This window comes from Mustela erminea, chromosome 9, assembly GCF_009829155.1.
Source record: "Mustela erminea isolate mMusErm1 chromosome 9, mMusErm1.Pri, whole genome shotgun sequence".
Taxonomy (NCBI): Eukaryota; Metazoa; Chordata; class Mammalia; order Carnivora; family Mustelidae; genus Mustela; species Mustela erminea.
In genome coordinates, this window is record NC_045622.1 from 17,743,624 (window position 1) to 17,887,802 (window position 144,179).

Here is a 144,179-nt window from a genome sequence, read left to right on the forward strand (position 1 = left end):
CCCTTTTATTTATGTGCTAACCCCATCCCCACTCACCAACTCAAAGCTCTCCTATAACTGTCACCTTGTTCTCCCACATAATTGAATTTCCAAATCTCCCCTCCCTTCTGGTCATTTCATCAACACGAAAATATGCCGCAATATCCTCTTCTTAAAAAACAAAGGTAATGAAGACCAAAACCTCTTTATGGATCCAGGCCAGTGTTCATCTAAAACACGCTGGTACCTCTGTTATGAGTGTTAAAAGTATTGAGATACTTCTGGACCTGGTGGGAACCACTCACTACCCTGAGTTTTCCAAGTATCCCTGCTCCCACTTTTTTCAACCCAAACCCTTCCCTGGGACCTTCAGGACCTTCCATTATCCAGCAACTGAAGGTTAGAGTCTGGATCAGCAGGGCCCTCCAAGACCCTGCTCCGGACCTATAGCCAGCATCCGATTTGATTTAACAGTCCCCAGGCCATATGCAAGGTCCCTGCTTACACCCTACACTTGAAAGTCATCCGCCTTTCCTCCCCTTTATAGCAAAATCCTTGTAACAGAGGTCTTTTCTCATTCTCCCTGTTTCTTTTTCTCTTTTCCTTTAACACATTCCAATCAGGTCACCGTTTCAATGTTTCCAGTACCACAGTCTTTGTCAGGGTCATCAATAAACCTTTACTTTGCCAAACCCAAAGATCAATTCTCAGTGTTCATCTTATTAGCCACATTTGTCACAGTTGACTGCTTCCTCTCCTTGAAATATCTTTATTTTTTTATCTTTCTTGTCTCTGAGACACCAATCTCTCTTCCAGTTCTTCTCCTTCCTATAGCCTGCTTTCTGTCCTCCTTTGCTGGTTCCTCCTCGTCTTCTTGAACTCTGAACATGGCAGTGCTCTAGGGCTCACACTTGGGACCTCATCTTCTTTGCAGTCTACATTCATTCTTTGGCGAGTTCATCTGGTCCCTTGATGCTGAATACCTTCTATATGTCAATGATCGCCAAATTTCTATCTCCTGATCCATTTCCCCTGAAATGCAGATTCAAATAATCCAATTGTTAACTCTGCGTGTTCACCTGGGTATCTGATAGAAGTCTCAAATTTAAGTCATATAAAACTGTACCCTTGATCTTCCCCTCAAGAGTTTTCCCACTTGCTCCCAGTCTTCTTCATTTCAATAAAAGGTGACATCTTTCTTCTTACTGCTCAGTCCCAAATCCTTGGACTCGGGCTTGACTCTTCTCTTTTTCTCACACCACGCTATAATCTACCAACAAATTTGGTCATGCTACTTTCAAATTAGATCCAGAATCCAATCATTTCTCACCAACTCCCACCATAGCTACTCAAGACCAAACCACTATAATATCACTTTTACTATTGCAATGACTATCCAAGGTCCTGCCCGCCTTCACCCTTGCCCCCTTAAACAGCTGTCCTCCACATATGGCAGAATCAATCTCTTTGAATACAGTCAGTTCACGATACTCCTCTGCTCTGAGTTTTCAGAAGGCTCTATCTCCTCCAGAATAAAACTCAAAGCCTATATGTTATTCCTAGGCCCCGAAAGCACCATGAACTATGATGTATGCTTTGCTCTCAAGGAGTCCATTGTTTATTAGCTTAAATTCCAACTCTACTTCACTCTGTGACCCTCCTGCAAATACGTGGTTAATCACAAGAAAGACTGGGGTGAGAATATGAATAATGGATTATACAAATCTAAGAACAAAGAAAAACAATTTGTGTGCAGCTGAAATCCTATTAGTTAGTTATGAACTGAAGCACACTGCTTAAGGGCAACATAGTCCCTTTGAATGTATTGAGATGATTTCATTTTGGCTCCACTGACATCATAAGCCGACATCAAATCATATCTAATTTCCAACGTTCATGGCAAACACTCCAAATACCTTGAATAAGTGAATGCTTAGGAAATGAACTTATTTTTTAGCTGGGATGATGGTGATGAGAGCCGAACTGTGTGATGTGAACTGAACATATACTCTGTGAGGTCTGGTATTCCGTTTATATAAATTTTCTTTTTTTTTTTTAAGATTTTATTTATTTAATTGACAGATGGAGATCACAAGTAGGCAGAGAGGCAGGCAGAGAGAGAGAGAGGGAAGCAGGCTCCCCACCAAGCAGAAAGCCTGATGCTGGACTCGATCCCAGGACCCTGGGATCATGACCTGAGCTGAAGGCAGAGGCTTAACCCACTGAGCCACCCTGGAACCTCCATAACTTTTCTTTTTATCCCAACTTTATTATCTCCATTTTAAAGGTGGAATTAAATGTCTTTATCAAAGTATAAGCGGCAGAGTTCCAGACTTGAACAGTGGTCTGAGTGGCTTTAATGCCTGTGCTTTCACCACAGGTGTCTTGTGATGAGCCACTCTCCTATCTCTGTGACTTTTTTCCCTTGACAACTGATAATCAATTTACAGCAAAAGTAGATTCAAGCGTCTGCCATGGTGATTTCAACCTCAAATTGTATCTCCACGCTGACGGGTCATCTGCTTACCAATCTCATAAGGACAGTACAAATCAATGGTCCCTTGTAGAACCTCATCTGAAAAGGATCCCAAGTCTGAGAACCTTTTCTTGTAGTGACTCTCAGAGTCTTGGTGGGCCTCCGAACCGGTCCCTTCATGATGAGATTCTTCTCCTTTGTGCCTCTGAGCAGGTCAGCACATATCTTCTCCAGAGATTTTACGTTGTGGCTGGCTAAGGTAATTCGAATTCGGAAAATTGCCACCCCTGGTTCCCTGGGTGTCTTCCTCATGTCTTTAAAAGCTTGCTCCTTGGCCAGAGGGAAGAGTGGTGAGTCAGGAGCTGGAGTGAGGCACCCAGAGTTCTGTTATAGTTGCAAACAACTCAAAGTCGTGTCTCTTCCTCTGTGACTTTTTTTTTAATTATTTTTATTAACATATAATGTATTCTTTGCCCCAGGGGTATAGGTCTGTGAATCCTCTGTGACTCTTTAAACATGATTTTTAAAAATTAATTTATTTATTTGAGAGAGAGAAAGGGAGAGAGAGATGGGGAAGGAGCAGAGGGAGAGGGCAAGAGAGAATCCCAACAGACTCCCTTCTGAAAGTGGAGTCCCATGTGGGGCTCCATCTCATGACCCTGAGATCAAGACCTGAGGTGAAATCAAGAGCCAGACACTTAACCCACAGAGCCATCCAGACACCCCAACACTTTTAACATCAATGCTCCTGTCATTATTACTACCTCCACAAACTTCCAAGATCACTGAAAAGTGAGAGGCAGATCCTCTGTTCTTAGTTTGTGGATGGGCATGCTAAGCTCCACAGAGGCTCAAGGTAAAGTAATGAGACAGAAAGCACAATCTCCTGCTTTCTTCTCTCCTGACCTTCTCATGTGTCTCACGCTACCTCTCCCATAGATCTCTTAGCTAAGTGCATTGGACCCACTGACACTTTAAGTTCCAAAGCAGATCTTCTAGAGTCTATAATCTCACATATTTTATAGTTTATTAATCACCTTTCTCATAAAAATGCTTAAAAAAGCCAATTCCCCATCTCCTGGAAGATAGAAATGTAACACTATTTTCTGAAGATGCTCTCAAGCCCGTGGGAAGCTGAGTCCAATTTATCAGTCTTCCAATGTCAAATTTCAATTGGGTATTTCCTTGTCATATGAAACACACCTCAACAAATTGAAAATTTCTCCTCATGAACTTGTATATTCTAAAATAATCAAATTAAGAACCATATTCACTTGAAAATGAAATCCCTTAGATTTTGCTATATTTTTGAGAATCAAATTTCTATTAACTACTCATGACTTACCCTATTCACACAAAAAAATACCCCCTTTTGTCAGTAGTCTCTGTGTTGAATGATCCTTCTGTGGTCAAGGGGAAGAGCCAAAGAGGAGAATCCTATTAAGGAAACAACAGTAGAACAATGGTGGGTAGACTCTGCCTTCTAAAAGACTGATCTTCCAAGCCAAGTTGAAGCCCCAGCTGGCTCAGTGACCAAGATAAAAGTAGAGTTATTGGAAGAAGCATAGCTTCATTTCAGTTCTCCAAAGCAGAAAACAGTAATTCATACAAAGTTCTGTGATACAGTCAACTCCATGGAATGAATAAATGAATGAAAGATCATTCAGTCATTCAACAGGTATGCCTGCTGTTTTCAAGGTGCTGTTGTCAGTGCTACAAAGGGAAATTCTTTGTGAAATGCTCCATTGTAAGTATAAGTTGTATATAAATAGCCACTTTTATTGAGCTTTGCTCTTAGGCACTTCAGTCCTTATAAAGCCATACAACCTGCTAAAGGAAAACCCTCCTGCGAAAATATTAGAATGGTAACAATCCCTCCAGTACAGACCTCAGAAACGATTTTAACACATATGAGTACACAATCAAGACAACAAAAATAAGTCAACCTCTTTTAAATGAACTGCTAAGATTATAGGCTACTTAGAAGAAATATTTTGAGATAAAGACATGTCTAGTGGTTGCTCCAGCCTATGGTCCAGGACCCCAAATAAATGCATTTTTTAAAAGTAGATTCATTCTGGGGCACCTGGGTGGCTCAGTGGGTTAAGCCTCTGCTTTCAGCTCAGGTCATGATCTCAGGGTCCTGGGATCGAGCCCCACATCAGGATCTCTGCTCGGCAGGGAGCCTGCTTCCTCCTCTCTCTCTGCCTGCCTCTCTGCCTACTTCTGATCTCTCCTTGTCAAATACATTAAGAAAAAAAAAGTAGATTTGTTGTGATTTGGTTTCAGAAGTCAATTTTCTTAGGAGAGTATACCCTAGAAATACAGTTGATGTTATCATGTTCCTTCAGTTAATGTGCTTTTCCTCTAAGTATTTTCTGCACATGACCCACGATCAAGGAATCCCTGAGGGTAACATTGGAGGTGATTTTTGGGGAGCCTTCTTATCTTCCAGAATTTTATTAGTGCTTATGATGGAAAGAACTCTTACAGAAAGTCCGAAATCTGAATCAGTGGCCTCACCAATGGAAACACTTGTATGGAATGACAAAAGGTTACCATGACAGCAAAAACCAAGGTCATGTGTATGTGGGGGAGCTACCAATCACACGAGCCAGAACTAGTCCAACCTGATCCTCCTGGTACCTCAATGAAGACTGTAGGACTCTGCAGAGAACAGATTGAACACAACTGACCTAGCCTACTTCATTTCTCAGAGCGAAACCAAGAAAGACAAAATGCCTCTTCCAAAATCACATAACCAATTATTGCTGAGCTAGAACTAGTTTTCTGATTCCCAAGATAGCACCTTTCCTCATACCAGACTCCTCTTAATTTCAGAGCCTACTGCAGTCTCCCTACAGCAAAAATTTCCTCTCTATTTCAGGCAACCAGAGCAGGCCAGGTTGGGTCTGAGCCACCCAAGACCATTTGTCAGTGCCAGTCTCCCACCAGGCAATGCCAACCCCAGCATCTGGTCCTGGTCCCTAGGACTTATGTTCTCATAATTAAAGAGCTGGCATATATAAACAAACCATAACCAGAGCACCGCATGGTCAGTGAATAGAGGTCAAACGTGGATGAGGGCTGACTCCCAAGGTGAGAAGGAGCCAGTTCCCTAATTTCCAGTCTTGTTTGTCTCTGGTGACAGGTACATAAATATTGCAATTGTTACAAAGAGCCCTTTATAACTCTTTAAACCCCAAATATCCCTCAACTCCACAGCAAGTTAAACAAAACTTACACTATCCCACTTTGACTAGGCGGGACTCTACGTGAGCCAGGGGGTTGGAGTTATTTTCAGGTTTGAGTTAGGGCTTGCTTATTCAGGGAGACATGCTGGGGGCAGCATGGGAGAGGAACTCTTATGGCTCTTGAAGGAACACCAGGACAATTTTGGCTCAGACTACATATAACTCTATAGGACGTAACCACTCCTTTCCTGGGATAGGTACCGCTCCCAAGAGGCCCCACCCAGACAAGATCTGAAAGGTCTGCAGCAGTAGCCAGAGTATAATCTGAGACTTGTACTCTTTTCCCTATTGCTACAGTGTGCTTGCGGTCATTTTGTTGCACTAACAAAATGTATCTCCCTCTTTGTGAAAGTCTAGAGACAGATGACTCAAATTGGAGTCTAGTGCATCTGCCCCACTTGGGAGTTTTGTTAAACAGGCGTGTTCCCAAACCAACTCCAGATCCACTGAATCAGCACCTGTAGTTTAGTTAAGACCTCCAGGTGATCGGCATGCACCTTAAATTTGGGAAGGACTGGTCAAGAGATGAAGACCATGACTCTCCCCGTTTGCCATTAGCTCCATGTACAAGGTTTCAGTTAGCAAACCTCCTTGTGTATCCTGTGTTTTTAAGTGGAGAAATAAAGTACCCCAGTGAAATCCAAAACTTCCTTAAAATATGCTTTCTTTTGCTCCAACAAGTTTTTCAACCCCAATTTCCATCTAACGGCCATTAGGGCAGGATTTGCTTCAGATCACCAGTAAGGATCTGAAGGAGGAATATGCATTGTGGACTGTGATAACCAGCAGTAAATATATTTGGTATTAAGTCCTTCTCCTTCACTTCTAGACATCCAGCTGGCTACCAAGTCCTTTTGATTTTACCTCCTAAAGGATTTTATTTATTTGTTTGCTTATCTATCTCAAGCATAATTAACATACAGCATAATATTAATTTCAGATATATGCACCCCTATGATTATTGAAGCACTATTTACAATAGTCAACACACTGAACCAAGTGTCCATCAATAGATGAATGGGTAAGGAAAATGTGATATATATATATACACAGTGAAGTATTACTCAGCCATTAAAATAAATGAAATCTTGCCTTTTGCAACCATATGGGTGCTCCTAAATTATTTTTCCATCCTCCTTTCTATCCCCACTGCTCTGCTTTAGCTCAGGTCCTTATCATATATAACATGGACATTAAATAACCTCTCAATTGCACACCTGGACTCCCCACATAGTATTTTGCTCAACTACCGCATCCTCCAAGCTGGCATCAGAAAGAACATTCTTTTTTTTTTTTTTTGCATTTTTTTTAATTAATTTTTTTATTTTTTATAAACATATATTTTTATCCCCAGGGGTACAGGTCTGTGAATCACCAGGTTTACACACTTCACAGCACTCACCAAAGCACATACCCTCCCCAATGTCCATAATCCCACCCCCTTCTCCCAAACCCCCTCCCCCCAGCAACCCTCAGTTTGTTTTGTGAGATTAAGAGTCACTTATGGTTTGTCTCCCTCCCAATCCCATCTTGTTTCATTGATTCTTCTCCTACCCACTTAAGCCCCCATGTTGCATCACCACTTCCTCATATCAGGGAGATCATATGATAGTTGTCTTAAATCTTGCCATTTGCGACAACATGGATGGAACTAGAGCGTATCATGCTTAGCGAGATAAGTCAAGCACAGAAAGAACATTCTTGAAGGCAAATCTGATCATATTGTCTTCTTGTTTCAAGTCCTCTAATGATGTCTGACAAATTCAATACTTTCAAGCTTTTCATGCAAGGTTTATGGTGATAGTGCTTTTATTTACTAACCTAACCCTATTTCTCCCACTTTCCTACTTTTATACCAATTCATGTGTTCCGTTCCTCTCGTTTCTCCCAAGCTGCCTCTTTGATATGCATACTTTTTCTTTTGCTGCCAAATAAACCTCTTCTTGTTTTTTAAGATATTGTATAGACAGCCCCAAATCTGTCATGGTTCAGTTTAAGACAGTCTGACTTTATGACAGTGTGAGAGGTATCTACATTCAGTAGAAACCATCCATGGAATTTTGAATTTGGATCTTTTCCCTGACTAGGACTATGTGGTACTTTCCTCTCTTGTGCTACTGGGTTTCTGAAGCAGCCAGCCCCAGATCCCAGTCAGCTTCACGAACACCAGGTCAACAACCCAAACACTGACAACTGTTCTGTACCCACACAACCACTTTCAGTATAATATTCAATAAGTTATGGGAGATTTTCAACACTTCATTATAAAATAGGCTTTATATTAAATGGTTTTGCCCAGCTGTAGGCTAATATAAGTGTTCTGAGCATATTTAAGGTAGGCTAGGCTAAGCTACTATGTTTGGTGGGTTAGGTATATTAAGTGTAGTTTCAACTTATAATAGATTTACTGGGATGTAACCCCATCAAAAACCAAGGAAGGGGAGGCTGGGTGGCACAGTCAGTTAAGTGTCAGACTCTTGGTTTCTGCTCGGGTTGTGATTTCAGGATCATGAGATGAGGCCCCAACTTGGGCTCCCCACTCAACAGGGAGTCTGCTTAAAAGACTTTCTCTCCCTCTCCCTTTGACCCTCATGACCTCTGTGCTCTCCTTGGTTCTCAAATAAATACATCTTTTTTGTTGTTGTTGTTGAAAAAAGTGGAGGAAGATCTGGAGTTCTGTTTTAACACCTATCAGCTCTTCTTGACCATGACTCTCAACCACTGAGTAGAGTTGATCATCTCTGGATCCCAACACCACCTTGTGTTTGCTCAATTAGCAGCACTTTCCCTGAAATATGCTTGTCAACTTGTCTCTGTCCTAGCACCAGTTTATGGCATCTTGAGGTCAGGAACAATGTCGCATTCTTCTTTTGCATCTTGAGTATCCAAGTACCATCACCAACATGTAGTAAGCATTCAGTGAATGTTTGACAAATGAAACAATTAAAGGAATATAGTCACTGTGTGAAGTAGGTACCACGTTATCCCAGGGAACTGTGAAAAATACACAGCACATAGATCTAGTGAAAATATTCGCAATGGATTAATCTTTGAGATCCCCCAATGATGGATATTAAGGAATGGAATTGATGTTAATAGTGAAAATTACCTATGTTAGTTAGCTCTGCCACTACCCTAAAGGGAAATGATCTACTTCATGTCATTTATTAAATACCTAATCACCTGTGACATCTAATAATCAGAAAAATTATAGCCTAAGGCACAACCAAACCCTGCCTTCTGGCGACTGTCAGTCTAAGACAGTTAATATGGACACCAGCCACTCTCCTAGATGGTCAAAGAACTCTTTCCCTTGGGGCATGACGGTGTTGTCGGAAGGAAAGAAAGTCAAGAGGTAAGGCTAATTAAACACTTCTAGAAATTGGGTCTTAGCCTCTGCTACCCCATTTCCCTACAGCAGGGCTCTCATGACGCAGTGCTTCAAGCTCAGCTCAACTGGTCTCCAAGATCAATTTGGGACTCAAGCAGGGAAGATTTTAAGAGCTCCAACTCAGTATTCTTCATGAGAGGTCCAGTTACATTTGCATCCCGTCTTCCACCCTGCCTTCCTAGCCCCTGCTTCTAAGGCCCAGAACACACCTTACCCTCTGGATTCTTCTGATGAAGACAATAACAATAATGCTGTTTCACACATTAATCCAACCTTACTATGCACCAGGCGCCATTCGGGGTGCTTTATGTGTATGAAGCAAATTTAATTTTCACAACAAACCAATTTATTAAGTACTGAATTATCTACATTTTACAGATGAGGGAAACACAGACAAGTTTCCATCTATTGTTTGCTTGTTGGTTTCTCCTGATCATGTTCTGTCTAATTACTGCAGATTCCATGATGTTAACTACTTTGGGCTGCCTTACTTTTTGGATATTATGCTCTGAACTTTGCAGCTGGATCTGCATACACTCCATCCCCTGACACATGTCCCCTGACACCTTCCAGTCTGGCCATCCTATTACAGATTAATTTGCTCATTCCAGCCCTGTCCTGAAGAGGACAGCAAAAGAGAGATATAAGGTCATTTATTTCCCACTCTATTTAATAGGGATACTTAATTAATGTTCATAAAATTAAACTCAGAGTATGTAATATGAATAAAACACCAAGTGATAACAGGCACCCATACCACATACTGTCTGAATTAGAGGAAGAGGAAAGATGAGGTGCCATTTTTAAGAATGTACAACCTTGCAGACATTCTCCTAGGCATCTAGGCATCTATCTGGATCCCTGAAACTCTTTTTTTGTAATGAAACACAGGATGCCTATTAGCAAACTCAAGGATCTACACACCATAAGAAACAGACCATTGGTGCTCCATTACCTAGGAAAGAGAACTGTGGGAGCACCTGGTACAGATTCAGGATTTTGTTCCTCACAAGCCTTTTCAATGAAGTGCACATTCACTGACTCTCATATTTGCATAGTTCAGATAATAACAGCTCTCTGTTTCACGTTCAGAGCTGAGGTCAATGTCACTAGACGCTGTTGAGCAACAATCCCCCTTTCAGGCAGTCCTTTGATCAGGTAGAAGAGAAGACTTAGAGAAGAAGGAATAGAAGCAATTCACTGCCCTAGGTTTGGAGCTCTAAAGCAGACCACATTTCCAGACACACATATGGGGTAGGTTTCAGTATCCTCTGGAGAACTTTGCGAAACACAGATTAGATTTCATTCTCTTGGTCCAGATCTCTAAGCCAGAACCAGCCAGCCAGATAGAAATATATGCAATATACATATAAATAAATAAATGCATATATATATATATATATATATATATATATATATATATAATTTTAAAGGGAGATTCAGATACATATTACTGATTAGGAAATACTGCTAAAATTTCCATCTTGGAAGAACAAGAACACTAATAGCATATGTATTTTCTCCTCCAATAATACCAAGAAATGTAAATGAGTTACCGCTAAATTAAGCCCAAAAAATTAGGACTACAGGGAGTGTCCTTAAATATAAAAAGAATTTGGTCACATTGAAATGGGTTCTGAAAAATCCCCTGAATGCTGACAGTTCCCCAAAGGAATTCATTTGAAAAATTAGCGTATAGTAAGCCTTCATGGAAGAGAAACACATATTAAAAATTCTTAAATAATAAGAGATAAATTCAGAGTATGGTGAGTTTTAGAAAAGATTCATAGCAAGGTTTTGGACTGTAGTTCACTCACCAGTACATTTAAATTGTAAGTTAATTTACAAATATTTGATAAGGATAATTTGAGAATGGATGTAGTCATCTATTTACTCTCTAAAAATAAACTGATGCCTGAAATGTAAGTGTCAAAATCCACAAAAGCGAATTTTACAAAGTCACAACACTGAACAGATTAATCTTCTCTTTGCCCATCAGCCTCGGCCCCCCTGTTGATGACAGCAGTTGCTTAAGCCAGAAACATCATCTAGGACAAAGCTCCAATCATATGATGGATTGTGTGGGTCTTACACAAGCAGGACCTGCACAAGACTGCAGGAGCTTTGGGTCTTTTTTAACCAAGACAGGTCATTAAAAGAAATGAAAAGATGTCTTCTGGAGGTTTAATTAAGGAAGTTAATTCTAGGCCCCATCATAGGCCCATTAACCTTTCTCTGTTCCTAAAATACCTTATGTAATGTCAAAAAGAAGCAAAGATGGGAAAAGGAGCTGTGTAATTAAACCTACTTAACCTTAAAATGGAAATGTGTCAAGGGATAGAAGCAATTGGTATGAAGCTCCTAACCTGTATTTACGACCCCAAAACCCAGAACCCATATGCCTTCTCTTGCTGTGCTTGACTCACATTCTCTTTGCTATGGGCTGGACAACTTGGCTGGTGAATTTACTTACTGTGTCTGACCCAAACCATAAGTCAGTTGTCAAAATGCCGGAAGGGCAGTACTATTCTGGTACAAAGAACAAATAGCTTGCTAGTTTCTATACAGATTTCTTGCCACACAAACATTCTTCTAAGGTTCTTCAAGGAGATGGTTTTTCCTGATCTAGGAATGCCTTTCTTCCCCATCCCATGAGAACGTGGCCAGGCTGGGGCTGAATCTGGTTCAAGATCCCAGAGAACATGATGCATGTTTTTTTTTTTTTCTATGATAGTACATTGTTATGCACGTAAATTCTTCCAGAATGCCAACGTATGACTTGATATAAAAGGGCAGAGGCATAGCAAGAATTTGGCTGCCTTCTCAACCCCAGCAGAACATTGCATGGGGAATGTTACTGGTGGGTTTTTGCCCAATCAGGAAACCACTGCAGGGCCAGGGAAAGGGGATTACGATGGTTTCTTTCTTTCTCTCTTTCTTTCTTTCATGTTTCAAGTTTTTAGTTAAATTCTAGTTGGTTAACATATAGTGTAATATTATCGGTTTCTGTTGCACTTAATCACCTAGCTTGTTCTGAGTTCTGTTCCTGGGGCTGTATCAGTAGGGATGGGAGCATTCAGAACCAGCCCCAAACCAATCTGAAATGTTGCAAGTTCCGAAACTTAACAGAAGCAGTCAGGTCTCTATTAAATACCAGCAGATTATGCACATTACAGATTATTCATGAGGACTTTGTTTTCTCAGGGGCCTCTCAGGGTCTATGAGGGTTGACACACAATACAGGACACCTGTATTTTTATTTGCAAAATCTGGCAACCCTACCTGATATCCAACTGGTAATCATCACCCAACACCCTTAAAACAGGACATTTTAGACAGAACTTGGAACCAGCCCTATTGACTCATTTTACATATGAGGAAACCCAGACTCCCCCAGAGATTTTTGGCAGGTGGTGGGTGGTCTGCTTGTTCTTAAGATTCCTGGCCAGTCAGAGGCAGTGTTTGGACCAGAATTCAGCCTATTTTATACCCATTTTATTCCTACCACCCAAGCTGTTTCTCTAATAACAATGCAATATTTTTATTGTTATTGTGTTGTTTAACTAGGCTTTCCAAAAATCTGACATTTCTTGAACATTACCCTCTTTTAGGTTCTATGCTAAATTCTATAGACAAAAAAGGAGTACCATTCTCTCCCCTAAACCTGATAGCTTTTAGAATTTAAATTCGTTACGTGTTAAGGGAAATAAAAACTTATATTTTTTGAATATGGGCAAAGAGCTGCATAATAATTTTTTCAAGCCCAAATAGAAAGATGCTCTTGCAGAGATACTATTTTTTAAGTATTTGGACCATTGTAACCCTCCATCAGTTAATCATCAGTGCTGGTATTCTAGGCAAAGGTCATAAATACAGTCGAATCTCAGCCAAACTTTAGATCACTCTGTTCTGCAAAATCTGCTGGGAGAGATTATTTAAGTCCATTTGGAACCTGCTTCATACCTTCAGTCACTATCCTTCCAGGACCTTCTTTATATACTTTTTTGCTAGGAGATATGGTATGAAAATGCATTATATCTAGAAGTCTCTCATTCACATAGGAAATGGAAGAAATAGCCTTGGCTATGTTCAAGATAAATCTGTCCCTCTCTGGCTATCCCACGCTACTGTGACTATAATCTGTGCGAGTGCCCTTCTTATTTGTGATGATTTCCTCAGGTCTTTCTCTCAGAAATAACTAATTTTGCACCTCGTTTTAAAATACAGTCTTGGACTTTGAAAAAACATAGGCATCCCATACTAAAATAAAGGAGTTTAATCTAGGACTTACACAATAGTAATATTAATCTGGGGGTGCTTGGGGGGCTCAGTGAGTTAAGTGTCTCCTTTAGCTTGGGTCACGATCCTGGGGTCCTGGGATCAAGTCCCACATCGGACTCCCTGCTCAGCAGGGAGCTTTCTTCTCCTTTTCCCTCTCCTTCAGCTGTTTGTGTTCTCTCTCTCATAAAAGTAAATAAAATCTTTTAGAAAAATAGTAGTATTAATCCAGTTGGAAATCCAGCTTTTATTCACATCTTTAAAGAGTTCCTATTCTTAAATGATCAGTGTTATTGACCAAATTGTGCCCTCCCCAAATTTGTATGTTGAAGCCCTAACCCCGGATGTGACTGTATTTGGAGATAGGGCCTTTAAAAAGGTATGGGCAGGGTCACCCAAGGGCTCAGTTGGTTAAGCGTTTGACTCTTGATTTCAGCTCTGGTCATGATCTCAGGGTTTGGGATTAAGCCCTTTGTCAGGCTCTGTATTGGGCAAGGAGTCCGCTTAGGATTCTCTCTCTGCCTCTGCCCCTCCCCCAACAAACGTGCACGTACACTCTCTCTCAAAAAATAATAAATAAACTAAGTAAATAAATAAGTAAATAAAACTAAAAAGGTACAGGTAAATGGAGTCATAACATAAATGAAGCTCTAATTCACTACGACCCTTTTCCATAGAGGAAGCGGAAGAGACACCAGGGGTGCTCAGGGGTGAAGAAAAGGCCATGTGAGGATGCAGCAAGGCAGTGGCTCTCTGCAAACCAAAGAGAAAGGCTCAGAGGAAACCATCCCTGCCAGCACCTTGATCTTGGACTTCTAGCTTCAAGCACTGTGAGGAGATTAGTTTGTGTTGTGTAAGCCACCAGTGTGCAATATTTGTTATGGCCGCCTGAGCCGATGAACACCATCAGAATGAAGCTCGTGAGCATTAACCATTGCTGGAGTGTAAGAGAAGTGAAAGCAAGAATTCTACTTCATTCATAAAATTCACACCTCCTATAGCGCCTTGCACACAACTGGTCCCAAATAAACAGCTGACAAAATAAAAGAATGAACACGTGGATGGATTTAGACCCGTGCCCCAGCAAAGCAGCACCAGCCATGCGACGTAACCACAGTGTGAGAGAGGAAAAGCAGAGGCTTCAGAGCCAGACAGACTGCTTTCACTCTTCTCTACCTGCCAACTTGGGAAGTTCCATAACCTTATTAACCTTAGTTCCTTGTCTGTCAGTTGGCAGGAGTAATGTTTGTATCATGTAGTTGTGGAGATGGAGGTGATATGACTGGTGTATATCACAGGTGCTATAAGGTTGGTATTAATGATGGTTGACCTTCCGTGTGTTCACTCTTTTATTCATTCAACAACTTTTTATTGAGCAAGCCCCTTCTAGGCACCCAGCATTGTTCCTGGCACTGAGAATAAAATGGGTAATGACACAGTATCTTAGCTCACATGTGCGTTGCATTCTAGAGAGCAGAGTCAAAGACAATGGGAAATAATCAGATGATTTCAGAGAGTGGTAAATGCCACGAAGAAAATAAAGCAGAATAATGTGGTGATGACTGTCTATGGCAAGCTCTCTGGGAAGGAGACATCTGAGGCTAAGTTCAGAGTGATGAGAAATCAGCCTGGAGAGTGTCTGAGGCAAGAGCATTCCAGAGTGAACAGCTGCTACAAAAGGCCTACGGAGGGATGGCTTTAGCATCTTCAGGGAACAGAAGAAGACCAGTGTGGCTGTAGTATAGTGAGAAATGTGGAGAGAGGTACCAGGTAAGTCAGAGAAATTAGCTGCAGCCAAATTATATAAGGACTTATAGGCCAGGGTGAGGTGTTTGAATTTTTTTCTAAAAGTAATGGAAAACAGATTTTCAAGCAGGGTAAGAAAGTGAGTTGATTTATGGTAAAAACATTATTCTGCTGCTGTCCCAGTGACAGGTGGCTGAGTGGGTGGAGGGGGTTCCTCAGGGGTCATGTCCAGTGGTCTGGGAAAGAGGGCAATGGCTTGGACTATGATGGTGATGGAGCCAGATAATGGATGAATGGAAGATATTATTTAAGTCCATTTAGGACCTGCTTCATACCTTCAGTCACTATCCTTCCAGAACCTTCTTTATATACTTTTTTGCTAGGAGATATGGTATGAAAATCTATTATGTCTAGAAGTCTCTCATTCACATAGGAAATGGAAGAAATAGCCTTGGCTATGTTCAAGATAAATCTGTCCCTCTCTGGCTATCCCGCGCTACTGTGACTATTATCTGTGCAAGTGCCCTTCTTATTTGTGATATGATTTCCTCAGGTCTTTCTCTCAGAAATAACTGATTTTGCACCTCATTGTAAAGTACATTCTTAGACTTTGAAATAGCACAGGCATCCCATACTAATGAAGGAAGATGGGCTAGAAATCTCCAATGGGCTGGATGTGGACAGAATGAGGGGCTCAAGGATGACCCCTAGGATTCAACTTCAACAGCCAAATGAGATGGTGCTATTTATTGCGATCAGTTGGGGGTGGGAAGAGGCAGGAGAGTCAATGGAGATGACATTGACCCTGACTTTGTCTCCATTTATCAATACAGTTGATGTAGCTTCCATGGCCAAGCCAGTAGCAGCCTGTCTCTTAAGAAAAATCACTGGAGCTTAGTTGCCAATACTGCAGATTCATTATCAATTCGTTGATCACTGCTAAGCTTCACACTTTAAGTAGTTGTGTGAAAAATGATCTGGGAGAAGCTCAGGTTTGTTATTATACTCCTCTTCCAGGCCCTTCCAGCTTTTTGAGTGTGTGTTTATTTTTGGGTATTTCCCAACTGAACCACATTACCTCTCCTCACTCTGCAGAAACAAAACCGGAGCAGGGGGATCCCCTAGGAGCCACAAGGATGGAAGAGCAGATAATGGTCAACACTTGGACCCTGTGCTCCTCGTACAGACTTCAGAGTTCTTGTGCCGCCTGGTTCCTTCCTCACTGCTTCTCCTTTCTCTCTCAGGCATCAGGGTTCACTGCATCATCTCCTTCACAAAGGGTTCACATGGCTGCCAGTGGCTGGCTTTAATTAGAGTGTGGTACTGAGCATCATTACAATGTCGGTGGTGTTAAATTTCAACGTGCTCAGATACCATGAGCTGAAGTCACAGCTCATGACAGCCACAGGGAAGTGAGTGTTGAACTTAACTGGGAGATGATTAAAACAGGCAGGAGCAGAGATTGTTCATATTGGCCTCTCCTGCACTCCGACCCAACCACCCCCTTTTGGGGTCATGTCTTCCTTCCTTTGTCTTATTCATTCTCTCTACAGTAAAGGTTACTCTGAAGTGGGCATCTAACAAGGATGACAATGTTACGAGCAAGAAAAGAAATCAACTAGAAGTACAAAATGTTTGTCCTGAGAAGCCTGCCTCTTATGGTTTCAAAATCATTCTGAAATAAAACCAGAGTAAATTACCCAGGTAACAAGTATGCCTTCCTAGTTCAAAGACTTCATTAGTCTTTATATTGTGTCCACATGAGGGCAAGTAGAGTTTTCTTTCCATTATACTAAAGAGAGAGAAGAGAGACACAAGTAGTAGCTAACTGAAAATCACTGACAAATAGTTTTGGAATTTACTTAGTGAAAATGCATCAGCCATAGGCAGTCACCAGGCACATTCTTTGTCACTTTTTCAGAAAGCCATCCGTCCCCCTGCCCATTAACCACCCCTGTCACCTAAGCTTCAGTAAAGTGCAAAGAGCTTTGATTGGCAGACAGAACACTTGCCTCTATGTGGCTTGTATAAATCACTTAGCCTTGTTAGAAATCAAGGCAGGATTCTAGGAGACGCCATTGTGAGTTATTGATACAAAAAGGCAAGTAGATGACTTAACATCAGGCCCCAAATAGGGAAATTTGGAAAACTGCCGGGATACACATGGATGATCCCAGTTTCAAATTGAAATCCTTTTAGACAAAAGTAAGCTCTAAGAAGAAAATCCACCAGGTGTGGTGACAGAGAAATAAGTAAGGGGAGGGAGAGGTTAAATATAAAACGATGTATGGAAAATGAGGAGGAACCAGGCTAAGAGCCAGAAAGGGAAAGAAAACAACAGGTGCAAAGCTCCTGGTGTAGGAAAGAGCTTGGTGTGTTCTACAAAGTGTCAGAAAGCCAGGGAAGGCTGAACAATGGTGACAATGGAGACGGGAGCCCGGAATGAGATTGAGGAGTTTAGGCCATGGGCAGGAGCCATATCCTGCATGGTAATTAAGGCAGAGAAAAGAGTTTAAATGTCTTCTAAGTAGAATTGGAGATCATTAACAGGAAAAGACACAAGTTGGTTTTGCTTTGTTTTGTTTTGTTTTGTTTTGCTATTTACAGATCTCTCTAGATACTATCTAGGGTTGCCAGGGATGGGTAGAATACCATTCGGCTTGTCAGGGATGGGTGGAAGGGCAGAGTGGGAGCAAGGTGATCTACTAGGGAGCCACTGCAGGTACATGGCCAGGAGACAATGAGGACTGGGGCTAAGATGATGGCAAGAGGAGAAGAGGAGGAAAAAACAGCCTGAAGTGTCTTGCACAACTGTGATGTATAATTAAGAGGACTTGCTCGTAGACTAGATGTGGGTAATGATGGAAGGACAGAAATTAAGGGTTACTGCTAAGTTCCTGGTCTGAGCCCAGGGTGGCTGGTGAGGCCCTTTTTCTTTAGAGGTAGGAGTGGGAGGGATGAAGGGTGGGTGCAGCAAAAACGAGTTTGAGAGCAGGAGGAAAATCAAGAGTTCCATTTTGGATGTCTTAACACAGCGATTCCTGCGAGGTACCTAATTACAGTATCAACTGTAGTTAGTTATATAGTAAAATATATGAATCCCCAGCTCAGATGAGAAAGTAGGGATGAAGATACAGATCTGGGAGTATCAATATGATGGTGATATGGAAAGTCATCGGAATGGATGAGCTCACCTCAGGAGAGAGTAGTCACAGAGACAAGAAGATGACCCAGAGCTCAAAGAGGGGAAGAGACTCTAACCTTCATGATAGGAAGGCTGTCTCTCAGAAATGAGAGATAACCGGAGAGAATATGTTTCCCACTCCAGTGTCCAGTACCTCCCTAGAAAACCACAATTAATCCTGAAGATTAAGAGAGAGAATGCACCAAAGAGCAGTTAGTGAACTACAACTTATTATTACATACGCACTATAATTATTAGCTTATGGCCTGGTCCTGGATTTATTTCTGTCTTTACTGTCTTCTTACTATAAAGTAAATTCCTAAGGTCAAAGATGCCATTTGTCCACTGATGGTTCTAGAACAAGCCAATGTTGGCTGACAGACTGACAGTTACTCTTACGATATTCAGGAGATTAACTGGCCAAAGCCTGTTTCATGTTGGCTTCTGATAAACCTTCCTTCCACCCTGGCTACTTCCTGTAATTTCACATTTGCAGGGCAGACATCAGAACGCTTTAATCCTGATGAAAGTATGTGGCAGAAGCTCCTTTTCTCAAATCGATATGAAGAGAAGAGATCCTCATCTGTTCAGGAGGAGTTTTCTTTTCCCCTTAGCTTTGCCAAGAAAATTCAAAATCACACACAGGAATAAAAGAACTCACTTGAACTGAAAGGAAACAAGTATTTCACAAGAAGTCTTGTAAGAGCTCTGGACTTCAGCATTCTTCGGTACGGGGAACATCGATATGGCAGGCTATCACTGAGAGCAGAGCAAATATTCCTGGAGAATTTTGTGAGGACCAGTTTAAAAAAAAAAAAAAGAATTTTCTTATTTTTTCCTCAGTCCAGTTATTCTCGTCTATTTTTCAAAGAAGATTTTTTTTTCTGTCTCTTTCTCTAAGATGGATTTATTTGAGAGAGAGAGAGAGAAAGAGAGCACAAGAGGAAGGGGCAGAGAGAGAGAGAGAGAATCTCAACCACACTCCATGCTAAGCCCTGAGCCTGACTAGGGACTCAATCTCAAGACCCTGAGATCACTACCTAAGTGGAAACCAAGCGTTGGAGGCTTAACTGACTGAGCCACCCAGACACCCCTGCTTCTGTCTTTTTAAGGCCAAATACAACCTCAAGAAACAAAAAGTGAGATACTCTCACTTTTATTAGGAATTCACCCTCTTCTCTCACAGAACTTCTAAACTTCTTCTCCAGGTACATGATTTTCAGGGAATCTGAGGTAAGAAAAGATCAAGCTCTTACTGCCAAAGAGGAAGAGGTCTAGAGGTAAAGCCATCTCACCAGCGAACAATAGAATGTACTCCTAAAACATGTTTTGGGAAAATGCATGCCGCCCTCCCCTCCTTAATGACAAACTCCATGACAAGAGATAACATCTGAAAGGTCCAGACTGTGAACTGTAAGTGATAACAAACTTAACATATATGGAAGTTGTCTCGATTTTGTAATCAAAGAGAATCCTGATTTGTTCACTGTGGACCTTGGACAAATTATTTCTTTGTGCCTATTTTTTTTCATCCTAGAGATGGACAGATACCACTTACCTGGCATGTTTGTTGTGAGGTTTAGATATAAAGCACAAAGAGCTGGTATAAAGCACAGTGGAAGAAGATAAGGGATGGCGACAGAAAAACAAAACACAAGTGCCTGCGTCCTACACTGTGGTGGCTAGAAGGACTCATAAAAAATAGGGAGATATACTAACATCAACACAGAATGCTTTTGAGTACTTACTGTTAGAACTGAGATAGTACTTTCATGAAAATTAAGACATTTTCAGAGTGACTCAGTAGGAGGGGATGGAGCTGGGACTCATACCGAGGCATGTAAAACCCAGAGTTCCTGGAATTCCCCACTACAGTGTACTGCCTGCCTTCTAGGTATAGGGAAGACAAATACATGAAAATCGTGATACTTGAGCTCTAGTTTTCATTTCCCACAAATTAAGCCATTTGGCCCTGGGAAAGTCACCCAATTTCTGTGACCCTCAGTCTTCCCAACTATAAAATGGGGGTGCTGGATATTACTGGATTACCAAGGTCATGTCTCTTTTACAATCCTGTGGTCCTGTGATTTTTTTTGCAGTTTTATTTAGATATGATTCACCTATAACACTGCATTAGTTTAAGGTTTACAACTAGTGATTCAATATGTAGATAATGTGAAATGATCACCACAACAAATTTAGTTAACACCCATTGCCATAAGTAATTTCCATTTTGTGTGTGTGTGATGAGAACTTTCAAGATCTATTATCTAAGCAACTTCCAAATATATAATACATCATTATAACTATAGTCCCCATGCTAGGACTTATTTAACTTATAGCTGGAAGTTTGTACCTTTTAATTGTGCTCAGATGCTTTTTACTTATTTTAATCAACTGAGGTCATTCAGCTTTTCAAAACTGGAGAATTACTTGGCTGCCAGAGTATTCACCATGAAAATCTGTAAGATAAATCAGGTCTCAAGCCCGCTAAAAACAAAACAAAACAAAACAAAACCCAACTGGTTCTATCCTGAACCTGGAGAATTGAAAGGAAGTGGTAAATATCACATAACAACAGGATATTCTACGGTGCTTCTTTATCTCCTAGTCTTGACAGAGTTTCCTGCCACAGTCAGACACGAAATGTCTTCTACAATGAACAGCAAGGAAAATGGTCGGATCTGAAGAGTGCGTGCAGATCCAGAAAGCAGCCAAAGCCACGATCACAGCCTCGTCATGACCATACCCTTCAATCACACCTGTGCGACAGCTGGGCCAATCTTCCCCTAGAGAACACAGCAGTCCTGGGGCAAAACTGGGGTTGGGAGCCAAATGTCTAACATGTTGATCCTTTCCTTTGACTTTTCTGCTGAACAGCATCAAGCAGGCATCAAAGCTCAGATTTTCTTGACCCAACATGATTTGGCCTCCGACTTTCGGGGACAGAAAGATGGTGCCCTCCAATCCCCGCTCCAGCTCAATGATTAAGTCCCGTCAGAGATGGCTGACAGAAAAAACCCTGTCGTGGCTCCAATCTAAATTGTTGAAGCATCAGAATTATATGGTGCTTTTATTATCTTGTGGAATGCATGTCCCTGGGGTACTCCTTTGAGTTCAACTAAAATGACAGTTTAATTCTCAGTAAATGAGTGCTAATTAAAATGCTGGGGGAAAGACTGTCATAATTGAATAATGAGGATAAAGCAATGTACATTTGTTTAAAGGTTCCTGGAAGCTGAATTTAGGGATCAAAAAAATGGTCTCTAGGAGCTCACAGGCAAAACCAATTCTCTGTGTGTGTATTCGCTAAACTAAGTTTTTATCTTGTGTAGGAATTGTTTGAAAGCGGCTGTGAGCATGTAAGTCCTCCTTCCACATCTGTCTCTCGCAATGCTCCTCGCCGCAGATTTTGTGACACGGAGGCTAGAGTGGAACCGGTGGGGATGGAAATCTGTGTCGTTTCACTCGTACATAGGTAGCTGTGATCACCTCTCTCTCTCTTTTTTTTTTTTAATATGCTTTGAGTTTATTTTTATGTATTTATTTATTTTTTTAGATTTTGTTTATTTATTTGACAGACAGAGATCACAAGTAGGCAGAGAGGCAGGCAGAGAGAGAAGAGGGGAAGCAGGCTCCCTGCTGAGCAGAGAGCCCGATGCAGGGCTCGATCCCAGGACCCTGGGATCATGACCTGAGCTGAAGGCAGAGGCTTTAACCCACTGAGCCACCCAGGCGCCCCATGTGATCACCTCTCTTGACTCAGATATCTGGGATGCAATACTCTTTGACACATGAACCCTTTTATAAAACTGCAGAATTAAGATAATGCCAAGAGAAGAAGCGTTTGGAAGGAAGGAGTATGGTTTAGTGGAAAGAGCATTAGATTCTAACCTTAGCCTTGCCTATAATTCTGAGAGTTTGTTGCAAATAATGTAATCTGGACCATGATCATTTAGTTGAACCTGTTTGGAGCATAAAATGAAATAATATACAATGAGTAACTTTAAAAGAAAAAAATTATAGGAATGAAATAAAACTTTAGCCTTTGGTTGACTCTGGCATAAATAATGTGAGCCTCTTATTTATTTTCCTAATTCAGATGACCCTAGTATATGGATACATTTTAACAGGTTAGACCCACTGGGCCAAGCTCATTACAGTAGCATGTGACCAGGGAAATCTGAATTATCCTAAAATACAAAATTTATCCTTCATCCCACACAATGTCCAATTTATATGCCCACCCCGACCCCCAGCTGCTGAGATAATTGGATTGACTTTCATGCTTCTGGGTTTCTCCATTTCCTTTAGCCCTTCTATTACTCTAGTAATAGTTCATTTCAAAGGCTTTGGGATTGTATTGAGTCCAACCTATTCAGTGAGTTTCTGTCCTGTCCTTAAAGATCTATGGGAAAAATAAATTCTATAACCTCCTTCTATGCCTAACAACTTTTACAGTGAGTAAATTCTGTACAATCTGAATTCCTTGATTGTGAAAAAATGTCCCCAGGGCCACCCATTGGGAGGCCTCCCATGCACTTACTAATCCAGCACAGCTTAGAGGTCTTGACAGCTCCAGCAGTGCTGCTTAGACACCCCCCTTATGAATATGCAAAGACAATCTTTCACTTACAAAAGAAACTGATATAGCCATTATGGCCTGTGGTTAATCAAACCTCCATTCACTTCCCTCTGCTTTGAGAACCCTCATCAAGAAAACGTGTTGCTAAGCAAACTTAGCAGTAAGGACCTGGTTCCCGTAAAAACGATTGCCTAGAGGCCAGCTTGTTTAGAAGTAAGGATCCTGGTGTTTTTTTTTTTTTTTTTTTTTTCAGCCTCTAATTTGATTTCCTATAAAATCTAAGCTCATCATTCAGTTAAAGGAAGATTTGGAAGTTGCTCACACATTCCTCATTTTAACAAGTTAGAGTTTACACACACACAAATACACATGCACACACACACTCACTCACACCAGGTCCTTCCACTTGCTTCTGTAACCGCTTCTTGGAAAACATCCAAGCTTAGGCCAAGGAAATGCATAATAGAGAAGCTGCTGACTTTCCAAGCATCTGGTGAATTCACAACTTTCATTGAGCCTTACATAATGTATCATCAATATTCATTCTTTCATAGACATCTATCTTAGTCATTCCCACCTCCCCCAGGAAACACGGTCAAGAGAAAACATAAAGGATACTCTATCACAAATTCTTAATGAACAGTACCTAGGAACAGAAATTCACCTTCTAGCTTTACAACTCATTTTCAGCATAATCTTAAGAGATCACTTAAAACTAGTTGTGCTATGGATTCCATAGCCCCAGAATGGTGAATAACACTTTTTAGGACACCAAGATGAGTCCTTAAGCCTACTCACACGATAGCATAACATCCTCTCAAACTACCTAGATTATTAGAATCCATCTAGGTTAGTCAAAAGCTCTGTTTTATAGGATCTAGGTACTAATTTCCTCTAGCAGGTGGTGGGCCAGTGGTACATGTGAGGTTCTGATTAATCAGTTTTTATTAAAGAAATTAGTAAGAAAATGGCTAATGTAGTATTTACCATTATTCAATGGTGGCCATAGGATCAGTGTTTTTCCGAATGTAACCCTGACTCATCTGAGAACTTGTCAAAAATGAAGATTCCCTAGTCCTGCTTGGGGCTTACTGAATCCCAGACTCTCTTGGTGGGGTCCAGGAATGTGCAATTTTAATAATGGTTTAACATGGATTTCAGGCACATGCGGGTTATAGAGAACCTCTGCTTGGCTTTTTTTTTTTTTTTCCCCCTCAAAAGCATCATTTCTGGCTTTGCTGGAACTCTTCAGTCAACCTGAAGCAAGATGGTTCTAATCTCTGAAGAGTTCTCATTCCAAAGGCTTCATGTTCATACTGGATTTGAAGACCTGTATTTTTGATATTCCAAAAACCTGTCAGTAATGCCAATGCCTAGATGACTATTTGGTGTTCAATCCATCTCTGATGTCAGATGCATGAAATCATTCTCTTTTATCTGTTTTGCCATCTGATTGACATGGGCTGATTAGTTAAGGTTTTACAATAAAGAGAAGCTAATGGATCTTTGAGTTCAGCGGGTGTGTGTGTGTGTGTAGTATGTGTGTGTGTGTTATGTGTGTGCATTTAAATACTTTGCTCTTCTTTTGTTTTGACTTTATTCAATTAACTCATCAGCTTGCAACTAGTCAAGTATGACTTCCTAATAGCGTGGGTCATGCTTACTCCTTCAATCAACTCTTGGCATGTAACACTCCTATCTTCTTCTCCGAACATTTGTATAAGACCTCTACCTGTTTTGTCAGCATCTTACAGAAAGGGTTCTGGGTTGGGGGGGGGGGGGGGCACCTGTAGATTTCTATATTCAGTCATGAGTAAAACATGTGAAAGCACACTCTAACAAATACTTAGGTATACATTCCTCAAAGTTATGCTCCTTAGCGGTGCTGTGGCATAGTTTTATGAAGGACCCCCTCTAATAATAGTTGGTGGGAGTCAGGATCTCATCTAAACCTTCAGAGAAGTTTTTCATCCAGTCTTCTCTCATGGAATTGACACATTTGGCACTTCTGTCAACACTGTACTTACAGCTTCTATGACATGACTGAAATTCCTCGAGGGTAGTGAATGACTTTTTTTTTCTTTAATTCCACCCTGTCTCTCCCAAGAGGAGATGCTTAAGTGTATGCAGGTGGAAATGCAGTCCTGTGAATCAGTAATTAAATATAATTCAGTTTCTCAGACCTCAAAGACCAGAGAGTTAAAGTCAAACATGGGGAGGGGAGTATACATACTGAGACCCCTTGGCAAATCTGCTAGAGCCTCAGCTCCTCCTGGACCACTTCAGGGCCTCTGGATAGCTCACTACTCTCCTTGAAAGGCTGCCGGTCCCCTCCAGTGGTGCTGATCAGTCTCTCCCCTGCAGGATGGCCTACATTCAGGCTACCCTGGGATCTGTTGATTTCATTGTTGATCACCACTGTTGTTGATCTGCTCTCTCCCATAAGGTCCGTGATTCTACAGTCACTTTGGTCCATGTATGGTCTGGCCCACTTCAAACTCTGTACCGTGCAAGACTGGGGTGGAAAGGAAAGAAAAAAAGTAGAAGAAGGGTTCTTCCTCCTCCCCCACCCCCGGCATGAGAATGGCTTCCATAAGTCTGAAGAAAATGTCTTAGAAAGCCAGGTCTCTCACTGTGCCTCTGATGTGAAAATTACTTCATGTGGCTGATTTGTCAGTTACTTTCATGAAACTCCATCTCTCCAAGAACAAAAAAAGTTAAAATTTGTACAAATTGGCCTATTGGCCCCTGGTTCTCTCTAACTGGGGTTCAGACAGCAAAGTGAATTTGACCACACCCAAGACCAGGGCTCTCTGCTCCTCCTCCACTGGGCGCCCTGGGGGCAAGAAAAGGGCAGTGAGCACCTCCTCCTAGACATCCCAGTTGCAGGGCGAGCTATTGACCTGACAGCTCTAGCCTGTCCACTCCCTGCTTCTCCTTTTATGAGACCCTGAGGAAGAAGGCATCCAGCAGCCTGCCCAGTGAGGCCCAAGTGTCCCAAAGCAGTTCCCTTCCACACCCTTTTACAACATACAACTTAGCCAGATCTGCCAAAGATGAAAGCATGCCCCCTCCAGCTACCCAGCAAAATTGCCAATTAAATCAGAGAGACGAAACTGGATCGAGTCGATGTCTCTGACTCAGCTGGCCCTAGGGAAATAGTGACTGCCAGCAGGTGGTTCAGAGCGACTCTTTGTAATATTCATTTCATGTTGCTTAAAGATGTGAAAAAGACCAAGTCTACCAGCTTCTGGTGTTGGACAAACCAGGCTGCTGTTGGATAATATTTGAACAGACAGCTGTGTCTGAGTGTGCCAGGGAAAATCTTCCAGGCAATCAAGTAAGGTCAGCACAAATTCCCCAGACTAGCTAAGAACTGGGTTGTGCCTAATCCCACGAAAACTGAGTGGTGAGTTATGGGCACTGTTGGTTCTTTCATACACATACTGGTTCATTCACTCGTCATCCATTCACTAGTCGCTCAGCAATTATTTACAGAGCTCTAATCTGTGCCTGTCTCTGTCTTAAGTGCTGGGTACGCACTGTCCCAGGCACCACAAAGCCTGTAGGCTAGTAGCTGCTTTTGACAATGCATTTAGTTTCTCAAGCACTGGTCGGAACCTTTCCTGAAAAACCTACAGGACACAGTTCTTATTAATACAACAAGACCGTCAAAATTATTTAACTTTTTAAGTGCATAACAAAGTAGTGGAATGAATGAAGCATTCATTTCATTTGCATTCAAAGTCAAATAGAAGCTTTGTCTAAGCCAGGAATAGAGACAGCATCGCCTAATACTCAATCTAGTCCTCGACTGATCCCTTTGCAAGAGGAGGCCTATCTATAGATCAAGATTCCCATAGCAAGAAGAACCTAACTTAGACTCTGTGTAGAAATCACACAAAACAGTAAGATCACAACCACATAAAAGGCAATACTTTTCCTTCTGTATAAAGTCCTGCAATAAGTAAGAGCAAACAATGTCTGAAATTCTGAATTCAATTTCATGAGAATGCCTTCCTGACCTCTATCCCCTCCGGATACGGAGACACATGTCTGTATGTACTACTGGTCATATGCAGTAGGTCAGCCAGAGTCTTACCAGCACTCACTGACTGCGATATAATTCTAATCAGCTTCTTTACTTGGTTGTTCAGAACATATCAGATTATAGACAGACTAGAGGGGAAGGGAGGGACGGGGCTTTTAAGCTAAGCGTAATGATGGGAGAAGATGCAAGTTGATAATGTGGTAAGAACTGACATGGGGCACCCAACTCTTCCCCGCAGTTAATGCTCTTAAAAATACTCAAAGTTCAACCAAGTGAAGGATTAAGAAGGCAACAAATTATATTCTACATTTTAATATGTTTCCATCCAAAAATGATAAAATTCAGTCGTGTGCAAATTTTTAAGTAGTGTTTCACTTCCAAGTAGCACTTTCGTCTAGAAGAGCAGCTTGGAAAGTTTGTTAAAGTTCTCAGATGCATCTTAAACCCCTTGAGCCTCCTAGCAATGCTGTGAGACTAGTAGATAGATATTTATTTTCTCCATTGTTCGTTCATCATTTTCATTATTTTCCTGTGTCCATTCATTCATTCTGTCAGCCAATGGGCATTCTTGAGTACCTCTCTGTTCTGGGTAGTGGGCTCCCGTAGTGCCCTGTACTCTCCAGTATAGCAGCCCTAGCCACATGGGACTACTGAAAGTAATTAAAACTAATTAAAACCACAATCCTGTGTATATGCTGGATACAGGGGTGAAGGAGATGAGGAGGGTTAGAGTATCTGCTTGTCCTGGTCCAGGAGATGCTTGGCCTGGCTCCCACATCTACCTGTGATTTCCCTTATTCTGTCAGCTGTTCTCTGTTCTATCTCCAGGGCACCCCATCCACCTGCTTGCAAGGCAGCACACTGCCAAAACCAGCTAGACAGGTGACTGTCCCTTCTTTTTCTCAATGATTTCCAAGAACTCCGCAAACACACTGGGTAAGCTACCCTAATGACTCACTGATGCTTTAATTATTATCTTTATTGCTGGAACTGAGAATGCTCCTCTTGAAACAATCCAATTCTCTTTTCCTTCTTTGCCCTTTACCTCTATTTTTCAGATGAAAGAGGCTCAAGACAATAAAATTCTCAATTCCCCAAGATGAGCTACATCAACTTTCACCTCCTGCTGGGCGTGTCTCTGATGTCCCCCGCCAGCACAAGATCGGCCTCATGAAGGACATCCGAGGCACCTTCCCAGGGAATATGTGTGCTTTTCTCTCCATCAGGAAATTAAAGGTTGAAAATAAATGGTCTTTGGTGCCTTGGAATTTTGAGAAGCTCAATTTCTTTTTAAGCGGGAAACAGAGAATCAAAATGCAGAGGAAGTGTTACTATACCCCAGCAAGAAAACCATGGAAAGAGAAAGTAGGCTAGGTAGGATCTAATAAGGGTGCTAGAGGCAAATCCTAAGGACAAGCTGAGGATTTAAAAGGATTAATGTTGCTTACGAAAGAACTACCAGAGGAAGTGACAGAAATGTGAAGAGGTGACTACATAGGCCAATCTGAAGATGCTTAAGGGAACTATGGAAAAGACTAAGCTCAAAGGAAAATGTAGACTCCATTTGTCACCCTCAGAGGCTTATCAAACATCTTCACCAGACACTGAATGCTGGGGAAGTACCTCAGCCTTAACGAAAAATAAAATAAAACAAAAGAAATTAAAATTAAGTTAAACTAAATTAAAATAAAATAAGTAAGTGTCCCTCTGTGAGGGCCAGCATGCTGAATGAATGAAGGGACAGTTGTGGTTCAGCTTTTAATTTTAAAAACACTTTTCTGACTAGGACCTTTTCCACTAAATACCAAGGATTGATTGAACTCTGTGGCAACACAGGTCACAGTGAAATAGGAAGCGGGTCCCCACTCAGAGGGAAAGAGCCTTGTTCTGAGGCTCAGAACAAACTCTGGATTCCAAAGGACCCCATCCAGGTATGGGTGTTGAAAACCATCAAACACAGGGCTTTGCCCTGCCTGACCCTGAGTTAATATGAGTCCTATGCAGCTCCATAGCAGCTGCGGCCCACAACGTCTCATTCTGCCCTTGAGTATACGTCAGTCTACCAAGAATGTAGCCTTCTTTCCTCCTCCCTGTTCCCAATTGCTGGATCCCAGAACGTAAACCAGTTCCCTCCTGGACTGGAGTCCTGAACACAGGTGATTTGTTAGCTGTCACGAGGGTGGGAGAGGTTGGGGGTGGGAGGGCTGGACCCTGCGGAGTAGAGCTCCGACCTTAACATGCCTGGAATCACTAGCCTGGGGAGTGCTGTCACCAAATTCGAGAGCCCTATTCTAGTACCCTGCTCCTGGACTGACCCCCTAAGAATACTGAATCCAGCCTGTGTTGGACCGAAATCTGCCATAGCCTTTCCTACAGCTTGCTTATCCTCCTAGATCTGGTTTACCCTCTCCCAGCCAGCTGATAAGCAAGAGACTAGCAAGTCTCCCATTCTGAAGCAGATACTAGCCCCTAATCATACGTAAGAATGCAGTAAGGCTTGTAGGCCCAAGGAAGGAATCTGGATCTTATTCTAAGCATGACTGGAGAATTCTAAGCAGAAGAAAGGCATAGTTTGCCATGCCTTTCAAAAATGTAGCTCTGGCTACAATATGAAGACTGGATCTTGGAGTGGTAAGGAAAGATGCTTGGGAACAAGTCAGAAGGCTAGCTAGTTCTCCAGTACTCAAGTAGTACTCCCATGGTAGCCCGGTGAGAAATAGTGGTGAGTGAGAGAGAAAAACAACCTTTTGTTTAGAGATGTGTTTTGTTTTGTTTTGTTTTGTTTTTAATTATTATTTTTACTATGTTATGTTAGTTACTATATAGTACATAATTAGTTTTTGATGCAGTGTTCCATGATTCATTGTTTGTGTAGAACACCAAGTGCTCCATGCAATATGTGCCCTCCTTAGTACCCATCAACAGGCTCATTCATCCCCCCACCCCTTCCCCTCTGAAATCCTCAGCTTGTTTCCAGTGTTTTGAAGGTAGAGTTGATTAACATTGTTATGGGGGAGAGGAATTGATGGTCGCTACCCTTGTCCATGTCAGGGGCACGTGGGTTTAAACTATGGTACATAAAGAGGACCTTGGTAAGACATAAGTAAACCTTATGTTCATTATTTATCCATATGTAGATGTTGGAATTTTCTAGGGATCTAACTGTCTAATGTAACCTACAAGATTTTAACCTTAACAGTAAGTTCTTCCCGGGACATAATAATGCTTGCTCTCAAAAGTATTCCTTCCCTAAAAAGAAGTTTCACAGCTTGAGTAAGTGCAACAATAGAAGACTAATACATAAACTCTATGCTGTGACTTTTCAGCAGGATTCTGCAATGGAATTAAGAGCATCTTGAACCATTTTCTGAGAGTCTGCTAGAGTTTGTTTCAAAAATATATCTTGTGTGCCATCTATGAGCATATTCGAAAAGTTCCACAAAATAATGTGGGTCATTGACAAAGACTCCTCTATCTATTCCCCTGGAGAAAAAACCGTTGGTAGAATAAGCTGAATAGCTTGGAATATGTTAACACTCATTGACAATATTTCCAATGTCATCATCAATTATACATCAACACATAAGGCATCTATTAACGTTCTCATTTGAATTCACTCAATTGCATGCAAATGGCTCAGCCCATGTAGGGATGAACGGCCTTCTGATGTAACAGTGCAGTTTTTCCACCATCCTTTATGTGCAAAAAAATCATTTTTATTGCTTATGAGCTTTTCCAGTTCTTCACAGAATTGTTCCTTTGCCTACCCCCCCTTTTTTTTGGTTTAAGAGTAAATCAGTCTTATATCCTTTAAAATATGTTAGACAATTTTATCAACTTGAAAAGGTGAGTTGGGAATGTGTAACGGTAGCAAGCTTTGCGACATGCTTGAAGTACACTATGTGGATACAGACCACACCAGAAAACCTGGAGTGACACTGATATTCTCCCAGTTGTTCTCCCAGATTGTGTAGGGAAGTGTGTGGACACATGTACTACTCAAAGTCTTCAAATGCAAAATTGATTTTATAAATACAATGAAAACCCATCATTGAATAAAAACCCATCATTGAATGAAACCCCCCAAAGAAATATACAAGCATCACCACTCCTCTCACAGCATATGTGGAATTTCTTAAGCACTACAGTAATAGCAAGGGTTCCCTCTCAATGTGGATTACAATTCTGTATTTATATAAACTATTCTTCAGTAGGAAATGATCAGGACCACAGTGCTCTCTGCTAGTTTGTGATCCTGTCCCTTTCCAACATTTTCTCATTCTATCACCTTATATCATGTGTTTTGAAGATTTAGGCAAGAAATGCCACTCCTTCCCCACAATGAAATCTTAAAGAAATTCCCAAATTTATAGTTTGAGACAGATGGCTCAGTTAAGCAGTATAAGCAACAATGTCCTAACTAGATCATTGATTTCATTTATGAAATTTGCCTCTGAACAAAGACTGATGGTTCTTGGATTTAAAAACAAACAGTGAGCGCTGTGAAGTGTGTAAACCTGGCCATTCACAGACCTGTACCCCGGGGATAAAAATATATGTTTATAAAAAATTAAAAATTTAAAAATAAATAAATAAATAAATAAGTACAAACCAAAACCAAACAACAACAAAAATAGCACCTCAGTAATCCCAACCATGTATCAAATTATCAAATGTCTTAGAAGAACAATGACAGGTACAATTGTTACCTATGTCTGTACCCCAGAAACCATCAGAAGCTAAGCATACTTGTGGCTTCAGAACTTTTTATTTGAGTAGTCTATCACCACATGAATTCCAGAAATGAAGTTTAAGAAAAAAATGGCCAGCAGGCTCAAAGAAGTCATTTCAAATACAGGATCTACTCAGTTTCCAGCTGGAAGAAACATTCAGTTACTCTTAGTACCTGAGAGGGGATTTCCACTACCAACAGTTGCCAACTCTCTCCTAAAAAGGTCCTCTTCTGGTCGCTGAAGATTTCCTGCTATAGTAGGCAAGGGTGATGAGGTCTTCTGCCAACATCACTTAGTGGAGTCAAATACTCCAAAGCAAAACTCCAATATGTGATAGCATCAACTCCACAATATCAAAATAAACAAAAATCTCTACAGTGACCCATAATATACAAGGCATACATGACGCCGATGGCAGTAAGCACACAGTCCCTTTTGGTTCCATCTACCTGGTACAATTGATTCTTGGTCCTTTTGAGCCTGTTATTCGATAAATTGATTTCTTTCTTTATATTCTTCTTGCAATAGTCCTTTGGAGATAATTTCACAAAATCACTGCTCTTGGAATGCCTTTATCCATTCTTGCTTTTGCCAAGTTTGAAAATTATGATGGGACATAAATTTACAAAGATAAGGCAGACATCAGAGAAGAGGACTTTGTTTTCATCAAAGCCAATCACCATGAACACACATCCAGCTGGTACAAGAGGGAGGAAGTTCTGGGGTCCGAAGTCCTAAGTCTATTAGTATCATCCCTAGCCACTAACAGCATAACCCTGGAAAACTCCTCCAACATTTCCCTGTCTCAGTTGCCTCAGCTAGAAAATGGGAATAACCACCCTTCCTCAGCCCACTTCACAAGAAGATTAGTGAAATATAATAATCCTTTGACAAATTTTAATTTCAATTCATGTAGCTGTATGCATGGTCAATCAATGATAAAACTTAGGTAACTTAAATAAGCAGAATAGATAAAACTCCCCTTTAGTGGACCTGGAAATATAACATGTCTCATCAATAGTCAGAGTCAAGAAAAAATGTTTTGTTTTGTTTTGCTTTTGCTTTAATTCTGAGAGCTACATTTGGTAAGCAAGTTAATCGCTGAGCACTCACCATGTGAGCCTTCAATTCATTCATGCCTCCTCTCATTGAATCCTCTCAGGAATCTTATAAGGGAGATACTCTCTCTCTTTAAACAAAAGTTGTATGTTTTATATGAAGCAGAGGAAGACTTATTTTTCCTAATCCTTTCCCATATTTTTAACCAATTATGTTTTTTTAGTAGACTGATAAGGGATAAGTCAAGCCCTTGCTCAGGTTTTTTGTGTTTTTTGTTTGTTTTTTGCTTTTTTTTTTTTTTTATGTGACAACTGTTCTTTGTTATTTTTGGCTTCAGGTTTGACTTTTTAAAAGTAAATCTGAAAATAATAATAAAAATAAATCTGATGGACACACTCTAGTCCTGGTTCTAGTCTTTTTTCGTTTAACTGAAGTATAGTTGGTGTACAATGTGATGCTAGTTTCAGATGTACAACTTAAGAGCGAGCTAGTCTTACTTCCAATTTCCAGGGAAGATGCCTGAGCCTTAGCAAGTTAAGTATTTTTGCCCATTGTCGCTTCCCAGCAGACAACCGAGCGAACATTCAAACCCTGGGTATTCTGACTATAAAACCCTTAATGCTTAAAGTAAAGGAAACAGAAAATAGAAAAACAATAGAAAAAATATTAACCAAACTAAGAGTTAAGCAAAACAAAAGATAAATAAAATTAACAAGCCCTTAGCTAAGGAAAAAAAGAGAAAAAAAAAACCCAAATCAATGAAATTATAAATGAAAAAGGAAACATTACCATAGATGCCACAGTAATTCAAAGGATCATAAGAAGTATAAACAATTATACTCCAACAAACTGGGCAACCCAGGAGAAATGGAAAAATTCTTAGAAACATACAAATTTACCAAGACTGAATAAAAAATAAATAGAAAACCCAAATAGACCAATTATTAGTGACAAGGTTGAATCAGTAATCTAAAGTTTCCTGCTGAAGAAAAGCCCAGGACCAGACGGATTCACTGGTGAATTTTTCTAAACATTTACAGAAGACTTAGCCCCAATACTTTTCAAACCCTTCCCAAAAAAACTGAAGAAGAGTGCACACTTCCAAACTCATTTTAGAAGGCCAGCATTATCCTGATACCAAAGCCAGAAAAGGAAATTACTAGAAAAGAAAAATACAAGCCAACATCCCTGATGAATATAGATGCAAATTTTTAAAACAGAATGCCGACAAACTGAATTCAGTCATTCACCAAACTAAAAGAGTCATTCACCATGATGCATGCAAGTACAGTTCAACATACACAGATCAATCAATATATCACATTAATAGTATATATGAAAAAAAATATGGTCCTCCCAATAGAGATAGAAAAGCACTCAACAAAATTCAACATCCATTCATGGATTTTTTGAAAAACCTCAACAAATTAGGCAGATAGTTACAGAAGAAAGGGGGTGGGGGGATTGGACAATTGGGTGATGAGTATTAAGGAGGGCACATGATGTGATGACCACTGGGTATTATACACAACTAATGATCATTGAACATTACATCAAAACTAATGATGTACTATATGTTGGTAAATTGAACATAATAAATAGGAAAAAAAGGAACAACCCCAACATAATAAGGCCATGTATGACAAACCCAGAGCTAACATCATCCTCAATGGTGAAAGGTTGAAAGCTTTTCCTCTAAGATCAGAAGCAAGACAAGTGTGCCCACTCTCACCATTCTTATTCAATATATCACTGTAAGTCCTATCTAGAGGAATAAGAAAAGAAAAAGAAATAAAAGGTATCAGAATTAGAAAGGAAGAAATAAAATTACCTCTACTTGTAGATGACATAATTTTTTATTAACATATAATGTATTATTTGCCCCAGGGGTACAGGTCTGTGAATAGTCAGGCTTACACACTTCACAGCACTCACCATTGCACATACCCTCCCCAGTGTCCATAACCCCACCACTCTCTCCCTACCCACCCCCAGCAACCCCAAGTTTGTTTAGAGAGATTAAGAATCTCTTATGGTGGGGTGCTTGGGTGGCTCAGTGGGTTAGAGCCTCTGCCTCTGGCTCAGGTCATGATCCCAGGGTCTTGGGATCGAGCCCTGCATCGGGCTCTCTGCTTGGCAGGGAGCTTGCTTCCCTTCCTCTCTCTCTCTGCCTGCCTCTCTGCCTACTTATGATCTCTGTCAAATAAATAAATACAATCTTTAAAAAAAAATCTCTTATGGTTTGTCTCCCTCCTGATCCCATCTTGTTTCATTTTTTCCTTCCCTATCCCCCAAACTCTCTACGTTGCCTCTCAAATTCCTCATATCAGGGAGACCATATGATAATTTTCTTTCTCTGACTGACTTATTTCACTCAGCATAATGCCCTCTAGTTCCATCCACATCGTTGCAAATGGCAAGATTTCATTTCTTTTGATGGCTTTATAATATTTCATTGTATACATATACCACATCTTCTTTATCCATTCATCTGCTGATGGACATCTAGGTTCTTTCCATAGTTTGGCTATTGTGGACATTGCTGCTATAAACATTCGGGTGCAGATCACTACATTTGTAGTAGATAACATAATTTTATATAAAGAGTCCTAAAGACTTACCCAAAACTGTTAGAGCTAATCAATGAATTCAATAAAGCTTCACCATACAAAATTAACTTACAAAAATCAGCCATGTTTCTATAGAATAACAACATAATTTCTGAAAAAGAAATGAATTCCAATTTCAACACCACCAAAAACAATAAAATATTTAGGGATAAAATAGCAAGAAATAATAAGAGTAACTCAATTATAAATTGTGCAAAGGACCTAAATGGACATTTCTCCAAAGAAGATATATGAAAGGCCAACAAATACATGAAAAACTACTCAATATCACTAGTCCTTAGGGAAATGCAAAGCCACAATGTGAGCTTACCTCACACATGTAAGGATGACCATCACCAAAAAGACGAGATACAAAATGCTAGCACAGATGTGGAAAAAAGGGAACCCTTGTGCACCACCGGAAGGAATGTAAATTGGTAGAGTCACTATGGAAAGCAGTATGGAGAATGCCACTTCTGGGAACATATCCAAAGGAAATGAAAACACTAACTTGAAAAGATATCAGCCCTGCCATGTCCATAGCAACATCATTTACAACAGCAGACACCGGGAAACAACTGAAGTGTCCGTCAATGGATGAACAGATACAGAAGCTGTGGTATATACACATACAATGGAATATTATTCACCTATTTAAAACAGGAAGGAAATCCTACCATTTGCAACACCATGGATGGACCTTGAAGGCATTATGCAAAGTGAAACACGTGAGACAAAGACAAATACTACATGATCTCACACGTGGAATCTAAAAAACAAAACCAAATTTGCAGAAAAAGAGATCAGAGGGCTGGTGGAAAGAGACAGGCATGGAGGAAGGTGGTCAGAAGATACAAATGTCTAGTATTCAGATGAATAAGTGCTAGGAATACGATGTATGACATGATTACCATACTGTGTAACAGATAGAAAAGTTGGTAGGAGAGTAAAGAGTCTGCATCACAAAGATTTTTTTCCTTTTCACTTTTCTTCTTGTCATATCTATATGAGAAGGTGAATGTTAGCTCAACCTATTGTGGTACTCACTTCACAATATATGGAAATGAAACCATCCTGTTGTATGCCTTAAATTTATACAGGGATGCATATCAATTATTTCCCAATAAAACAGGGGAGAAAAAAATCCATGTTCATCACTACTGTTAGATGATCGTCTAGAGAGCTGTGAATTCTTTACTCAGAACCCTCCTCCCCATTCTACATCCACTCCCTGGGTGTTTCAGCGTTTTTTATCCCCGTTCTTCTCACTTCCTAAATTAGTCTCCTCTGATTTACTGAATCCTCTAGATCCCGTCAAGCTCACCAAAACCATGGCTTTGGCACATGTCTCTCTCACAAAATCCCATTTCATACTGATCACTCTCTTAGGTTGCACTGATCTGTCAATCACGTCTTAGATGTGTCCTCCAGCTTGGCTTTTCCATGAAGGCACAGATTGTGTGGCATGTGTCTCCTCTCTCTCTCTCTCTCTCTCTCTGTCTCCATCATGCTCAAGACTATACTAGGTTAACACAACAGCTCTTCAACAAGGACTTGAAGACATTAACAAACCTTCTATTTGCCCTCCTCAAGTCCAGGCTGGCTTTCCTATTCCAGATGCCATCTAGGCAAATACCCACAAACAACATGCTGGGCCCAGGTAAGCAAGACCAACCTCTTCCATTGACTGGGAACCTGGCCAAACAAGCAAGTGTGTGAGGCAAAGAAGCACAGGTCCTAGCGAAGCCCCGAGTGGCACCAGCCACCCCAACCTGTGGGGCTACAAGAAGATTGTTTGGCCAGTGTGGTGTTTAGGCTGAACTTTTAAGGATTGTGTCATAATTACAATAAATTCTTACCAAATGTGCCTTCTCCTCCCAGCACTTTTAATGTGTCATATAATCTCATATAATCCTCTCAATAACTCTATGAAAAAAATGCTAACCTTATTCCACGTTACCAGTAAGAAAAGAGGAGCCGAAGGAGAATCATTAGCCCAGGGTTCCTAGTCAGTGGAAGAAGGAAGACTGAAATGCAGGCAGGCTGGTGCCCAGAGACCACACCTTTAACCAGGAGTCCAGCCTTCCTCGCAGGTAGGTTAGTCCCTGGGGAGGGAGAGGAAGGATGGTCCAGGCAGAAGGCCCTGCACACCTGAAGACACAGGAGGAGCTCAAGCCACCTACGTAGAGCAGCTGAAGGAGCTCTCTGTAGGCCTCTGACAGTTTCAGGTGAGGCTCTGGTTGCCCTGAGATGGACATTAGCCGTTTTCCAATTCAGGCATGGCACAAAAACTCTGTCATGGGGTGGCCAACCTATCCCTGAGGGGAGTCTGAGCTGCCCAGAAGCTTTTGGTGAGCTGCAGGCCCCAGGAACTGTGCCTCACCATGTCCACCTTGCCTGCCTGCCCCAGTGGCCACAGAGTCCTCCTTGCCATGCATCGGTTTTTCATTAGCTACTAATAAGCTATGTGACATTGGGAAAATTACTCAGCTTTTCAATGATTTAGGTTCTCATCTATAAAATGGGCATGGTAACAGCGTTTACATGCAAACTTGATCTTGAGGACTAAATATAGACAAAAGACATAGCAGAGTGCCTAGCTCCTCATAAATGCTGATCAAGCTGCGGCCTAAACACTGAAAAGGCTCATCTCATCCGCATCTGCAAATCTGTGCACGATCTGGAACAAACAAAGCTTTCAGATACCTTCGCCTTCTCCTTTTCTACCGGTGTGCAGAAATATTTTTAAAAAGCAGTTATCTATCAGTTATATGTCAGTTATAAAAGTGTTAAATAAATCCGTGAAGGCAAAGAAAAAAGGGAAAGAGACCGGAGCCATCCTGCTGTTGCCATGCCAACGAGGCAGGTTACCTGGACAGAGATTTTGGAAATCTCTTAAAAGAATAGCCAGAGATGTTTCCGTCTCTTTGGGGAGGGCCAAAGTCTTCCTTTATCCTCCACTAAAGCCACACATTGCTGAATATGTCCCAATTAACACAGGGCAAGATCTGAGAGCAGCGAGGACGTCGCGGGCAGGCAGGTGGCGGAATGGAAAGAGAGTTGGCAGGGGGCTACAAGGTAGGGGTCATATCCGTGGAAAATGCAAGATCAAACTGCCAGGATCTCCATTGTTTCACTTAAAATGCCCAAAGAGCATTCACCAAAAAGCATCATTCTCACACACGAAGCCCCCCAACTGCTGCAGATTAACTTTAGAAGAAATTGAATCTTAACCAATAACGCTCGTTCTTATGAACAGTACTGACATGAAGAAAGTGATTAAAAACTCTGGCGGGCAGGACTTTTCTCCACAAGTCATTTTTTATATGGAAAGGAATAAAGAGCTTAGCATTCATGACATGTGCACCCCCCTCCCCACATCTCCTCGGGGGTTGTATATAGGTCGTGTGTCTGTGTATGCGTGTGTTTCCCTCCTACGATCTGCAGTTTACACTTCACATAATAATCTTGCACACCTCTCTCTCATTTTTTCAGTTAATCGATAGTATTTTTAGAGCCACAAATAGGGGCTATTTGTAATAGTACTTCCTTTAATTGCATATTTTTCAAACATGAGACTATTAAAGTAGCTGTCCATGAAAGCAGTCATTCAATTCTCCTCTGAGGTGCCCCTTCATTCTGAAAGGGCTCACTCATCAAGCTCAATAGCATCTCTTGGCTGCCTGAGAAAAAGCACTGGAGGAAAAAAAAAAAAAGGCAACCTATTTTCCAGATCAAAGTAATCCCTACTCCATTGCCATGGCTGCAGACGTCTCTTTCTTCTTTTCATTGACCAGACAAGGTCCTTCTCAGAGCCCTGCTTGCTTTTTTTTTTTTTTTTTTGCCTGAATTTGTTTTCTCGTTGGGAAAAGTGGTCATTAAGGTATTAGTTTAGGTTGATTGGTTCTTCAGCAACAGAAGAGGCTTCTGATGCTTTGTTATCTCTGACATGATCTCAAAACAGTGGCCTGATTATTATACAATATAGAAATAATAACTCAAGGCAGCAGGCTTCCCGTTGAAACCCACGCAGGGTGGCGAGTATATGACGATGCACCCAACCTGCTAGTCTTTTCACGGGTGTTTCTGGGGACCTCAGTGTCTGGCCACATCCCCGGACATTGCATGGGCCTTCACCTCCCTGCCCTAGCCATTGAGCCCCCCTCCCATGAATTCTCCCCAAGTTGTTGAGGCTACTGAGGACTTGCCTCCATTTATACCAACCAGTGGCGCATTCACTAGAAAGAATGGGGAGAGAGAGAGGGAAGGCTTTGATGTTTCCCGGGGCAGGAAATCACTTGCATGATTCTTCCAGGGCCACTTGGCAGCAGGTAGAGGGTGTGACAGCTGGTGGGAAGGTCGGCGGCTGGGATGTGACCGCTCAACCGTATCGGGAGACTGTGCTGCCCTTGCAAACTTAGAAGTTTGTTCCTATAGTCTGTTGGGGGGTAGAGACGAGAGAGAAAGATCAGAGGGCTTGGCACATACCACCTGGGAAAAGAGAATTCAAAATTATCAAATAACAAGCCGGAAGCTTTCATTACTTTTTAAGACCAAGTGACCCAAGTCGTCAAGTCTGATCTAATAAGAATGTATGACTGCCAATACCCAAGAGGTGGGATGCATGGTGATCAACCACGTAGAGCCTGAATCTGGTCTTCAAGCACCACTCTACTCATCTGTAAAATACAGTTGGTATCAGGCTGACTATGAGGATTGGTAATAACATTTACTGCAACCTCGCCATGTGCCAAACACTGTGCTTAGTACTCGACAAGCATTAACATCTCCTACCTCCAACAGGTCTATGGAACATTTCCTTACTGAATGCCCCTCTTCCTTACAAGGAAACAGGCATAGAGGCCTGAAGTAAGTTATCCAGATTCATACAGCTGGTGAGTGAAGCCAGGATTCAAATCCAATCAGCCCAAACTCTAGAGAACTCTTAGCCACCACTTAGGAATTAAGTGAAATAATATGTAAACTATTGATTCTGGTACCAGACACTCAGCAATATTACTGATCATTCATTTAACATTGCCAGCATTATTACTGAACTCCCTCTGTTGCTTCATCCAAATGAAGAAAAGTGTATGACAGGGCTTCAGTAAGGGAAAGGCTTTATGAAAGCAAATGCGTCAAAAATAATTATGATAACTGGAACTGGCACACAGGAAAATTGACAATATTTCTTGATTTGAAAGTTCCATGGAGATACAGAACACTTGCAGGACTCACTGGGGGAAGCAGGAGGCTTGGGAGTGGGAGTTCGTTTCTAAAAACAACTCAGCCAAGGGGTATGGCCAAAGGTCTGGAGAATTGGCATCCTTGCTGCCTCGGCTAGGTGGAGGTGGAGATGGGGCTGGGTGCTTCTGCATTAGCCGGAGAGAGAGGGCAAGCAGAGCTGACAGACACAACGCACTCAGGTGACTAGAGAAAGCCTGACCACACACTCCCCGCCATCCGTACACAGAAAATACATGCACAGAGCAGCTAAATCCTTCCCCTCTCCTGTGCGAAGACCTCAAGGAACCAAGCAATGCTGCCATCTGCAAAGTCTTAGGGAGAGCCAGAAAACTTATTAAAAAGCCTCCTTCATTCATTTATTGGATTAGTATTTATTGAGAATCTTCTACATGCCAAGCATTGTGAGGTGCAAAGAATATAAAAAGGATTGAGTAGGTCCCTGACCTGGAGTAGGAGTAAGTGGTCTAAAATGAAGAGGGTTGTACTCTGTCATTTGAAGGAGTGGTGCACAGAGAACCCTGGGAGAGAAGGTGAAGACCAGGGGTACCTAGTTCTGATGTGAAGGTAGAGAGAAGTAGGGTAATGGAAGGGAGTGGGGTCCTAGATGTGTTCTCAGGGGAGGTGCCCAGTAAGGATGAGAGTGAGGGGTCATGTAACCAAGGTCCTGCTCACTGAATCTGGCTCTGTCCAACTTTCTTCTTGCCTGTTGTGTGTATCAGTAAGGATTGCGTGAACACAGAGCTCCCTCAGACACTGCAGAGGACACGTAAAATAAGTAAAAGATAGGATGCCCCATCTTACAGATACTTAAAATGTGATCGTGACTCCAAAGAGGCATAAAAAAAATAATTAGATAAGCTAGGGGAGTGGGTAGCAACACAACCCCAACGTTGGCTTTACCACTCTAAAACTTGCTAACTTTTCACATGCTGCCTAGTGAGAAAGCTAAGTTTGTCATGGCTGTGGACTGTTGGCCGGAAACTGGGGAACATTCCTGAATACGTTAGTCAGCTGGCACCACAGAACACCTACAAAGAGCTCAGAAGTTAAGAGCCATCACCCTGGGGGTGCCAGAGTGGCTCAGTCAGTTGAGCCTCTGACTCTTGATTTCAATTCAGGTCTTGACCTTAGGGTCATGAGTTCAAGCCCCGCATTGGGCTCCACACTCGACATGAAGCCTATTTAAAAAAAAAAAAAAAAAGAGAGAGAGAACCATCACTCTGGACGCAAGTCAGTTCCACAACACATTGTTTGAACTTGGGCAAGCCAGTTAACCTCTCAGAGAGTGGGTCACCTCATCTGCAAAATGGAGATCATAATGGAGATCATTTCTGCAGTGGTAGTGAGAGAACCTGAGATAAAACAAGAAAAGTGCTTAGGTCAAAGTCTGCCAACCATAAGCTCTCAATAATAATAATAATGAAGTTACAAAATATGTATTACTTATAATGGTTTACCTTTTAAATAAATGCTTGTAAGCAATATTAATACTGTTCTTGAGCTCAGTGCCACGGTAGAGGCAAATACAGTTAATTAACAACACTTTTAGACTCTTTACTATGAACCAGTCACTATTCTAAACACTTCATATGTTTTGACTCACTGGATTCTCACAATGACACTCTAAGAAAAATATCATTATCCCCAGTTTATAGGTAAGAAAACTTGAGCACAGAGAGGTTAAGAAATTTACCCAAGGCCACACAGCAAAGCCAGGATTCAAACCCAGGCTGTTTGGCTCAGGCTGCACTCCCAACTGCTCAGCAATGCTGCTTCTTGTCATAATGAATCAGATACAGTTCTTGAAAAGAATGTTTATAAGGCAAGCTAACATATGATAAGACTCAGGAGAAGTAAAAATCATAAAAGTACCAAAAGAAGAGCTGATGAGAGTTATCAAATCCAAATGGGAAAATCAAGGAAAGAGAACAGGAAAGAGAAGCAGTAGCATGCTGTGTCATGGAAGCCAGAGGAAAGAATTTTAAAGAAAGCAGGGGGATACTGGCTAGTCGTGCCAAATATTACAGTGATGGCAAAGTAGAGGAGGCTTGAGAACAAACAGGATGCAGCACAGTGAGGAATTCAGTTAAGGGAGAGAGATCTCAAGGAGGGCGGAGGGTAAAGCCAAATGACAAGGGTTGGTAAGAAACTGACTCTAATCACTGTAGACTTAACTTTTTTTTTTTTTTTTAGATTTTATTTATTTATTTATTTCACGACAGAAATCACAAGTAGGCAGAGAGTCAGGCACAGAGGTGGGGGAGGAAGGCTCCCCGCTGAGCAGAGAGCCTGATGCGGGGCCCAATACCAGGACCCCGGGACCGTGATCCGAGCCAAAGGCAGGGGCCCCAGCCCACTGAGACACCCAGGCGCCCCTGTAGACTTAACTTTTGAAAAGATTAGTAACAAAAGGAAGGCAAGAGAGAAAGTTCAGTTCAAAGGATCCTTCCCCTCCCGGACAAGGGTCCTTTGCTTGTTATCCCAATGGAACTTACACGTGCAGAGTGAAGATGCAAGAGACAGGTGTGGACAATTTACGACTGAGCAAAGAATATGGACAGCTTGTGTGGGGTGGCTCCAGTGGGAGCTCCAGCCTTGGCAAAGAGGAATTGCCCTTCTGCCTCTGACTCAAGAGGGAAGAGGAGACAGATGGAGATACAGAAACATTTGGATATGGAGGGCAATGAGGCAACTCACATCAGCTGCTCCTGACCTTTTCAGCAAGGGAAGTTCTAGGAAGAGAAGCGTGGGTGTCATTGGTCATTGGCTGGACAACCCATTATAGAGATGCCATTTCCCCTTTCCGGCAGCCTGACAAACTCCTAATAACCCTTCAGGACTCTAACCACCTCCTCTGGCCTCCTAAGTGCCAAGGCAGAGTTGAGGCTGTGTCACCCACACTTGTTCATTTATTTTTCTCTTACTACATCAGTCATGCCCGTTATAATTATTTTTGCTCCCATCTCTCTCGTCTTTCAGTGTGAAGTCCTCGACGGTGGAGACTACATCATACATTATATACTAATTTCTTTGCCATCACACCAGTACAAAATGATATGCAGTAAATGTGTGTTGAATGAATAAATAAATTACTCCATAAGCCATACATAAAGGAACTGCAATTCAGACCCAGAAAGGGAATAACATTTTAGAACCAGCATCTTAAATGTCTAGGTTCATTTCAGATCGAAACAGTCTGCTCTTGGGCAATTACCCTAACCTCTCTGCATCTAATAACCCAAGCTCTGAAAAATGGGGAGCACAATCCATGGAACTGCGAGCTTCATTAGTGAATGCCAGTAAAGGGCTTTTTAAGTGGCAAAGCTGATAATTACAGAAAATGCCTCTGAGGGAGAAAGATGACAAAAATCTGTCTCAGGGACAATGAAGGAGGTTTCTTCTAGGATTTCCACCACATTTCACTCTGACACAAGCAGCCATGGAGGAGCCAGAGCCCTCTCAAAGGGCCTGCACCACTAGGTTCCAAGGTTATGTGTTCACCAAGTTCATGAACTGCTGTGAAATCCTATTTGTTAGAAAGCACAAGGGAGCAAGGTCCTGTGACTCAGCACCTCCCAGCTCAGGCCCAATGTGCCCCCTACTTAACTTTCAGCCTTTTCCATTGTCCTGCCTTCTGACTCCCGACTTCTGCCTTTAGAGAGCATCAACAGGCGGCTCAATATGCTCGACCCCTGGAAATACACTTGCTCTCCCAGGAAGTCCATGATAATTTATCACTGCCATTTTCCAAGTGCTAGCTTGATAAACAGATACCTGAGTGAGCCCTGAAAGCAGCCACCAGCTGACTGGCACAAGATGAGACAAAGCCCAGTCCAGGTGAGCTCCAAAAAACAATGTGACATGGAATAAGAAGTTGAGTTGATGTTCTGGGACTTTTAAAAACAACAACTTCATGATTGGTGTATTTTATACTTATGTCTAAGGCCATAAACATATAAGGCATAATGTATTCTAGGTGGCTGGTCCTAAATGTAGAAGAACATTGCTGTGGAAAAGTTTAGTGAGATGATAATTCTAAAATGTGGGTATTTGATTAATACTGTATGTAATTCATATCTACACAAAGGCACGCACGTTCGTACACACTTGCACACCCACACATACCCCCTCCCCCCAAAGCTGATTTTGTGGAAGGTAAATTCATAATGGATTTGTGCCCCAGATTCACACATTTCATATTCGCAATATGTGTGATAATAATGGGTAAAGATAGTCTAGAATTATTAACTGTCACAGTTAATCAAAAGGTGATTATATAGAGGAGATCAGATCGGAGTAAATGAAGAATGGGCATTAGAAGGGAAGAAAAGAATAGGACACAAAAAACAGGGATAAGACTAAGAATTGATGACAAGGTATCTGCGTCTTGTCAGTGGTCCCAATTCTTTTCCAGACTGGTTATCAAACCACATTCAAACATTTCCAGAATAGGGGCACTTCCCGCTTGAGACAGGCCTTGATTGAATTGGTCACATATGTAATAGTGAAGGAGGTTTTCTTTTCCGTTACTGCAGGCTGCTTTCTTACTATCCAAGCAGTTAACAGTCTGTAGATCCTCGTCAGTGCTAAATGTAGAAAATCTGCCACTGCTATAATTAAAACTCTGGTTGGTATCCACATTAGCCAGTTGATCTGAACATTAGCCACTCAAAGCTCTTCTTGAAACTTATAATTAGTTGGGAGAGAAATAAAATGACAGCATGTTCTTATTGACATGACTTCAGGGTCCACACAGAGGCTGAATGGCCCTTATTCAAGGATAGCATATGGGGAAGCCTTTCAACTGTTGGAAAGTCAGGCTAAATGACTTCTCATATCACCTGCAACTGTGAAATTGTAAAATTCATTGACCTCACAGGAAAATTACAAAATTATTCTATGAGGTGGACATCACTGGAACATTCCATCCCTCCCGGGGAGCCCTCCCATTGAGGACAAGCAGAAGCTCTGGAAACAATGTCAGCTGTCCTCTCACTGACCCACACACCTTGCAGGGGTCACCTGTGCTGTCTGAGCCCTGAAAGCCTACTCCAAGTACCCTGTACTTACCCAAGTACTCCCCAGGCCCCAGTTCATCCAATGAAATAGCTATCACTAATGGAATCTTGGCTTGCAACCTTTTCTGGGCAGAGTTGAGGTAAGTAATTTTAGAGCCCATGATACCTTAGAAATTCGGGGTCATCTATCCCATCAACAATCAAAACAGAAAATAAAGCCTCAGTAAAAAGATTATATTGCTCAACCAGTATGCCATTAGTGTAACAGATATAAATTAAAAGAGTCGGGGAGAGATTTGGTCTCTTTTTTTTTTTTTTTTTGAGGTCTAGAACCTCAAGGAAGTTGAGAGCTTAAAGGAAAGGGGGCAGGAGGGCAGAAGGGTCATACCATGATTAAAGCTTCCACCATGCAATTAATCAAATGTGAGGTATATCACAAGAAATCGTAATAAAAAGAACAAACCCTCAGTGCATACCCTTAGTATCTAAGATGTAGAAAAATGTGCGATGTGGGACTTCATTTCAGCTATCCACTTAGGGATTTATGCAAACAAAGGCTCAGGCTGTCAAGTGACTATTTTGGAGTAAAGAAGCAGCAAAGGGCCATGAGCTAAAAACCAAATAAAATTATGCAATTCCATTCTTTAAAAATCTTTCAAAAAGAAAAAAACTAATCTGTTACATGACAAAATATATAAAAATATATAGTAACTCATAGGTAAGGGGTTTTGATCCAGTTTATCTGAATTCGTACCTCAATATCTATGCCTATTTCTATATTTGCATTCATATTTTATCAGTTATTTTGTGTTTATTGGTTGCCTCCTAAACTAACCTCCAAATACCTCAGGATGATGTCTTTTTTTTTTAATCCACGTCAATCTGTTGCCATGCTCACTGTGGTTGACTAGCATTCCATAGAATCACTAAAAATGTTTCATCCAAACCCAACTTCTGCTTTTCCTAAGGTAAGAGAGATTGGTTGAAGTGCTTTACATAAACATCAATAGGGAAATTCTCCATTTGAAATATGGGTAACAATTACTCTGTACCTTGAAGTCCCTGTAACTTTTCAGAACATTTTCATGGAGATCATTTCATTTCAGTATCTATTTCATGAACAGTCCCCAAAGAACATTACAACCACCGATCACCCCCACTCACCAGTGAAAGCTATGTCTGGAGTCTTGTGCCTTTTGGTAAACCAGAAAACTGGAGGTCATTCCTCCTCCAGGCAAGAGAATGTTCATTGCAATTCACCTCGCTAGAATATAACAGCGATCAGCTAGAGATCAGCATAGAGAAAGACAGTGCTCAAGCAACATTACAGCAACTCAGACTATAGAAAGATCCAGAAGGTCAAAACACAGGTCTTCCTAGTCCTTGAAAAGTTGAAGGAAGACACCTAAGTGTCCTTCAATCACCCCCTTAAATAAGGTGTCCACAGTGTTTATGGTTTTCTCCCATCCTGACATTTTGTCATAATTTAGCATTCCTGGGAAGGCTGAAATGAATGCTGAATTTTTCACAGGAGCTGGGTCATGCTGACAGTGATAGCAACTGACAGGAGATTAAAAGGAACCAAAGAGACTGTGCTGAAAATGTCTCATCAAGGTCACCCACTCGTGATAAGGCAAGTGGAGGATGAGGGACAAATACAGGCTTATCGCTTAAGAACCAGCTGGGACAATGACATTATCTAATTATTCCCCTTCATTCCCATCTCCTCCAGCCTCCCACTCCAACACACATGCTCTTAATCAAGTCTGTTATTTGAAAATTACTAGAAGATGGTTCTCCTCTTATCAGTTCAAGGTACAGCTACCATAAAGGCAATGCCACCAACCTTCCCAATCGTGCCAAGCAGAAATAGTCACTCCCAAGTCACTCGGCTCACCCCTTCACCACTGCACTTACTAGTTACGTGACTTTCTCTCCCGAAACTCTGAAACCCTCATGTGTCTGAAGCATGTCCTCCTCTTCTATTAACCTACACAGTGGCAGAGCTAGCTAGCTATCTACTGACACTCACGATTCTTCCTCTCTAAAACAGAGTTGCTGCTGAGAAGTTCCTGCCAAGCCAGGAACTACTTTTTCCAGCTTCACTTCTATCTGGGTGTGGCCACTGGACCAGGTTTAGTCAGTGGAATATGAGCAGAAGTGATGTACTTCACCTTGAGGTTTTTTTTAACATACCATACATCCACACTCTCTTCTGCCTACCACCAGCTATGTGCAAACCTTGATGAGACAAGATGTTGCTGGCTTGATGAGGGAATCATTGCATGGAAGAAAGCTACTGTATGGAAGAAACCATGTATTGGACTAGTGCAAGAGGGAGAAATATATTTCTTCTTCTTTTTTTTTAATGTGTATACGTTTTAGGGTCTATTTGTTACCAGAGCTTGCACTAACTAATACACAAGCCTAAACCAGTGGCATATACATCCATTCAAGGGATGGCAAATAACTAAATGGAGTATTCACCCATTTGCCTATGAAAGAGCCTGATTATTTTGTGCTTTTCAAGGAAAAGATTAACTATGGATTACATCTCATGAAATTATACCCAGTAATTGTTATTATGGAAATCATCTCAGAGTGCTATATGAAACAGACTGATGCTAGGATGGTTTTATGTTTCTTCAAATTCATAGATACATATTTAAATTTTGTTAGTGTGGGAGAATGTTGAGGTTGCCATGGCAACAAGTTAAAGCAACAGAGGGCACGTGATGTACTGGGCTGCTTGGTGCTAGCCATGCCAGCAGAAACATAACATGATGATATCATACGGGGAAAACTCTACTAAGGGTTATGGTGTGGTAGCCAACTATCTGTCTTTCACCTTCTAGGAACCATAGTGTAACACACTGATTTGTTCACAATTTTGATAATATTGCCAGTTCTGCAATGAAATGGATTTTGGAATAAAGATGAGATGATTGGTAGAAGATCAGCACTCTATCCCCACCCTTCTGAAAATACACACACACACACACACACACACACACACACACGCACACATTGGGCTGACGCAAGTAGACTCTGACTGAGTTGATGAATTGAATGGACAATACATTTAAAGTAAGCAATCAAATTAAGCCCCTCCAAATTGAGCAGAGGTTTTGGAGCAAATTTCTTAAGTAATTACCCCAACTCTTTGATTTACTTCACCATGCACACATAGCCTTTATTGATCCCTTCTCTGTGGACCAGGAGCCTAATTCTCTGCTATATACTTGCTCCTTATTCAAGTTATCATCACTCTCTTATGAAAATTAATGTTTCAAGCAGGGCTAGTCTACCTCCCCCAGGGATATTACTCTTCTCTCTGAGTGACCTTAGGGCTTCTAAGTGTCTGGAAGCAATAATCGTGAGATAGCACAAAGGGCAGGTGGCTTGGATTCAAATTAAAAGAGAAAAGAAATAGGTTTGGCCTCATGAAATGTGGCAAGTTGGAGTAGAGATGTTTGATGGGCAAGAACGCTTTGGGGGGACTGATATCGCTGGCCGTTCTTTGAGTAGTAAAGGTAAAGAAAAAACTCCCCTGACATCATTTCTCCTTAACACCCTAGCAAGTAATTCAGGAAAACTTTCAACTCTAAGAAGAAACAAAGAAAAAGGATGGCACCCCGACTTTTAGTCTAGACTCCCCTTTTCTTCCCCTTCTCTCACCCTACTGTTTCGAATTCTATGTGCGGATTCACGAGTGTCTTCTCCAGCCCCTCCTAGTTTCATTCTGAAACTATACTGGCCAACTTCTTGGAGAAGAGATGCAAGCTTCGAGAGTCCTTCCCTCCCTGGGACAGCAGGAGCCATGCAGGGAAGAGATTCCAATGGATAAGAAGCCTTTATTGTAGTGAGAAGCGGGACAGAACGGAGGCGGACTCTGGACCCCACCTGCAGTGGTGCAAGGCAGAACCATTTCAAGGCAGAACACGGCACAGGCAAACATGAAGAGGAATCGAACTGAATCACAATGCCAGACAGTCTCAGGCGGCCCCTTGACTGCTCCTGGTACAAACCAGGGTCAAAGACGTCTGACGGGGCTCAGTAGACAGAGGAGATCAATAATGCTAAAGAGTAACGTCTGCAGTGAGACACAAATCATTGCAAGTTCAAATAAAATGCTCTCCATGCTCAGGTCTGCGGACGGAAGCCCTACAGCTGCCATACTGGCATTGCCCTCGTGATACCCCCTCTCTCCGCGGGAGGGGTAAGAGGGGGAGAGAGAAACAGCAGGAGCCAGGGGTGGTCTTCCAGCTCTTGTGTTGTCTGCCACTGAGAAACCCCAAATAGTTTAGCGTCCATCTGGCCGATTCAAGGAGAAAACACTGAGAGCATGAACTATTTTGAGAATGATGAGAATAAAGCACACTTCAGTCTCAGAAGAGGTTGGGAGGTAGCTAAATGAAGTTATAAGCAGCAGAATAAGCAGAAAGCAAATTGTATTCAATGACTTAAACCTACTGAGAACTTACTACACAAGCCAGGTCCATTTACTACTAAGGAAACTAAAACATGGAGCTGTGAAGCCACATTCCAAACATCCCAGGATTGTCCATGGAAACTCCAGGACTCACACCGAAGCTGACTCGCTACAGAGTCAGACAGTGGTCTTAACTCCATGCCACACAGCTCTGTACAGGGCTCACTTCTAACTGCAACTAAATATGTTTCTCTAGGCCTTTCTCTTTCTAGCGGTCTTCATCACGTCGGGGTCGCTGGTGTGCACTTGACCCATCTTGATGCACAGAAACAAGGACATGTATTTCTAAAGGCCATCCAGCTGTCTGGGTAGAGGCTGGAGGCATCATGCAGTGGATCACAGGGAAAGGCAGAGGGCATGGGCATTGCAGCGTTGTATCCTGCCATTTACTCCTCTTGGGGAAGTGTGCTAGGGGAGAGTTGAGTTCTTGAATCAAGAGGACAAACTAGCAAATTCCACTGTGGGTTACTCACACCTCCATAGTTTTTTTTATTATTGTTGTTGTTCAATATATGACACATTGTTTTGAGAACCTACACCAACAGAAGCAAAAATAATGTAAAAGGCAGAGTCCATGGCCAGGACTTAAATTCTACATTGGGAGCATGCTGTCAGGGTCCTTCTGGGGACACAAATTCTCTGTGGCTCCCCAACCCTCTTGACCCATTTCACAGATGCAGTGCTAATGGTAAAAATGGAAGAACTTCAAAATGACTGATATCCATTTTGCTTACCTGTGGTTAAAAATTACTCTTCTGCCTTAGGAAGGAAACTAGGATTGACTCAGCAGGGCCAACGCTTAGCTCCCTGTACTAGGTGATTTGTCCACACCCTAGCTTACTGATTTCTCACAACCATCTTTTGAGGTACCACACACCTACCTTCTAGCTGATGGAACTGAAGTTACAGTGATCAGTTTGCCCAGGGCCAGGCCCAAGGTGGTTGCACAGGGACGCACGCCTATATTCTCATGACATTCGTAATCGGTAGTCTTTCTTCTATATTCTTCTTGGCCTCTTTAATGATTAAGATCCTTGCCACACCTCTGTGTTATCATTATAACCTTGAGCAGTCATAGTTGCATGGAGTAGAAGGTATAGAGTATTAAGCTGAGAAATTGTACCAAAATCAATGTAAACTCCAGAAGGTAATGCTTTGTCAAAACTCCTTAACTAAGTGGTTTACCTCTCCTCGTCTGTCTCCCCTAAAACCGACATAAAGAAAAATCATTCTGATTACTTGAAAGTTGATTAGTTGATGAGTTGGTCGGTTGGTTGATTCCAGATTTCCAGAACCTTAAAGAGAAGCATTTCATGTCAAAATAAACTTTTGTGGATAAGGTCTATTTGGGAAAGGATCTCAGATGAGCTGACGTAATGTGCTCGTGGATGGGTCCACCTCTGGAAACATAGGGTGGAGGGAAAAGGGCAGGAGCTCGGGAGTCATCCAGACCCAAAGGAGAATCCTGGCTCCCCAACCGGGGGAAATGGAGGAAGTCATTTTCCTTCTCTGAGGCTCAGTGTCTTCATCTTTAAAATCAGAATGATGCCACCACCTCAAAGAGGCAAGATGAGGAACAAATGAGATGACCTACACAAAAAGCTGATCATCACACTCGGCACAACAGACACTCATTCAGGAAAGCGGAGTTTCTTTCTCAGTCCTTTCTGACTACCTCTTTAATGTCCTTGAAGGAGATTGGGTGAGGGTACAAGTAGCACCCCCTGCTGGTTGAGTGCAGAGTCCATCTAAGGAAGACGGGATTCTCACCGTCTGCAACTTAAATTGGCTCCAGGAAGAGGCAATTCATACTCTTGCCATTTATCCTTGGGTACCCTGGTGTTGGTGGCCAGGAAGGTGGCATTTCAAACAAAGGATGTCTGACAATTGTAGGGCCAGATGATTCCTTTACTACTATTTGGTGTGTTGTGTAACAGATCTCCATATTGTGCCATTCAGAGTCTCTCACAACTGCCTGAATCCCACAGATGGCGTCTCCGTTTTCATACCGCCCTACTTTCCCAGAATTTCTACATCTCCAGGGCCATTACCGCCTCCTGACTCTCTCACACTTATCCTATTATGCTATTATCCTGCACCCAGCACTGGCTGCTTTATTTTCTACTTTCTGCCACAATATTATGGGGCCTGAGTTGCCGACTCTCAGATAGTGTCTGTCTGCTTGCTGTTTGTGTGCTCCACTGGGGAAAAGGGAGGTGTGGAATATCCATTTGTGTACATATCAGGCAAGAGACAATGCCAAAGCATTTCAGCAAGCAGAAAGCATCCTAACAGGGATGCCGCAGGCAGAGGAAGGGGTTGCCTGTCCCACTAAAATAATTAAACCCCATCATTTCAAGTCCCCCCAACACCCTGTTACGTATATAATCCGAACGGCAAGGGAAGATGAGCAGTTAGCTGGTAAATTATCTTTGCATGTGTTCCCCTTTAAGAAAATAAACCACACACAAAAATTTTTTAATCACTTTACAGTATTAACTGTTTCAAGTGGCTCCCTACACAGAATTCTCTACCTCCGTGACAGCTCCTTTTCTGTGTCGATGGAATAGGCTAGAACCTGAGAGTTGTTCAGATCCAGTGCTGATTTCCAAATCCTAGTTGTATCGCCCGGGCTATTGTCTTCGCACTGCAACCAACTTGGCAAAAGACTCAGTTCTTGGAGCTTCTATTTCCTCGTCTATTATACGGGGATGATACTGCGTACCTAGCCTGGTTTGGGGGAAAATAACTGAAGAACGGGGAAGCTGGTGATATCGCGCCGACGATCAGAGGAACTGAGACTTATTTATCCCGCTCCCTTCTTCAACACTCAGACACGCCACCAACCCACACATGGCTCTCTCCCATAATTCCAGTGGCCTATCTTCCTAGGTAAACTGGTTTCCGTGGGGCTGGATTCATTCCCTCTTACTCAGCCCAGGGACTTAGAATAACGGCTTAACAAATATTAGTGGAATTAGGAACAAGTGGAATTACAAACCTACAGAACAATTGGTGGGTTCAAAGGAAGAGAGGATCATAGTTTCTTTAAATTAGATTCTTTTCAGCCATACCCTTACAGATCGCCATTCATAGTACTGTCTTAAAAAATGATCATGCTTCCATCTGACATATAAAAAATAAAGAGAGAGAGAGAGACAGAGACAGAGAAGTGAAGAAAGATGGAGGAAGGGCAGAGGAAGAAAGGGAGGGAAGAAAAAAAGAAAGAAGACAACAACTGGGAGCTTCTGATGTCAAACAATAGTCCCTGACTACCCATCTTAAGCACAATGCTCGTAGAATACAAATCAACTTCACTACTAGCTACACCTAAAGGATAATTAAGAAGTACAATGTGATTTGGGAAAGAAGGGAGGAGAGAATCCCTAACTCCCACGGCTAACCAGAAATGACTTGAATCCTCTGACATGTTGTATTATTGGTGTAAATATCCCATCCCAGCAATAAGACTGATGGAAAGCAAGAGTGGATCTTTTATGGAGTCCCAAACAGATCATCATCAGACATCATCTTTCTTTACTGAGCACCTACTATGTGTTTATAGCTCAGCTGCCCAGAAACTAATTCAGATCAGCTTAGCCCCAGTGGGATAAAGTTTGAGCCATGCATGATAAAGCTTGAATTAAATGCTTATTTAGAAGGAAGGAACAAGCAAGCTGCCTCAAAAAGAAGGAAAAGGGCACCGGCCCCCATTCTGGGAGGGACAACGTCTAGACCTCCCCTCAAAGAAAGTCTTATGTGTGGACCCAGGTGCTGCTGAGGGGGGCCTGGCGGGGTGGTGGGGGATGAAAGGCTTTCTGGAGGCCCTCTGACCCCAGTCGTCCCACGGGAAATGAGCGAGGAGGCTGCTGGCTGGCAGACAAGCAGGTGTGCCCTTAAGAAGCCATGGAGATTAGCCGGGGCTTATCCAAACCTCTGCAGGAGGCAAATCTCTCCTGGCTCTCTCAGGAGACCTCAGCCCTCCTCTGGCATCAAATAAGCCAGATGCAGAATGGACGTCAACTTGGCCTTTGTGAGTCCCGGGCCCCAGAGCAGGAATCTGGACACCATGACACTCACCAGAGCCCCCAGTGAGAATGGGTTTCTGAACAATATGTTTAGAAAAAGGAAAAGGGAGCAAAAGAAATGACCACAAGTCAGAATCACAGACAAACGAAGCCTCACTTATACTCGCATCTTTGCCTTTGGGGCAGTCTTTACGCCGCATCCACCCCACCTCAACCCACCCCCAGCCCCACATTTGACAATTTGACCGTAAGTTTCTTTTTTCTCAAGAAACTATGGCTTCTGGGGAAAGTAGCTGGTATCTGCTCTTCAGCAAAGGTAAAAGCCAAAAGGCTCAAAGATTGAGACCCTCATTCTCAGGAGCCCTAAGGAAAGCAAATTAGCAACATAAGCAGTGGAAGGAAGGAAAGAGGGGTTCCCATCAGTGTGGAATACATCCATTTAATTCCATGCCAAGGTCCAATGATGTGGGGGAAAGAACACTGGCTTTAGAGTCAGCAGATATGCATTAGAATCCTGATTCTGCTGTGTACAAGCTGTGTGACTCTGAACAAGTTACCTAACCTCTCTGAGCATTGATTTTCCCATCCCAAGGAGAGCATTAAACAGAATATTGTACAAGCTGCTGACAGAGTACCTTACTTATAAAAGGTGCTCAATAAACTTAGTCCCTTCCACTCTTCCCTCTTTCAATAACCCAATTCACTACATAAAACAGTGGATAAAATCCCTACTATTTTACACTTGTCGAAACCCATTCCTAGGGAGGGTCATTCACTTACCCAAACCTCACCTAGATGGAAAGAGTAGAGAGCAGAATCCAGATTTCCCCGATGCCCTTGCTAGGCCTTTTGCTGTTTGATGGGCACCATAAAGATGACCCAGTGCCCAGTCTCAGAAAGGTCCAAACATGGGTGTGGCAGAGGGGAGACATCAGCATCCGATGCTAGTACAAACCAGGGAGGCTAGAGCTGTACTTGTCTCTCAAACATGCTTGAAACTCACCAGGAAACCCATGGCATGTATGGGATTTGGGGGGGGGGGGGGGGGAGACGGTGCGGGTGGGCTTCACAACTTTAACTAACAGTGTAACCAAGAGCCCTCTCATCTTTTAAACTGGCTGTACCACACACACACTCAAGTACAAGACCACTGGCTCTGGAATGTCTGAAATGGGGAGATGTCCTTGACACAATGACAACAATAACGGGACTTTTTTCTTCAATTCACCACCTTCCCTGCCAGAGCATGCCAGGCCAGCGGGAACGTCCCTTCGTACCGTGGGCTGCCTCCTCTCCACCTGACTCTCATATCATCACTGGGGCAGGAAGGTTCTCTGCAACCCAGACTGCAGTCCATCTTGTCTTGCTTTCTTCCCAAAGGTAGTTAAATTTCTGTTTCTGTTTGAAATACCCTATCACCCGTACCTAAACGGATAATTTTAGAACTAGGACTCTCACATGCGTTCTCTTGTTTTATAAATGAAGGAACTGAAGGAGGCTCAGAGATGTGGAAAACTTGTCCCAGGTCATGAAGCTAACGTAGTCAGTGTGTCGACTTGGTGCCCGCACCCTCCACTGACTGACCCAAGGTTTGGGGACCATGTGGATGGGAGAAACAATCTTTTTGCACAGTTTCATCAGTCTAGAGCTAACTGTGCACAGAGCTCCTGAGAAAGGCATTCAAGGTCAAGTGTAATAAGAACACAACCTGTAAAATAGTCAAATATTCCATTAAATATCCTCAAGGAAAAAAATAAATAAATAAAATGCCAAAAAGCCCTTGCAAGACGTACTACTTTTTAAATTCAGAGACTTCTTTGTGGGTCCCGAAGGCAGTGTGCTATAATTATTATGGAGAAGTCAAATCACTATAAATACATTCTTTGCTTTTGTCTCTTCATGTCTGAAAAAGTTGTTTCTTTCAGCTATAATTTACTGATCAACTACTCTGTTCCAGGTATATCCTAAGGCCAAGAATATGCAAATGGACAGCCACAGCCTCTGTGCTCAAGAAACTATCTGAGAAAAGGTAAAAACAGGTACTACATAAGATAAATCAAAGACCTAAATGTAGGGTCTAAAGCTGTAAAACACTTCAGAGAAAATATAGGGAAAACTTTCATGACGTGGATTTGGCAATGATTTCTTGGACGTAGCAACAAAAGCCAAGTAAAAAAAGGAAAAAGGAAAAAAAAGATAAATTGGACTACATCAAAATTTAAAACCTCTGAGCATTAAATGACATGATCAGCAAAAAGGCAACCCGCTGAAAGGAAGAAATTATCTGCAAATCATCTATCTGATGAGGGATCTCAAATCGATGAAAAACTCCTACAACTCAAAAAAAAAAAAAAACAAGTAACTTGATTCAAAAATGGGCAAAGAACTTGAATTTTGGCAAAGAAGGCATACAAATGGCCAGTGAGGATGTGAAAATATCACCACTCCTCAGGGAAATGCAAAATTTACACTACAATGAAACACTACCTCCCCCTCCTTAAGATAGTTGCTACCCAAAGCAGAAAATAGGCATTGAAGAAGGTATGGAGAACTCAGAAGCCATGTGCCCTGTTGGTGGGATGTAAAATGGGATTGCCAGTGTGGAAAATAGTGTGGTGGTGCCTTCCATACTTAGAAACAGAGCTATCGTATGATTCCGCAATCGCAGTTGTGGGTACGTATCCAAGAGAACTGAAAACAGGGTCTTGAAGAGATATTTGTACATCTGTGTTCATAACAGACTTACTCATGGGATCCAAAAAGTGGAAATGACCCAAGTGCCCACTGACAGATGAATGGATAAGTAAAATGTGGTCTATACGTACCCCTGGAATACTACTCGGCCTTACAAAAGAAGAAAATCCTCATACATGCTACACTATGGATGGACTAGTGGACATTATGCTAAGGGACAGAAGCCAGTCACAACACAACAAACTGTGAAGACAAATAGTGTATGATTATCACTTATACCTGGAAACTAAAAAACAAAACAAATGAACAGCCAAAAAAGACAGAAACAGATTCATAAGCACTGAAAACAAACTGGCAGTTTTCAAAGGGGAGGAAAATTGGGAGGTGGGGGCTGATATTAGGGAAGGAGAGGAAGAGGTATGAACTTCCAATTATAAGTCACAGGGATCAAAACCACAGCATAGGAAACACAGTCAATAATATTATAATAACTTTGTTAAAAATGATGAAGATAGTAATTTTTATGTTGTATATATTTGCTGAAAAATTTAAAAAAAAATAAGACAAGAAATACAGGCACCGTCATCACCATCAGTAAACTTAGCAGGAGCGAATGGAAATCTCTAGTACCCTAGAAAACACTGCAAAGGACCGTGAAGCCCCTATAAAACAACAAAGAAATGCTAAGATTCTGTGTGAAAACATCCTGAGAGGAGAAGAGGGAAAGCCTTGATGAAGATGGTGAACTCTAGACCCCGACTAAGTCTTTCTCACAAGACCATAAGCCTCACCACATGTTCATAAAGCCAACAATGTTAAATTTCTCCATCCAGTTAGACATTGCTTGAGGCACCATCTTGATAGACATATCAGAACAACCTAAAAATTTCTAACTTGTTAACCTTGGCTTGTGACTGTTAAGAGGTTTTGCCTCATATCTTCAAGCAGGGCCAATGGGTATGGAGGAGCCCTCTGCAGTGATTTGATACATTTTTGAAACAAAACATTAAACTCTTAAGGAAGGACTTACCGGTTGACTTCATCTGACCAATAATCTCGATCTTGGTTCCCCTTCCACAGGGCAGATCTCCTGGAGCATCACCGTCTTGGACAGACAGGAACAACGGAAGGTGAAACAGCAGCATCTTTACTGAGAGGGAAGACAAGAAAGACCGATTACCCCAGGTAAAGGGAGAATAATTTCCCCACGGTCCCGACACTTACATACCTCACTCAGCTTATGGGTGCCCTTCAAACACCATGCCTGTCTCCTTAGCATTTAATGAGCTCCCTTGCCGTGTGTCTGTGGGCTCAGTGTTGTGCTAAGACTGGGAGTGCCTGGAGATGTGGTGCAGCCCCTCCACTCGGCAATGTCCCATCCTAGGGAGTGAGAAAGCATGAAAGCCCGAACCACGTTGTCAGAACGTAGGATGTCTTGTGGTTCTGTGCCTCAACTAAAGGACGCGCACCGCCTCCCCTCCCGCCCCTCTCAGCAGAGAAAGCTGGAGCCCAGAGGAACAGAACATTCACCAGGGAGTGCCTCCTGACTCTCTTGGCCGAATGAGGTGACGTCCTCAAACCCACGCGCCCTGGTGCTCAGCCTCCCTCTCATTACAGGCCCAATCTCTTCTGGACTTGGTCAGAGCCCACTGATGAGTCCGAGAGCACAGGACTCCATCCCTATTCTTGCTGGTAGACACTCCCCATCCCTTGGCCACGGAACACGCAACCATACCCCAGGTGAAAAGGCAAGTGGCCAGCGAGCGCCCACGTCAAGCCTGTCAGCACCACAGTCCGAAATGCAAGGCTGGCAGCACTGTCTTCATGAACGAAATACGATGCATCACCATGATCCCACGGCTCTGCTTGACCTCCCTGCCTGACCTGCTGGGTCAGCCGCACCCCCGCCCGTTTCAGACACCCAAACAAATCTGCGCATGCTCCCTGATGACGCAAAACTCCGTGGGCAGGCGCGCATGCGCACATCTGTTGTCGAAGCTCCCGTGCCACTGCATGGTCCTGGATTGAACATTCCTCCGCCCTCCACTGACCTAGAAGGGGGAGGCGCCGTCAGTCCGCCCCTGAGCATCTGCACCCGCTCGTTCCAAAGTCAGCCTCTCACCCCAGCCCGTGGAACGTATTTAAACCTCAGTGAAGGGCCCTCACTGTCTTTTGTACTGGATCCATCCACCAGGCTGAATGAAGCTTTTAGAACCAGCAAGGACCAGATGGCCCTCCAAGATCATTTCTGAATGTTTCCATCTGAGTCATTTGTATGCGGAAGTCTTCACAAAATAGCAATCTGGGTAGCAGGCTCCAGGCTGAGTCCAGCTTTCCAGACAGCCCATCTTTGCCTACAATTGAGAAGACAAGCACAATATTGTAGGGTTCCACAAAAATATTACAGCATTTATCTATATGTGTAGCATCAAATACACGAAGTGTCCCTGTCAGGCTGTCACTACAATGGTAGTGTGCCACAGCTACCTCCTTCCCCGACTTACTTGTCTTTCTCCCACTGCACCTACCCCTTCTCCTCCTGCGCAGGCTGAAAGCCAGCTTTGCCAATCAGCCAGCAGAGGGTACTGCAGCACTGGGGCAAGAATCCGATTCCCGGTTCTGGGCCAATCAAGAGCCGGGAGAGATTAAGACTCATGAAAATGGGCTCTGGCCTAATCACCTGCTGGGAGCTCCCAGCCAGAAAGCTGGGGTGGGGTGGAAGATACGGAGCCAGCAGAGCACTGGCCTGCTCGTCTCAGCAAGTGTGAGCACAGTACCAGGAGTCCCAGAATAGGGCGAAGGCGGGGTTCCTGAGTGGGAGGCAAATCCATATGAAGGGGGTCAACCCAGCATTCCCCAGCCTGGGGAATCTACCCTAGAGAAGAGGAAACAGGCTCATGCAAACACTCATACGGAGATATTTATGGCAGCTCTGCTCGTCATCATCCCAAACTGGGAATGATCCAAATGTCCTACTACCACTGAATGTAGAAACCAAATGTGGTGTATCCATACAACAGAAAACCACTCAGCATTAAAAAAAAAAAAAAAAAAAGTAAATTATGGATACATACGGTAATGTGGATGAACCCCCAAAGGCATTATGTTGAGGGAATGAAGCCATTCTCAAAAATTCCATTTGCATGATGACATTTATACAAGATTTTCAACATCTCAGCATTGCCAGGGACCAGGAGTGAGGGAAGGGTATGACGGCAAAGGAATAGCATGAAAGAATGTTTTGGAGTTGATGAAACGTTCTGGATCTTGCTTTCGATGATGATTACATGAATTTATGGCTGTGTCAGAATTCATAGAACTGTATACTCAGGTCAGATTCATGATATGTTAATTAAAAACAAAAATTTCAAAAGAAAAAATGTATTAAAAAATCAAAGGGATACAACGTGAGGGGCAGGATGGGATACGCAGATGAAGAATGAAATCAACAAATGGTCATCATCAAGAATGTAAAGTTGGGGTAAGGCACAGAGGGCCAGAGCAGAGTCTAGCCAGGAGGACAGGCTGATGGGGATGGGCCCAGAAGATCAGGCTGATGGGACAGAAAGGTCATCTGGACCCTCGTGGTGTTGGCTGAGCAAGGAGTCTGTCACTCAATGTTCATGTGGCTCCAGAGACTCTGCTCACCCTTAAGAATCAATATTCATGGTAGTGCAGGGCAGGCTCGAGCTATTTCTACACTTCCCTTGCTGAGAAGAAGGGGATCCTCAGCTTTGGGCTGGGCTTTAGTTGAGAAGGGGTAAGTGACAAACAAAAGCCAGACAAATCTAATCTAACCTCCTCATTTACTGATGGGGAATCTGGGAGAACCCCCAAATCTCACTGCCCGCTAGTGCCCTCAGAGGTCCTGGATCCCAGCCCTGGACCCTTTCCACCATGACTCACACCACTCCTTTGTTAGTTCTCTAGCCTGGGGACAGTATTGCTCTGTATCTGTTTTGGGCAGGTGAGATTATGTTTTCCCATTTAAAAAACAGCAGAACAAAGGTGACAGCATTGCATCCAATCACAACACATTGAAACATTTACTACCTTCCTTAACCTTTTACTTGCTGTTCTTTTCTCAAATGAATTGCTCACTAAATCCCACATCGGAATCTTGTGTCCTCCTTCTCTTATTCAAGCCATTAAATATAATGATTAGACTGGATGATAAAAAGATAGTCAAAGATCTTACCTATCAAATAACCTTCTATATCCTATCCACATGTCTCATTTCCACCTAACTCTGTAGAGCTCAGAGAAGGGAGGATAGCCTCACATTTTGAGCTTATGACTCTTGGATTCAATGGTATGCGAGATAAGCCGAGGTCCTGATTCACTCCATTGATAGGAGATTTGAGATTTTATGATATGAGATGGGACATGGATGTGCAATTCTAGGTAAGTTACTTCCTCTCCCAAGATTTAACTTGCTCCCTTATTATGTGAGCTGATTGAGTTAGAAAATCACCACGGTACTTTCTGGTCCTACAATGTTAACATTCCATGTTCAGCCTTAAGAATAGATTATGAATAGTTAAATCAGTGCACAAAAATTTGAGAAGTTTAATTTAGTAAATAGTTATTGAGGGTCTACTCTATTTTCAGGCTACATGCTAGCCAGGAGGTATTTAAGAATATGTAAGAAATAAACCCTGACTTTAAGGACACATAGCCTAATGGATCAGAACAAGACTCTAGATTTAAAGGCTCCACAGTCAAGGCACAGTTTCCCCTGTAACCATCTGGGTCATTTGTTTAACCTCTCTGAACCTATTTCTTCATCTATAAACTGCAAATAATAATGGCTCCAGCTACAAGTGAGAAATAAATAAGAGTATATTAAGTTTTATTATTAAGCCATTTATAATACTTTTCTATCCTCTTGAAACAGCATTTTTCTTTCTCCCTCCTATACTTTTTTTTGCAAATGATCTCCATTTTTAATTTCCTTTCTTGAAGTTGAATTTTCTATTAATGGTTTGAGATGCAATTCAAGTTCTACTTCTCCATGAAGACTTATCCATCTGTTCCAGCCAATACAAATCTCTCTGTCTCTGGTTTTTGTTGCCTTTTTAAAACATTTAATGGTATTTCTTATTGTTTCATAATTGAGTCAGGTATGAATTGGTGTAAGCTTTTTTGAACTCCAGCTTCTTCTGCCCACAGCGACCTCAGATTCTACAGGTATCAAGTTGAACCCATGATTTGTCCAAAGATGCCACTCCTCTCCTTGGGTTCATTCAATTCATGGTTTCTCAATTGTTTATACTAAATACTCAAGTATTGATCATGTTTCCTTTCCAACATACCCACCTCCAATCCATCCTATTAATTCCAATGTATGTGCATTGTTCTGATCATCCTCTCTCATCTCCATGAGCATCTCTTGACAGGGTTAATGCAATGACGGAGGGCAGGATGTCTTAGTATCACCTAGCAAGTTTTTCAAAATATCCTTTTTAACCTTCCCATAACCCTGTATCAGAGCAGAAGCTTGGTTGAGGTGAGGGAAGAAACAGAAGACTAGGGAGGGAAAAAACCTGTGTATTTTGCAAAAGCTTCCCCGATTATTCCGATATATTGCCTATGACTGTTGAGCACCATCATGTTAAACTTCCTCCTTTCCAATCCTTTCTCCCTCTACTGACCAAATTACTTTTCAAAATTTCCAGTAATAACAGTTCCTCACTGCCTTTCAGGAACAAACAACAGATTCATTAACCTGGCTTTCACATGGCTCCAGGCCACCTTCCTGACCTGATTTCCTCCAATTTCTTCCATGCCCAGTAGGTTCCAGACAAACAAACCAGACCTTGTTGTCCTAGACACACCATACCCGTTCATAACCCCTTCCCTGATTCACTTTTTACCTTGGAATTCCCTTCTGTTCTAACCTCATTAATCCTACCTGAAACAATGCCACTTAACTTTCAATGCTCAAACCAATGCCGCCTCCTCCATGAAGTCTACCCCAATTCCTTCCCCTTTCCAGGCAGAATTAGCTGTTCCCTCCTCTAGACCTTCGTATCATTCTGTTCACAGTGTTAATCCACTGACCAACAGTTTGGGTAGGCTAACTTCCTTGACTCCCTCCAAAAGGTTACAGGTCTTTCTTTTGGTCTCCTACAGAATTGTTTAACTCTGTTACTGTTACACCCTATTGCACTCTGTGTGTGTGTGTGTGTGTGTGTGTGTGTGTGTGTGTGTAAGTATATGTTGAGTTTCCTGACCCATTTATCTACCAAATTCTACTAAATTAACACGCTATCCTCAAAGCTAGATGCCATCGTATCTTTCACTGAATCCCTAGCACCAACCAAGGGTGCAGAATTTTAGTGGCCCCTAAATAAATAAATCTTTGGTCAAAATTCAAATTAGACATCATCCCCTAGTCAGCCTTCCCCAGCTCTAAGAAGTTGCCTTGCTTCACCACAGCACACTGTATATACCACTTTGTACCAAAATTATCTGTTAAACAGTCCATGTCCTTAACTAAGACTAACTTCATTAGGGATATGAACCATAATTTTTCCCTCTTTTTTACCCGTGGCATATGGCACAGTGTCTGACAAATGGCGCTACTCGCCGATGTTCTAGAACAACTAAACTGAATGCACTGTTGTTTCTTTGCAGGGATCTTTACTGTATCTTTTACCACTCTTACATTTTGACACCTCCAGCCTTGGACTGAGAGCAAGCATTCAGCAAATATTTGTCAATTGACATAGTCATATGGAATGTTCCAGAATAAGTGGAGAGGATTCAGTGCCCTTCTCAGTTGTGTTTCCAGGAAAGGACAGACTGAGTCTTTCAGGCCATCACCCCAATCCTAGCCATTGTCCTCCCTGGTATTTCAAGTCAAGTCACCAAAAACAAGGATCTGTCATTGTTCTAATTTCTAGCTTATTTATCCGGTCAAATACCAGGCATTTCGCTCCTCTCCAGTTGTCCCAATATATTCACCAGATTGGCCTGTGTCATATTAACCTTGCCCAGGACTAGAAAAGAAAAAAGAATGGAGGGGACACAGAAATAAAATTCCCGAGAAAATTAAAAGTAATGCCTACTTCTGTGACAAGTTCAAAGCTGAGGTTTGGATCACTGGTTAATGTGTTCATAATACACAGGTCTACTGGATAATGAAAACTTTTAACATTACTTTATCCACAACTGAAGAGTTTTGAAATTTTGAAATATTTGAAATTTTGTTTTTAAAAACGACACCAAAATATCAGGATATTTATGGGCATACACTCAATCGCAACTTATTATTACAAGCTTTGAAAACAATGTGTGGTACGTTTTCCTTTACACAGTAGTAATAATTACCATGTTTTTAAAAAGCATAAACCTGATAAAGTCTATTTCTCCATATTTACGTAAAATAACACAAATAGCCTTTTAGAAGTTTATAAATTGCCCAAACATTTTGAAAGCTTAGGCACAATCAGCTGAAACCATTATATAAAGCACTGTTAGCTAGTGAGCAACCCCCAAGAAACTATTTTCCTAGAAGGTGGAAAGTAGCACTAACTAGAGTTAAGTAAAAACAACGAGTTCAACATTGGTCATAGCACACAGACTGGAAGGAGAGGGAGAAAGCATGGTTGCCATGAAAATAGGAGTTTCTTTCCAGATAGGTTTGTATGTGAAATTGCTCAGAGGCAAAAAATATAATGAACCTTCCCTTCTCATTTAATATAAAAGGTAGAGGGATACTGGTGAACTTGAATTCACATTGTATGATTTTATTTAAAAGTCCCCAGAGTCAGGATTACTCTCAATTTCTACGATCGAGGATAGATGATTGTCTTTCTACAGTGAGGTCATTTGTGTGATTAGGCATAATGCAGTATTTTAAGGCTCCATCAAGAAGAATGAAATGAAGTCAAGAATTGAGAGGGCCTGGTTCAGATTCGTCTTACAAAATCTGATACCAGAAAAAAAAAAAAAAATGAGTCTGGACTTGAGTGATTCTAACTGATTATCCATGCCACCAAATTTCACTGGTATAAAATGAAGTGATGTGGGATATCCAAAATAACTAGTTCTCATCAGGGAAGGATGGGCCCCAGTGACGATCACCACACTGAGTTGCCATTTAAGGTCATTTCCCAGATGAGCAAGTAGTAGGGGGAGGAGGGTAGAAACCATTTTGAGAAGATTCAATGCTTCTAGTATCATCCATCCTAATGTCTGCATGTTCTGCTTTGTTAATGCTTAATATGACAAGAAAGGAAAGTTCCAAACTATCTTAAATGACTCCAATGTGCAGAAAGACTGATTCTCCTTACCAGAGAAGAGGTCCCTGAAACCAGCAAAGTGCATCCTATTGAAACAACTTTCCTCTTCAACTGTCAGTTTTTAAGGGAAGGCTAGGATCCTACTAACCAGCCCAGAGTTGTTCTGAGATGTCAAGAGCAACCGTGCAAACTGATGAACATTGGCACAAGGAGCTGAACAAGAAAGCTTAGATCTTCACTTTGGTCCATTGATCGAGCACCATGGGTTTCCCAGCACTGGGCAAGCCCAAGCTCTCTCCGGTCCTCATTATCCCCTTATGCATATGAGGGGGAGAAAAGCCACTCCTTTCAAGAGTATGAAGACAAATGAGATTGTGATGATCAAATGACTTGAGCATTTGCGGGGACAAAAGTTTTGCAACAAGGACAGTAAGTGGTTTCCTTTAAGAGGTTAAACAATGCAAATAAATTACATTTATTCCATGCATTCTTAGAAGCTTGGATGACCTGGTTTCACTGGGCAAATGGCACTGGTGTTTCTGGTCAGGCTTTATTTGTCTTACCCTGCCAGTCGCTGGAGTTGAAGAGGGAAAGATGAGAAGGCCCAAAGGGACAGGGACTTGTAAAAGGGATTGAAGAAAGTTAGAGGGCCCTTACAATATCACTAACTGTTTGAAGGATGACTAATCTGAGACATCCCTTTTAATACCGTCCCACAAACTTTCAAGCAATAGTCCTAGAGTAGGCATTTTATGGATTCCATTTTCATGAACAGGTGTGTAGATAATATTACATATTCTTTTCTCATCCTTCCAGATCTGCTCTCGGAGAAGTGGGTAGAGGAGGAACTTTTCTCCACACCATCAGTGTTTCTTTTGCATATAACTTCACTTTAAATGAATGTGGGAGAGGGGCGGGGAAAAGCCCTGGATTGCCACATAACTTCTCCTAGAATATTCTTAGGATTCTTACGCTGTGCTTAAAATGTCAACTGTCAAAATAATATAATTATTTTTCAAGGAAATCCCAAACATCTGCAGTTAGCCTAGCAAGTCTACATAAATGAAATAGTACACACCTCCTTCCCACCCCCCTAAAAATAAATCCAGGGAGAAAACAGAGTTCGGTCAAAGCATCCTTTGTCAATGGCATCCTGGCTCTCCATCCTTGCTTATTTTTAAACCCAACTCCTGAACATAAAACATTGTATCCAAATGCCACCTCTAGGCTAATGTAACAAACCATTAGTGGCTTTCTAGTTACTTCCCAAAATGCAACAAGAGCAGTTTGTGGTGCTGGTTGATTAGCATGGTAGAAAGTCTTCATCTTGCTATTATGTTTTACACTTCTTATGAGCACTTAGAGTCCTATTTCACAAAGGAAGTTAAATGAGCAATTTGATCTCTGAAGGCCTTGTCCAGTTAGGTAGAAGGAGGTGTGCTATTCATTCAGAAAGGGTTAGCACAACTGTCCTCCAAATTTAGAAGAGAAAAAAGAAATCCAGAAGAGTTTAAAAGGTGGTGACCCTGAGAGGTGTGTCTGCAACTTAACTGTAGAGTCTCCACAAATGAAATGCTTTTGGGGGGAAAAAGAAAGTTTTCAGTTGATTAAGATGGTTGGAATTAATGAGTGGATTGAACATGGTTTAGCACCTTGGGCCATCCCCTACCATTTTAATAGTTATATTAAGTCAGTCTAAGGGTCTATGGGCAAATAGAAGTAGAAGAGCTACAACTTCTTTTATCATTTACACACACATCTATGTGATCTTTTGCTTGATTTATATTAAGGTGTTCTTCCAAAACACCAAAAGATACTATTCTTCCCTTTGTCTTTTTTTTTTTAAGATTTATATTTTTAAAACCCAGAAGATAAAAGGCACAAATAATATTTTAACCACATTGCATTCAAAATATAAAATATTAAAGATGGAGTTTTCATTTTTTCAGAAATGTCAAGGTTAGGTCTTCTGTAAGATTTTGCAAGTTTTGGATCTACTGGAACAACTCTCAGCAGTTGTGTAAAATATTTGGATTAATGGTTGAACTTGAACTTGTGCCTTTAAAATATCTGGGGATTGACCTTGGCCACAAGAGCAGTCGTTCCTTTCAAGTTGATCCAGCAGAAATTAAATATCTGCAGGGGGCACGGGCTGAAAGATGGGGTTCTCTCCAAGTCTGTTCTCCCATGGGATGAAGCGTTCCTTCCGGCTCCTTGGAGAACCACTGTTTGGACGGCCAAAGGGACTTGTTTACAACACTTCCATCCTAGAGACCCTGAGCTTTTCATTAACCTCTTTGTCTTCGGCATTTTCAAGTGGAAATCCTAGCTGGCCTTGTGATAGTGCAGCCATTTGCCCCTCACTTCACATTTTGCCCCAGCAGATTGGTCAGAAGCTGGGGATCTCCACCCCTCTCAGCTCAAAACACTCTGAAGACCAACTTTCTCATACACAAAGGCTTTGGGAACATTTATTTAAATTTGACTTTTGAATCAATCCCAAGTGACTGTTCCTTGGCAAAAGATATGTAACTTTATCACAGATAAATTTTCCTTGCTCACAATTCCTGGCCCCGAGTTGCTGTAAGGATCATGTAGATGTGTGTTGGAAATTAAACAGTGCGCTACCAGGGTGGCCGCAATTAAATTCAGACTTGCATTCAAACCATGCCCTGTTCTGCATTTCTTCGAGAAGTTTGCTTTCTATAGACATTTCAAAATGTTCCTTCACAAAAGAAAGAGGCAGGGTGGCTGGGCCCAAGTCCCCTAAATCAGGGCAGTGAGAACAGAAAGGGGGGGGGGTGGATTTATTTGTAGGGTACCAAAGTAGCTGTTAATATACAGGGATCCTCAGACTTCTCATTTAAGGTGTTTTCTTAGGGAGCCCAAAAGTTATTCTCCCCCACTTTCACGGACAGACTACACCCGTTATTTGGAAAAGAAAGAAATTATGAGCTCATACTGACCATCAATCCACCAACATGCAAAGGTTCCTAGAAAGAAACATTTTCTTCCTCTGCTTAAAATACATTTTAGGATTGAAAGGCTGAATGTTAGCAACTTCTGATAGTAGTGAAGCATCCCAGACTCATAGTTAGAAGTTAGATGGCTTAAGTGGGGGGTGGGGGGGAGTGATCAATTTGGAATAATTTTCTATGTAAGTACAGATAGTACAATATTTAGAAAGAAGAAAACTATGGGGAATCAATTACAGACATGGTTTTTCTACACTGCAACTAAGTTTATAAAATTTGCAAGTTTGTTTGTTTGTTGGCAAAATTGCTTGAATATGGAATTCAAATTTAAATATGCTTTCTGGTTCTATGTTGAATCTAATCATTTTTATTCAGTTGAAGAAATAGACATTACATGAAGTTAAAGTTGCTGGAAAGAATTCCTAGCATTTTCATGCTTATGCCAAATGGCCATTTGAAATACTTGCCTAAAAATCTATTTGAGCATGTGCCTTTGTAACCTTTGAAAAGTTTGGGAGTTATCAGAGGAGTTGGCCTGCTCAGAGCAGATAATCACTTTTGCATAAATGTTGCCCAAAAGAACAGCTCTCTGGTTAAGGTGCAAAATAACATAATCCTAAGATTTATAACCACACCAATGATGGTCAAAAGCATCTTATTTTTTTTTTTTTGTAATGTACTTTGGAAAGTTACCACACACATTTCACATGCAAGCTTAAATGATCCTGAAAAAGACAATCACCGATTTCAGGCTGAACCGATTCCAACATTTGAGCAAATCACAAACAGCAGATCTGGCCTTGCTTAAATTTTTCCATCTCGTTGTTGAACTGAACAAAAATAAACAAATGGAAAGCCTGACAGATGAATATGACTTTTCTCATGATTTTTTAAAACCAAAAATGCAGCAGAAAACAAATACACCGCCGCCCCCGCCCCCCCCCCAGAAGTCCTTGCAAAGAAACTGCCTTTGGCATCTAGTCTGGAGCAGTCTCCCCAGACCACCCCCCTCACACTCCCACCAGAGCCCTTCCACTCTTGCTTTATCTCCTAATTTCGTGGACTGGATCGCTGAGCTGTTTATCAAAGAGCGTGCAATAAAAACGGCTTCACTCTACTACTCTGTGAACTCTTGCAATTTTCTCCCTCCTCCTGGACAGAGGCCACTAGTAATGGAAAGCCTCAGGAAAGGGGAAAAAAAAAAAGCAGATCAGTGAAAGCAAAGAAACAATAGCTGACCGTGGCTTTGACAATGCCTTCCCTCAACCCTCTTTCTGCTCCTGCTGTGACACTCCCATTCAAGAGCAAGGGCGGCAATGAGCAAGGGCGGCTGCCATCGGATGCATGGGCAATGGACTGAGGAATACAAGGCAGGGGGGAAAAAAGGAAATCAGATGAATTCTGAGCTAAGATGGCAGGGCTCTCACCTTTTCCGTGTTTTTGCGAATAGTCTGGATGGAGGCGTCCCGCAGAGAAGAAATAAAAAGGGTGTCTGAATTGTTGGACGGTGCTGAAGCCTTCTGCATTTTGCAAACGCATTTTAGAACTATTTGCGGCGGCATACTTGCTACCAGCCATCTCTCTCTCTCTCTCTCTCTCTCTCCCTCTTCTGTTTTATGTCCTGCTATCTCCATCACACCTCCATTAGTATGAAGACTTTCTGCCTGTAAGTAAGTGAGAGTGCATTCCTTAGTGCTTGAATCAAGACCCACGTCCGCATGCATTTCTAATCTAAGGAGCCTACAGCAGTTACTACAACTGTCAATTAGTCAGCAATAGCGGAGACCCTCAACGCCTCTGAAGGAACAAAGGTGGAAAGACATGCAAATACTCCAGCACCTAGATCACACAACTTCCCTGCTACAAAGATCGGCACCTTTTGCTGGTTTTTTGTTTTTTGGTTTCTTCTTGTTTTTTTGTTTGGTTTGGCTTTTTTGGTTTTTTGTTTGTTTGTTTGTTTTTCTGTTTCACTCCCAAATCTATGTGATACTACAGGCTTCTAATATATCCACCTGCATAATCAGGGATGGGAGTGCCTCTGGGTATATATGTTCCCTTGGCATCACGGAAATGCATTAAGCTGAACTTAAAGGAAACACCTGGGGACAAATCAGAGTTTATGACATATTTGATCCATGCTCCATTTTAACAACTGCAAGCAGAACTTAAATTAAGTACACGGTAGAGTTCTTTGTCCATGGCAATGGCTTTTACGAAAGAAGCTCATAAAATAGTGATAAAAAGAAGGGGGGGCAGTATTCAGCTACAGAAAAGCATGTATGAAGATTCATTCTCCTCCATAACAGATAAAATTATTTTGATTTAAATTCATGTTCGGATGTTAACATTGAGTGGTTTGCTAGAGTGTGTGTGCAGGTGTTTTGTTTTTGCCTTTTTTTTTTTTTAATTGTATGTGTTTGCTGAGTACCAGCACACATTGGAGCTATCTGTGGTAACTTTCTTTGGATGCATTCTGTGCTAACACTCTGAAGCAACAGAAAGTATTCTTTTATCTCATTTTGCAGAAACCTCAAAAAAAAAAAAGACCCTTTTGAAAAACAATGCTTGCCTTACAGTTTTCAAGGACATCCAAATATTGCTAACTTGAATACACACGCAGAAAGAGGGGGGTATAAGTATAAGTAAGAGCTGATCTGACTCACTTGTGAATACCGATATTTCAAGGGGAAGCGTGTACTCTGGATCTGATGTTCTCTGTGATTTTTTCCCTCTTTTCTGGGGCATGAAAAGCTGTTGTTTCTCCCCTCAGCACTTCTTGCTAGAATCGAAGCTCTTTCCAGACAAGGCACGGCACCCATGCTGTAAGTTAACAACCTCCTCTAACTCTGTAAACAAGACATAGTCTCACCTGAAGACATGCATTTACAGCCGAGCTGTGGTAGGAGCTGCAACACAGTACCACCTTATTTCCCTCTGCTATTTATTCCTCTTCTGGGGACTGCCCCTCTACAGAGCAGTTTCTGTTTTCTTTCTTCCTAGACAAAATGGCTCAAGCCATAATTTTACCCCTTTTAATCTGTCAGGGAGCTACAGCAGCGGAGCTATTTGGAAATCCCCCCTCCAAGAGGGCACCCCCGCCACAGAGCCTGAGCACGGAGTCGCAGGGACGGGCGGTGAGTCTAGCAAAGCTTTCACAATGGGCAGAGAGAGGAGGTGTTAGAAAGGAGGACAGACCAGGTCCCTAGCACGATAAAGCAGGGGTAGAGACGGAGGCTCAGGAACCCCACCCCCACCCCTCCAACAGACCCTGTCACTTAAGAAAGAAAAAAAAAAAAAAGAGAGAGAGAGATCCTAACGAGGTGGAGAGGGAGAAGGGAAATAGTGCTAAATAGTTGGCGAGGTGACCCACCGTCCTGTTTGCTCCTTGGCGCTTGCCGAGGGGAGTAACAGCCATAGCCGTGACATCGGTGTTGTCATGTGCCAAGTACAACCTCTGCCCAGTGCTCTCTGCCTCCCAAAAAGGAAAGAAAAGCACGCCTCAGACAGAACACAACGGGAACGAGCAGGCGCCATCGTCAAGTCACGGACCCCATCAGCACCGGCTGGTCTCTGAAAGCCCTGTATCCAGGGTCCCATTCAAAGGCAACGAAGAAGCAGAGACAATGGCAAATCAAAAACTGGCAGGGCTTCCGGAATAATTTAACTCCTCACTCCAGAATTTAGATGGGTAGAGCAAGACACACAGGCGAGAGCTCCTTCACACCAAGGCGCCGAGCATATGCCTGCCTCTCTGTGGATGTATTTTTAGACATAATATCAGGGCTAAGGCAGCCTATGCACTCATCGATAGCATGCGCTTCTCTTTTTCACTCTGAGACTAGCTGATGACTGACTGCAGGAAGCAGCCCACATTTCTCCCAAGCCAAAGGTCGGTTAGGAGCACCCCAAGCCCTAACCCATTGTCTCCGAGCATAGAGAGCATTAAATACATTTATTGTCAAGGTATGTTTCCCAAATGAGGTCATGCCTTGTGGCAAATTGTTCACTTCCCATCTTTCCACAAATGACTTAATTCCAACATCTAGAATCCCAACCAGGAGAAGAAATCACACCTTGACAAAGGCGATTCAAATACCGTAGACTGAGGATTTAAAAACACATGTATTTAGCTGGACACGTATTATCAGGAACATGCACTGCACTTCTAAACTTCTCCAAACAACATGTTTATTAAAAGCAAGAGATGGTTGATATTTTATATCCTTTAGATGGGCCTTTACGTGTGAGTATTCCTCTAGTTCACCTGAAGCTTCAAATATTTCAAATAATAAACACAACAGAAAAATTGGATAAGCAGAAAGCAAAGGAGACATCCTCTGCCTTCATGAACAAATCAAATATAATGTAGTATGCACTTGTCCAAGCCTAAGAATTTTTCCCCCATGTGGAGGATTAAAATATTTAAACACATTCCTTTAAATCTTTCATATTAGAATACACTTATTAAATATGCATGGGCACATATCTACACATATACAAAATTCTCAAGTTAATTTAAATTTATGGGAGAAATCCAAAGGATACTAGGGCAAACAATCCAAAAAAAAAAAAAAAAACCCAACCACAGAGTCATAAAAAACAATCTCTAACCACACACCATCTCTCTAAAGTTTCACACAGCACTTGAATGAGACCGGCGGACGTGAGGGTGCTGAATGAAAACAATGTTTCACAATCATGATATTCCAAATGAAATTACTGGAAACGAAAAGCAAAATGCCCACTTCCATATTTTGGGGTCAGAATTTGTTTCTGTCAGAACTGGAGGCTGTTTTTTGTTTTGTTTTGTTTTTGATGTAAATATACATGTAATCTGTAAATGCGAATTACAACATGGATGATTTCCAACTCCACAATAAGCATTCTGAGTTTTGATTTGCCTTTTAAGAGTAGAAACAGTTTATAATTTCGCATTGTAAATCTCACTAGGACCGAATGCTCTTACAAGGACTGACAGAGAAAGAATAATTCATGTCAGACCAAAAGACTGCTTTCGGTCGGCTTCACACAACCTTTTTTCCAACAGCTCTGGGCCAAAATGTGTGTAGAATCTTGAGCTGAACTATCCATCACATTTCCCTAGCCTTTCAATTAATGACACTGCAATCAGATCGATAGAATGTAATAAGAAAAGAGCTTTGCATTTCTATACCTATTAATTCGTTGAGAAACTCCAGCAGTAAGACGTGACTTGAAAGGAAAAACACTCAAAGAAAATGAATTCTCTTAGCATACTGAGCAATGACACCCTGACCCAAAAGTGAACGTGGGAGTTTCCACCTTCCAGCCAGGGTTGTTAGGACCCGAAGATCATATTGTTTATCAGGAGCAAACAGACTCTTTTCCACCAGGTTCTCTGTGGTACACACTCACACCACCACAGGGCTTGTCACACAGGTCAGTTTGGGGAATTGGGGAACAAATATCCTTGAAAGGCGAGTCAGAGAACAGGTTGGGGTCGTCGTTGCTCTGCACTGCCAAATTCGTGATCTTCGATTTTCCTAGGGCATTCTGCCTAGAGGAATTGGTTTTAGAAAGAGTAGGGTAGGGGAAGAATGATCAGAAGGCTAATTGAGTTTGGCCCCATCCCGAATCACTGCCTTGGTCCGAGACCACGTGAACAGTGACAGAGAACAACACAACAGAGTCGGCACTCTATGTGGTTATCACCAGTGACAGAGGACGGGGCAGGCGAAGTATGAATTCTCTGTGGGAAGGATGAGGCAAAAAAAAAAAAAAAAAAAAAAGGCTGTCCACCTCTATGTCCTGCAGGATCATGTGCACATCCAGACCTTAATGTCACTAGAGGTGAAGGAACAGTGACTTCAAGAACTCAGAAGCAGAGAAAAGAGGGGCAGTTGCCAGGAACGGGAAAATGGGAGACACAGGTTAAGGAGACTGTATTGTATGGGAGATTATTGTAGGAGACTATGGTTACGGAGACTGTGTTGTATACTTGAAATTTGCCAAGAGAGTAGACCAAAGTATTCTTATCCACACACACACACACACAAATGGCATGTGAGGTGGAAGATGTCTTAAATACCTTGATTGTAGTAACTTTCATAGTGTACATATTATTTGCCAATTATACCTCATAAAGGTGGAGGAAAAAACACTAATTTCAGTCCTAAGATGTAGACGCTACTACATGCAGGTTCTAATAGGGTTCGCTCAACCACTGGTATCATAGAAAAAATAGGCCTGTTAACCAAACAAATTAGAGTTTGAATCTCAGTTGTACTGACATACCTGTTAGCATCTCTGAACCTTAGGTTTGTGCTGGTAAAATACAGGTATTACTGCTTAACTCAAGGGTGGCTCTGAGGCTGAATGAGATCACACGTGCAAAGCACATGCACATACATATAACTCCTACCACCTTTCAGATTTCTGCACATAAAATAACAATAAAAATACAAGCTTATTGTACAGACTAAATGAGATATCAGGACACTCTATAAACTGCCCCAAAATGTAAAACAAAAGAGTAGTAGTAGTAGTAGTAGAAAATAACACTAAAGCTTTTTTTTTTCTTTTTAAGATTTTATTTATTTGACACACAGAGGGAGAAATCACAAGTAGGCAGAGAGGCCAGCAGAGAGAGGGGGAAAGGCACTGAGCAGAGAGCCTGATGCCGCACTCGATCCCAGGACTCCAAGATCATGACCTGAGCTGAGGCAGAGGCCCAACTCATTGAGCCACCCAGGCGCCCCAACACTAAAGCTTTTTAAAACCAAATACATCATTCAGTGTAAGGCACGAAAGATGAATAGTGTAGTCCAGTACCTCGCCGTGTGTCAAACCCATGGGGGAGTATCCACAGTTAAGTCTACCAATGGAGGCATGCCAAGTGCCTTGGACACTGCCAACCCGCCTTCCAGTGGACTCTCCCTTAGCGGCACCGCTTCCCCATAGGAAATAAGAATGAAATCACGGGATGAAATCTAGCGATGTGTCAGAGACACCTGTGCTATGAGGTAAGAATACACCACTCAGGGGACACCTGGGTGGCTTAGCCAGTTAGGCCTCCAGTTCTTGATTTTTGCATCTCAGGGTTCTGGGATCGAACCCCACATTCATCCTCAGTGAGGAGCCTGCTTAAGATTCTTGCTCTCCCTCTCCCTCTGCCCCTCCCCCCCCACTTGCATATGCTTTCTCTTTCTCCCTCTCTCTCTTAAGCAAATAAACAAATAGATCTTTTTTAAAAAATCACTGTTCAGTATTTTCTGTGTTTATAATACACGGAGAAAGGATCCCATTATTCATTTGATAAATATGTGTACGTCAATAAGATAGACATGAAGAGCCCTCTAGGTAGGAGGTACAAAAAGAAAGATTTGGCCTTCCAAGAGCTTAAAGCCCAGAAAAAAAATATTTTTTTTTAAATCATAAAATGAAAATAATCGCCAAGTGTTAAGTGAGAAGAGGACTGCAGGTCTTGGCATAAATTTTGTGGCCACTGGTATCTGGCATCTGCAGTACCAGAAGTATTTGTGAAGGACCCTTCTTATTACTTTGTCATGACAGTTACTATCTAATGAGATGAGACAGTAGATGAGGAGCTTAAAATAGTTGCTACAAACACGAAGCTCTATGAAGACGTCAGGCTCATTATCTATGCATGGTTTGGATGGAAAACATTGGGAGGCTTCTAAAGAGTAAAAATCTGTTTCAACAGCTATGGTTATGGTTAACTAAAGAGGATGTCTGCTGCTTTTTAGGGAAATAATAATGGTAATGATAATAATGACGACGATGATGATAATAATTAATAATAATAATCGTCACTACTTACATAGCACTTAAGCAGTGCCCAGCAATCTGCTAAGTGTTTTGGGCCTGGTAACCCACTTAATCCCCACAGGATCCCTATGAGGTACATCCTATTGTTATCATCATTGTTTTACAGATGAGAAAACTAAAGCACAGAGAAGTCAAGCGACTTGCCCAAGATCACACAGCTAGTACATGGCAGCCACCAAATTTCATACCCAGGTAATGTAATGCCTGAGCCCACTCTCTCGACCAGTTTGCACTTAATCATCTTTCATCTTTCATTTCCTCTGTCCTTATATTCTCATCAATTCTAGCTTTCAGTACAAAGTGGGATGGAATGGCCAGCAAGCCAAGCCTCCTTTGGGTGAGCTCTAAGAGAAAAAGGGTAATAAAACATATGTTCAAGGAAAACACAGAGAGGAAGCAAAATGTATGAGCGTGAAGCTGCTAGAAAGCCTGCCTTTTTTCTCTAGCTTCGTTTCCCAGCACACACACTGGTGAAATTATTTATTCAGAAAATGCCACTGAGCATGACTACCTACCAGACACAGCAGGCTCCCACCCCATCGAAACTTACAGGCTGGTATAAGAGACTGCCATTAACCCAGTGACAACACAGGGGCCTTAGCAGAAAAACTAGAATTGAGAAATCAGAATATTGGTTTTCCATCTGGGATGCTTTCATGAGATCAGAAATGTGTGGTTTGAGAAATTTCTCAGAGAGGAACACATCTCAGTAGAACTTTCTTCTGGTATAGGGCCCACCCTAGTCCCTTCTTCTAGTTTGCCTTCATGTTCTGTGTCGCAGTGTGACGTGCGCTACTCACCTGAACTCCCTCCGAACTACTTTGAAGATGCAGGTCCTCTGCTTCTCAACCTACCCTAGTCCCCTACTACAAGTGAGGGAAGGAAGACACCTTTCCCTCTGCCTCTCTCCCTTGATGTTTAACAGACACCCAAAAACATTTTTTTTTTCAAATAATGCAGGTATGCACATTTTAATAATGTTTATGACTTTTCCTGGTTATAACAGTAAAATGTTTGCTACCAAATTTTCATAAGAAAATAGCAAAACCTAAATATTACAGTTAAAAATTATATTCTACGTTGGCTAACTGAACATAATAAATAAATAAAATGATCCAAAGTAATAACAATTAAAGATAACCACATTTGCTATTTCATCAGATTTTCTTCTAATCTTTTACAGATTAGAACTTGTAGAACATTTGGATCATAATGTAAATAATTTTGCTTCCCACCCTTTTAATTTGACATCATTTTTGGTGTTTAGTATCTTTTGTAACATTATGTAATATTCTATTCTAAAGAAATGTGAGGGGTTCCTGGGTGGCTCAGTTGGTTAAGCAACTGCCTTCGGCCCAGGTCATGATCCCAGGGTCCTGGGATGGAGGCCCACATCAGGCTCCTTGCTCAGTGGGATCCTGCTTCCCCCTCTCCCTCTGCCAGCTGATCCCCCTGCTTGTACTCATTCTCTCTCTGTCAAATAAATAAGTAAAATCTTTTTTTAAAATGTGATTTAACTATTTCCCCAATATTGCATATTTAGGATGTATTTTGGATTTATATTATACATAAGGTTGTAACAGACATCTTTTTTTTTTTTTTTTTTTTTTTTTTTTACAAAACTATTTGACCATTTTCCTTAGTACAGATTAGGAGTGGGACAATTGGATCAAAGTGTTTTCTTTTATGTCTTTCAAAACCACTTTCCAAAAAAGTTTTTCCAATTAGCATACTTAACTATTGGAGGAAATTCTCAATTCTCTGCAGTATCACAAGCCTCAAGTTTTGTTTTATTTACTTTACTATCTACTATTTGCTTAGCAATGCTGTTTCATTTTTTATTTCTGTGTATCTAGTAAGTTCGGATTGATATTTTAAGAACTCATTGACCATTTTAAAAATTTTATTAACTACCTGTGTCTTTTCTATACACATATATATGTATATCTTGCACGCACACATTGTCAACTATTGCAAATACATTTTCCAAGTTGCTTATGACGTTTTAGTATACTGAACTTTAGTATTCTATATACAAACTGATATTTTCTTTTGTGATATCAGCAGATGCTTTTATATTCTGAGGTATGTCCCACTCAAAATTAAACACCTATGTTGTCTTCAAGTTATCTTACATGTAATCTGCCTAAAATATATTTGGGTGCATTTTGTAAGATAAGGATATAACTTGAGGGTTTTATTTTCCTTAAACTGGCAATTTTCCCAGTATCCATCCCCATTTCTATCGATATTTTAAGTATGATAAAGTACATATTTTCAAACCTATCTCAGAGCCACCTTTTCTGCTCAGATGTTTATGCATTTAAATTCTTTCCAGTAAACGAGCTATCAGAGCATTTTTCTGTGTCATCATCTCTAGGACTGAAAGACTTCTGCTCTCAGGGTGAGAGACAAAAATAGCCTATTATTAAAGACTGGGCTGAGTTGTATGGCCGATTTTAGGTGTGATAAGAACGCTGCTAAAACTAGCTGGCTCTCAGGAGTGGCCTTGATGGCCAAAGGGCTGAAATTGAATTCGAAGGAGTTGAGATTAGGGCAGAAGATTCCACCTTAAGGCAACAGGGAAAGGCAAGAGTCAAAGGGGTTAATCAAATAAAAATCTACAGGAGAAAGTCAAGACCCAGGCACTGACAAGAGCACTTTAAATTAAAGTTTGAAGAGACCAGACCAGGCTTGAGCTCATTCTCGCAGAACCAGTTGAAGTCAAGAGGCAAAGCATCTCTAAGAGAGGAAGATAGAATATGAAAGTGTGCAGGGATGGGGGCCCCGGGCTGACATCCCAGGATGGCACAGGGACAATGCACGGACAGTCAGAGTGGGTCAAGGCCAAGGCCAGATCGCTTGGGCACCTTCACTACAGTGAGTATTTTCCCCGAAACAAATCAATGTATTATAAAGAATAGATGGGTCATTTACATTCCCTTCTCTTTCTTCGGTACCAAGATTGAGTTTGGATGGAAATAAACAGAGGGGATTCCTGCCTCAGTTCACCTTCTCCCCGTGCAGTGCCAGAATCAGTTCCAGCGGAAAGCAAGAACAGTGAGCAGCTCATTCACCTGAAGTGTGCTGGTATTGCAAACGTGAAAGTTTCCGGTGGGGGGAAACAGGTCAATTTGATGATGCAAGGTTGCCAAAAGAAAGAACATTTGCCCTTTCCAAGGTACAGGGAGGAAAGGGCTGTGGCATAATGGTGGAAAAACTTGTCAGCTCTCTACTGCAGTTTTGACGGACCATCTGTCTGGCACACAATTAACTAGTCCCCCATTGCCACCTCACTGAATGGTCCACACAGGGCTTCTCTGGGCGTGTGGGGGGCAGGTAATAAACTGTGGCTAGAAACACGGCCTCTAGATTGAGCTGACCAAAGCTTGAGTCTTACTATAGCAGTAACTTGCTGTGTGATCTTTGTTTTTTAAGATTTATTTATTTGAGAGAGAGAGAGAGCAGGGGCAGAGGGAGAAAATCCTCAGGCAGACTCCCTGCTGGGCACAGAACCCGACGCAGGGCTCGATCTCACAACCCATGAGGTCATGACCTGAGCTGAAACCAAGAGTCAGACGCTCAACCGACTGAGTCACCCAGATGCCCTTGCTGTGTGATCCTGAGTAAGTTCCTTAACCTCTCTGAGCATCACTCTCGTCACCAGCAATGTGAGCATAGTACTGCTATTCCCCTCACAGGGTTATTGTAACAGTAAAAAAGAAAACACCTATGAACCATACAGATGATATGAGACAGATAACTGAATTGCATTCAAATAAATATTAAACCATATTAGGAGGCAATACAGGGAATGCAAGCTGCAGAACTAAACCTGAGTTCACCAGCTCTCCCACTTGTTTGTTCTGATCCATCCCTCTGTGCCTCATCCACCAAATGGGTATACGCATACAGCAATCCCCACTCCACAGGCTGCTACAAAGGTTAAATGAAGTGATACATTCACACAGGCACTTGGAACAGTGCTTGTCTCTATAAAAATTAACTGTTATTGCTGTTGTTTTAGGATCCAGAACGTACAGCTGGATTCCCCAGGTCAAAAGTCAGCCAGAGACTGAAAACGTGAAATGAGTGGAAATGTCTTTCCCACTGGAAATACACTATAACCAAATCTGATTTTTTGAGTCGATTCTCCCATCCCTAATGGAAAATCCACATTGCAATAAAATGGATTCCTGTGGCAATGCTAGAGGCATCCAGCATGTAATCACAGACAAGGCAGCACCTCTAAAACAGCTGGAATGACAGTTCCAGGGGTCTACTGAGCTCATCCAGAGGGCATAGAGATGTCTTTATGCTAGACTGTCACAGCAGGCATTCTCTCTCAACTGCTTTCGGGGAGATCCTATGGGTGGTCTCCCAGCCAGAAGCCAGGACTTGCCTCTGATAATAATCCCAAGGAGATCCTACAATGTCCTGACTATGCATCTCTGCCCACACATTTACTTTAAAATTCATTCAACTATCCAACTATCAAGCATTTATTTCCATGCCTAGGCTAGGGGCTAAGTATATAAAATGAACAAAGCAAACTCGGTTCCTGACTTATGGAGCTTACATTCTAGCGGGAGCACCAAACACGACTCTGGTAACTGCTCAGCTAAATACATAATTGCAAATCAAGAGAGAGGTTCAAGTGAGAAGAGGAAGAGCCAACATGGGGATCTGCAGGGGAACATCTCCCTGAGCAAGTGGCACCTAAGCTGATGTGAAACACGATATAGAAGAAGCAACAGCAGCTTTGAGAATAAAATTTTCATAAACACTGGCTCAAAGGAAGCAATCCACAAGGTTGAAGAAGTTACTGATACTGCCCACCGGAAGTTATGCTGTCACTAGTGAGCACAGGTTCAAGAATGCAAGAACTCCGATGACTTGAGCCTACCAGCCCTCGGATGAAAGAGATAAAGGGAAAAGCAGACAGCAGCCTAGTACCACCGACCTCGAGGAAGGAAAAGCAAGGTGGGCAGACATAGAGGCTTTGCCATAGAGACAGTTCCCCCCTAGAGCCCCTGATCTGCATCCCAGAGACACAGGGTCTGGTTTGGAGAACCAGCAGCACAAAGCACTGTCAATGTGAATTACAGAAGCCATGGTGGTTCAAGAAGGTTGGAGACCTGGGTCATAGGTAGATGGGACAGTCCCCATAGCTTGGCTCAGAGCAGGCTTGGAGGAAGAAAGGAATGGAAGCTTAAATCCCTAGGTAGTCTCCATAGAAGTTAAGATGTTCCTTCCAAACTCCTTTCATCCTCCCCAAAGCCAATTCAAGGCTGGCCTCGTTCCATGAGATTCCCCACTCCCCTGAGCGTGTGTCATTGCCCCACCTGTATCATACTTCCATGGTACTGTGCTGCCTTGCTCTCCAGTCTCTTCATGACTTCTTTTCGTGCCCACTCAATATAATATACTTCTCAAGGACAAGGACTATCCCTTCCCTTCTTTTGTGCTTCCCACGGTGCCTGGTTTAGTATTGTGCCCACTGAAGGCACTTAACATATCAGTGTCTGTTAGAGAAATGAATGGTTTAATTAATCCTTATATCGGGAAGATTTCAGTATGTTAAAGGAAGAAAGAAAGAGAGAGAAAGAACAAGCTTTGCATATAACAAAACCGAGCCATCCCTTGCTAGGGCTGGATAGTCATTTCAGAGAGTGTTTAATACTGCATATTGGTTATTTAAATGGAGGGCACAAGGTCCTATAGGTGGAGATTTTCATCTATCCAGGGTAATTGAAGAGCTTCTTCACCTAGCAAGATGTGATGGACAAGAAAGACCTTCCAAAGTCTTTCCATTTCTAATTCTGATTCTATGGATTCTGACTTGTCACCATCTCAATCCAACAGTCCACGGTATGAACGTTAGGCGGCCCTTATAACAGGCCCTGAACCATCTCACTCAAAGGACACTCTGAACACATCAGAGCCTTCTCGGCTCTAGAACGGAACCCCCACTTTCACTACCTCCACCAGCACCGGCACTGGGACACCCACCAAACCAAAGTGCATACTCCCAACCCACCAGAGTACAGCCATTGGTTTAATTTCCTTACTGCTGGGCTTATGTGGCGGGCGGGGGGCGGGGGGAATTGCCACCTTACACAATTTGTTTAAAAATAGAACAAGGACCACTTGGACTGCTGTGCAATGCCGTTTTACTCTCTTCCCGTCCTAATAAAGGTACTGTATCAGGAAACCTTTGGAAAAGTCTTGCAGGGGGTGAGGGGAGATAAAAGTGATTTTATTGTAGTTGTGTTATTATTATTCTCATTTAAAAGTTTTAACTTTTACTCCCAGGTAGGCTTTAAGCACTCCTTTCTAGTTAGCTCTAACGAGAATTAATAAAAAACATCAGAACATAAAACTTGCCTCTCAAAAGGTGCCCATGGCCATCAACTCTGATGTCACTGCTTCAAGAAGCCACTGAAACAAAAGGCCAGGCTTCTCCGAGCCAGTCATGTCACAGGGTCCCGCGGCAGCCAGGCTGCAGGACAGAAAGGTCTGAGTCTCCATACAGAAAGCATCCATCACTCCCTGGACTCGTGCCCCAGCACAAAGGCCTCGGTTCTCTCTCGTTAGGCAGCACAGTATGCCCTCTCACAGACCCCTTGTCACACTCCGTGACCTCCTCTGTCGGTGTATTCTTTGTTTCCTTCTCTTACTTCAAAATAACTCAGCCAGGACAGAATTGAAGCCCAGCCAAGTTTTCATTTTACATGTTGCCCCTCTCTCTTGAGAGTCTTGGATGAGTTTTCTGGTTAGGCAGGAGCTAGGCTTTCACGTTGGAGGAAGTCATTGTTTTTGTGTGGAGTGTCTACCTGTAGCAAGGGGAAAAAAAAAATACACACAGCCTCGCCACAAAGAAGCAGAAGTGCATTTTCCCAGGACAGCTGCTGGGAGTCTACCAGTGTGGAATTATTTGATTCCCTTAGACTGTTCTAGTCCTGCTGAGTACCAACTCCCGTGCTCATGCACCCTTCACCCCCCACCCAACAAACCCAAACTCCAGTCAGAGTTCAACGAAATCAATTCACAGATGAAGGAAGAAAGTATTTAGAGAGACAGATTGCCCCCACACAGCAGAAACTGGCAGCATAAATCACAGGAAATGATTCGAAGGGGCCATGAAAAGCCCAGTGAGCTTCTTGGTCCATTATGCATTCAGCCTGGAATAATGACCCCTAATTTATTTTAGCCACATTCCTCTTTGGTGGGGATGCCCTTAATCTCACTCTGAAGATTTCAGAACACTTTTCTGTTGTTCTTCTTGCCTTTAAACCAGGGCCTCTAGCTCATTTTCTAGCTGTGGAGTAGTTAATCTACTCAAACGTTTCCCCCTACATAACCATCTGTTCTACCTTGCATTTTCTACCTTTTCACGCTATCTTGGCCTCAGCCTGCTCTTCCGGCTCATTCGGTGTTCTTTAATTTCTCCTCTGCCTTTATGTCTGGTTGCTTATGTTTTGAGGCAGACAATGGAGGTGATATAGGCTATTATTCATGAGTAGCTTCAAGGGTAACGTGAGAAGGGCCTCATCTCCTGACCCCTCTTAGCATAAGAATTGCTGATAAAATTCTGAACTCAAAAGACAAGTTCTGAGGAAAATATCAGAGCACTACTCACTCTGGAGCAGCTTTCTAGAGAAAGAACCTTGGGGAGAGGAGTCAAAAAAATTTTTTTTTCTACTAAATTTTAAAAAGCTTGCCTCACGCAAAGTTGCAAATAGACTATAATCAAAACCGCCATTTTTCTACCAACAGCCAACTGTTTAATGGGTTCATCTCCAAACCTAATAAACTGTGGGTCGTTCCCACGCAGCCAAGCGGACTCTTTCGTTTTTTCCCTCCTCACCTTTTCTTGATTCAGCCTCGAATGCACAGTGACACGGCAGAAGGTGAGCAGTGGGGAGGAGAAAGCCTAAATCACCTACTGGCTACCTAATCGCTTTCTAATTACTCAGGAGTTGCCACTCGGAGAAGTGTGGGGACCCTGTGAAATGCCTGGAACTGTGGTTCTTTGAGGAGCTTCATCCAACAATTATCATTCATGTGGTAATGCCCCTGGTCTCTGTAAACACAGGCAAAACAAATGACTCCTTGCTACCCATCTTCCCTGGGGCATCTTTTCCAGAACAGAAGCTTCAGATCTTCCTACTTCAATGTTATGTTCCCTTTGCCATCCGGGTCTCTCTCTGGAACAGCAACCAGATACTGCGGAAGTTTTACTAGACTTCTCCTGGTGCTAACAGTGGCCAACTATCCACCCTGTGGTTCAATCCAGAAACCTGGGAGTTACCCCAGCTTCCTCCTCAAAATTACTCTCATGCCCAAGAACCAATCCTCCCAGGTATCTCCAAATGCATCACCCACTTTGGTCAATTTTCCAGGGCCCTGCTGCACTCTGAAACCATATCTGCAGTTCTTCTTGCTTAGAGGATCCAAACTCTGCTTCTGATGATCATATTCTCCAATCCTTCTCCACAAAAACACCAGAATGTTCTCTTTTTTAAAAAAATTTTTAAAAGAGCCTGCCATTTTGTTGTTATTTAAAACATGCACTATTCCTTGGTTACTTTAAGATGAATGTTCATCCCCTTAGCGTGGCATACAATCCCTTTGCAATCTGACTCCTACCCACTTCCTCAGACTCAATTTCTGTCAACCCCTCAGACTCTCACTGAGGTGCAAACATATGGAAGTACTTGCATCCTCTGCGTGCGCCATGCTCTCTCACAGTTCTTTCCTGCGTAGACACTGTTCCCTCTATTCATAATGTCCTCTCTTCCTTTGGCCCTCTGTCTAGCTAACACCAGCTCGTCAGTCAGGACTCAGTTCATGCATAACGGTCAAACTCCCCTGGCACTTAGGGGCCTCCTTCCTTATGTGTGCCAAAGCACCTTGTACTTTCTTTCATTATTCATCTGAAAAATGTCTATGAAATGCCTGACACATTGTTTTTTATATACTCGCCACACCCACTAGATGTGCACTCTCTGAGAACAAAGGTTGTGCTACCCTTGTGTTTTAGGATCTTCAATGACTAGCACGTTGCCTAACCCAGAGTAGGTGACTCTCACAGCCCAGTGGGTGAATATACTGGGCATGTATAGACCCAGTATTAAAGTCAATGGTCTACTCTTTCCCCAGAAGAAACATTCCTTCTAGTTTTCTTATACACCTTCAAGAACAGTACAGTGTATTAACAAAAGCACTCTTCTTTGAGTTAGAACCCCTAGGTTCTAGTCCAGCTCCATTATCAGGAAGGTGTGAAATCTGGAGCAAACCACCAAAAAACAGCCAACATTCATTCAACACTGATGATATGGAGGCTCTTGGCTAAGCATGTTATGGACGTGATTTTCTTTTTTCCTCACAGCCAATGGAGGAGATAGATATTAATATATACACACTTTATCGAGGAAGAATTTAAGACACTCAAACCCCTGTTTGAAATTGCCCCCCTTTATCTAGGTTATTGAGGGACAAATTGAGACTTGGTATATAAAGGAGCTTTACCAACTGTTGAGAGCTATACACACATAAGTCACTGTAATCATGGAAAGCAATGAAGATTGTCTAAGTATAATGGATGTTCTGTGACTCTAGTGAGAAGCCAGATTCTACTAGGTGAAGATCCAGATTACAGAGCTGAATGAAGAAGACATAGCTGAAACACACTGCCAAATCTGAGATACGTAATAAAACCAAGGAACACAACGTGCCCAACCCCTTTGCATTTTGTGATGGTAGAAAACCAATGTTGAAAGCTGCAGAAAGCCACACAGCTTATTTGTACATAGGTTGGGACTCCTGGGTCAACACTGAACTATTTTTAGCCCACTTTGTGTGGACGAAAGTTCGTGAATATGAATATGAAGTTTAGAGAATGACACTGATGGATCCGAGTGTTCCCTTTAGAGAGCACCTGGGTACTTCAGAGCCAACATTAAACTCACAACATGCTCCTGACCTCTCTCCTCACGGGCATTTTTAATTACCATGTCTGTCTTTACTAGGCATCCAACAGGTACCATATTCAACAGGGCCAACACATAAAAGGCAGAAATAACATTTATCCAGGAAACTGAGCTTAATAAGAAGCATTAGGATGTACTAGAAAGAGAAAATTCTTTCGCACCAAACAGATGTGAGGGGAAACCCTAAACTCTACCACTTCACTGGGTTGCCGGTAATCGAGCAAACCATTTTCCTGAACTTTGGTTTTCTCACCTCTGAAATGAACAAATGATGCCTCGTTATCGAAGGAATAAAATCTTTGCCACAGTGGGCAAATACAGGTTGGCTTCTCTTCTGTCCATCAGCCATGTTCAGGTGATATATGAAGAGCCTTGACCAATTTGCCAACTCTACTTACCTCCCTACTCTTAAGAAGTGACCATGTTGGTCTGCTGTCACTCCATGTAAATATAGAACCATCAAAGACATAAAACATGTTTCTCCTTTTCTTATCACAAATAGCAAATCTACATCTGGGCAACTTGAGGTACCCTGAGGAATAATGGTACCCTTATTGAATAATGGGTTTAGTGTGTGTTGAGTGGTGCTGAGTTCTCCTGCATGGCTCTTTTCAGAAGTCTAAAGGGGTCGATCGAATATGGTGAAGAACATTAACATCGGTTGGATACGCTTTGAGGCCAGATTGTACAGACTGCAGGGCCCTGAAATCAAACTGACAGAGTTCAAATTTCACCCCAGCAGGTACTAGCTGCCTGGTCTTGGGAAAGTTACTTTTCTTCAGACATGGAACGTGTCGTCTGTAGAATGGGCAGAATAATGGAACCTATTTACAGATACACAGTAAGAGTTAAATAAATCATTGCAGATAAAGTCGTTGGCACCAGGCTTCATGCATAGTTAAGCACTTAATAAATGCAAATGGTCGTCAATACTCATGTCACATGCATTCTTAAGTGGGGAAGAAAAATCAAAATAAGAGAAACATAGGCTTGATTTTGTGGAAAGAGTTGTATTTTTGTCATCCTTTATTTGTATTATTTGGCAGCTGATACCGTAACTATACGTATTTTGTATGGGGAGTTCTTCAAGAAGTTAACTTGTTCTCATGTCCTCCCACATTTCTCAAATTACATCCTTTGCCTGGGAAATTCCCAACCCCGGTCTACCTTTCATCCATTAGGAAGCCCTTAAAATGCCTCCCAATGACTCCTCGCTCCACAAAACCTTCCAGGAATCCCCAAAGGAAAACAGCAGCTGGTCCCACTTGTGTCTTATCTAAAACTGACGTTCTAGAGATCAACCACTCCCTTATCACAGCCCCATCAAGTGCACTTGGCTTTGGTATTGAGCCCTGTTTGAACCACCCATTACTTTCTCAGCTGAAGTCACTGGATCCATGGCAATAGCATTCCAGTTGGCATCAAGAGATTTGGAGTTCAAACCTTGGCTCTCTGCTCACTCTGACTTTTGTATGCTTTATCTCACTGAACCTTGTTTTCATCAAATGAAAATGGACATCATAACATGCAGACAATAGAACATTACTCAGTGCTAAAAAGAAAGATGCTATCAAGCCATGAAAAGACATGGAAGAAACAAATACCTAAAGTAAGAGGACGAGGCTAACCTGAAAAGGATACACACTATACGGGGCCAACAACATAATATGCGAGAAAAAGCAATACTGTGGAGAGCGGGAAAAGATCAGGTGCATAGGTTAAGGATGGAGGAAAGAACAGGCAGAGCAGAGCAGAGCAGATTTTCAGAGCAGTGATTCTCTGTCTGATACCCAAGTAGTGGACTCGCGTCATTATATATTTGTTCAAACCCTTAGAATGTACCATCCAGAGTGAACCCTGATATGAACGATGGACTCTGGGTGATGACGATGTGGCAATGGGGGTTCACCGATTGTAACAAATAAGCCATTCTGGTGGGAGATGTTGACCACAGCATTCTAGAAAACACTAACAGAATTCTAAAAACAATTATTCCCTAAATATTGATAGTATGAGGATAACAATTATTCTGTGACTTTCCAGGCTATGTTGTTTAAGTTCATTATCTTCTCCATCAAGGAAGCAGGCACTTTTTCTATCATTGAGACAAGTTTTTGTTTTTTTGTTTTTTTTTTGCTTGGTTGGGTTTTTTTTGTTTGTTTGTTTGTTTGTTTGTTTTTTATAAGGCACTTGCTACCGGTGCACACACAGATACACAGATTAAAATCAAGTGAATTAGGGCTGGGACTAGGGTCACAATCTGTGAGGCACTTGCCTCAGGCACAGATTTAAGGTAGATAAAAAATCTCAATAATCAAGATAAATAATGTATTAATGCAGCACGGTAAGAAGTAAAATTAATGCAAAAATTCCTGTAGAAAAAGACAGGCTTAGTATTAGTGATTTGTCTTTTTGACTTAGGTCCTGACATGTCTTGGCACAGAACTGAAAAACCCTTGGACACCTGCCTCCGCTATTCCACAAAGGTAAAACTTAATGAGATCTTATTCAGGCATCCCAGCGGCATCACTGTCCTTCATTTGAGGATATGCTCACTTTTATAATAATGTCCAGAACTACTCTTTAATTTTGGCAGTGTTGTTCATTAGAGGGCACATGTTAGGTGGTGATTTTAGTACAACACTAAATATAAGAGCTGCAAAGCTATCTGTCCCCAATTTCTAACTTCAGCTCTCTTATTCTCCCTCCGTAACATCCTGGAATAGTTCACTGGCCTTCGTCACTTTTGCCATAACCAAGAAAATATGTTCAGTCCGGTAACACATCCCAGGTCTTTGACTTGGGCAAAGGGCCCAGTGGCTTCACCACACACAAGCACTCAAGGAAAATGAATAGCAGACATTCACCATCCTGCTTTCTACTCTCTAAAACTCAGTGACAGCCAGGAAGAACTAGGAACAAGCAGGTGTGGGTGTGAGTGTATCAGGGAGGTTGAGGGAAGAGAAACTTGAAGGAGAATGTGGGCAAACCTCCATGATCTCGTATTTCTAGATGATCCCTAGTCTCATTTGTCAATAAACAAACCCTACAAGGACAATTAGCTGGCCCACTCTCTTTCCTGTGGAGATGACTCATCATTCATTCAATAGATACTTCCTGAGCACCTGTGATAAGCAGGGCACCAAGCTTTAAAGTGTTGAGGATACAAAGGGAAAGTGTTAGGTACAAAAGACAGGTTTGCCTTTCATAAGCCTAGCAAACCGACATAAAGGATAAAGTGTGTAACAAGAGCCTCCTTACTGTTTACAATAATTTCACACAAATACCATTTTCATACTTGATCTTTATCATCCTCTAACAAAAGATCGGTAAGTATCTATCACCACTCCCATTTCAAAGATGAGTAAGTCACGTTCACTTATAAAGAGTGAATCTAGAATTAGGACCCAAATGTTCTGGCTTCTGCAAGATAATGCATATATGACAAGGTCCAGGGAGGTAGTATAACGCACCTACGTGTTGTAGAAGGAGATTAGAAATGCTAGAATTACTTCCGAGTGGGGTACAGAAAGAGGAATCATGAAGAAGAATCAGGACAGGCAAAAGGATATGGCAGAAGAGTTCCAGCGAGATGAGAATGGACATGAAAGACAGACACTCTGAGCAAAAGAGGTTGGTGTGGGCAAAGGCAAGCAGGTAAGCAATCGAGGTGCACATCGGCCCTAGAAAGCCACACTGATGGTACAGCAGGAAAGGCCTGCTTGGGAAGTGTTGGCTAACGTGGAAAAATAAGGTCATGGAAGTGGTACATATAGGGCTAAGGAGTTTGCAGTTTATGAGGTAGAAGAAAGGAAGATTAAAGTTTTATACAGAAAAGTGAAATATAAGGAGAATGATCTAATTTTAAGAAGAATGATCTGCTTGTGGATGGGATACAGGGTGGTTTGGTGGAGAGAAACTCTGGACCCAGGAAGCCCCGAAGAAGGCCATTTCAGAGGGCCAAGTAATAAGATCCTCAGCTGGTGATGGAAAGGGAGAAAAATCAAAAGGAGTGCTTGTCAGAAAACCTGGTTTCAATTCTCTTTTACTGTATTCATTTCCCAAAGGACTGGGGAAAACTAATACAGGCGTGTCATTTGATGTATATTTTTATTAATCAAATTTCATAATGTACCACATGCCAGATGTTATAGTAAAGCATCGGGATACTGGGGTGAAGAAGACAAGTCCTTGCCTTTGAAAGGCCAAGAGAGAAAGCTCAAGAAAAAGCAGCCAGCTGTCCCAGGCAAGTCAGGGAAGGCTTTATAGGATTGATGCCTGAACTAAGATTTAAAGCATGTGTAGGAAGTTTGTTAGGCAGAAAAAAAGGAGTGAGTATATTTTGTAAAGAAGGAGAGAGACAGGGTATATGGAAAGATATTAAAGCAGAAACAGCATAGGGAGTTTTAAGGAATCCAAGTAATTGGGTAGGGCTAGAATAAGGGTGACTTTGGGGGATTTTTTTTTCAGCTTTATTGAGATAGAATGACATGAAACGCTGTGTAAGTTTAAGGTATACACTGCGATGATTTGATATATGTATACACTGTGAAATGATCATCACAATAAGGTTAGTTAACACATACACTAGCTCACATAGTTACCTTTTTCTTGTGTCTGGTGAAAATATTTAAGATCTGCTCTCAGCACCTTTCAAGTATATAATACGGTACTGTTACAGTCACCACGCTGTCTGAAAGTCAGATCCCCAAAAGATAATCATCTTATACCAGAAGTCTGCACCCGTTGACCAGCATCTCCCCATTTCCCACGCCCTCCCCACTGGCTCCTGCAACCACCACACTGCTCTGTTTCTATGAGTTCAGCTTTTTTAAGATTCTCCATGTAAGTGAGATTATACAGATTTAGGGTGAATTTGGGCAAATGAGAGCAAGCAGGAGGAAAATGAGAAGTGGCCGTAGTGTCCACACAGTATTGGGGCTTGCTTCCGAAGAGGAAGTGTAGCCATTAGAGCATTCCAGTGGGGTGATGGCACGATCAGGGCGGGGGCAGAGAAGGGTAAAGGAAAAGGCCATGAAGAAAGGATGAGAGACGATCGCGGCTGGAGACACAGAGTCTTTTAGGGAAAACTTACCAATTTTCTGGGCAAAAACAGATGAGAGGCAGGGCAGTAGAAGCAACAGTGATGGAGTGATATTTAGAAGGAAGAATCACTATTCCTCAAGGGACATGGCAAAATCCACTAACCATGGAGGACAAACACCTTCTAACTTGTATCCTACCTTCAATTGCTTGAAGTTTCCTGAATTTCCTGAAATCCTGTCTTGATTATCTGGGACCAGAGCAGGCTTCCGAGAGAAAGAGCGCAGGGTGATCGGTTGTGCTGGCTGCCGCGGGTGTGACACAGGGGACTGGTGACAGGCATGCCGGGTGTATCTGTCATTTCTGATGGCCAGGACACTCCCTGGGGACAAGATGAACCTAAACTAAGATAGATAACACAATCTGAGCTTTTTTTTAAATCTGAGGGTCCTTTAAAAAGACCCTCAGATTAAAAAAAAAAAGCATGGTGTCACACAAAATCTCATTCTATGGTCTCACAATTTTGATTGTTCAAAAACTTAATCTCAGGGAACCTGGGTGGCTCAGTCGGCTGAGCGACCGACTTTTGGTTTCGGCTCAGATCATGATCTCAGGGTTCTGGGATCGAGCCCCATGTCAGTCTCTGTGCTCAGCGGGGAATCTGGTTAAGGGTTCTCTCCTCTTCACCCTCTGTCCCTCCCCCAACTCATACTCTCCCTCTCTCTTTCTCAAATAAATAAATAAATTTTTTTTAATGGGTAGGAAAATACCTATTTTATAAGATTGCATGAGGACTGACTGAAACAATGCACAAAGATTTTAGTATACAATAAATTACATTAGCTCTAGCAATAATTGTATTGTTATTATAACCCAATACTGTCTTGGAACTAAAGGAACTTTATTTATTTTGTAAAGAGTCTGGAACTGCAGAGACCCTTTACTCCAATCTCTTCATCTCATAGAGGGCCTGTCTCTGAGAAAGTTGACATGGCTCAGCAAGGCTGCCCGTTCAGCCAGGAGTCAGAACTAGAATCTAGTCCCTCAGACCTCCAGATCTTCTTCCCACTCTATCCCATGGGATTGGCTATTTGCCTTTTTTTTTCTCCTCTGCATACCATGTAACCCCTTCTAAACAATATAGTGCACCAAAACCTAGAACTCTTCCTTCATACCTTTGAAGTTCTCAGGTCCCTGTCCATATCCTCTCACCACCCTCTAGAGACCTACAACCGCACTCGGGGCACAGCATGGGCACAAGCAGTGTGATTGCCTCTCTAATGTTTTAAAAATATTTCCTTTTAAGTCCTGCTACACAGGTGTGAATGTTTGTAATAAAAATTGCTGTTTTATCTGTGATAACAACAATTGACCAAGCTTTTAGTGCAACATTTGGTATTTTCTGTTTCGGCTAGTTGTTTTCCATGAGCCATATAGTATTTCGTGTCTGAGCCCGTGAAGCAGCTAGTGAGGGGTGGTTTCATGTCATTTATTTATTCAGAAAAGTTTCCCTCGACGGCTATAAATTGAGTAGAAGCAGCAAAGACCAGTTTCAGTCCCAGAATAGCGAGTCAAAACAAACCTTGTAGGTCACAGTCTTTGAGGCTAATGAGAACCGTTCTTTTTTTTTTTTTTTTTTAAGATTTATTTATTTATTTGGAAGAGAGAAAGAGAGAGGAAGGGCATAGGGAGAGAGACTCTTCAACCAGACTCCCCGCTGAGCGCAGAGCCCAGCATGGGGCTTGATCTCAGGACCCTGAATGAGATCAGGACCCGGGGTGACATGAAGAGTCACTTAACTGCCTGAGCCACCCAGCTACCCCAGAGGCTAATGAGATCCTTCTTGAGCAGACTCTCTCTTTCTCCATATCTTGGCATCATGGTGCCAATCCAGGTGGCAGCCTGGATTCAGGCATCTAACTACGGGTTTCATTTTATTCTTCTCTTCTGTTGCCTCCCCTCTCAGTCTCTGATTCTATCCTTTGTTTTTTTCCTCCTTCCCTCCAACCCTCTCCTCCGTCCCGCCTGCCTGCCTTCGCTATGTCATGTTTTTCAAAAAGGCCTCACCTTACATGTGTAAAGTTTTTCAAGTCATTAAGATATTTCCAAATGTTTCCTTGGTTTTCTGGCTTGATCCTTCCCCTCAGCCCCAAAGAAATAAGACAGAGCAGCCATTTTTACAACTATTATAAAGGAAAGCCTAGGAGGTCATCCAATGAGTTGGTAACAAAGCTAAGGAAAAGGACCCACGTCATGGATTCATTCATTCATATTGAGATCTGCAATGTAAACTTTATTATGGAAGTCAGACTCTGTCTAGGCCAGATTTCTACACCAGGACACTACCAGCAACAGGTGCTCCTATACCCCCAGCACTGGGAAGTCAGCAAGGTGGGATGAAGGCTTTTCCTAACAGTTACTAAGAAACACTAAGGGAATTTCTGGGAAAGTACAAAGTGCTTCTAAGAGAACACCAGACTTTCCATTTCTATCTTAATCCCTTGGTGCGACCAGGCATAGTGTACCTTTCATCAATCCAGAGATCACCCATTTCTCCCCATCATTCCTACATATTTTTAATTAGAGTATATACAATACTTCTGTCTAACTTCTTATGTCTATGTTTATCGTAAACTCTATTCAGGAGTCAAACTCTTAGCTCTTAAATAGTGAGACGTGGCCTGGCACCTCACATACTATGAGCACCTAGACAGTGTTTTGAATGAGTAAGTGGATTAACTGATTAATTAATGCACTACTATACCACACCATACTTCTTCCAGGGTAAAGCAGGAAGCTGGAAGCAGAAAGAAGTTAGGGCACAGTCTGAAGTATCCTCTTTCCTATTGAAGTCTCAAGTATTGAAGTCTCAAGTGAATGGCAAATGGACTGATTTTCATCATTGGACTTAGCAAGGGACTCAGTAGGACAATACCAGAGGACAGCTTGCTGTTTGGCTCTTTGCTGATGTGGAGACAAAAAGGCAAAGGGCAAGAGTTCTTATCAGAGTATTTAATTATCTAGACTCCCCCAGGACGTGTATTATTCTTCCACAGATCTCTGAACGCTTCAAAAATGTTCAGTCACAGATCTCCACTTAGAAGCTAGGAAGTTTGAAGGGGCGCCTACATGGCTCAGTCCGTTAAGTGTCTGACACTCACTTTCAGCTCAGGTTATGGTCTCAGGGTGGTGGGATCGAGCCCTCCACCGGCCTCCAAGCTGGGTGTAGAGCCTGCGTAAGAGTCTCTCACTCTGCCCGCCCCCAACTCACATGTGCAAGCTCCCTCTCTCCCTCTGAAGAAGAAGGAGGAGGAGGAGGAGGAGGAGGAGGAGGAGAAGTTAGGAAGTTTGAGAATGTTCTGGTACCTTCTTGGGTGTGAAAAAATTAGCATTGATTCTAAAGGAAATTAACTTCTTCTAGAAAAATATCTTTTACACTGGGGGACTCTATCCCCACTCTTTGGGCAATGTTTATGAAAAATCATCAAGCTAGAAATAACTCTGGAACAAAAAGAAGAGAGGATGGTTCTCAGGATTTCGGATTAAGGAAGGCTCTGCCAATGAACACTTCAGCCCCCTTCCATTTCTTCTGGCTCTCAGTTCAATTAATTTGAAATGTGGGGAAGGAGGCTGGTGGATGTACAGAAAGACACCTAACATGTCATCCAGTGCAGTTCACTTCCACTCTGACCACAGTCAAATATGTGACTTACAACAGACACGGGCTGCAGGGCTGGAGAGGAGAGATGTTGTAACTCCCCAAGACAGTCCTGAGATGAGCAGGAAGCAGGGAGATAAATGCTAGAGAATGCAAATGAGATTGCCTGTGTGTTGAAGCCCTGGGAGAACAGGAAGGGATATGAATTATAATTTTTTTTGGCTTAATGCACAAATCTCTCAGATGAGGCAGCCCTGAGACATTTCCACAAGCTAGTGAAGGGGAAAATAAAAAAAGCAACTTTTGCGGAAACCCACAAGTGAATACTTGATCTTGCTCAATTTCAATCTGTTTCTTTAGGAACTTTTTTTCCATAAACGCAGGCCTAGGAGCTGAGCAGTACGTGCATGGGCCACATCTTCCAAGGGCTCAGAGAAAGACCTCCATGTTCTATACCCAAGCCAAGGAAAACAGACTGAGAAAATGATCCTTTCCAAGGAGCTGCTTTCCATCATCTTGTACTTTATGTCAGGGGAAAACATGCTTTCACAAAACCCCAGGGACCCAGACTGTGTATTGCCATCTTCCCTAGCAGAGTCCAAAAAGAGTCGAATCAGGTTTGGTTGAGCTACAGTTAAGCTTCCAACCCAGGTAGAACTAGACATGAAAATTTTAGGCACTGCCTATAACCAAAAAGATTGCCTCATTGCATAATTTCACTGGCACAGATTTCCCATCGGCCCAGCCCCAAGATGACATCCCTGACAACAGACTGTGCAAAGTGCAAACAACTTTGTCAGCTAAAACACTAGAGTCCTTGAAACTGAGGAGTAATGGATCATAGAAACAATTCCAGGGTTGGAAAGGGCTTTAGGAAACGATCTAAGGACACCTGAGGCACAAGCAACAAAATAAAAAAACAAATGGCACTACAGCAAAATAAAAAGCTCTTGCACCGCCAAAGAAACCATCCACAAAGCAAAAAGACAACCTACAAAGTGGGAAATAATATGAGCAAACCATATATCTGATAAAGGGTTAATATCCAAAACATACAAAGAACTCATACACCTGAATAGCAGACAAACAATTAACTAAAAAGGGTGCAAAGGACCCAAATAAACATTTCTCCAAAGAGGGCATACAACAGGCCAACGAAGACATGAAAAGATATTCAAGATCACTAGTTTTCAGGGAAATGCAAACTCAAACCATGAGATGTCATCTCACACATTAGAATTGCCATCATCAAAAAGACAAGAGATAATGAATGCTGGTGTGAACCCAGAGAAGAGAAAAAAGCATCATGCATTGTTGGTGGGAACACAAAGTGGTGTCGTCCCTCAAAAAATTAAAAATAGAAATCCTATATAATCTAGCTGTTCCACTTTCAGGAATAGATCCAAAGGAAACAGAACCCTCAACCAAAAAGCTATCTGCACCCCATGTTCTTAGTGGCATTATTCACCCACGATATGGAAACCACCTACATGTCCATTGATGGATGAATGGATTAAGAAGTCATGTTGTATGTGTACAGTGGAATATTACTCAGCTGTAAAATAAACACAAGGAAATCTCACCATCTGCAACCACATGGATGGACCTTGCTATTAAGTGAAATAAGTCAGGCAAAGACAAATACTATATGATCTCACTTATATATGGAATCAAAAAAAAAAACCAAAAAGCCAAATTCATAGAAAAAGAAATCAGACTTGTGTTTACCAGAGGTGGGGGTGGGGAGAGGGGGAGTTGGAGGAAAGGTGGTCAAAAAGTACAAACTTTTAGTGTAAGATAAATAAATACTGGGGATGTCATATACAGCATGACAGCTATAGGTAACACTGCTACATGATATAGAGGAAAGTTGATAAGAAAGTCCTAAGAGTTCTCATCACAAAGAGAGGTTTTTTTTTTTTCTTTCCTCTTTTTTCCTTACTTACTGTTGTTTCTATTTTATCTCTATGAGAAGATGGAATTTAGCTGAACACACTATGGTAATCATTTTGAAATATATGTAAATCAAATCATCACGCCATATACCTTAAACTTGCCCAGTGAGGTATGTCAATTATTGCTCAATAAAACTGGGGAAAAACAAAAACAAAAGAAATGAAATGACCTAGGTCAGCACATAAAATCTCACTAACATGGTGTCTAAGCAACACCCATGAGCTGAATGTTAGTCTAATTTTAATAGTCCTTTACGGAGTGAGTTAAGACCGACAAAGTCACTTTCTTGGCTGTCATCTTGCGTTCACTGTGCATCTTTCCTTAGATAAACGCAACCTTGAAGGGTTCACACAATTGAGATCATTCAACCCACCTGAATAGGACTTAATACCAAGTTACACTAAGAGCTATTAATTCTTTTTTTCTTGACTTCATACAAAATAGTTCAAACAGAACAAGACCCAATAGAAAAGCTTTAAAAATAAATACATAAAATGATGTTTGCTGCAAATGAACTCTCCATTCTGTAAGAAAATGCTAAGCGAATGTTCTTTAGAAGGTCATGCTATAGAGAAGTAATAAAAGGGAAAGGAACAATTTTGTAAGAGACATGCAAAATTGATTGTCAAGGCATTATTTGAAACCTTCCTTGACTTTAGGATAATATCAAAGAGAACATCTCCTTCATGGTGATACTAATCTCTTTTAAAAAGAATCAAAGTAAAATCCCATTAATTTGGGTCACACTAATTCAAATTGAGGATAATTCAAACCAGACAGATAAACGTACTTTCATATTGCCAATTCTCTTTTAAAAAGTCAATTAGAGGTTTCTGCACAGCAAAGGAAGCCATCAACAACAGAACAAATGAGACCTAAAGAATGGCATTCTTTAGGTCACTGGCAAACCACATACCCAAAAGGGGTTAATAAGCAAAATACACAAGGAAAGCTACAGCTCAACAGTAAAAAAACAAATAAACCAATTTAAAAATGGGCAAAGGAACCGAACAGTTGTTCTTCCAAAGAAGACAAACAGCCAAAAGGTACATGAAAAGGTGCTCAACATCACTAGTCTGGAGGGAAACGCAAACCCAAAAACACAATGGGAAGATCATCTTACACCTGTTGGAATGACTATCATCAAGTAGACAAGAGATGACAAATGCTATGAGCATGTGGAAGAAAAGGAATCCTTGTGTGCTGTTGGTGGGAATGTAAACGGGTATGGCCATTATGGGAAAAAAACAGTATGAAGTTTCTTTAAGAAATTTCTTTAAACAATTAAGAATAAAACTACCATATGATTCACCAATCTCACTTCTGGATATATATCCAAACGAAATGAAATCACTATGTTCAAGAGATATCAGTGCTCCTATATTCATGGCAACATTATTAGCAACAGCCAAGATATGGAAACAATCCAACTGTCCAACGATGGATGAATGTGTAAAGAAAATGTGATGTATACATATAATAGAATATTACATAATAGAATATTATTCAGCCTTTAAAAAGAAGGAAATCCTGCCATTTGCAACAACAGTAATGACCTTGGAGGGCATTATGCAAAGTGAAACAAACCAGACAGAAAAAGACAAATACTAGGTGGTATTGCTTTTTTGAGGAATCTACAAACAAACAAAAACAAAACAAAACAAAAAACAAAAAGTCATAGAAACAGAGTAGAATGGGGGTTGTCACGGACCAGAAAGGGTGAGGAAAATAGGGAAAGTTTGGTAAAAGGGTACAAACTTCAACTATAAGAAGGAATAATGTCTGAGGATCTAATGTATAACATGATAACTCGTTAATAATACTGTATTGTATAACTGAAATTTGCTAAGAGGTTACAACTTAAGTGTTCTCAACATACACACACACCAATAAGGTAAGTATATAAGGTAATAGATTTGTTAATTAACTCCACGGTGGGAATCTTTTCACAATGTATACGTTTATCAAATCATCAGGGTGTATACTTTAAATATGTTATAATCTCTATTTGTCAAGTAAATTACACTTAAATTTTTAAAAAGTCACATAGTACTAACAAGAAAAAACTAAAACCCAAGTGGGTTTAAAGCACTTTTGCAGCACCAATCACATACAAATGAGTGTCCCATCATACATTTTTTTTATCCATTCATGAAAAGTGACACAAAACTTCTAAATGGTGGTACTTCGTTCATTCTCAATACAGCACAGAGGGGAGCAGACAGCTTTGTTCTAGGAAGACCAGATTCTGGCATGACTTGGGCCACGTACCAGCTGCACACCCTTGGAGAAAACCATTTGATGTCCCTGGGTCTCCATTTCTCTGGAAAAAGACACCCTAGTCTTGTGTGACTCGGGGACCAGAAGCCTGCTTGAGCCCTCCAGCTTCTAGATCTCTAGTACAAACTGCCTGTGAGTATCAAAAATGTATTTCTTTTAGATCCCTTCTTTGGTTCAAATTTCATATTCCTTCAGATTGACCTTCCCACCAATTAATTTGAGCTAACAAGATTTTATTGGAGTACATACACATCTCTCAGGCTGTAATGTGATGCACAGATTGACCAAAAGGATGTACTTCTCTTCAGTGCTTCTCTGAGCACAAAGAGATCAGCAAGCTAAACGCTGTTTGGTGAGGATAATGTTCTTTCTTCTCTTCATTTCTGTGGCAATCTCCGCCATTTGGAATCTAGCAGAACGATTTTCCTTGCTGGTTAGCACTAGTCTCTTTGCTATGTCATAACCAACTTAGAGTTGACATTTGAGAAACCTCTTCATAAGTCAGCACCTATATGAATAATTCAAGTGAAACTTCATGCTCAAAAATCTCATATACCAGAGTAAGATTTACTATAGGTTAAAGCAGGTTTCCCATGTATATGCTAGTATGTAGTGAAATTCTCACTTGAACCAGGAAAATTGATGCCACAACATGACTTACTTCTCACAGAGGAGAGCCTCTACATCCAATGAATTATAGTGTAAATAAGATGGGGGGGGGTGGGATTTGAACCACAAAAATGTCTTTGAAATCTAGTTGCCAACTTCTAACTGAATTTGTTAACTCTGCAGCTTTGGGCTAATTCCTTAAACTCTCTGTGCTTTAGCTTCTTTACCTATGAAGTGGGCATAATTACACCTGTCTCACGGTGAAATTAGGGACTCTATGAGATAAGAGATAAGACAGCGCCTAGCATGCTCTCTGCCCCAGAAGCAGTATTTGTGAATAGTACTTCCCTTTCTTACAGAAACCCAGAAGCCTGAAGAACGTACAAATATTCATCTGCAAGTGTGACGGGTAGGAAATGACCCTCAAGTAAGCATTTTTATGAAGTCAGGCATTTTCAGAAAGCTTTTCTTTGATGTAATCAGAAGAATTAGACATATCCACAATGCGCAAAGCCAAGAAAACAAGTTTCCTGACTGTTTTCAGCCCCGGGTGCTGGTATTTGTTTCATTCCCTCTACTTGACTGTTGGCTCTTAAAGGGCAGTCAGGAGCATTATCTTGTCTCCTGCTGTGCCTTGCAGAATCCTTACATATAATATGTGTCATGTGAATATTTGTTGAACTGAATTTATCTTAGGAATCTTCTGTCAATCAAGACCTAGATTGTTTCTAACTAATTTGGTACTTAGATAAAAAATGGTCAATTTCCATGACCCCGGATGGGTCAGTAGACCAGACACTACACAAAGAAAATACCTGATATCTGTGAATTCCAAATAAAATATTCATATAGTTTGGCCCTGTGTCAAAATACCTTTGTCTAAATAGAAAAAAAAAAAAGGCTAGTGTTCTGAAGGCATGGGGAGGTTTCCTATTTGGTCCCTCTCCAGCTCACAATGGGCGCTCCATTTGCTGTTGACCGAAGACTGGACTAATTTATTACAGAATTCTGACCTACCAACCACTTGCAAGAGTCGTGAAACCTATGTCTTCCCTTGGCCTTTCAAGCACCCCCTTCAAAGAAAGAGCTTCCACCCTTGGCCAACCAAATATCCTTTCTCTTTCAAGTATCATCAAAATTCATATTAATGAAATTTTGTGATGTCTGAAGATCACGCATTGACTCAATATAAATTTGAGTGACTACTGCATGCCAGGCCATGTTCTAGATGCTGGAAATTACTGTATGAACAAAACACGCACAGGTGCACACACACACATACACACCACGCCCTCTTATGATGTACATTCCAGCAGGGCAGGGACAAACAGCAAATAAGTAAGTTAAATATGCAATAAATCCAATGGTGAGATGTATTACTTAGAAGAAAATAGAGCAGGGGAGAGGGACCAGAAAAGCAGATGGAAAGTGAACTCTTATAAATGGCAAAACTACAGTCAGAAACAACAAAAACACTGGACCTCTATACATATATAATACACATATATATACATGTGTGTGTTGTATGGACACACACATATATATACATACATATGTATCATTTATGTATACAGGTCATATGTATAGAGAACATACACCATATACATGTATATACATATGAAGATATATAGACTACTGTGTGTGTGTGTGTGTGTGTGTGTGTGTGTACTTATAAAACAACCCCTGGTGATTACTGCAACAATTATTATTCCTATTAAAATCTTTCTAAAAGGTGTAACAACTAAGCTTAAATACAATGATAAGCAGAAGTCAGGCTAATGATTACACCTAACACTTACTGAGCATCAGGCTTTCTACCAAGCAATTACATGTTACTATATTAATCTTCACAAGACTACGAAGAGCTCATGATCTCTTTTAATCCGCAAGAGTAAGAAAACAGCACCCATGAAGCCATTGGCCTAAAGTCACAAAATTAGTGGCATGGTTGGATGTGACTCAAGGCCCCAGGTTCTTGATACCAAACTGCCCTTTGCCCCAAGTCTGCTATTATTTGACAGATTTAAATAACCATCTCCAAGATCTGTAAGAAATTCCCTATTTTCCACAAGATAGAGTATATTTTTGACGTTCCACTTATGGAGAGAATCCCATCACTTCATTCTAAATTACAATACATGATATCATATTTTCTGGGGTGAAAGCACACAGCATGTCACAGCTTTGAGTTCTTCCTTAAGCTTCTCTGTTTAAAAAAAAAAAAATCTGTTGCAATTTATGAAGACAAGATAAGACAAACCCAAAGAGTAAATGAACAATGAACGCAAGACAAAAGAAACACAAGGCCGATTAAATGAAGGTTATTTGTAAAGATGTGGGGAGGACTGTAAGCCAAGACTCTATTCTCTGCTCCCTGCACACCCTAAATTCTGGACTGGCAACTTGCAAATGAGAGCTGGGGTCCTAGGGGAGACCAAGTGAAAGTACATGGACTGGTGCAAATTCCCTCCTCAGCTGCAGAGAACAGCAAAGCACAGAGTGTAAATTCTATGCTATGCTCAGGTAACTCAATTACATTTTAATTATTTATATCATGCTTTGGTCCAGAAATGATAAGACAAACTAGATGTGGGAGAGAAAAAGGAGAAAAAAGAAGGCTAATAACCATAAAATGGAGACAAGAATGGGGCTAATACAGAAAGACATACCTTAAAGACCTATACATTTGTAGGGGGACATGGGGTTCAAAGTTAGCTCTAAGCTGGCTGGCCATCAATCAAAGAGGAAAACCTGATCAGTTATACAACTCACAGTATCTAGAAGATAGAATATCTCTGTAGTCTCCATATAAAAGGAATTTTTATTAAAAAATTTGTCTTCTCCCCACAGAGCAATCTTCTCCAACCGTGACAGAAGGCAGATGAGGATGAGCCCTGTTCTTTATGAGAAAGGAGACAGGATGGAGTAAAAAGAACACAGGTCCCCACCCTTCTAGAGAGAGGCTCAACAACATGGTGACCACGATCAGGAAGGTGAGGCTAGAGGCGAGGAGAAGGGTCGGGAGTTGGGGGGAGACTACTCTGAGACTCAGTTCTAGCTCATTAGTCACTAAGTAATCTTGGTAAAAGTCCCCGTATCCCTGACCCTCATCCATAAAATCAGGATAACGTGACCTACTCCACGAGTTCATTGTGAAAATTAAATGCCATAATGTGTGTGAAAATTTCTTAAATGAAAGTACTTTTTACAAGTAGGGAACCATTGGTGGGCAACTGGTGGGCAGCCAGCACAGAGCCACACACACCACTGGTCCTGAGGGGTCTCCTTCTTTCCATGGTGATGAAGAGCTGCTGAGGTAAGACTTCTCCCCTCTCTGCACTCTCTGCTCTAGTCATGTTTGTTCTCCGTCATCTGAAGACCTTCATCCATTCTGCTCCTGCTGCTAAGAATAAATCTTTGATTGTCACCCTTCACCTGGAACCACGTACTCACCACCCAGAGCTCAGATGAAACTCCCCTTCCCCAGGGGTCTTCCCTGCCCTTCCTGATTAGGCTCTGTGAATTCCTAAACTGCCCTACTTGTCTCTGGTAAGAAACTGTCTTATGATACTCAGTTCGGGGCAGACCATTCCAGGGGACTGGAAACTCTTCCAAAGCAGGAAATGCGTCTCTCCTCTATTATCATACCTGCAACATGGAGCCTTGTGCCAGCTCATAGAAGGCACTCGGCAAATACTGAGTTGTGCAACCAAAGTGGATTCAAAACCCAGAAGACTGGTCACATGGTTCTCATTTTTCTTAAGGTGCCACGATGCTTAACTGACTGCTATTCTCTCTTGCACTAATGTTGTAGCATCCCCAGCATCAAATGGAATTATCAAGCGCTAGAAATTATAGTTAAACCTCTGCTCATTCAAGATTCAAAGCCATCTTCTAGAACGCTTAGCAACATTAAAAAAAAAAAAAGTAGTTCAGATTAGAAATTTTTTATCCAAGAGCATTTAGAAGGGATTGATAAATCAGTTCAACAAACATTTACCTTGAATCAAGTCCTTTCTCTTCAAGCTTTGTATATCTTTGTATAATTCAAAAGAAACGTAATCCCTGATAGCCTCCCTTCATTTGTTCATAAAGCATTAATATGCTGGTTTGAATGAACTTTTTAAGATGAAGAAAACTGCCCTCTCATTGAAGTTGTTGAAAGCAGCTTTTCCTCTTAAACACAGACATCAGTGTTTTACTGAACAGAAACATTAATATATCAAGATATGTTGCCTCCTAATACCAAGTTTGTTATCTATGAATTCAAAGGCTCAGATTGGACTAAATTCATTTTCCTGTTGTTTATTTATATTTTTAGGGCATAGCTAAGATTGCAGTGGGCTATTGCAAACTACTCAGCAAGTCAGCTCTCAAAGCCCTCAGACAATGGTAAAATTTTCAGCGAAGAGTGAAAAGGGAGTCAAGTTTTGGTCATCTACAGCAACAAAGAGCTGTTGAATGGAAAAATAAAATCACTTGTGCTGCTCAGCGCAGCTCACACCCAACATATGACCTTTCTTCCCAGCCTTATAAATATCTTCTGCATCACAAGGACTGCCAGAATTGACGAGAGACATTAAAACAAGGCTCTTTATAGACAATGAGCTATTATCCTCTAGGACTTAACAAACTGGCTGTCAGCCAACCTTATATTTGGATACTCCTGGAAAGATAAAATATGACAGTTAATTGGTTTATGTGAGAAGAGTAAAATATCTTAAACAAAAATATAACCCATGCCAGTCAAACGTTCTAGAAAGAGTATTTTCTCAGGAAGTCATGTCAACAGTATCAGACAGATGGAAGCAAAATAGCTTAAATAATAGCTAATGATGTATTTCCTTTGGGTGTTCTGTCTCTCTCCCTTTACTTACAAGTTATGAACATGTACAATCCCTTCAAATGAACCAATCTTCATTTGGTATCCCCAAACCACTGCAGTTGATAGATAACCAAGCCAATCTAACAGACTGCTACAATGAATTCCCACAGATATGTTATCCCAAATCCATGCTAAGTTGGTCTATCTTGTACAGACCCAATCTGTAAAAGACCCCAGTGTCTAATGATTCAACTTGGCAATTTGTAGCTAAGATTTCAGAGAGGCTGTGACTTGTCCTTTGTCACACAGCAATGGCTACTAGCAAAGCTAGGTACAGGATTCAGGTCTCCCCATCTTTGCTAAGGTCTTAGTCCACTACTGCGCTCTGAGTCTGCCAGTCTAAATCTCTATTCTGCAGCTGTGTTTAAACACACATACACACTCACGTGCATGCACACATAAACACACACAACACAAAAGAATATCCACAGTTTATTAGATTAAGGAATAATTTATCAATTTTCCTGAATCTACCCAAAAGGAGTGGAGTAAACTATCACTTGAATGGGAAGTGTCATGGGAAAGTTTCTGGAAGCAAAAGAAGAGATTATGGCCTGAAAGCTTGGTGATCATACTGAACAGGAGAAACAAAGGTAAAGCCAGAAGGGAAACCCCAGTCAGAGAAGATGGATAGTATGCCTAGTCAGAAAAGCAAGAGGATGGGTATGGGCAATAAGGTCAGTGGAGAAGATGAGATAAGAGTTAGGGAATGTTGAATTCTTGATCATAAAATGGCAAGTTGTGGAGAGGAGGTGCAGTATTCCTTGGAGAAAAGTTCCATGCATCTCACTCGTATTGGTGGAGGACAGTATTCCCAATGCAGGCAATTTGTTCAGAACATACTCCTTGGTCCCTGACATGGGGAAGCCTCCTGTGTCATCACATGTTGTCCCTGTGATTCTGTGATGGACAGCATGGTCCCTGCATCAAGTGCCGAATGAAGAGTCCAGTCCCCGCCCTCCCCTTGCAAGTTCAGACTTGCAGCTCATCTGTTAAACCGATCAATGCCCAAACTCCATAGAGACCAAGGCCAAACACCAGGTCTAAGACCCACAGGAAGAATGGAATTTAAGGCTGCCAAGCCAAGCATTTGGAGATGGGCTGAGATCAGATCAGAACAAAAGCCAGCTGAAAACAGCTAATAATATGTTTGCGATGGGTGTTAAAGCTGGGTTAGGAGGCAGGGGAGGGAAGGTATTCAGCAGGCTTTCGGGAGCATTCAGCATGGTAGGCATGTTAAGGATGCCAGACAGGAAAATGTTTTTACTTAGAATCATTCTTCTGTACGCCTTTAAAAGAGACTGAATACCCTGTAGAGCTACCTGTTATGGAGAGATAGCTTCTGATTTGCAATCTGCTGTAGGATAACATGCTCCCAACTCAGAGGTGTTCTTCTTGGTTCAGAGAAGCAAGATAATAGGTTTAATTTTCTGTACTTCCAGTGGTTCCAGTTATTTCCAGTAAGGAACCTTAACCTAACCCAGGAGCCCTGATGAGTCATGAGGTCTCGAACCCCCAGGCACTTTACTTCTCTAAGTCCCTCTGGCCTCATCTGCAAAGTTAAGGCACTGGCTCCAAAGACTCTCAGATCCTTCCCCTCCAACCTGCGTACATCTGGGAATACACTCCATGTTTGGCCCAAGTACGTCTTTACGTAGGTATGTTATCTATCTTACTACAATAACAAGCACACGCCCCAGATGGGAAAACTATGCTGGAAAAAAAAAAAAAAACAAGGCTCTGTCAGCACAATGTATGGGTGTGGTGAAAACAGGCAACTAGATTGTGTGCAAGTCCAAAAAAAAAAAATTATAAAAAAGCATACTCTGATAAATAGCTCAAGCTAATGGAAATGGAACATGGTTAAGAAAGAGAACATATTAAATATTCCAAAGATTCAGATCTGTTATCCCATGGATCACACAGGGTAGAAAAAAATAAAATAAGAGAAGGGAAAAGATGATCTGAGAATGACCACAGTGTCAAGTATGGCTCACGTTACGGAGTCTATACTACTCTCATGTAGGTGGTTTTTAAATTTTCTCAATCCCATAAAATCTGGTCAAAACGCATCGCAGCTTATTCCCCTCCCTCCAAAATTCTGCATTATTCTGGAGTGTGCCGTTTGCCTATGAGGAAATTCTAAGCCATCAAGTGATTAGATTAGATTTGGATAAAATAAGAAGGGAAAAGAAACCTCCTTCCTAATTATTTCCACTCTCGATGTCTAAAAAAGATAGTTGCAAAGAACAGGGAAATTCTCATAATCCCCACCATTCCCTAAAAATTTTCTCATAGTTTTGTTTCAGAGTTTGGAAGGGAAAAGAAACCACTCCTCAGCCCCAGTGCATGATGCAACAATCCCAAGTTCAAAGAAGTCAAAGAGCTTGACCACAGTCCCGCAGCCGAAAACAGGGGCTCAATCCTCTGGCTCTAGGTTTCTCCGAGACTATACTACCTGGCTTGACTCTTGTTTGGAGCAAAATGCTAGGCAACAGAGCTCCCACAGGCAGCCTGTTGGCAGAAACCTGCTGCTGTTGGGGGTGAAAGTGTTGAACCCCAATTGCTAAGAATAGCTCAAAGCACCTTGGAAGGAGGGCTGGTTTCTAAAGAAATCCCTGCTTGGAGCGTGTTCCTCCTTCTCTTCGGCCCATCTGTCGTTATGTATCTCGGGTAACGCATCAGAGATCGTGCAATATATGGAAACATATTGAAGGTATTATATGTGTCAGAGTCATCTTCTCTCCTATTTCCATTAAAAGCTCTCAGCTATGCCAAAACTTTCTCATTCCCAAATGAGGTACATTTCAGTAAATGAGATGATGGATAGAACTTAAAAGATCCCTCTAAGGAAGAGAGAGAGCTGCAAAAAGACAGGAAGAACTTGCCAAAACAAAATTACAGGCAATCTCAGAAGCACGGATTTATTTCTCTAATGATACACGGTCTTTTAAGGCCTAAAACCTGCAACATACAACTTCCAATTCATGTCACTTTCCTAACGTCTTTTTCTAAACTAGATCACAAAGATCCGAGGACCCAAAAGTAGAGAGAAGGGAGTCTGTGTGGGCACATGTGTGTAGACATAACGCGCGTGGATGCTTTCGTGATAGGGGGATCCCGTCTGTTGGAAGGAACGCAATGATTCAAAAAGGGTTCATTTCCAAATCTTTTTCAGACTTAACTGATGGCCTCAGAATTTTACAATATGCATTTAAGCTTCAAAGAAATTTTTTGCTTCAGGGAAGACCATTCTCCGACAAGTGTGTGTTTTTTTTATTGACCTTATTCCCGTTCTGTTTTGGACACAGTGTGAGGAACCAGAAATGCAGGCAGACCTAGTCCTGCCCTCATGGGGATTCTACTCAATTAAGAAGGTCTCAAGATCATGTCTTCAAGGCATTTGGTTACAGATCTATCAAGGAGATCTAAAGAAAGTGTGTACATCCTAGAGGCGGGAAGGAGTAGCTGCCCACTCACATCCTGTGGTCTCTAGCTAACCTCAACACTCCCAGTGCAGAAATGGATCGAGGTCTGAGCGTATCCGTGACAACCCAACTGCCAGAAAAAAAGCAACAAAAACTACTTGGGTCAGTCCGCTTCCCATTCATCTGAAATGGTTTTTGTCACTAATGCCTTGGGAATTAATAACTCCTGGTTACTGCTCAGTTTTTATCTTGCTTGAGCGTACTCTGTCATCGGCCAATGAAACATTCCTTCGCATATGCTTCGGTATGCTTCCACATAGTAGATGCTCAGTAAATACAATGTATGATACAAAAATAGACAATAGTAAGAAATAGAAATGGCAGTTGCTATCATGGAGATGTGCTGTAGTCATGATGCACTCAATTTTTTAAATGATCCCTTATTTTGGATGGCACAATTAATACTAAAACAAATGCCTAAGGGATGCTTGCATGGCCCAGTAGATTAAGCATTTCTCTTTGGCTCAGGTCAGGATCTCAGGGTCCTGGGATCAAGCCTTGCATCCGGCTCCCTGCTTCTGCTCCACCTGTCACTCCCCCTGCTCTCACTCTCTCTCTGAAAAATAAACAAAATATTTAAAATAAATGCCTGCGACATGCTGTTAGATAAGCGATCCTTTGTTACTCTGAATTTCACTACTCCATTTACTTGATGTTTTTTTACCCTCTACCTTCATTCTCTCATTCAATGGCTTTCTGTTTGAGCTTCCGAAAGTACTCTTTGGAGCAAATCAGCAAATGTTTGCTTTGTTTACTGACCACCCAAGGACACCAAGAACACACACAGGGGATGACATCAATGTAAGTTCACATGGCCATGTGACGCATAAGACGCTGAGCACCCAAAATGCTAACAAAAACAAAACTGGTACCCCAGGTTAGTTTTAAGGTGCTGCAGGATAGTTGCTTGTTATATTAATATTTTTCGAACTTTCCTCTGGTTCTAGGATCTTTCTTCCTCCCATAACCTCCCGAAGTTCTCTCACTGCCCCACTGCCCCCACAAACCAGCATACGTGGGTCAAGTAGCCCAATCTCCCCCCTTTCTCACACTAGCATTTAAGTCATGACTTCCACGTAAATAATCACTTGACTATATAATCAGCAGTCCACTGTCCTCTCTATAGAAGAGCCAGCAATCTATCCAATTCATATCTATATTCTATAAACCAACTTCTCAATATTATAACCCTATTTTATACTGAAGCATCAGTTCTACTAATTAACACTGCCACTTGATGAATGTAGCCTAACTTGGTGTCTATAAAGGTAATTTAATTTTATCCTTGCTACTACTGAATAGAGATTGAGATAAAGTTACATCATTTGTTAAATGCCCCAGTATTCCCTTCATTCTTTGTTTTTTTAAGTTTATTTATTTATTTATTTGGCAGAGGGAGAGAGAGAGCACACAAGTAGGCAGAGAGGCAGGCAGAGAGAGACGGGGAAGCAGGCTTCCCGCTGAGCAGAGAGCCTGATGCAGGGCTTGATCCCAGGACCCTGAGATCATGACCTGAGCTGAAGGCAAAGGCTTAACCCACTGAGCCACCCAGGTGCCCCATTCCCTTCATTCTTTATTCTGGAACTAAATAAATGGTTTTAAACTATTCTTCATCCAGAATTCCAAAGACCCTGGCTGGCCATCCTCTGACCGACACAGCACTCTCATAACTGTCCTTCCATAACTTTCAGAGAAGTTTGCCCCTCCAAAGGCAGCTAGAACAATATTGCTTTCCTATCTATAAGGAGGGATGAAAATACAGAAAGTTTCTAAACCGTCATCTTTTATTCCCCCTCTTTCCTAAGGAAAAGTCATTATTACGCCTATTTTATAGATCAGAAAACTGACTTCAAACAAGTTCAAAGACCTGCTCTCATTGAAGTAGCCAGTAAGTGATGAGTTAAGAAGCAACCCCAGGTCTTTCTACGTTGTCAGTCCAGAGACCTTTCCACGTGACAGTCCACTCTCCACGCTCCCCTGGGCCCCCTCAGGTGTTCAGAACATGCTTTCTCCCTAAAACACCTGTTCTTAAGGGAAAAAAGCTTTGTTCTTTCTTCCCTGTAAACTGACTACTTTCAACAATTCCTTTCAAATTCTAAGACATATTTAAAGCAAAGATCTAAGGGGAGTTTTTCTTTTCTATATCTGCTGTCTTAAGAATTCTACTTCCTGGGAGATATTAACTGTTTCTCAAATGCCATCCAGTGCTTGGCCTATGTGTGGAGTTTCAACATAATTTATACTCACTGAGGAATGAAACATCAGACAGGATATCCCTGGAGAACAGGGTGTTAGGACGGAAGGCGGACCCCAGGATCTCCTGTCTCTAATCACTAGGCACCTCTGCAATGGTGCTATAAAATCTCCAGCATTTTCAGTTATCTGGGGTATTCAAACACTGTAAAGAAAAGCCCTGACCACCAGTCTGCAGCACTACACGCCGATAGCTCCCCTGGAGGCAGCCACATTCCCCCTTCAACATCAAGGTCGGGTCTCCCTCTAACTCTGACTCTGGTGGGTCATAGGGCAGAAACTCTGCCTGATTGCTGAGCTCGAGGGCTGTATCTTATTCATTTCTGGGCCTTCAATGCCTCGCTCGGTGCCTAGAATGCATGTAATTAGAATTAAAACTTGTGGGAAAAGAATTACTCTTCCAGTGCGTTGGCCAAAGGTTTTCTACCTAAGGTGAATTAGACAACCACCTAACACTGGCCCATACAGGGCTTTTCTGGGTCTCAGACCTGGAGCCCATCACATAATAAAACTCTTTCAAACTAACATAGGATCACAAACCATCCTAGATGAAAAGAAACGTAAGAGGCACTGAATAGACCTTGTTTGTGTCTTGATTTAAACAAATTAACTCAAAAAGCCACTTGGGGGGCGCCTGGGTGGCTCAGTGGGTTAAGCCGCTGCCTTCAGCTCAGGTCATGATCTCGGGGTCCTGGGATCGAGTCCCGCATCGGGCTCTCTGCTCAGCAGGGAGCCTGCTTCCTCCTCTCTCTCTCTCTGCCTGCCTCTCTGCCTACTTGTGATCTCTCTCTGTCAAATAAATAAATAAAATCTTTAAAAAAAAAAAAAAAAAAAAAGCCACTTGGGGACAAATGGGAATATTTGAATGTGAATGGAATATAGCAAAGAAAGATTATTGTGGGTGGGATGGCACTGTGGTTACGTAAGAAAATATACTTTCTAAATGTTAAACCAAATATTCGGGCTTGAAACGCCATGATTTCTGGGATTTCCTTTAAAATATGTTAACCCCATAAAATAGTTAAAATCTAAACAATGACTATGTGCTGGATATACGGTGGACTATTCTTTCCTTCTATGCCTATTTGGAATTCTTCTTAATAAGCAATTTTTACATGAACGCAAAGCAACCACTCATTATAATATGACAGCATTCTGCTTTTACTGACAAAAGTGGTATTTTCACATATGATCCAATATTAATGTACACGTATTCCCTTAGAAGCAACTTGTGTTTTCAGATATTTCAAATGCAAGTTCTTCAAAGCGGAAAATTTAGGCATTTAGAGCAATTAAATGCATTTTAGTATGTACCAAAATAAAAAATAAAGCTTATACAATTCTACTGCAAATATATCGGCTGTAGTCTGCATTCAGCGGTATATACCACAGGCCAATTTCAGACTAGCTATACTACAAGCAAAGTCGTTTCTTCAAAAAAATTTTCTACGAAACCCAAATCAACAATTCTCTGATCACATGCCAGTCACACAGAGAGCTGTTTGCTTTTGCAACCCCTAACACTTTACATGCCACCATCATTAGATTTAACAAACATTTAGGATCCTTTCCATGAACCAGACACTCACCTATGTCCTTTCCAAATCTCAACTCATTGTTTTCCTAATAATCGCCCTTGAAGCCAGTACTATTATTATTTCCCAGTTTGCAGATGAGGAAGCTAAAGTGCTGAGAGGCTCAGTAGCAGAGTTGGAGTCGGGGGGCAGAGTTGGAGTTGTGGGGGCAGAGTTGGAGTTGAGGGGCAGAGTTGGAATTGGGGCACAGAGTTAGAATTTGAATCTGGGTAGCCTTTCTTCCAGAGTCAGCGCTGAAGCTCCATGACATGGCACCTCTCTACTATAGTGATTAAATTAACAGCCTTTGATGTGCTTGCTACTTTTTAAATAAATGTGAAAATTTAAATGATCCATCTTTAGTAACTTACAATAATTTTTCAAACACCCAAGAACTGTAGAGAACACATCACGGGCAGAGTTTGAATCGAGTATCCTTAGAGAGAATCCAATGGCTTTAAGAGAACACAGCTTACTTAAGTATGACTTTTCTCCAGGGCTCAACAGCCCTCGAAATGCCTTGGCCTCCACTCTTGCCCCTGTCTTTCCAGGCGTCTCTCCTCTCCCTTTCTTGCCAAGGAACTATTTTGAAAACCAGCCTGTCATCATTGCCTGTGAAGATCTGACCCCAACTTGGACTAGAGGTCTTAGTCTCACCTTCCTCTGCATTTCTGGAGTTCTTGTTCCCTGTTATATCATATCTCAAAGGACATGGTAGGTGGCCGCTCCTTACCCCCATCTCATGGCAGTTTTGTGGATTCTCAGAAAGAGAAACCATGTCTTCATCTTCATTGTTACTGGAATCTGGTAAATCTCTGGTCTTGGAATGGGGCCGTGGCAAATATTTATTTGTTCACTGTATCTTGCACTACATCAGGGTCATTGGAGCTGATTATTTCTGCCTTAACACTTTAAAAGATTGACTAGGACTCCATGTACCAAACTTCTCTTCACCATCAGGCTAAGTGCCTTGGAGACAAGGGAGGAGGCCACCACTTTCTTGTATCCCTCACAGCACCTGCCACAGTGCTTTGCTCATGGTCAATGCTCAAAGATAAATAATTACCAACATTAATTAATTCCACTGTAGATATGTAAAAGTGCCAATGACTAAAGTTTCTGTTGATGGAAGGACAGATAGACCAAATATTTGTGATGCTGTTCTCAAAAAAAAAAAAAAAAAAAAAAAGAGGTCTTTAGCCCAGGGATGGGGTGCCAGGCCTCTGGGACGTGATCTGCAGCCACCTTTATGCCTCTGTCTCCTTTGGTCATGACTGCTGCCCTTTAGAATGATTTCAGTTGAGCCAAGATGAGAGGCTACAATAGAAGCAGAAGCCTTTTTCTTCATGAGAACACAAACACATACAAAGAAGCACAGAAGAGTATCTTGGGGGATGCTGACACCAAAAACTAAGAGAATGTGGGAACTGTGTACAGGGCAGCTGCCACAGGATTGGCTCAAATCAAACACGGTCAAATCCTAACTACTATCTGAAATCGACAGTCTTGTCATTGCTTGGTTCAGGTATACTGGAGCTCAAGGTACAGCAAAACATAAAGCAAAATGAGGAGGAAGACCATAATTCATTCATGCTACTATTAATTTCAATACTGAGCATAACCATCAGAGTCAACCATAGTTTTCAGAAAATATATATTAACACCGTCTCGCTGGGACCCTTTAACTTCTTCCCATCCCTGAAAAAACCAAGAGATACTTTAATTGACAAGGAGAAAACCTTGAAAACTTGAGGGAATTTACCTCAGAATTTGACTTTGTGATAAATAATTCAGAATGCTTTTTCATTTGAAAATACACGTTAAAATATTGTCTACCCATACCTATAGGCCTGTACTGCCCAAAGGAATGGCCACCAGCCATACTTGAAATGTGGCTAGTCCAGACGGACATGTTGTAAGTATAAAACACACATCAAAATTCATTGATTTGGTTAAAGAAATGGATAATATCTCATTCACTTTTTATATTGATTACATATGGCAGTGATAATATTTTGGATATAGTGGGTTAAATGAAATGTATTATTAAAATTAATTTCACCTGTTTATTTTTACTTTTTTAGCGCAGTTACCATAAAATTTAAAATTAGACATGTGGCTCACATTTGTGTTGTGGGCCTGTTGGAGAACACTACTATAAACTATAAGACAGCAAAAACCTAGTAAGACATAGCTCATGCTATAAATCATCTTCCCTTAACCCCCTTCCCCAGACACATGCAACTAGGTTCTAGGAGCAGTTTAAGTATGCGTAGTGCAATTCACCACAGCAGAAACTGGAAAATCATAGACAAGTCTAAATGGAACGAACTAAGATGATACAGGGGAGAAGTGCAGATAATACAAAAGAATAGAAAATTCAAAAACCATACCCTTTGGCCCTAGAAATCAGAGATATGAAGGTCACTGAAAACCCACACTCAGTCAGAAACCACTTCCTCCCAGCTCAACTCTACTGTATTCATCTCCCTGATGAAGACTCCCCCACACCACCAAGGCATCTTTCCAGTTCCCTGTCTCCAAGAGACACTACACAGTTCAAAGTTTGGTAATGGGAGACAGACGTGCCTTCTGTTACCATAGTTGGGTAGTTGCTGAAGGTCCTTAATTTCTGCGGGAAATTTCCAGGTGCTCTATATGGAAGGAATGGGAGTCCTTGGTCCTTTCAAACGAATAGGTATCATTTATTTCTTACATTTCCATTAAAAGCACAAGAGGGGAAGCCCCAAAGGGAATAATACTTACGAAATAGAAAGCGATTATCTTTCTTTTTACTCCAACTTCCAAGACGAGGAGGAAAATTCATTGATGAGTATTTATTAACTAATGATGAAAGAGCACTTCAAAAATGAAAATGGCCCTGAAATGCACTGCATTATTCTGATTGCAGAAAATGGGAGACTAAAGAGAAAGAGCGCTCTATAAAATGTCCTCTGCAATTGGCTCCGTCTCTCATGGGCCTCTCAGATTCCTTTGTCCCTCCCACGATAATAACTTGTCTTCATGGCCATAGCCAAGAACACATTCTTTGTTTGGTTACATAAGCTTCTAAAAATAACAATTTATCATGGAAATGCTAAATGACCCTTGAAGATGGTGTTCTGATCGGCTATTAAGTTATTGCTGTGTCTATCTTCTGATACATATTATAATTAACGATAAAAAATCCTTTCTGATGCTTTTCAAACCTTAAAAGTATATCAATTTCATGCTTTGGGCATTTTTATCTTAAAAAAACATGAAGAAAAGTTTCCCACAGTCAAAGTAGTTTTACCACAGATATGGAGATGAATTTTTCTCCTTATTAATGAGGTTTTAATGAAAAAAAAAGGAGGCTAATTCAAAGCGTAATTTATTTTTTTTCTGTCTGTCTAGCTAGGTTTGATAAATGAATTCAAAGTAAAAGAATCAGAGAAATTAATTGGCAGAATACTTGAAACCTAATAATGCACAGCTCATTTCTTAAATCTAGCACTTTGAAACTGAAAGTCCCAAGAAGTAATCTAGTTGATGTATCCCTAAGACCAGAGAGGTTGCGATGCTTGCCAAAGTTACACAGCAGTGCCAGCTTGCGTCCCCTGCCCTGGATCACATATTAATTATCATTCTCTTTGACGCCAAGTGAATGAATGAAAGAAGTGCCTCAAACAGAACTTGCATACTCTTGGAGATACAGAAAACCAAGGTTTTAAGACAGGCCTACCAAAGCCAGAAAAAAAAAAAGTAGGTTAAGTCAGGGAGTCTTCCTTCACAAAGTTCACCAAATACCAAGATTATATAAAGATTCAGAAAGGCTTCCTATATAGTAAACTTATCCAGGTGTGGGTCTGGGTTTTTTTGGGGGGGAGGGAGCATTTTTTTTGACTGAGGTAAAATGTACATAAAAATTAACCATTTTCAAGTGAACAGTTCATATTTAGCACATTCTCAATGCTGTGTTCATCTAATTCTAATACATTTTTTTTTAAGATTTTATTTATTTATTTGACAGAGGGAGATCGAAAACCCTATACCCATTACACTGCTACTCCACATATCCCTCTTCCCCTAGACCCAGGAAACTACCAATCTGCTCTCTGTTTCTATGTATTTACCTCTTCTGGGCATTTTATATAAATACAATCACACCATACATGACCTTTTGTAACTGACTTCTTTCACTTAGTATGTTTTCGAGGTTCATGTACATTGTAGCTTGTTCCAGTGCTTCCTCCCCTTTTATGGCTGAATAGTATTCCATTGTGTGTCTCTAAGACAATTTTATCAACTCTTTATCCTACATAAAGTATTTGTGGTAATTTTTGATCTTCAGTACTGTCTGAACATCTTACTCTCAATTAACACACTCTAAAGAATCCTTGCTCAGAAGCCAGTCATTTCTTGATCAACGAAATGGAAGGGAGTATTAATCCTGCGCTAAGTGAGGGCACCTGGGTGGCTCAATCAGTTAAGCATCCAACTTGTGAATTTTGGCTCAGGTCATGACCTAATGGGTTATAGGATCAAGCCCTGTGTAGGGCTCTGTGCTCAGCAGGGAATCTGCTTGAGGTTCTCTCCCTCTTCCCCCCCTCTCTTTCTCTCTCAAACAAATAAGTCTTTAAAAAAAAGTGCTGCACTAAGTCAGTGTCATAGGTCTCTTTGTGTAATGGCTATATTCTATGAACAATTTCTAACAACAACAACCCTGTAGATAGAGAATTATTATCATCATCTTTATTTTATAGGTGAGGAAGCCAGGACATAAAGAGCTTAAGTGGTTGTCCAGTGTCACAGCAGGTAAACGGCCGAAGCAGGACTGGTCCGCCTCCCTCCCTCTCCAGTCACCCAGCATCAGAGGTCACTCAGCAACCCACACTAACCAAGACATATCTCATCTCACGGATTATAATTGCTTCTACAAATTAAATTCGGAAGCCAGGTCCATACATTCAGACCAAGAAAAGCCTCCAGTCATAACCAAGCTGAGCTCTGAATGTATATTTGAAGTCAGTCCTTGCAATTCATAAGGCATTTTCCCAGCAAAGCATTTCCCAGTTGTATACATGGCTTGTAGGTTCTCGCATTAGCCCACCAAAAACCTAACCCATCAGGTACCAAAACCACATCATTCTTACATTCAGACTTAAACTTGATGTATTTATTCTGTTAGTTTTACAACACACCACGTTCCAAGCTGAGAATGGAGATGTCTGAAGCTCGGCTCCCCTCCCCCACAGGGGCGCCCCCTGCACACAGCCCAGCCCCTCCCCACAGCACTTTGCTCCAATACTTACAGAAATTCCAGGAGCCATAAGATGGTGTCTCCTGATGAGGGTGCTTATATTAAAGAGGTTCCCAGGCAAACCTCCAAAGAAGAACAGGGCCAGGTGCAGGAGTGGAACATACTCTCAGAGCAAAGAGGCAGGATATTTATTTAGTGTGGGGAGACACAGAATAGAGTAGGGACAAGGTTTGTGTTTGGCATTTAGTGGTGAACTGTAGGTTGACGCCAAACCATAGCCCCAAATAAGTTTTAATATTAAACAGAAACATGCTGGAACATTATGTCATGAGGCTAGCAGAGATAAATGAGATAACACCAACTGTCCATATGTTTTAAGAACTCAAAATAATACCAGACAAATTCTTTCCAGCACAGTGTTTTTGAGTTTACAAGCATCTTAGCACCCATTGTCTCTTGAGGGTCATGCAACAACCCTGTGAGTTAGGATAGATATTAATATACCCATTTTACAGATGCAGAAATTAATTATGGCAATTAAATGCCATAGCCACACAGCTAATAAGTTGTGGAACAAGTACTCAGAGGCAGACCTTTCAAAAAAATCTGTGAGTCCTGAGTTCTCTCTGTAACAATAGGCCACCTCAGGCCAACTTATTTTGTAGCTCATTCATCCCTTCTCAAAAGCCCTAAATTTGGAGACAAAGGTTACCTCAGAGTGGGCAGGAATGTAGTCAGCCACATAGAGAGAAAGAGAGTCAAGTTTCTTTTGAAAGACCAGACCAAAAATTGCCAGACCAAAATAACATCCGTTTTCCAGTGATATTTACAGTTACTTTTTATTCCTACACGCTGGACTTTTAAAATTTATCTACAAGATTATCCCTTCTTCTTTAATTCCAAGTATTTCCTCAGGATAGAAGACTTTCCACGACACCGTCGTGCTACATGTTTTTAAAAATGGAGTGGCTCAAGTCTGGGGCCTCCTGATTGAGGCTCTGAGGTTCTTTCAGGCTCCAAGGTGGGTGCTGAGAAGATCTGCCTGGCCATCATGGCAGGCGAACCCTGCTCTTCCTCAGGGTTAGACAGTCACTGGTAGCCTAGGCTCCAATGATGAAAGACCTCTCAGCCCCGCCATCTTATTCTCCAACTAACATCACAGGAGCCCCTTCTACATTACACTGTGGAAAAGGAAGAGGTTCTCAGAATGTCTGGCATTTATAGACAAGAACTTCATCAGCCAGCTTCACAAAGAATTGCTATTCTAATTCCCAGCCCAAGATACATTATAATTAATGATCACACATGTGGAGATGACTGACTTTATTTTATTCCCTATAAAGAGTGAGAGAATCTGCATGTACATTGGGGTGGGGCTGGAGGCTGGTACATGAGAAGGAGAGAGAAAATGGTCACTAGTGAATGTTCTACCCTCCTTGCTAAGCTTTCTTATACCTCAGATAGACTGACCATAAGCATAAATTCTATGAGTGGACACATCGAAGCCTGTATATTTCGTTCAGTTCTGATCTATCCCTTTAGTGTCTTTCTAAATGGTTGGGCAAATTTTGGTCCTCATGCCTCCTATGGCCCAGCTTCTACTACTCAGTGGGTGATCTTGGTAAAGAATTGTGGGCTTTGAACTTCTGAGGTGTCACGTAATACAAACTAAATCTGGAGGCAGAAGCCCTAGACTTGAATCTCATATTTGCTATTGATTAGCCACGTGACCTTGGCAGGTAACAAGCGGGCTGATGAGCCAGCGTTTCTTCGATTATGCACAGAAAAAAACAGTACCTTAGCATTGTTGTGGAAATAAAATAAAATAATATATATGAAAAAGGTCTTGAGAACTCTCAAGCCCTCTTCAAGTATGACTTATCTACTCACTTAACAAACGTGAGTCATTATCCAGGCAAAAATAATAAATAATGACATCCATATTTTCTAAGATAGAAGTTGCTCCACAGTTGGGGGGGTGGGGGGTAGGAATGAAATGGACATTCGAATCATTCTCTGGTAAAATCAGGCCCTGGAAAGGGTCACTTGGTGTGTTCTAGGCATGGAGGGCAAGGGAGGTTTATGTTAAAGTGGTTTGATTTAATATCTGACATGTCCGTCACTATAATAACAGTGGCAGAAACTGACACATGAATGCCCCGTTGTTGAAATTCCCATAATGAAGAGGAGAATATGACTTCACTAGTCACCTCCCTGACCCTAGTAGGAGTTTTCCATCATTTCATTAAAAAAAAAAAAAAGAAAAAGAAAAAAAAAAACGGCCACATACTGCTCAATATGGTAACTGGTTCCTGAACAGTCAAGACGTTATTTTCAAACACATTCTTTCGTTGCTTTTCTGTCCCCATGGGGCCCTGCTATAATTCCTGGCCTTCTGAAACCCCGTGGCTGAGCTTCCATCGTGCTGAGCAGATTTTCAAACAAAGTCCCCTCGCTGTGTGCATAGAACTGCCCTCCAGAGCCACAGGCATGCCTGTCGGGGGCTCCGATGCTGAATTTACTTCCCACATCTTGGACACATCACTCTCTCCCGACCCTCCCTCCCTCCAGTCCCCACCCCTCCCTACCTCCCCTCCCCCTTCATTCCTAAATCCTACAGCCATGACAGAAATAAATTAGCTAGAGGTACAGGTCACACCTTGGAGAGCAGTAAACGTTCTGTGGGAAATCAATAGAGAAGATGGGATTCTCAAACAGCTGAAGCAGAAAGAATGATGCATTGATGGCTATACATAAACCAAACAAAGGAGCCTGAGAACAGCCTTCCAAGGAGGGGGCCGGTGCGCTCGGGTTCATTTATTCCAACACCTGAACCCGAGATAGCACCACAGAAAAGACGCTCCCCAGACACCTGTGCCTCTGGAGGCTTTTTTTTTTTTCCTTCTAGAAGGTTAAAATGTTGCCATGCGAATATTTGTGAAAATTAAAAATGATGTTCATATTGTGGATGCTAAGGATGCCCCCTTCCACCGCACCAAGCCTCCTGGAGGATCCTAAGCTGTATGGAGGAGACATGTATCTGTTCCAGAAAAACCTCCCTCCATGGCTGCTGACAGCGAAGGCAGCGGGGGGGGGGGGGGGGGGGGGGGGGCAGTGGAGGGGGTGGCTGGTCTACATAGTTAACTGAAGCAATGTAATTCCTAAAACCTGAAGTGTGATGAAGCCCAATAAACTTCAGGCTCTTACAGACCTGGGTTCTAGTCTTGGCTTCACCACCCTGTTGGTAAAAGGACCTTGGAAAGGCCGCCCTTATAAAATCAGGCGAGAGGCAATTGAGGGGATTAAACGTGTGGGGTACATAAACACCTGGTACAAAGCAGGCACCCAGCCCCTGCTAGCTGCTGTTCCTCCCCTCTTCCACCTGCCTCTGAGCAGCTGTTTAATTTCTCTTGACTTCTGCATTTTTTTTTTCACCACAGACCTTTCACCAAGGTAGCCCCTGATAAGGATTTAATCCAATAGGAAATTCAAGGTCTAGCAAAAAGAGGGGGCTCAGGAATGCTTTCGGTCCCTCCACCTCGGTATCAGTGACCAAATGTCACCCCCAAATGAGAGTGGCACCCTGGCTGTGTGAATGCAATGTCGAAAGAGAACCTTACCCCTCAGAACCTCACATTCAGAATTCTGGAAATTGTATTTTTCTGTACCAAGAGCCTTAAAAGGTTTTGTTCTTTTGTTCTCCTCTGTTTGAGCCTAAGTTTCCCTCCCACACCTGAATTTCAGGAATGAAACAAATAACGTCTAGTGGGTAAGCCCTTACAAACTATCTCATATACTGACTTTTTCACATTGTCATTTTTTTTTCATTTTCGATTGTAGTGGAATATACAGAATGTAAAATTTACCATCCTCACCCATTTTTAAATAAACAGGTCAAGAGCACTAAGCACGTTCACAATTTCAGGCAACCATGACTACCATCCAACCCCAGAACTTTCTCATCATCCCAAACTGAAACTCTATACCCACTGACCCAGCCCTCACCCCGTGGCAACCTCCATTCTACTTCGGTCTTTGTGAACTCTAGGTACTCCATATAAGTGGAATCATAAGGTATTTGTGCGGGGGGGGTGGGGGGGGTGGGATGTGTCTGCTTTGTTTCACTTAGCATAATGTCCTCAAGGTTCATCCATGTCGTAGCATGGGTCAGAACGTCCTTTTTTAAGGCTGAATAATATTCCATTGTATGTGTATGTGCCACATTTTGTTTATCCATTCGTCCATTGACAAACACTTGGGTTCCTTCCATCATCTGGCTCCTATGAATAATGCTGCCATGAATATGGGTGTTTAAATACCTCTTTGAAACCCTGCTCTCAATTATTTGGGGTACACACTGAGAAGTAGAATTGCTAAATTAGATGAAATCCAATGTGTATCTTTATCTTTTTGAGGAACCGCCATATTGTATTCCTCAGCCACAGCACCATTTTGCATTCTCACCAACATTGTCTGGGATTCCAATTTTCCACATCTTCACCAACACTTGTTATTTTCTTTTAAGTAGTCACCCTAATGGGGGTGGTATTTCTCCCATCGTCTCAGGGAGCATGTGGAAATATATGTGTGTCAACAATTTGTCTGGTACCCTGATTCATTGTTTATCTTTCATTGCATATGGGAACTACTTACAGTCAACCAAATTCTGCTCTGGCTATATTTTCTGCCTAGTTTCCTGTCTTTTCAAAGACTTCCATCTTTTGCTAATCTGGGAAATATAAAGTTAATTTGGGCAATAAAAGATTTTCCAATATTCTGATAGAAAACAGTTTGTCCAGCTCAGCCAACCATGCCACCTTCCGAGTAGTAAGTGAAGAAGCCTTTTCAGAACAGAAAAGCAGAATGCATGAGAACCCTCAGCAGCCACAGGGGTAAAACAGGCTAAATTTTTAAAATTCACTTTAACATTTCATCATCCCACCTGAGGAAATTCTCTCTGCCCTTCCAATTTTCAGGCGTGAAAAGTGAGGCACGATGAATTGGAATAATTTACTCAAAGTCACACAGCTAGGAAATGCCAAGGTCAGAACCCAAATCTCAGGCATTTCACTCCAAATTCTGTTTTTAAGTTACATGATACTACCTAATAATTACTGGGGTTTTCACTTCTAAAGCTAAAAAACTTTTAAGGACCTATTTGTGGGCAAAAAAAGATGCATTTTGATTTGCTGTTCAAGTAGAGTGGCTTCCCAAAAGCAGGTGGTGTGCATAGAGCCAAGAAAGTAGTAGCCCTTCATGGGAACAGATTTGCCCAACTCCGGGCAATACATGTTAATGGATCCAGAACTGGGTGAGTCTGGCATCTCCCATTGAAGGAACTTGCGGAAATGACAGTAGCTGAGAGACTCCTGGACCACAGCTGTCCACCTAAAATGCTTCCTGGAGGTCTTCCTATCACACAAGGTACAGTATGTCAGTTGGTCAATCGTATGAACCCTCTTCACTTCGGTGGCCATATACACTTGTCTCCCAGCCAACTTCCTCCTCTTTAAACTTTTTAGGGATATTGTGAACTTTCAAGAAGCTAATGTTGGTAAAGCATAAAATCTAGTGGAGGGTACATAATAGATGCTCAAGAAACCAACACCTGTCTACATTCCCCATTCCCCTACAGTGGACAAGTGACCGAAGGTCATGGTAAAGCCTCTGAACGCTAAAGAATTTAGAATTGTAAATAGACATTTAAAAATCTTTACTCCTCATCCAATTGTCCCTGAAGTTGGCTTCACACTTCAGTGCCCGCACACCTATTTTGTGTCATAGTGCTCTGTGCCTTTCTATGTACCATTTATTCAGTCAGACGAACGCGCTCTGAGGGGAGTGGCTCTGCCCTCTGGTTTTGCAGCCCTGTTATGGTGTGCTTACAGTTCTCAACTCAACTACAAAGCACTGATTTGGTCAGCCGTGGACCTTGGTGTTTTCTCTCTTCAAGAAGATCTTTCTAACATAATGCCATGTTAAGTTCAGAGACTCCATCAGCCTCCACAGCCCAGTCAGTGCTGGTCTTCAAGGGCCAAGAAATACAAAACTCTCACAGCCTGTGAGCACAAGGGCCTTCACTTGTTTTTCAATACTCACTGGAGCTATTAGCCTAGAATAACCTCTGACAAGCCATTCTTCCCCACAGAGAGGCTTCTCACATGCAAAAAGTCTGTCAGCAGCCAGTGAAGGCCACCAAAGACGACTAGATTTGACTCAGCCCATACTGCTTATCCCAGTCACATCTGCCTGCGTAACCTCCCTCCAGCCACTCCCCGGGTGCTTTTGCCCTTGTTAGCTCCCTGCCAGCAGTCGGCACAGTTTTTGTATTTTCAATAAATATGCCCTGAATGCCATTCATAGAATGATGGTAAGTCGCCAACACAACTGCCCTGAAAATCTGGGAGCTGAGCTAAGATCTGATTAGGATTCACAGTGAGTGTACCTGGCTCTCACCTTGGGTGATAAAAAAAAAAAAACAGACAAGAACAGGCGCCATTCAGAATGCTGTAGGGTTTTACTGTGCCCAAAGCACCATACTAAGTACTTTACATATGTCCTCTAGTAAAATCCTGGACCTGCACCCCCGTGCTAGGTATCCCCTTTCTACCTACAAGTGCAAAAAAGATGCAGAGAAACCTACCGAAGCCCAGAGGCTTCCTTACTGAGCCATCTGGCACACACCTTAGGGTCCTAACCATAGGATCCAGAGCCAGCTTCCCAACTCCCTAAGTGTGAGTGTGGATGAAGCACATGACTTTTCTGAGTTTTCTCCTTCGTGAGGGGGACTCACAGTATTTAAAGCTTCTGACACACTTTGTACCTTCATGGACCACAGGACTCCTCTTTAGGTACCCTCCCTACCTCAGTACCCCCGAGCTCCCCACATAGATTCAGGAGGGTCTAGAATTTCAAACCTTGAGTTGGGCAACCTGAACTCCCATCCAGTCTCTACCTGACCCGAGGCAGCAACTCATCCAGGCTTTCCGTATCATGCTTTGTCTGGAGAAAATGTGAACACTGGTCCAATCAATTCTGATGGCCGGTACTGAAGATAAAAAGAAAGACGAGAAAGTTCCCTGGAAGGTCTCAAGTGCTTCTCCCACTTAAGATACCATTATGGTAATGGAGTCCATTGGAGAGATTATTGCACAGAAAAACTGCCATTGTCCAAAACCTCCAAGCGAATGGGAAACTGAGGCTAGGATGCAGAAATTTGCCTCAGATCATCCCTTCTAGCATGTAGGAGAAGTCTTATCCTGGAGCTTGAGAGCTCTGTGTGCTGATTCGAACTCGGCCACTACTTTGGATAAGCCACTGGACTTCACTATAAAATAAGGATATGATACCTGCCTGCCCCAAGACCAGTGGACAGGGTGTGGGCAGGACACAAAAACACCCAGAGAACTTGAGACAAGGAAACCTCTAGGAAGTCAGTTACTACCTTTTTAAAAAATGTGACATCAGGCTTTTTTTTTTTTTTCTCCCACTCACTTTCCCTTGTCACAATCTAAATTTTATCCAGATGTGAACATGAAGAGGCCTCTAGGTTTCCTTTGTCCCTCGAAAGGTTTCATGCCATTCTTTGAGACGTAGGTCATGAAGGGGAACAGCGTCGGGGAAGGGGGGAGTGATAGGAAAGGGGAGTCGGGGGGAAGAAAGCTCCAGAATGTGTGCCTCCTCTCTTTCTATACAGACAGCCAAGGCAGTGAAAGGGTCCCTGACGCCAGACAAATGCCCTTGGCCATGAAAAGTCTCCCAAGCTTCACTGTTCCGCAGCCCAGCCCCAGGCGCATGCGCGCACTCACGATCGTGGAGAACTGTACTCTCCCATCCTAGAAAGGATTTGTTGTTTCCATTAAACTTATCAAGATCTATGCCACATGTTAGGTAAGAAAGGAAAAACCAAAACAAGACTGAATTACTGAGGCTATCTCCTTGGGGATCAATCTGTAACAAATAAACCACCGTCTCTGCATCGAGGAGCTTTTACTTATGAAAAGCAGAGGCAGGTGCAGAATTGCGGCAATTGGTACTAAATCAAAGCCCTGGGAGCAGAAGGAAGTGGATTTAGATGCAACCACTTAGCTTCTCTGCTTAGGTCTAAATCACAGGATGGGGAGCGGATCAGAGGCCTGGTGGGGTCTGGCCCCTTCTTCCTCATCTCCCCTGAGGACCCTTCCTACGTTGCTCACGGTTTCAGCTGCCCAGTAAGAGCAGATGGACAGAAGTTAAAAAAGAGCGAGGTCAGCTCACCAGCGAAGCCTTATTTCACACCCTGCCCCACCTCTTATCGGCCCTTTCTGGGACATAAAGATGGAGAATGAGGGGCAGGGGTGCTCCCGCATCTGACTCCGGATGGAACTACGGTGTTTTCATTTCCATCCCCTGAATAGCTTGCTGGTCAGTCTGATTTACACATTGGTAATATGTGATGCTTTGTATCCCAGCAAATATTTAATCCCCGACTGATCAATAATCCTCGCCTGGCTGTTCTGATTTTGAAAAGAAATAAATCCCCCTTTCACTCTTAAAATTCTTGAATAAAATTAAACTGCTTTAGCCCAGGATGCTCTGTTCCTTCATGAAGCCATGTGGCTTCCTAACCTCAGTCCTCAGATGCATGCTTTCAAGGGACCGTCTTTGCGAACTTGCTTTCTCTGAGATCCTAACGTCTTTCTCACTGGAGTTTTTGGTGTCATCACAATAGATATGTAAGACAGTACACTTCAGAGTCTAATCTCTTTGCTTTTAATTCAAAAGTAAAATTATTAATCTAAACTAAACCAGGGAGTACATGGCATGCAATATTTCTTTGCATTCACTACTTATATTGACCAAGAAGGTCTTGATTTAATTTCTTCATGACAAACCTTGCTTCTGCCTTTCTTAAGTACTATTTCCCTCCAAAACCACATTAAAAAAAAAAAAAAAAAAAAAACTTGACTCCTACACAGATTCTAAAAAAAACTGTGTCCCCTTCTCAGAGTTAGAGTTGCACACTGTGCAAAACACACATTACACATAGAAAGAGATGACTTTCCTCTCCAGAAGGGTCTCACAATGCAGCCCCCAAAGCACACCAAAAGTTCCAAAAACAACAGCAACAAAAAACAAACTCTCTTTCATCTTTGGCAGTAACAAAAGCAGTAACTTTCACCAAACCAGCCCACGCCAAGAATTAATATAACACAGAACACAACCACATTCAGACCATTATGGCTACATCAGCTCACCACAATATTTGTTTGAAAAACACATAATTTGTGGTAGAGAGACAGAGAGAGAGAGAACTTCTAATACAAAAAGAGGTTCTTTCAAATGCAAATTAACCCAAAGACATATTTTCCCTGTGTTTGGAAAATCACTCCAACATATGAAAAACATACTTTTTCTGTGAGGAAAAAAAAAAATTGGTGTACACCCACTCACTTGAAAAAGCAATTAAATTTGCTGTAGATTACCTTCACAGTTGAGAAAAGTTAACTCCTGGTTCCATAAGTCCTTAAGGACTTTATTAGCAGTCACTGACCTAAGCAGTCTTCAGCTTTCAGGTAGCAAAGTTTCTTTTCTTCTCCACTGAAATGCTCAAGTGGACACTGAAGGTATTGTATTACTGAACTGATCGGAAAAGGATATTGTTTCCAATCTTCTGCCAGGAAGAAAGAAAGAAAGGAAGAAAGAAAGAAAGAGAAAAACAGGGCAAAATGCAGTCTAATCGAGTATTCTTCCTGGTGGTGGAAAAAAAAAAAAAAAGTAAATCCAGTATTCTGGAACGAGTTCAAACATAGCTTGACAGGCTACAGGAGAATTTACACTGAGCATGCTTAGCCCCGCACTGCTTGCATGAGACACTCTTAATGAATATTACTTCCTTCCCACTGGCTATTCCTGCTGGAAGTCCACACCCACTCCTCTTTCAGAAGTCAGGAATTCAGCTTCAACCAAAGTCCAGAAAACATGCTTGTGCAGAAGCAAGGCCTCACCAATCCATAAACTTTCAGGTTGTGACCTGCAGGTCAGTTTGACAAACAGAACAGGGGGGTGAATTTTTTTCTGCCCCTGGTTGTGTTCCCAGCTTTGTGTCTGTCCTAAACTGCGGCGCCCCTGGAGAAAAGAAAAATAGACAGCTTTCTTGCTAAAGAACACCACGTCCTAAATGCCAGTGAAAGGCCTATCCGATCAGGCTTCCAAACCCAGATCAGAATGGGAGTCGTTTGCATATTCAAACACAATGTGAGGATTTAGCTTCTGGATAAAATTGTTAAAAATTTTCTACATAAAATGGATTCTTTCCAATGACTTAGTCATCATCACTCTCTAAAATGCTAAACACCGGGGCACAACCTAAAAATATGTTCAAAATTCAGATTCATCTGGGGTGCTGTCTAGGTCACACTAAAAAACAGCTGTTGTTGGTTTTTTGTTTTTTTTTTTAATAGTGCTTCCCCTTTGCCTTTTCCTAAATCTCTCTGTCATCCTTAATGACAGGAGACCTGAAATTCCGGAAATTTAAAAATAGACGACTTCTCTGACAGTCAAAAGGCAGGATTCACACTCTGCAAATGGAAAGGGTTAAGGGGAGGAAAAGAAGAGAGAGAGTCAAAGAGAAGACCTAATATAGACAGCACAGGAATGAATGGAAAGGCATTTTATATTTAAAATGATTAATAATAATAATAGTAATAAATATCTTTTGTTGTCCTTCTGGTATTTTCAGGGTGTCATTTATATGTGTCTATACTCTATCAAATTGCAAATGATAAAGATTATTAAATATTCATCTGGAATTAAAGTGCTTGTTTGCCTAGACATAGACACACACACAAACACACACACACACACAGGCCAATTTGTGTTTGAAAAGATGTTGCAGAGATTCAAAGGCAACAACAATTCTCTAGGTGTATGAAGAAACACAGCGTCCCCCAGCCTCTAATACAATGCCTGCCTAGCCAGCATCGATTGCTTCGATGAATAAAAGGGACTTCGATGTACCTTACAAGTAAACCCACTGCCTCTCCCTACCTATACCCCATTCAGCAGCTACCACTGAACAGCTACGACGTGTTCCCCTTATCTGAGATCCTTGCCTGCTGTTGAATAAATAAAATTTCCTCAGACATATTTTCCTTCCTGTAATTATGAGGTTTTTGGAGAGTTTAGGCATGGGGGGGGTTGTTTGTTTTTATGCTTTGCCAAGGGGAAGAATAAAATGTAGCCCCCGGTGCCCCCCCACCCCGTTCCAAGTCTGTTTATTTATACTGTTCCAGAGCACACTAAGTTTTCAGCAGTTAGATGAAGCCCAAGAGAAACTGAGTTTTGAAAGGCTAAATAATCCTCATGGCCCAGCGTAAAGTAAGAGTAAAATAAGAAGGATATTTTTTCGTTTGACCTAAAATCATTGCCTAGAGATCAGAGAGGCCCCACAGCCTTGATGGAGGCTGGTGGTCTGAACTGTGGACAGCCTTGCCTCCCTGCCATCAGGGTACACAGCTTTATGGTCTTCTCCCACGAGGAAAGGACGAGCACACATGCCTAATTCTTAGAGCTCCGAGTATGTAAGCTGCCATGCTTTTTCCAGCTTGAATTTTAGGACAATGCTATGATGGTCTTTACGATGACATCACACTCATATAGTCAATTAACAAGTATTTCATGAGCCCCTCCTGAGACACTTACCTGACCTCAGGAATTGGGTAGTGACTAAGATGGATATAGCTCCCGTCCTCGGGGAGCTTACACTCTGGTGAGAATGAAAATACATAAAGGGATATGTAAACAAACAATAACGAATTTATTTGCAATCCATAGTAAGCGAAGAGAGAAGTAAAAAGGAAATGCTGAAAGAGTAAGTCACGGAAACCAAGGCATGTGTGTCAGAGGTGAGGAGCCACGGAATCAGGAAAATGGGAGGTATGTTTGGGGTAATAACCATTAGCCAATCCAACATATGTTAAAGAGAAAAATACATTTTGATTAAGGCCCTGAATGCAAGATTAAGGCATCTGGATTTAATACAGTGTGTAATGAGAAGAGACTGAAGGATTTTTAGGGGAAGAATTATAAGTACCACTGCTCTTTTAAGAAACTGAGATGTTGGGGCGCCTGGGTGGCTCAGTGGGTTAAGCCTCTGCCTTCAGCTCAGGTCATGATCTCAGGGTCCTGGGATCGAGCCCCACATCAGGCTCTCTGCTCAGCGGGGAGCCTGCTTTCCCCTCTCTCTGCCTGCCTCTCTGCCTACTTGTGACCAATCTCTCTCTGTCAAATAAAAAAAAAAAAAAAAAGAAAGAAACTGAAATGTTAGGGGTGCCTGGGTGGCTCAGTCGATTAAGCGCTCAACTCTTATTTCAGCTCAGGTCATGATCTCATGCCCGCTTGGGATTTTTTTCTCCCTGCCTTTCCCTCTACCCTTCCCTGTCCCAAATCAGGTATTCTCTCCCTCCCTCTTAAAAAAAAAAAAAAAATTTTTTTTTGAAATGTTAGTAGAATATAGCCATTTAGAGGATACAACGGGGATTAACAATTAACATGAAAAGACCAGTTTTTGTAATAGCCTAGATGAGAGACAGAGAAAGAGAGAGGACCCAGTCCAAAGTAGTGCAACAGTGACAGAAGATACGGATGGCAATATGGATGCAGAATTGACAGGCTTTGACAATTGGACAACTCACTAAACATGCAAATGAAAATGAGGGGGCATTTTAGGGGAACTGCAAGAGTTCTGGCCTCAGAAGCCCTGAAACTGAGCAGAGATCAGGAAATCAGGGAGTAGGAAGGATCATGTCCGGCATAGGGCAGCTCGAACATTTACTGGACCACAGAATGCTGAGTTATAGAGTTACAAGTCTATCCAACCTACACTATTATTTAGTCAGGAATTACATTTAGATAGTAATATGACCCTGATTACAGTCTCTTCAACATGCTACAGGTTTATTTCCAGTCCTCTGAAAGAAATTCTGAGGCTGATGTCCCAAAATGTGGCTGCCAGGGACCCAAGGCTTTCTATCTTTTTGATCTGTCACCCGTAATGCATGGTATCCATCCTCAGGTTTGCTTTACGGCCCACTATGAATGCTGGAGCGCCAAGCATCACATCTACATCCCAGCAATTAGAAGGAAGCAGGGAGGAGGAAAAAGTAAAGATAATTGCTGTATTAGTTTTCTACTGCTGCTGTAACAAATTACCTCCAACTTAGCGGCTTAGAAAAAAGCACACACAAATGTATTACCTTACAGTTTTATAGGTTTAGAAACCTGACAGGGGTCTCACTGGAGTATCATCAAGATGACAGTAGGGCTATGTTTCCTTGTGGAACCTGTAGGAGACGACCAATTTCCTTCACTTTTCCATCCTCTATAGGCTACTGCATTCCTTGGCTCCAGGTCCCCTCCCCCATTTTCCAAGCCAGCAGCAGTGGGTCGAGTTCCCACACTGGGGCACACGGAACTCTTAACTCTTCCCCTCCTCTTTTCACTTTCAGAGATCACCGTAATTACATCGGGCCTGCCCAGGTAATCCGGGATGCTGGTTAACATCATGAATGACATCTGTAGCCTAAGATAACACATTTATAGGTTCTGGGGATTAGGACAGGGACATCTCGGGGAGCATTCCACACTTGCCTTCTGCAGATTTAAACATCGTAACACAGTCTTCTCAAAAATCTTACAATATTCTATGATGCCTCCTATCTGCAAGGAAGGCAAACACAATTTTTTCCCTTTGATACCACAGAGACCTATTCCTAAGGAATAAGGGAGAGGGGATATTGGATAGGCAGTTAGCAGTGTCTGATGCAAATACCTAGCTTATGGAGCCAGAACTACCCCTGGACCATTGTGGTAGCATCTTAATTTGTTGGCCTTACTCTAGACGATCTGTGTTGTCTACACTCCTGCAAGGAAACTCCATTATGATTAAGACAAATTAGTGTTTAAAATCTCCATTAGCTATGTATTTTCTACAGGGCCATATTCTGTAGCTGGATGCTGAGGGCCTTTCGCATGCTGGCCCTAAACTACCTTTTCAGATTATTTTCCGCCTTTGTCACTATATATATGAGCTCTGGCTCATTCCATTCCCCACTATTCCTTGAACATACTAAGCCCTTTCACATCTAAGTACTAAACAGTTCAGTTCTATGATGCCTCCATCCCCCTGCCTCTCAATTCCTCCATCTGTTGTCTTCCATTGATGCTGTCCTCTACCCTACCTCAACCACTCAGCCCAATGGCAAATTCTTGACCTTATCATTACAGATAAGTGTAACTTCTCTAGAATGCTCAACATCCCATTCATCCTATTCAATTAGGAAAGAATGAAATCCTGAGACCTGGGATGGGGATGTCTGTGTTGATGTACTTGGAAATCTAGAATTCCCAGGTTACCCCGGACCACCTGAACCTGCAGTGGTGACTCCTCCTGGCATTTTATGGGGCGCCTGGGTGGCTCAGTCGGTTGAGCATCCAACTCTTTATCTCAGCCCAGGTCATGATCTCAGGATCATGAGATTGAGCCCAACATAAGGTTCTTTTCATGAGATGAGCCCCATATCAGGCTCTGTGTTTAGCACAGAGTCTGCCTGAGATTCTTTCTCTTTACCCCTCTGCCCCTCCCCCAGCTCGAGCACTTTCGTTCACTCTCTCTCTCAAGTGTGTGTGTGTGTGTGTGTGTATTAAAAGTTGGCATTATGCCTTTTTTGAAGACAATCAAGAGGCCTTGGCTTTGCAAAGGACTGCATGCTTCCTACATGACCTATAGACAGCCATGGGGGTGGTTAATAAAAGATGCCTTTTGTTAATCCTAAGGTAAAGGTGATGGGCAGCCAACAAGGAAGTTGCTTAACTCATAGGACCAAAAAAAAAAAAGTCAAAGATGGGTGATCAGGAAACTGAAGGTAACCACCCCCGTAAAAAGTCAAAATCTTTTCAGCAGTTTCTGGAATAGATCCAGAACCCACTGACTGAAGGAAAGGCTAAGCTCCCATGAAGAAAATTAATGGAACACAGCAAGTATATATGGAAATAATACTCCCAGTTCTTCCCCCAAAGGCAAAGTGATAGAAAGAAAGTCCTTTGTTAAGAAAAGGGACTGAGTAGGTACACAGAACCTACAGAAACACACAGAACACACAGAAAGCTGAGAACACACAGAAAGCTGAGCCTTCATGGCTACCCCACTGGAGTGGGGGCTTTGGGGACCAGGGAATATATGAAGTTTTGTCCCAAGTTCAAATTACAATAACTCCATTTATTCACAGACCTACCCAGTGATCATTTCTCTGATAGTCAAATGGATGATGAGAACTTTATAATTGGCAGGAGGCACACATTGGCTCCTTGGACTGTGGAGTAAGAGTTACCTAGTGAGGAATCTAAGGAATCCTCTAAATCATATTCTCTGGCTGAAATAGTAAATCCAAACAATACTTTATCCCAGGGGGCAACAGCAGAGATAACATATCCTCAAGACCCAAAGAATGCAGGGGTGATGATCCCCACCATCTCCCATTTCATTTACCATTCTGGAACCTACAAAACCCAGATGGACTGTGATGGATGACATGATACACAGAAAATGTGACCAAGGAGTAACCCCAGTTGCAGCAACTCTGCCAGATGTGGGATCCTTGCTAGATATACAGCCTTAAATACACGGCATTTAGAAAGCCACTTATCCGACAAGCGAGTTCTTTTCCATCCCTATCAAAACGTAGGATTGGAAACAGTTTGCATCCATGTGCAACAGACAAAGTACACATATATACATTTGCCCCAAAGATACCATACTTCTTTAATACCATCGAAAATTACCTACACAGCTTGGACATTTCATAGACCAGTCCATTATTCCAGTCTATGGATGGCGTCTTTGTTTGTCCAGCTGGAGGAGCAAGAAATGGCAAGTATCAGAAGTCTTAGTAAGACATATGTGCTTCTGACAGCTGGAAATAAATATTACAAAGAATTAGGGGACCACCATACCAGTGAGGGTTTTAGGGGATCAGTGTTTTGGATCATGCTGGAACTCCCCCTCTGAATTAAAGTACACATCACTGCATTGTGAGCCTTGTGCTGCTAAAAAGGAAGACATGCCTAGTAAATCTCTTCACATTCCACAGGCAGCATTTTCCACTTTTAGGATGCTGCTCTGACCCATTTATTGGGTAACATAGAAGTTCTCCAGCTTCCAGGGAGCCCTGGCACGGGAATTGAGACCACACTGCCGGGAAAACCAGCCACTTGGCCATATGCTGCAGAAGAACCAATGATACTAGATGTTTCTACTGCTATAAGAAAAGGCATCATATGGACTTCATAGCAAACTTGGATAGAACAATCACAACACAAACTCGTAGGGATCTGGAGCAAGGCTATGCTTTCTGTAACAAATACCTATAATTACTTTGACACAACACTGCTCACATTGCTACTGGACCCTTTTAGACATAGAGAATTGGACATTAAGTGACCATGTGGCCAGGATGACCCATTATGGACTGGATTCTATCAACCAGCTATAAGAACTGGGGGGAGCCTATGTTTCTTAAGGTCAAGAGGCCCCAGGAGCAATTCACTGTAAGCTGGAAGTGGTATACCAAGATCAGGCATACACAGTACTGAAGGCACAAGCAAGCTTCCTGAGCAGATGGCCCAGACCCCTGGGTCATCTGCCATTGCTGCATGATGTCTATCTCTGACCCATGCCCCATAACCTATGGCTGCATGAGATAGAGGATTCCTCGGCAGAAGATAAAGAAGGCTAAGTTTGGTTGGCTCAGTATGTGGTCACGAGAGAAACATGGGCTGCTCTAGAAGGTGGCACCAAAAGACAGGGGTGAGTGGACCTTCTCCTAATAGGTGGGACTCAGGTGGAGAACCCGTCCATCTGCTTTGTGTGGAAAGAGAGGTGGTCAGACGTGAAAATACACATGGACTTGGAGGCAGTGATAATTGACTTGGCTTACTAATCAGAACATAGGAAGTCTGGAAGATTTGGGAAAGGGGGTCAGGAGAAAGGTCATTTGAATGGGAATATGGGAAAACTCACAAAATGTGAACATCTTTATTGCTGAATGTGCCCACAAGAGGGCATCCACATGGAATAGACATTAAATAACCAAGTGGACAGAAGAATTCCTCCAGCCACTATAAACCTACCCCAGGACCAGCCTAACAGGCTTATTAACGGAGCAGCAATGATGCTATTGGATGGAGGCTATTCATGTGCCCAGGAGCATGGAGTACTACTCAAGAGTGCCGCTCGAACTACTGATGCTGCCAAACACCCAACCAGTCAGTCACAGAGACAAATAGCCACCCCTTGATATGACCCTGTGGCTAGAGAAGACCAAGAAGACACTAGTGGCAAATTTATTATACCAAATCTCTTTTATGCTGGAAGAAACAGCAATTCCTCTCCACAGAAAACCCCCAAACCCAGTATGGGTCCAAAAGGCCTTGGCCAGCACCAAGAGCATAGAGAACACTTGATCTATAGCACAAAATGCCACATAGTATTGACTTGTACCAAAAAACTTTATATAAAAAGAGGTATGGCAAAGGGCACATGACCATTGGATCAACCAGTCCTTTCATATACTGTAGCACTCCAATCCACCGAACTGATAGAGCAGTAGAACGGCTCAGTGGGTTAAGCCGCTGCCTTCGGCTCAGGTCATGATCTCAGGGTCTTGGGATCGAGTCCCGCATCGGGCTCTCTGCTCAGCGGGGAGCCTGCTTCCCTCTCTCTCTCTGCCTGCCTCTCAGTGTACTTGTGATCTCTCTCTGTCAAATAAATAAATAATATCTTTAAAAAAAAAAAAAAGTGTAGCTAAGGCACTGGCTTGGAGATGGTACTCTGAATGGATGGGGTTCTATCCTCCAGGACACAGTATATACCACATTTTGAAGACTACCTTATGATCCCATGCCCCCAGTGTGTAGGGTGCATGGGTCTGGGCACCAAGGAGCCTTGCTTACCTGCACTCCCAGTGACCCACTTGGGAACCCATAGTTCTTCCCCACAAATGTAAATGTCCCTGTTCCCAGAATGGAAATCAACCATGGAACACATTATGGCCCCATTAAGCCCTAAGCTATGCCTGTCACCTGGTCACATTGAGCTCTTTGTACCAAAATACCAGCAGTTGAGAAAAGAGGTCACCAAACTAATAGAAGAAATTGACCTCAAACATCACCAGAAAAAAAGGTGGTTCTTCCATAAGGGAAAAGGGAAAACTGTGTTGGGCAACTAGGTGATCCAATATTGCATTCTTGGTACTTCCCTGCCCAATTTTAATGGTAAATGGACAAATGCAACAGCCAAATCCCGAGAACAGCTTGATCACCCAAGAGCCAGATTACTCATATATAAAAATATGGGTCATACCACTAAGCAAGCCTTCTATATAAGCAAGGTGTGAGCCAGGAGAAGAGCATCTAGAATGGGTTTAGATTAGGGAGATGATGAATATCAATGGCAACCTCTAGACCAGCTACAGAGGTGGGATTAGTCTCAGTAACTTTCTTTTTCTAAGTCTGCCCAGAAAACCAAATGGAGTAGAATCCTTCTAGCTCTTTCTAGAAGTAGCAAACTGAGTAATACAAGCAAGCAGTACAAAGGGTGAACTGTAGCGAATTCTATGGAATGTTATCTGTTACCTCCCCTTAAGTCTAAGCACTCATTACCTCAGATCCTACGTGTAATGACTGCTACCATCTCACAGTGAGGTCCCTGCTGGAGAATTCCCCTCTCCCAAAGGAAGCCTCCTTGCCCAAGTCTGTGTCTCTTCCCCAGAGAGACCCCTATAAATATCTCCAAAGGTGCACAGATGCCCAACCCCCTTGCCTCAATCTGGGACCACTCTGAAGGTTCCCGTCTCCCTGTAAGATTGTCTGAGACCCCAGTTGCGACAGTATTACCATTCACCCTGTCCTCTGCCAAGCGCTCCCTCCCTTCCCTTCTTCACAGATGTTTCTTCTGAAAGAGGTTATGGCTCAGCAAACTTCCTGAACATAGATCTCCAACTCAGAGTCTATTTTCTTGGAACCCAATTGAATCTGGCAAAATTTTAAAAGCCTAGCTAAATCCAATTCTTCACTTAGTCCAGGCCTGAACCCATGCAATCAAAGATAGCCGGAGAAAAAGACTGTAAGCATGCCAACTGGTCTCCTGACTCTCCTGCCTGCTAAACTGCATACAAGTCCTTCCCTCTCCCCAGAAATCATTCTTTTCTCCCCTAAACCACTCTTTGTTCATTCTCCAGGACAACTATTTCAGTGTCTCCTCTAATTTCCCACCTCTCCTCTCTCATCCTCATTCTTGGCTCATCAATCTTGCCTTCTACTATCATGGAGGAAAAATGAAGCAATTAAAAGAAAATTTGTGAAAGTTCCAACCCCAAATCTACCCACCTACTGGAATAAGAATGAATATACTCTACTTTCTCTGTTATAACTGTAGACAAACTATCCAGACTCCCAGCAAGGCAAATCCCTCCTCCTACGTGCTCAATTTCCATCTTCTCTTGACTACCCAAAAACACTGTTCCACCACGTCTCCTCTCTCTCCTGTATGACCAAACTTCCTCTTCCCCTTAGATCAATTGCAACATTATAAAATATGCTGATATTCCTCTGATCTTAAAAAGGAAAAAAAACTCCTTCTGTAATCCAATTTCCCCATCCCACTACTGCCTTATTTTTCTCCTTTCCTCAAACCTCAAAATTCTTCAAAGAATTTTTGAAAGACTCCTCTCCTAGTTCTTCCTAATCTCTCTCTCCCATTCTTTCTTTTTGTAAATTTTTATTGAGATGTAATTTATATACCATAAAACTCACCCATTTAAAACAGGCAATTCAGGGGCACCTGGGTGGCTCAGTTGGTTAAGCGACTGCCTCCAGCTCAGGTCATGATCCTGGAGTCCTGGGATTGAGTCCCACATCAGACTCCCTGCTCAGCAGGGAGTCTGCTTCTCCTGCTGACCTCTCTCCTCTCATGCTCTCTCTCTCTCTCTCTCTCTCAAATAAATAAATAAAATATTTTTTAAAAAACATAAAAAATAAATAAAATAAAATAAAATAGGCAATTCAATGGTTTTTAGAATTCACAGAGTGGTGGAACTATTAACACAATCAAATTTTAGAAGATTATTATCAGCCCAAAATGAAACCTCCTACCAATTTGCTTTTATTCCCTATTCATCCCTGTCTCCTATCCTCCAGACCCAGGCAACCATCAATCTACTTTTTGCCTGTACAGACTTGACTATTCTGGACTTTTCATATAAATGGAGATCAACACATGGTCTTTTGTAACTACGTTCTTTCACTTACCATAATGTTTTAAGGTCCATCCATGTTGTATCATGTATCAGTGATGCATTCCTTTTAAATGCCCAAGTAATATCCTCTGGTAAGGATGAACCACATTTTATTTATCCATTCATCAGCTGATGGGCATTTCAATTTGGGACGATTATGGAAAATGCTGCTATGAACGAACATTCATGTAATAAGTCTTCGTGCAGACATATGTTTTTATGTCTCTTGAGAAGATAGGAAGAATGGAATTCCTAGGTCATGTGATAACTCCACGATTAACTTTTTGAGGAACTGCCAGGCTGCTTTCCAAGGTGGCAACACCATTTTGTTTTCTCACCAGCAGTGTATGAGGGTCCCAATTCTCTAAATCCCTTCCTTTCCAATTCATGTTACTATCTATCCTTTCTGTTATATCCATCCTAGGGAGTATAAAGTGATAGCTCATTAGGTTTTGGTACATTTCTTTGATGGCTAACAATGGTGAACATCTATATGTGCTCCCATATTTCTCAAGCACTTTTCAAGTTTCTATCCCCATCACTTCCCTGAAATGGCTCTTCACAAGGCCACCAATAACCTCCAACTGCTGTCTTCAAAGGTCATTTCTCAGTCCTTATCTGTGTTTACCTAGCAGTAGCTTTTGACGTAAATGAAAACTCTATTTGAAACACTTCATATTCTTGGCTTCCAGGACAACATATCATCTTTGTTTCCCTCCTCCGTTTCTGGTTGCATCTATTTATTTTCTTTTCCTGGGTTGATCTCATCTCTCTGACTTCTAAATGTCAGATTCCTCCAAAGGGCCCATCTACAATGTCTTCTTTCTCACCCTGTCTTTTTACGTGATCTCATCTATGATCTACATAACCTCCTCTAGATTCATGACTTTAAACGACATCTACATGGTTATGAGACTCTATATAGGAATGATGACCCTCAATATTATATTCTCTTCAGCCTGGATCTCTCCCCATATATTTAAAACTGCCTATGTAACATCAGCACTTGGATGTTTAAGAGGCACTGAAATTTAACATTCCCAAACTGAGTTCCTCTTATTTTTCCCAAAGCTAGTTCCTTTCCTTTCTCAATGTATGGCAACTTACACAGGCTTAAAAATTGGAAGCTATTCTTGATTCTTCTCACTCTGACCTCTTATGTCCAAAGTACTGTGAACCTCTGCGGCTCAACCTTCATGATCAATCTAGAATTTGACCACTTGTCCCCCACCGCCACTATTCTGGTTCAAGTCACTACCATCTCTCACCTGGATTGTCAAAATAAGCTCCCAAACGGTCCTCCTGTTTCTGTCCTGGACTCCCTGCAACCATCTCTCAACACAATAGCCAGAGTGCTTCTGTTAAAACCTAAATTAGAATATATTTCTCCTTACTCAGACTCCTCTAATGGTTTCCCATCCTGCTTGGAGTGAAAGCTGGAATCCTTACGGTGACCCACAAAGCCCCAAATTATCTGCCTCCTCCTTACATCTCTGAGCTCATAGTCCCCACTCAATCTTTGCATTCTGGGCATTCTGACCTCCTTTCTGTCCCTCCAAGACTCCACGTCCATCCTTAGCTCAGGCCTTGGCTCCTTCTACTTCCTCTGCTTAAAGCATTCTTACCCCTGATATTCATACAATTAGTTCCCTAACTTCCTTAAGAGCTTTACTCAAAAGTTAACTAACAACAAAAATTTCCTGTCCCCCACCCCAACTAAAATACAAGTCCCCATCCCAACATTTCCTATCTCTCATGCCTGCTTCATTCTTTGTCATTACCACATATCGTATGTAAGTTATTACATATTTTAATTATTCGTATTTCTTATTTTCTGTCTCCCTAACTAATACTGAACTCCATGAGCATGGACTCTCATCTGTTCATTCACCGATATATCCTAGGCAATTAGAAAAATACTCAGCACATAGTAGGTACCCAATAAATACTCTCTGGGAAAATCCCTTTGCCTCATCCTCCCTCCTTAGAGTATCTTCCCTCCTTTTCTCCACCCAGAAAACGTATTTACCCATTTAGACAGAAATTGAATATTACCTTTTCTCTGCATCTTCCCTATTTTGCTGACTTCGTTTCCCTGTCAGAGTCAGTGGCTCCTTCCTCTATGCTCCAAGAGCACATTATATTTAACCTCTGCCATTGTACTTAAAATATAGCTTTGTGCCTTTCAGTTTCTAATTTTCCCACAAGATAATGAGTTCCTGTAATGGAGAATCATCACCTTATTTTTTTTTTAATCAGCCTTGGTGCCTGGCCTATAGTAAAATTCAATAAAAATGCTGAATGAACCACCAAACATACTCTGTCTTCTTTCCACTTCCTCCCTCCCCTTTTCATGACCTCATAACACTGCTCCAAATTCTGGCTAACTGCTCTGCTCCCAAATTACCCATGAACCCCCACTCTGACCAGACTTCATACATGGTACCTGTTCCCAGATCGTCCCCTTGCCATCCCTACCTCTGATCAGACATTTATTTCCTCAGGGTTTTACTAAGTATCATAATTTGACAAACTAATAAATGCCTAGATTCCCACCAAGATTTAACAGATCAACTGTTGAATATTACACTATAAAGTTACCACATATTTTTTTAACCCAGGCAACTGGAACAACATGTTGCTGAAGGAAGAAATTTGAGGATCAGAGACCCAAGTAGGCTATTTGAAGGTGCTGTCTGATGGCTTCCTGACTCCTGCGATTTAGAAGGTTCTAAAGGAAGAATTGCTTTGAGCATTATTGATCATTCATCTCTGGATGAATTCACTTATCAGATTATTTCCTGAGAACAGAAAAGTTTGGAAATTTTTAAATTTTTTTTGGTGGGGGGAGAAGAAAAGAGAGGGACAGAGAGAGGGGGAGATAGAGAATCTTAAGCAGACTCCATACCTACTGTGGAGCCTGTCACAGGGTTTGATCCCAGGACCTTCAGATTGTGACCTAAGCTGAAATCAGGAGTCAGACACTTAACTGACTGAGCCACCCAGACACCCCAGAAAGGTTGTTTTTTTGAGAAGAAAATAAAGGAGAAGAACAGGGACATACTGCCTATCTGAGGAAAAGAGAGGGTAGTTCCACCAAAAAGCTAAAATGAGAAGCTGGGTTATATCCTCCCCAAAGATAGACCCAGGGGTGTTCTGGCTTCCTTTCCAGCCACTCTACTTTGGCCTTCAGTAGGCTCAATCCTAGGGAAAACCACTGTCCAATAAATCCAATACAGAAATGGCCCATTTAAAGGAAGAGGACACATACTATGAATTTTGTAAAAATGCCTTGGAAACCAGAGAGCATATTAATTCATACACACACACACACACACACACATTCATTGAGCACTGAAAGATCAAAGCATCTCCAAATATATATTGAGTATTGAGTTTGAGTGTTAGGTACATGAAAGAATCAGGCACCAGGATTACAAAGAGTAAAACAAATCCTTAGTCTGAAAGGAACTTAAAGTCTAATAAGGCAGACATCATTTCAAACTAGTAGAGTAAGTACTGGATAATAGACGTAGAAACACATTATACTACAGTAGCAGCACTCAGCTCTCATTAGGTAGCTCTGGCTATAAGAGAAACCATTACATAGTAGGAAACAGTTGAGGTAGGTCCTCAAGGATGAGTAGGAGTAGGAAAATGGTACAAGAAACAGCATATAAGTGGCAGAGAGTCACAAAAGCACCTGGCTTGGGCGGAAATATTAGTCATATGATAAAGCTGGATTATAGGCTTTGAAAAGGTGTATGATGGTAGATAAAATTCAGAGAAAGTAAGGGATCCAGTTATGAAAGATCTTGAATGTCCTTTGAAAAGTTGTGGACTTTAACTTTTTAGACAATGATGAGCCATTTAAGGATCCTATGCAAGGGATTAACACATGCGGAAGTTCACTTTTGGAAGATAAGTCCAGCTACAGTATGGAGAATGGATTAGAAAGTAGGGAAGACCAACTGAGAACTGCATTATCCAAGCACAGGTGAATGAGAGTCTGAGTTAGGTAATAACAGTAGATATGGACAAGAATGGACAGTCTAAACACTTCACAACCAATTGGCTATGACAGGGAAGAGTCGTGACTGGCATGGTCGATTGTTTTCACTGATCTCAAGAATTTGCTGATACAGGCAACACCGAATGCAGAGAGTCTTTCCTTGGACAGTTCTATTTCTGAGTCGGGGTATACGGAGTCTGATGTTCCTGTCAAACACCCAGGTAGAAGTTTGGAAGACAAATGGAATATGGAGAGTCAGTCAGGAGACAGATCTGATTTGGAGACTTAAATTTCAGAATCACACCAACTTACGATATAGGTGGAAGCTGGTTATAGGTCAATTGTCCAAACAGAGTATGTTTAGAGACAACCCAATACACTCTGTTCAAATGTGCAGACTGGTCGAAAAGAGGGAGCCAGGCAGAGATTCAGATTATATGGAGACATGAAGAAAATATAGAGTTCTCACAAAGAAAAGAGACGAGAGTTTAAATGGAGGAGCATCGAACACAGAGAGAGGCCAAAAAAGAGATCTTCAAAGGCTAAAAATGTCTGTTGGGTATCAAAGTATACAGGTCATTGAGACCTTGGTGGAAACACACTTGGTGAAGGAATGGGGATTTGGTGAGGGAAGAAAGGCATCCAGGGAACAAAATTTAAGGTGAAATGGACTCTCAAAGTTGTGCGAGGGCAGGATAAGCATCTGGTAGTGAGTATAGCCTTAAATCTGAAACCCTAGGTGCCTCTTTTGCGTTACACTGGTCCTATCCATGCTGAAGAGTAAATGAGAAGGAAGGGAGTAGAATCAGCAAATGTAGTCTCACTGCTGATCTCCACCCTCATCTCCTAGAAATGACCCTGAAAAGTAGGCTTCAGTTACCATAGTTTGTCTTATCTGAACCCCAATACAGGACTCATTCAACTGGCCCAATCCTGGACATCTAATTCAAGGGCAGCTAATCCAAACCGTCAGCATGCCAGACTAATTATATTTCCTCTCCTGAGACTCTGAGCAAGGAAATATCACAAGAATTTATTAGTTGACAGTAGAACAGAAAGTAAAGAAAACTTATATTTTAGAGGCCAGAACAACCATAATGGGCCACATTAGGCCAAAGTTATGGGAAGACTGACTTCTAAGTAAAGCTAAGGAACCTACTGGTAGATAGAGAAATGGAATCCAGTAGTAGAGAAAAGTGGGTCCACCACAAAAGGCAGAAGGAATCACCTGTCTCTACAACCCCCTCACAGAGCTTTTCTTCCCAGTGCAAAACAATTTTATATTAAGCTCCTTTTTCCTCAAATTATTTTGAGTTGAACACCTCTCTTCTTTGAAATCAGTAGAGCCTAAAGTTATTTTTAAGGGAGCGCCATCTGCCAAACAAGCAAACAACCAAACAAAAAAGGTAAGGCAATACAAAACAGGATTATGTGAAACAAGGGCCAGTTGAGGTCTCTGTAGAGGAACGGGCTGAGATAAGCTTCTTTGACTAACTTGACCAGTTTGTTCATCTTACAGATTACTCCTGAAACTCTGCACTGGGAGACAAAATGTCCACTGCTTGCCCAACTCATTTGGTTATTTACTAGGTGATTTCACTTGGGTCTTAGTCTCATTACCTACAAAATGGGGATGTAAACATCGACCTACTTGTCTCATGGAAGAGACAGTTCTATTGAAAGATCGTGGATCTTACTGAAGAGTAACACGTCAGGTGTTAATAATGCGACTACTCTCAATTTACAGAAGTAATGGTTTCCATTTTCTCTGGAGTAAGATCAGTCCAGGATTTCCTAAATGGTCCTACACCCACCCCCATCTCACCTACCTGCCACCTGTTTCTGATACAGTGCTTGAAACCCTTTGTTTATTCTGTCACTGCTATCTTTCACTTTGGGCTGAGTTTTACGAATTCCCAGTAACTGAATAATTAATAAATCTCACCTGAAAAAGCTCCACCATTATTCGTTCACCTGAAAACCTTTTAGGAATGATCCCTGTGAGATGGTTGTGGCCATAGCAGTGATGGGAGTGGGTGCAGTTGATAAGATTAGTAGTAGTTCGGCCATGTCTACACTCTAGGAAATTATATGTGGTAATCTGAAATTGAGCTTAACTCTTACTTCCTTATGCCTTACCAAGAAGCCTGTGTTGACCCTAAAGGGGAGCAGATTTTGCTACCCCCAAATATTTCTCTTTGACATAAGGATATTTTGATCCCGAGGGAATCAAAACCCAGAAGATTCAGGAAAAAGTTCATTAACTCCCTATCAATTGCCTAAATTTACATTGGAAAGGGGGGTCTCTACCAGGGAGACAACTATTATTAGAGATATCTTTTCACCTAAAAACTAATCTGTGTAACAGGGCAATCACTGTTCTCCAAACATCTCTTCTTGCCTTCCTGGGGAGGTCTTCCCACCACCTCTCATTTGTCTTCTCAGACCCCTGCCCATTTCCTTATTCAGGAAGTCATATAAGCTTCACTTACTTATTTGTCTACTGAGCCCTATAACTTTTTTTTGGTATGGCCAGGGGAGATGAGAACGGTGGAGGGGCAGAGGGAGAGTGGTAGAAAGAACCTTAAACAGGCTCCATGCTCAGCATGGGGTCCAACTCAGACTTTGATCTCACAACCCTGTGATCGTGACCGGAGCTGAAATCAAGAGTTGGACTCTTAACCAGCTAAGCCACTCAGGTGTCCCTTGGGTCTCTTAAGTTCACGGCGCTCCTGTATGTGTGGCATAAAATTTGTTCTTCTCATGTTAATCTGTCTTATGTCCATTTGATTATTAGACCAGTCAAAGAACCTAAAAGAACAGAAGGAAAACTTTTCTACCCCTTCAATTGACAACCATGAAGGGAACTGCACTGGCCAGACACTTTGCCTCAGGGCTTTTGCTGCTGAGATCCTGGGAGACCTCCAATAAAAACTGGCAGAGGTAAGAATTCTTAACGTATCAGTCTTCCTGATCTCT

At 41.8% G+C, this 144,179-nt stretch overlaps 2 pseudogenes; both read right to left on the minus strand.

Moving 5' to 3' along the window:
• Positions 1-2,222: 2,222 nt before the first annotated feature.
• LOC116598763 lies at positions 2,223-3,392 on the minus strand (annotated as a pseudogene).
• Positions 3,132-114,970, minus strand: LOC116599327 (annotated as a pseudogene).
• Positions 114,971-144,179: the final 29,209 nt, after the last annotated feature.